The following is a 144,179-nucleotide window of genomic DNA, read 5'->3' as shown; positions in this document are numbered from 1 at the left end:
CACAATGATAAATCTGTCACCTTAATCTGCCTTTCTCTATCATTAATTTTAATGCAGCTATTAGGTTAACAATGATGTTGCTAAATAAGGTACACTAATTTTAACATTAAGACTAAATGTTAAGGAAAATTAGATCTTCCTTCAAGAAAATCATTGAAGAATAAATATAATATCATAGTGTCTGACAATACCTAGTAAAGAATGGCAAGGGGACTTTTTTTTTAATAAAAAAGGGGCACTGAGGACATATATACTGATTAAATAGGCATATTAGAATATGTAAATAAAAGATAAGATAATATTAGGGTATATAGAGAATTCTGAGTAATAAAATGGTACTTCAAGAGATCATTTAGTGTATAATCCTATCACATTTCAATTTCAGGTTAAGTCCATAAATCACTAGAGAATTCAAACACTTAGGGTATGTCAGAGAGAGAGAAAGAGAGAGGGAGAGAGGGAGAGAGAGGAAAGCAGCTACCATGCAGAAGCAAAGACATTTAAGAAGTCTCTTGTTTATATTCATTCCACTCACTTAACATACAAGTGAAAACATTTATTTGGATAAGTACAGGAAACTGCTAGAATTCAGAAACAAATTCATTTGCTATATATCAGTAACTTCAATCTAAATCAAGGGTTGGCTAAAGGGCCAGACAATAATTTAGGCTTTCTTGCCAGAAGGTTTCTGAAACACTACTTAAATCTGCTATTGTAGAGAAGAAGCAGTCTTAGACGATACATAAGTGCATGAGTTGCTGTATTCCAATGAATGTTGGATTACATTTGGCCCAAACTGTAGTTTGCTGACAACATATTTTAAAGACTTAGGGCTAATTCTTTAAGAGTTATTGTTTCTCAGTATAATTTATGTGTTTGAGATATTGTTAGGTTTTCAGATTTTTTACATAAATTTTGAATAAGTTGATTATGTTGACCTTAACTTGGGTGTTTTTGTTTTCATATGCAGTTCCCAAAATGAGACAAATATTCCCTTGCATCTTACTACAGGCCAGCCACTGATCTATGTGTCAATGAGACCCCAGTGAATTAAAGAATAAAAAGTTTCTGCATGATGCTAATTATATCCCAGAACAGAAAAGACAGATAATAAAAATAAACATAACACATAAATAAGTTATATAGTGTTTTAGAAGGTAATACCTACTTTGGAAATAGAATTGAAGTGGACTGGGGAAAAGGAACAAAGCTGGTGGGGAGGAGAATGGATGATAGTTTGCTTTGTCAGACAGAGAGTCAAGGTCGAAATTAGTGCCAAGGTGAATGTAATAGACTGGAAGGTGCGGGAGTTAGCCATGCAGATGTTAGGGACAAAGAAGCCAGTGACTCTCAAACCAGTAGGAGATAATAAACAGATGAATCATGGAAAAGGGTTGAGGAAATGACATTCCGAAGCTCCTCACATATATCTCTGGGATCAAAAGGAGGAACATTGTCATCACCAAGCACAGAGAAATGGGAAGATGTAGCCAGATAACTTTGCAAATAAGTTGGAGATAGACCTATAAATAGATCTGTATTGACTCCGTCTTCCCCTTGGACCCTTCAGCTGCGAAGAGAGGGGGGGTCTGCTGCATGGGCAACAGCAGAGCCTCCATATCACCCTGCCTAGGCTCTGTAGCTTCAGCTTCACTGGAGAGGACACTCCAGCGTCATCGCAAGATGTCGATTCAACACGGGAGGAGACAGATACCGTGTCACTCCCGAGTCGGACTGCACAGCCATTCTCAGCGGTGCAGATAGACTCTTAAGAAGCTACACCATCGTCTCTCGAGACTGACGGCTGCCGATATTAGTTAATCACACCCTGAGTTAAGTAGTTAATCGTGTTAGATTGTGAACTGGGATTAACCAGTCATGGACAAATGGGGGAGAAGGAGGTGGGGGGGAGCTAATTGCATTAGTATAAAACCACTTTTCTTTGTCTACTTCACACGCACATGCTCCTGGCTGTGAGGGTACGCCCAACTCTGCAGCCTCATGAATCAACGCCTCACTTTGCTCCTCAAGTCCTGTGTCCCGGTGTTTTATTGTGAGCATTTCTCACACAGATATCTAGGAAAGGCATCCAGGGTAGGAAAGCCTGGAGACAAGGCCCATACTTCCTTGTTCTGTGAACAGACAGGACGTCCGTGTGGCTAGAGCAGAGAATGGTGAGCAAGGAGAGGAGGGTTGGTGGAGAACAGGAATAAGAAATGTGGATGCAAAGGGAGGTTTTTATGGAAACTAACCTCCCAGGGTGATCTGCTCATAAATTCCTAACTGGGCAGGTTGTGTTGGGCAGTTGAGCTCCAGGCACATAACTTCTTTACTAAAAGGTTTATATTTGCCCCAAGCAAGCCCTGTCCCTTGTTTCTGTGCATCTGCGTTAACGCCTTTTTGAAATGCTTCTTTTCAGACCCCTCCTTCTAAAGGTTGGTCACCCTGGGGAGAGCACGTAATCTTTTTTACTAGCCTATAATCTAATCCCCCCTTGTTTTCTCCCACCTTCCTGTAATCTTCCTTACTCCCTCAATTCAAATACATAAAAGAAACTGCAAAACTCTTATTCTTAGGAGCATTTGAGATCTTGTTCCCTGGCATATGCTGTCAGTTTGGCTCAAGTAAAGTCTTACAAAAATTCTCTACAGGTTTGGACGTTTCGCACGTGAACAGGAATTAGATCAAAGAGGTAAAAGGCAGGAGTAAGACCTTAAAAACCATTGCAGGGACTTCACTTTGAAAGATATGAGGGGCCTCTGGAAGATTATGCAGGGGACTGACATAACTGATTTATGTCAACAGAGAAACTACTTTGCCTTTATGGCTTTAGGCCCTAAAATGCCTGCAAGGCAGATATGATAAAAGCTAAAGGCTGGAGTGGCAGGCAGTGTCATTGGGGCTTGAGAAGATCCAGGTACCATAATACCTTTGTATTCTCCTCTTTAGATAGAAGAAGCCCATACTGGTTTTCCCAGGAATGTAACAGTCCATTTCTCAGGAACCTCCAGGGAAAAACGTTACCACGTTCTCATGGGAATACACTTTTGCTCCAAAAAAAAATTTTTTTTTAATGTTTCTCCTTATCTTCTCAGGACAGACCCAGATGTGAGAAAAAGGTTGCCTGATGATTTAGCACATCCCAGTCTGAGTAATCCCAGGCACACACTTCTAAAGCATACACAAAGATATCTTTGTGAAATTATTCAGTACCAGATTCTAGCAACCACAACCTTCATTTACGCAGATCACTTGGTTTAATGCATACTTACTGGTACTATTAAGTAGTCAAAACTCATATTCTTGTGAAGGCCAATTCATTTGTAATGAAAACCGCATTTGGAGCAGTGAAAGAGTCCAGCTGGATACATTGGTAAATATTTTCATCTTCTTGAGAACATTTCAGCTTTCTAAGTATTGCACATTCAGAGGGGAGAATGGTTTCTGAATTCAAGCTTAATGAAACTTGAAATGCGATAAGCAAACATTCACTCACTCTCTACCTGAGAAGACATTAGCAGGAAAACTCTGCTGCTCAGGAGAGAACCAATCAGATGCACTGCTTAACTATTCACATTCCTCTGATCAAATGAAGCTGCTCAGATGAAGGAAGAAGCACAAGACTAACGGATTGAAAGAACCTGACCAGGGAAATATTATTGCAAAAGTGAAACACTCTAAGGAACAAAATAGAACTGACTTCTAGCACATCCCGTTCACATGACCACTGCTAGTTTTCCTACCACCTGTGCACACTTTAGACCTGCTTGTGGGTGGAAGTCATACGAGAACCTCTTTTCTTTGTGTAACTAAAACCCAGGGTCTTCATGTTTTATGGAATATCAATAATTTTATCATTTTGTTTACCCCCTCAGTAAAAGTGTACTGCACCAGAACTTAAGTGATTCCATATATAGAATTTTCAAAAACACATTATGTTAAGTCTTTGTTTTTGTTAGGAGTTCCAGTAAAATCATGTTAGGTAAGAAAACTATAAGCGATTTACAGCTTCATGACTAATTCAATGTCAGTTCTTTCCCCACGATTATCTTCTTTTCCATGTTTATTTATGTTCTCATCTTTTTCTAGTAATTATTTGTTTATTACCATATTGGATTATTTAAATGACACAGAATTTTAAACAGATTTTGGCTAAATCTTTGGCTGAAGATATTTAACTTAAAAATAGATAAGTTTTACTTAGACTATCTTAATCAAATTAAGCTACACTTCGCTGTGTGATTTGTGAATGCTATTCATGTAAATTTAACTAAAAGCTTCAGAGAATTATAAGGACCTTTCTGAAGCAGTTTTTCTTTTTCTTAATATAAAGCATCAACCACACACACTCTTATTTATTTATCAGATTACTCATATGGCTTGTTCATAGCATCACACCTTTTCTCTTTTTTCTCATGTACCCAGTCAACTATTTCTTATCCTCACTCTTACATGTGTATTAGTTGGACCCCCGGCAAGAATAGATGGCATCTTCAAAATGGTTAATTGAGAAGCAAGCATTTAATAAGGACTGTTTTAGTACATGTGGGCTTGGCTTAGGAAAAGCAATAGTAATGATGACCACTCCAAGGCTGGTTAACAGTGGAGCCATTATTATTCTTACTCTTGAAGGGGCAAGGAGAGGAAAGCCACTACCAGGATCCAGAGAGTAAGAGAGCTGTGTGGAGAAGGGAGGTCCCTTGACAGGAGTTGTGTCCTTTGGTTGAGGAAAGAGAACCACTCATAGCAACCTCTACTAAGAGGCACAAAAAAATAACTAAATATCAGGTCTTTATGCTGCTCCATCCTTCTGATCTCTTTCCATTGTTCCTCACTGTTGAGTCCAACCTGAAATCAGAGAGTAAGAAAGATGTTTGATGCATTCCTCACAGGTCAGGATCCCAGGACTCAGAGCAAGTGGAGAGATAGAGAGCGGATCTCAAGAGCAAAAGGGGTATTCCCAGCACATTTTCCAAATCGTGTTCACTGTTCAGTTGGATAGTGGACTGAAGCACTCAGATAAGCTACCTGGTCCATTGGGGATGGCTAGAAGTTCTTTTCGAAAACCTGTGGTAGCTGAATCTAGTTATGTTCTTTTGCAAGGGCCTCTTGAGAGGCTTAAGAATCATTGCATGTGTAATCAACTTCTGTAGTCAGCCCTTCAAATATGTCTATGATTAGCATGCTGTCATAATTTTTTAAAATTAAGTGACTAATTGGCAGCTATCTTTAATTTAGTGAAACTACGTAGGCATTGACAAAGGTTCAAACTGTGAGCTTGAAGGGAATCAATAAGGAAGCAGCAGATAACTGATCACACTATTCAAGTTTCATCCTATTCAATAAAAGAATAGATTTCAGAATATGATTAAATTTTAAAATCACTTTGAGGGATTTTATTAATTCTCTTTAGATTAAACCCCAATCCACGCTCCCTAAAATCAAAGCCATTCAAGGAAGCTTCCAACAATGCAAGCAATTCTGTGGTTCACCAGAGAGGAGCCTATTCTCCACAATAAATATTTATCCAGTGCCATTTTGAGCCAGACCAAGTTCTAGGCACAGATGCTCATTGTACTAAGGGATCAAAGTCTGTTCCAAGTGTTGTAAACACCTAACTTGTAGGCAAGTATTTGGTTTGAATGTAAAGTGTTTTCTTCTTTATTTTCATTTACTTTTAGATAAGTTGTAGTGTCTTTAGATGGGCTATAATCTCTCAACTTCAATGTAGCCTGTTCCTTAACTGGCATCTCCTGGAATGTGAGTTATGACTCCTGGTTCATGTTCAGAGAGAAAGCTCCAGCCTTGTGTACAAACATAGAAGAGAAGGAAAATAACAATGACCAAAGAGCATTATTATTATTTTTACTCTAAATTTTAATATTGGATATAGAGTAATCTGATCTGGGTTCCACTCATAAAATCTGTCTCAGGATGTGGTTTTCATCCTTTCATTTTTAACTTTTTGTGTCTTTATATTAAAAATAGGTAGCACTTAGTTAATTTTTTTTCTTTTTTGTGTTATCTGAAAATCTTTTCCTTTTAATTCATTTTTAAGGTCATGTATACTTAATATGATTATTGACATGTCTGGGTTTATATCTACCATCTTGTTATTTCATTTTTCTTTGTTGTATCTGTTCTTTACTTCATTTTCCACCTTTTCTACGTTCCTTCAGATTAATAGACTTCTAATTATTACTATTTTATTTTGTCTTGGTTATTTATTGGCTTCTTAACTGTTACTCTTTCTTTCTTTCTTTTTTTTTTTTTTTTAAGTACATGCTTAAGAAGCAATATCTGGAATAGACAAACTAGGTTGGTTTGTTTCTAGTGGGAGAGTAAATTTGGGTCATCTTCAACTTGGCCTGAACCATATGTGGTTTTTAGAGTATTCTTAATACTTTATAGCAATCTCTGTCTATTTGCATTTATTTTCATTACATTACTTTTACAAAATGTTAAAAGAGAGCATAGTTATATTCACATTAAATCTTCCAGTAAATCCATTCTTATGTATGATCACCCTGTTCTTTAGGAGGAAATTTTTGCCCTAGGACCCAGTATACTGTAGGCAACCATAAGTATTATCTAAACAACATGTCATAGAATGACATTTTCACTTTGAAAGGTAAATAGTTTCAGATTTTAAAAATCATTTATATGTGAGGTGATTATTTGCATAACCTTTTCCCTAATGCTTTTGTTAAATAATTTTCTTTTAAATACTGTTCTTTTCTTTTTCCTTTTTTTCCATCAAAGATTGAATTGTTTCCACCTGGAGCTAAATTTCCAAATGAGATGGAAGATACATAAATAGAGAATTGACAGTATATTATTAGTGTCATCTTATCAAACACAACTTTTAGTTTGAACTTTTTACATCTGATTTTTGGTGCATGAATTTACTGTTAACATTACTGTACAAATATAAGACAATGTTTCCAAAGTCAGTTTTAAGGAGGAATTGAAAAAGCAAGTTTACAAAAAAAATTATTTCAGTAATATTTCAGAAAAAGCAATGTTATTCTTTTCAACATAATTTTTTAAATTTTATTATAAATATAATGAATCTTAATTGTAAATATTTAAAATGCAAATAAAAGGGAGAAAAACTAAAATTATTTATATTTTTAGAATCAGAAAAAATATTATTAACATTTTGATGTATTTCTTTTCAGCCTTTATTTTTTTCTGTTCATATAGGTTATTATTTATCTTTAATTTTATTGTAAAATAATGTAATTAAGTTGTACGTATTTTGTTAACTTGCTTTTTTTTTGCTTTAATATCAGCTCATAGCATTCTAGCAACTTCAGTTCTCCATATTTGTGATTTAATATTTACATTGTTTCTCTTTCATTTAAAAGGCAGATGTCTGTCACTTGCGAATATAAAAGTGTTATTCATAAAGGAAAAAAATGACATGCTCAGTATCCAAAATTTTTGTCTGTGCTCCAAATAAAACATTCAAGATGAACATTTACCTTGGATAATCAACTATTTATTTAACCAACCTTTTCTTTGGGTGTGGATAATTTTCCAAATCTTTGTTCCAGGAACTTCCCCTTTTGGATTTTTCATAAGGGACTGGTAGAAGTATGTCAGGCATGCCAAGACCTTATCATAACTGGCCCATTATTCTCAGAGGTGCTAATGATAAATGTTGCAACAGCAGAGAGGGGATCAAGTTGGCAGCAACAGCCTGTGAGAGCTCATGAGTGTTCAAACCTTCTAAGAATAAAGAAAACCTTCATTACTCAATCATGTGTAAAAGGAGATAGCGTTAACAACATGCTATCCAGCATATATGAGAACTGAGCTATTCTAATACAGAGAGAGTAGCTTTTTTTTTTTTTTTTTTTTTGCTTCTGTGTTCAGCCTGTATGAAACAATCACTCAAGATACTTATTAAAAATTCAGGTTCCTTTTCTACCCCAGAACCGTGGAACCAAAATCTCCAGGAAAGATTCTACCTTTAACAAATTCCCCTCCCCAGGCAATTCTAAAAATGTGGTTAAGTTTGATAAAAACACTTTATATGAATATGCTTTTTTTCCTCAAAATATTAAACTTCAGCAATAATGTGATTCTAAAACTATATTGAATGCATTTGTCTCTGCTAACTTAGAAAAGGCATTGCACAATCTTACTGGATGCCAAGAGCAGCATAAAAAACACATAAAGTTGTTCAGAGAGTGTTTTATGTTATGTGTTTTTTTGTCCCAATTAAGAAAAATATATTATAGTGTAATTTTGTAGGTTATAAGAAATAAATTGTCTTATATAGCAGGTGATCTTTAATAGAACTCTCATGTACTGTTATGTTCAGGTTATTTCATGGTGTTCTGTAGCATTCACACTCTACTTGTGTTAGTTAACAAAGCACAGTTGTTATTAATCTCTAAGTTATCTGGTATAAATGTATTTGCAGCAATGAGTGAATCATGTATTTTGTTTCATCATCTCAATGGTTCATGCCATTTCTTACGAAAGAACTCATTACTTTCTGGCTAACTTGAACCAGACTTCTTCAGGAAAAACCAGTGTATCAAATAAGTAAATTCCTTACTAGAGTACCATAATCAGATTTACCAAGACATGAGGATACTGGAAGCTAAAACCGCATAGGATTTACCCATCAGTGTAAGAGAAAGGTTACAGAAATACCTTCTGTGGTGAGTCATTGGAGTGAGGTGCTTTTATTATAGTGATCACATAAAATACAAACATAGGGGAAAAGTTCTTTCTTATGAGAAATTTCTCTTCTCCTAAGTTCCCAAGTGGGAAGAGCATGCACTGGCAGCTATAAATCTTGACTAGCTTGTAGCTATTTTTCCTGGTTACTAACAATTCAAGCAAATCTAACAATTACTCTTTGCAATTCACTACTTTTCCTGGTTGCTTCCCCCCGACCCCCCACTTTGACAACCTTACACATTACTATATTTTAGTCCTTACATAAGATTGATTTTACTTCCATTCCAATCCCTTTGATGGTTATATAAGATAGTAATTAATAAATAATTGGTAATATACCAGTAAGTATCTATTAAAATTTGCTCCTGTTTTTTTTTTTTTTTTTTTAATGTGCATTTTATTTCATGATCCTAAAAAAAGAAGAGCCGGTGAAGCTGATTTGTCTTCCAATACAAAGGTAGCAGTATGGATAACAACATGGGTGGGCAGCAGGTCAGAGGAAGGTCTGTGTGATGCAAAATGAGTTGCCAAATTTGGGGACACACAATTTGAGCATCTGTATCTTTGGTTTTATATTGGTACATAGGATATATATTGACACATGGTACTTTTTCTCCTATTACGTTAGGGCTGTGTATTTGTGATACTGTGATTTATAAATATATATTCATCCCTGTTTCTGGCACAGAAATCCCCCAAATCTTGGAATTTCCTATGTGATGAGAAGAAGGTGTCCTTTATTAAGTTAATGAGGTTACTTTGGGAAGCTCCTTACATTTAATTTAAGGGTGAGGGCTGGTTGCCAGGAGAACCTACCATGTGATTAGATAATTGGAACTTTCAATTCTACCCTCTAACCTGGAGAAAGAGCCTCGTCAACAATGCCAATGATTTTATCAATCATGCCTGTGTAACAAAGCCTCCATAAACACCCAAAGAGAAGTGCCATGACCTTTGCCCCATGCATCTCTTTCATCTGGCTGTTCTGAGTCACATTCTTTTACATTAAAGTGGGAATCTAGCAAGTGAAATGTTTCTCTGAGTTCTCTAATTTCTGGGAGCTGCTCTAGCAAATTAATGGAACCCAATAAGGATATTTTGGAAACCTCTGTTTTATAGCTAATTGGTTGGAAGTACAGGTAATGGCCAGGCTTTGTGATTGGCAACCTGAGGTGGAGGGGGTCTTTGGAACCTATAATCTGCAGTAGATGGGTCAGAAGCACAAGTGATAACCTGGATTTGTGATTAGAGCCTGAAGTGTGTGTGTGAGGGAAATAGTGCAATCTTGTAGGACTGAACTCTTATCCTATGGAGTCTGATGCTGCCTTCAGGTAGCTAGTATCAACACTGAGTTGAATTTCAGGACACTAAGCTGGTGTCTACAGTACAGATTGCTGGAGGTTTGGAGAACACCACCCCCCTCCACACACATACCACACACACACATCCATTAGAATTTGGGTGCAGAAGCAAATGTAGTATTAAGTTGTGCTAAAGTTTTCAAGGAATTCTTATTTTTTCAAGTAAAAGATAAATCTTTATATAATATTATGATGGTATCTAATCAGGAAAGGACTGGAGAGGCATCTAATCCGTTATTTCTACAAACCTATTCTGCATTATCTATATCCATCATAAATCACTACAATAAGTAACCCACCAATCTCAGATGAAGTTAAGCACATTATTGAACCTATCAGTCCCTGGTGTGCCTTAACTAAGTGTCACTTGTGACAGAAATGGGAGTGTAAGTAGGCAGAAAGCATGGCGACAGACTCATGGGATAATTGTGGTAGGACTACTTATTATGCTTTCACTTAAATAGAAGCCTGCCAAACACTATCTTGTTTATTACGGAAAAAATATTCCTGAGGGATAGATATTACCATTCTCATTTTACTGATAAAGGTACTAAAGCCAAGTGATGTCAATAAACTTATAACAGTTCAGATAACTATTATGTGAGAGAGCAGAGATTGTAGCACGAATCTGTCCGCCAAGCACTTACTCATTTTATTAGATCACATTTAAGAAATAATGTTTTCTTATCGTCACATACTGTCTCTCTTAGTCTACATAAGCAATTTTCAAACTTTTTTCATCTCATGGCACACATGAACTAATCACTAAAAGTCTTGGAGCAGCAAAAATGTATATATTTTGCCTACCTGACAAAAAAAATCAGTATAAATTTGACTCATTCACACCAGATGGGTATTGGCTGTTGTCATTTTTTTATGTGACAATCAAAGGGAAAAAATGTCAGTGCCTCTGACTAAATAGTCAGGTATTGCATATCTTAAAAATTCTTGTGGTACACCTGTTGAAAATTGCTGTTTTACATTATGAAAATTTCCATTCTACTGTCACCATGTACATTCATTAATTTCTGTAGTTATGAAGATGACTTATTCTCTTATATCATCAACTACAAAACTACAAATGGAAGTTGGGTGTGAAATCTCCACTAGTAAAAGTTTATATTGATTGTCATTTTTTACAATAAAACAAAAATTAATAGTATCACTTTATTCACTTCTGGGTGCAAAACCTGCATTGTTATCTAATGGATATTCATATTTAGTGGTATGATAGAGTTACATTATATTTTGAACTTTGTAACTTATCTTGAAGTTTGTTTATAACTTATTTCTATTAGTAAGCTTTATGCAATAAAAAGGATCCAGGTTTAAAAAAAGAAGAAGACTAGCTAAATCTAACTCTGATTTAAAAATATAAAAAGAATGCTCCTTATCTAAAAGACATGAGGGTGAACTTTGGATGTATGTCTTTTCAAATGCCAGCCTCGCAGTGTTCGTGATATTAGAATACCAGGAACCATTTTTGGAGATGTTGCTGGAGAAATTTCCTTCAAATTTAAAAAATATATATCTTCACCCTACTTTATCTGAAAACTCCTTAAACTGCTGGAGAAGACAATCTCAACCCCATCTGCCCTGGCCCACCATCACTCCGAATCCTTTGGATCCTTACTCACACTACTTTAGCTCCCTGAGAGAAGAAGAGCTCAGACTGGAGAGGGGATGAGTGTGAAAACACTCTTGGGTAAAGCCATGATCTTACTATTTTTAAGTGCTTACTACATGCCAATGATTATGTTAGGCACTTTACAAATTCTCTCTTGTATATCCTCAAAATAAGTCTGAGAAGAAGAAAACAAACTCAGAAGGCCTGAGTCACATAAAGGAGACCCCACATTTTGAAAGCGATGAAACTGGCGTACAAATCTAGTTGGGTCTGGCCCTTGCAGTTTTCTCTCTTCCCTAAAGGGCAAAACAAGGGATGGATGCTCAGTTCCCATGTCCTCAGTGGCAGTTGCAACATGGTCTTAGTAAGCAGTTATTAGAGGAGGAAGGAAGGAAAGACAGAGGGAAGGAAGAAAAGAAGGAGAAAGGGACAAGGATATGCAGTGAAGAGAATTCAGAAGGGAGCAGAAAAACCATTAGGTCATACAGAACCTAAGGCAGAACCACACAGGCCACCAGGTTGTATCTGCTTCTCATGATGAAGATCATCTCCTCTGAACCTTTGCTTGACTGGTTTTTGTTGCTGCCTGTATCATTTATTTTACCAGAAGTTGTGAATTTGTAATCTTAGAGTGATCATGCATCAATGCCATTGGTCTTGGAAGACTTTGTGTTTGTTTGTTTTTTTTTAATGTTTTTTATTGATTATATTGTTACAACAGTTCCAATTTTCTCCCCCTTGTTCCCCTCCACCCAGCACCCCCCTTCCCCAGCAATCCCCCCAAGTCCATACCCCTGGTTCATAAAAATTAACTATCCCCCCCCTCTCAAATATTAGGACCCTTTGTAATCTTGTAAAGGACAATGGGCGAAGGTCTCAAGCTCCTCTAGCTGCTTCAAGCTGGACATGGTCGTCGTCCTACCTACCCTTGGGTCCAGAAAACCCTAATAAGAGTGGGGGTGTGGAGGAGAGGGTGGCCTTCCCACATGGGGAAGGATCGTGCAGACTCCAGGTCAGTTGGCTGCCTCCGGTCAACAGCGTGCTTGGTTTAACAGGCTGGTGTCCTTGTTGTGTTCTGAGGGCAACAGATTTGGCGAAAAGGGTTAAAAGACATCATTCAATCCATAACTACTAGATGACAAAAGGCAGGGATTAATTTTTCAATGTTCCATATTAGGGAAAAAAAAAAAAAAAAGGCTTCTTTGTAAGGTGTGCTAGGCACATCTCGCCTGTCCAAAACCCTTTTGCCCATTATACTTAGTTTGGGTTGAGGTAAATAGTTTAGGTTTTTCCCCCTCTCAGACCTCTGGGCCTTTTCTGTCCAAGCCATTAGGATAGAAAAGAGAAACCCGTTTTAAAGTGAAGACTTTGTGTTTTTAGGTCTTCTGACTAAGCAGACCAGCATGACCACCAACACTTCAAGTAAGCTGGCCACAACCCTAGCACTTATGTCCCTGACTTGGAAGCCTTTGTATTCTTGGGACATAAACCACAGAAGCCTGGACATTTCCCTAAATGTGTTTCAGACATTGAATTACTTTATGTCATTTCTAGAGTACATAATTAATGAGTTTGGCAAAGGCTTGTAGAAGAGATAAGTAAACTGAGAGGGTTTTTAAAATATGCTCACTTCCTGATGTTAATCTGCCTCACCTTCTGCAACATATTTATGCAAAGGAGCCGCATGCTTCGGTGACTGCTTAGGAGGACACATTTACCTGGCCAAGCATTTCCTTCTCCACAGCCTAACCTTAAAAGCCACAAATGGGAACTAGTAATAGAATATGATTTGTCCATCTTACCCCACTTTCAACACTATGGGAGTCTCCCATGGTCCAGGAATAGAAATTTGATTTTGTAGATAATAAAAGAGACCCATGGAAGAGTCATTTCCAATGTCCTGTCAAACAATGTGTTTGCCTACACGACTTGTCAGGTTGTTTTCCGCAGTGTTTCCATTTGCGGCAAAAGGAAATCAGTGTCAGCACTTTGCCGTTGGAGACGTACTTTTGAATTGTTTATGAAGGATTGTTTTATTATAGTAGAATCAACACGCTCTTTGAAATATCTGGTCTAGTAACCAATTTATTAATTTTAAAAAAGCCTTTTATGGAATTCTAATATTGTGTGTGTGTGTGTGTGTGTGTGTGTGTGTGTGTGTGTGTGTGTCAGTGCCAAAGCTGTTTATCATAGATACAGGACAACTGTCATGTTCTAATGCCAGAGTTTGAAAATGTTTATTTTTTTGGATAAGACTGATCAAGAACAAGTTCTTCATACAAGAATGAAGGCAATTTGCCAATGATGACTTTGGATCTAATTTGAATGTTTTCCTAAATTTGGAAAGACCTTTTATGGACACTGTAATGCCCATAGCAGAGAACTGTAGAAACTCTGGATATTATAATTGTATTTTTAATTGTTTATTGTTAACTCTTTTCAAGATGATTATGAATATTACCCCAAGCCACAGTAAAAATGACCTGCTTTTGCTGTTCATTGGCAATTGCCTTCCACTTCACCATACCAGAATGAGATACCATGTACATGAAAGCAATACAGAGGGCTTCAGATTTCAGCTCACTCTTCTCCTAGCTACGGGGAGTTTTCTGAGCCCAGCAAGATTGCTGGCAACTGAGCCACGATCTCTTTGTAGTGCTGCTTAGTTGGAAACATACCTATTGGGTGAGTGCCCAGACCCAGATACCCAAGACAGAAGATGCTACAGGAGACCTGACCAATCACAGACACCCAGAGGTTTGAAGAGATGGATGTCCAAGTCAGAAAGACTAGTATCATCCCAATGGGAAAGAAGTACAGCTTTGATCTTCTGTAATTTCAACAACAAATGTCTGCAAACAAATAACTACTCTCTCTTCTAATCTCTCCCTCTTTTCTTTAGCCTTTTCCTTTCTTTTTAAAAAATATGCTTTATTGATTATGCTGTTACAGTTGTCCCAATTTCTTTTCCCTTTGTTCCCCTCCACCCAGGGACGCCCCTCCGTCCAGTTGTCCCCCTCCTTAGTTCATGCCCATTGGTTGTGTATATAGTTCTTTTCAACATCTTCCTGTCTACTCCACTACCTCCTACTATGCTTCTTAATTCCTGTAACATCTTCCTCCCTTTCCTCCCTTCCCCCTCCCTGCTGACCTCCCCCCAAAATGTTCTCCATTCCTATAATTCTTTTTCCACTCTCGTTGCCTATTTAGTTTGCCTTTGGTTTGGCTCCCTAGCTTCTGTTGTTGGTTGTTGTGATACAGTTTTCATTTTAATGTTCATAGTTTTGATCTTCTTTCTCCCAAACAAGTCCCTTTAACATTTCATATAACAGTGGTTTGGATATAATGAACTTCTTCAGTTTTACTTTGTCCTGGAAGCACCTTCTCTGCCCTTCTATTCTGAGTGACAGCTTCACTGGATAGAGTAATCATGGTTGTAGGTTTTTGCTTTCCATTACTTTGAATGTTTCTTGCCAGCCCCTTCTTGCCTGCAAAGTTTCTTTTGAGAAATCAGTTGATAGTCTTATTGGGACCCCTTTGTACGTAATTCTCTTCTTCTCTCTTTCTGCTCTTAAGATTCTCTCTTTATCTTTAATTTTTGACATTTTTATTAAATGTGTCTTGGTGTGGTTCTCCCTGGGTCCAGTTTCTTTGGAACTCTCTGTGCTTCCTGGACCTGTAAGTCTATTTCCTTCCCCAAGTTAGGGAAGTTCTGCTTCATTATTTTTTCACATAATTTTTCAGTTTCTAATTCTTCGCCTTCTGGCAACACTGTGAATCAGATGTTGGCCTGCATATAGGTGTCCCATAAGTTTCTGAGCCTCTCCTCATTTTCCTCACTTTTTGTTTCCTCTTTCTGCACTGGTTGACTGTTTGTTCCTTCCCTATGTTCCAATTTGTTGATTTGATCCCTGGTTTTCTTTCCCTCACCATTAGTTTCATATGTGTTTTTGTTCATTTCAGCAGGACTAGCCATCATTCCTTCCCCATCTTGTTTAAGATCTGCTGTTAGGTCTATAAGCATTCTTATAACCAAAGCTCTGAACTGTGCCTCAGAAAGATTTCCTGTCTGTTGCTTTGTTAGATTAGATATTTGCTGTCTGGTCAGCTGCATCACTGGGATCTCTATCATGATTTGTGCCATCCTGACAGTTTTGTGTTTACTTTTGCTTCCTTGGTGGGGCTGTCACATCTCCTACTCTATAGGAGCAGAGCCCCATGCACTTGTCACAACCGGGTGACCCTTCTCACCATGCTGTGGTGTTTTCTGTGGGGGTGGGGGTCCAAGATGGATTCCTGCTGTTCACTCTTTGCTGAGAGACCAGGAGCCTCCTCTGTCCCCACCCCCTCCAGGCCTCGCAGTCCAAAGCAATGGGGGTCTGCCTTCCCTGGCGTTGGAATTGCAAGCTGACAGGTTTGGTCTGCAGCTGGGTGTGCTCCCCAGGTGCTTCTCACCTCCCCTTAAATACAGGTTTCTGTACTTACCGCCGTCCCACCGCCATTGCCACTTCTGCTGCCACCAGCACAGCTTGACCTCTCCACCCCAGCTTTGGCCCTCCTACCCATCTGGACGAGCACCACTTCTTTATAACTTCATATGTTGGACTTCCATTTATTTTCTGGAACTTCTGGTTATTTATGGTTTTGTGGTAGTTGTATTCCTTCTTAGTTGTGGAGGGAGATGGAGCATGTCAGTCTAGGCCTCCATCTTGGCCAGAAGTCTTCTGTGTGTTTAGTCTTTTCCTTTCTTTTTTTCTTTCCTTATCTAGTTAGTTTCTTCCTCTTTTTTCCTTCCTTTCTTCTCACTAAACATTCCCTTTCTCCTGTTCTACTCCTCTCTTTTCTTCTCACCATTTATTTTTTGCTCATTCTACTCTCCATCTTATCTTTCTTTTTTACTTCCAACTTCATTTTTCTTTCCTTCTCACTTCAACCTGTCATTGAGAAGACTTAAGATCTTACCCAGCATACAGAGACAGTTCAAATAAATTGTTTATAGAAGATAATATTTATCTTCTCTAATTCTGCTTTTTTCAGTGGTGGCTCCTAAAAATTAAAGATATCAGAGAATGTAAGAGGTTGGGTCATAAATGCTGTGTTCTAATAGAAATTTGCTTTGTTCTTCTTAATAATATATATATATATATATATATATATATATATATTTCCAACAACAATGTGCCATCTTGGGTTTGTATTAGAAAGAGAATTGATGTAAAAAATCACAAATGAGATTTAGAACCTACAAGCTCAATACTACTAATTTAATGACTCTCTTTCCTTTTCTCTGTATTCAAGATTGGCAAGAAAATAGCTTAATGCTTGTCTAAAAGTTTCCTTTTCAAGAATTTCCTATTTTATCATTGTTCTCTTCATCTTTATAACATTTACTCTGTGTTGCTCTGATTGTGTTTTCTATAAGAAAGAAGGAAAAATTGAAAGCATATAAACTAATTTTATTTTACTATCATTCAAACTACATTTAGTCTTTTGAGGTTTCAGTTCCTATACTGACTAAATATTATTATTTTTTGTCATTTCAAAATTGACAAAAATAGAAGTTAATTATCTTTTAATCCCCTATGAATGAAGTATATATAGATTAATGATACAAAATCAACATGAAAAGGTAATTACTGTCAGGTTTTTGTGTGTGTGAGTTTTATACCTGCTATAAGATTCAGCAATCTACTTTTAGAATGGACACAATTCCATTTTCTCTAATATTCTATCTCACAAGAGAAAAACTGATTCTAGGCAGTTAACAATACAATTACCAGTTAATTTCCTTCTCTCCGCCTAAACAAAAATTTAAGATTCTTCCATTTCTCTTAACTGAACTTATTAATTTTATCTAAAATTTGTTTTATAACAGAGTTAATCAGTCAATTCTGGAACAGCATGGTTTCAATGAGGTTAACACATACTACAAAAGACCGGATCCTTTTGCACATTTTCCAGAGTAGCAACATGTCAAGCCTAAATAAAACATATTAAAGGAAGAGCTTTTAATGTGTATGTCCTGTTTATCCTCATTAAATCATTGACTTAGGCTCTGATCTTAACTCCATATTCACTGACATTTGTTTCCTTATTGTCAGAAGACAAATGACAGCAATCCTTGCTTAGCAAGAAGAGAAGTCATATCTAATCCTTTCCAGAAACATCATGAAGTTTCTAAAGTTGGGAGAATGGACTATGGGAAAAATAAATTAGCTCTTGGTCAAAGGAACAATTAACTCAAAACAATTAAATCAGGGCAGCTCTAAGCATTTGAATGGAAAGAGGAAAAAGAAAAGCAGAAATTGTTTTGAGTTTCAAAAGAGTTTAGCAGATTTCTTTCTAGTTTAAAAATTGCAACCAAAAGAATATAAAGCTTAACCAAAAAAATAACGGCATTATGATTCTTGGAGAAGAATATAAATTTTTTTCAATAAAAATAACCAGTACATCTGGGGGATCTACTGTACTGACAATTCTATCATATTTATGTTGATGTTGCAACACAAAGCAGTGTGTATATTGGACCAAAGTCATGCTAAAATAATCAACACAGCACATGGTAGACCACAGAGGAGTTATTTTACAGTGTAGGTTTCCATTAATAACAATATAAATATATATCATCAAACACACTAAATTTAAGATGGAACAACCATTCCCACAATTTGGGTTCAATAATTTACATGACTATGTAATTAATTTTAAGTCAATTTCCTAATGCATGAGAATGTCAAATTAGTGTGACATCATATTTAAACTAAAGAAAATGATACATAGTTTTATATGAAATTATGGTCTATTCCATTAAGAACATTCTCTAACAGTTCAATAAAACCATGGTATTCTGAATGTATAAGAATGCACTGAGTGCTAATTGCATATTGGGTATATTTCATCTGAAAAATATGTCTATAAAACTATTTAAACATGTATGCAAAAATAATATAAACTTTTTATTTACTTTGTAAATATCTAAACCGTTTGTAATTAAGAATAAACTACTCCTTAGGGTTTTGATAACAATCTATATCAGAATTTCCAAATTAATGGAATGAAATAGAAAAAAGTACTTAAAACCATAAGTTATATTTAGGTATTTGTCAAGAAGCCAGATACCATGGGTTTTGAGTATCTGACCTTTTGGCATCTTCCCACATAATCAACCCTTTAACCCAGACTTGGAGTAAAGAGAATAACTTTTTTTTTTTTCCTTCTCTGTTTAGCTTGGCTTAACTTTCTGTAGAAACTCCTCTTTCCCACAGCCTAATTCCAAACAAATTGTAATGTTAACAATACCCTTGCCATGGTTAATTCAGTCAGTTTGCCTGTTAAACTGATGAAAGGCCAACATTAACTATCATTTTCTTTTTAGGTGAGAAAGTAATTAGGAATTTCAACCTAAGATTGACTTACATTCTTACTAGTAAATTTTATTTTTTCCTTTCCCACTGTACTTGAGCAAAAATTCCCAGTCATGGGGAGATCTTAACAAAAAAAACATGTGGGAGAGAATATCAAGTGATCTAGAAAAATATATCTTTCCTTCATAAGTAATCAATAAATACTAGAGTACTAGAAAAATGAAGCACAGAAAAACCCTAGAAATTATAATTTTTCCAAGGTAAATTTGAGAGCATTAAGCGTGTTGTTGGCTTTCAATAAGCCTCAGAGAGAAAATATAAGAATTCAAGAAATCATTATATTTCCTAAACCAGGAGAGAACAAAGTGAAAACTCATCTATGATCCTTTTGATAGAAATTAAAGAATAGCTAAGGGTTAAAGAAGCAAGACCACCTAATCCTATATAAGGAAATTGAACATGATGCTATTGGGGTTAGGGATGAATTATTTCAGCTTTGCTCCAGGTTTGCTTAGTTCATTTAACAGGAAAGCAGTCATCAGAAAACATGTCAAAAGTTTTCCTTAATGGGGCAAGAGGGTTCAGCAATTTCAGATCTGCTAGACACAACACTGGGCAAGCAGCTGGCCAGTCTCTGTATCAGCATTTTTCAGGTTAAGGGACAGTGAAACACTGAAGTCCTATAAATTATTTAAATAATGTCCGCAGTTGTGGGGGTGGGTGGTTCTGGGTAACAGTATTAGTGATTACGTATGATTTAGAGATGCTATGAAGTTATTCATGTATTGAAATGTTACTGTGCTAAAACAAAGCTTTAACTTTGTTTAATCTAACACTTTCCAAATTGACTTCAGCAAAGAACTCTCCTCTCAGTTCTTTCCCATATGCACACATACCTCAAATCTTTAACAACCCACATATGTGTCCTGCAAAAATACATTTTAGTAAATTATGATCACCATTGCTAGTTGTCTAAACTAAACACTGGTTGTACTAATGAAAAAGGAGAAACATACCAAGGACTTTGGGACTTGCAGGATAGAGTCATTGGTCTAACATTATTGCTGTAGGCTACGGGAAAGCTCAAGTGTTAATGCCCATTTTTAGAGACCTGAAAATGAATCATGTAGAACCTTAACATTCAACCATTTAGAGTACTCTATGCTGACTGGCAAAGAAATGGGATTGTTTCTGCTTTTCCAGTATCCAAAACTGGTACATGACATTCTTACTCAAGGTTGAGTGGACAGGTACTTAAAGAATTTTCTTTATTTGTTTATCAAGTTAACTGTCTTTAAGATCTCCTCTAGAGCATTCAATATTTTCTATAACTGTATTTTCTATTTTTTCCCCACAGAAAATTAATTTTCCCAATTTAGATAGGATCATAGAGCAAAGCCTGGCCCTATTTCAGTCAAGAGTATTCTTAAGTGCAATTGACATAAGTGGCAATTCTGTTTAATATAGTACAGAAAAACAAAAACCAGCCTCTAGAAAGATGTAGTTGATAAGCCTTGCCTCTTCATATACACTGTAGGCTAGAATAAATGAAGAGGACAGAACTGGAAAAATATACAAGATGTAATGATACAGAAGAGTGTAAGCCATGAAATCTTTTGCAAAAATCCTTTGATTTGGAATTGAAGCATTTTAGTCTCAATTTTATAAGTTCCAAAAGATTTATAAAATAGTATAAAAGTAAGTCATTGTTTGTGATTGTTTTATTTTTTTAATGTTATTTTATGCTCTAAAAATTTGCATGTAGCTAGAAAATGGGCAATTCTCATACTAGTTACAAAAATATCCAGTCCTTATTGTTGCTGGTGGAGGTCAGGAGAACCGTATTTAAATAATATCTTTCTACAATTAATATCATGACATGAACATATGCTTTTAAAGTTTTATTCATATCAAAGTTGAAAGAATTCTCACTCCCACATCTAGTAGGTTTTAGGAGGGTTCATAGGAGAAAAGAAAAAATATACGGTACATATAATTCTGAGTATTAGTCCCAGTTTATTTTTTCATTAGTTGTATGACTGTGGTATTAAGACAATTAATCCTTCTGACATTCTGACATTTTATTTCTAAATTAGAGATATTAATATTTCCCATCTCGTGATGTGGTTTTGTGGTAATTTCGTCATGCTGAAACAAATTTGGAAAATAGAAGTTGCTATGTTTCTTCAAGATAGTATTAAATTATAGCTCTTCAACAGAACAGGGGTGGGGGTGGGGTCTCGTCATCAATGGGAAGCCAAATACGTGGCCAAGAAAACTAGCAAGAACAAAATGGTCTTAGCGGCAGGATCCACTTGCAGCCATGTTCTTGTAGCAGGGGCAGTCTCTTATTTTCACACTGCAGACACAAGGCTTATTTTAACCTCCAACCTTCTTTGTGTGAGAGTCAAAGTCTTCTTCCAGTAAAAGTCAGAGTCCTAAGGTGAACATGAAACATACATATTTCCAGCCTTCCTCCCATCTGCAGTCTTGACTGTTTTCACAGAATCTGTCCACTCTGGTTTCCATGAAACTGTACCACAGTTATTTAGAGTAGGAGCGCACCTCCACTGCATCTTCTCTGCTTCCTTTGCTGGAAGTACTAATCTTGTCTGTCTTCCAATTTTCTCTTCAGAGTTGCACTCAATACTTAAAGAGTACCTCTCCCAGTTCACCTCTTTCATCATCCCTAATTTCCTTTCTTCTTTTTATTACTCTCCACTGCCTGATGGATATTTCCACTTGGGTGAAATACTGTCACCCCAAATTCAATATGTTAAAACCTAAATTTATAAATCTTCCCTCTCCTAAGAAACCTTAATGCCACATTATTCCAAGCACATACATGCTGTCAGCTTTCTACTAGGCTGAAAAGCTTGAGATATTTTTAATTCTCAGTAAACAACTGCTCTAGTTCCTATGTTCTCTTCCAACTCATTCATCTGAGATATCAGTTTATTTAATTTGCTACCCATTAGTGACCCCATGTACAGAATGACTAGGATCTGCAACAGGTTCACTGATGGGCTTCCTGTAAAAGGTTGAGAGCAACAATGGTAATAAGATGTTAGAAAATGAAGGTTAAATACACAAATCATTCTTTTATTGCTTTCAGAACATTTGATAGTGAAGGAAAAATATAAGTAGTAAAAAGAGAAGGCTGTAGATTGGAAATAAATATTCACTGAAAATTTGTTGCATGTATTACTCTCTTCTAGAGAGTCAGTCATGTATAGTACAACATGGACCTAAACTATGCTGTGATTTTAATGTAAAACTACAATTATAATAATTTTAAACCAAAATTATACTGCCTAACATTTTTGATAAAAACACACATAATAGAGGAAAGAGCATCAGCATCAGTCAGATTAAAGAAGATGGTGATTCATCAAACCTTCTTGTAAAATTTCTATGGATCTGCCTGAAATTGGATGAGCTCCCAAGGATAAACTGTCCTGCATGGCTAGTGGAGTTGTTGCTGGACATGATTGCCACAGTGAACTTGAACACATGCAAAGAACTCATAAAACAAAAATGCAGTGTAGGCTACAATTTATGACTACAGCTTTTCACAGAGCTCTGTAGTTTGCAAATGTGTGAGAACAGAAATGAGACTGATGCCCATTAGAGGTAAATGATAACACATTTTCTTCTTAGTGTTCCATCTGTCATTGAGCAAAGAAAATTTCCAAGTATCATTTTTGGTCACACAGCTCTGAAGCTGAAAATCTTTTACTATATTTGGGGATGTAAGAACTGATTTGACTACTTTTCCTTTATTTGTTTGTTTGTTTATTTGTTTATTTAACTATCATTCATTCACTCATTTGTATCATATAGATTTTGCTTAACATTTACACACTAGGTACTCAGAGGTAGGAATAAAATAATGATGGGAAAGAAATGGGCCATGCCCTCACAGAGTTGACCATCTAGTAGGGGAAACACACACAAAAACAAATCTAACCAAATTATAATGTAATGCTATGAGTATTGTTATTATTATGCAAAGTGCAGAGTGGTATAGAAACACAAGAGTTGAACCTAGTCAAAGAGTTAGAAATGGGTTACGAAGAGAATGAAATTTCACCTGAGACAATAGATACAAGTTAGCTGAGCAAAGATGGAGAAGACTCTTCCAGGCAGATGTATCAGTAAAAATAGGCTAAGTGATGCTCAGAAACAAAACGATCTCCAAGTCTCAGTGGTTTATAACTTATTTTGCTCTCATTCTATGTGTCCATCATGGGCTTGCTGTATTCTGCTCCTTGTCTTCTTTTCTCCAGGATACAACTGATGAATCATCCTCCATCTGGGACATTGCCTGTCTTGTGGCAGAAGACAGATAGCATGTTGAAGCACACGATGGTTCTTCAAGCTACCATTCAAAAGTGACACATGCCACTTCTGTTTACATTTCATGGGGTGAAGCAAATCCTATAACCAAGTTCACTAGGCAAGAAAATACAAGCTCCTAATGGGGAGGGGAGGGAAGGGTACCATATTGGGGACTTAATAGCGGAAGAATGAAACCATCTATTAATAGTATAACCATTAATGTAGCCTAAGATTTGAATTGATTTTAATATAGCTTGAGCTTAGATGCCGAGGCAGAAAGTGATAAGCTGTGAAGCTGGATCAATACGTATGATCCAGACTAGGCAGGCTCTACAAGCCACACTAAGGAGTGAGAGCTTTATTGCAAATGCTTTGGGTAACCTCTTATGGCTGACTGGAGTGTGGGAACCTGATTGGAAAGAGGCCAAATTGCAGTGGGCGGTGGGCGGTTTAGAAATTATGGACCTTTATCCAGATGAAAAATCATGACATTTGAATAAAGTCAGTAGAAATAGAAAGAGCACATAAGATTTAAGATGTATTTGGAAAATTGAACGAGCAGTGGTGGGAGAATGCTTGTATATGAGGGATTAACAGGGAAGAAGCAAGGATGTAGCCCAAGTTCTGGTTAGATCATTAAAGAGTATTATCAATTCCAGTACAGAGAACACAGAGAGGGATCAGTTTTGGGAACAAGATGGCAAATTACATTTGGAACATTTTTGAGTCTGCCTCTCCTGAAAGGCATTCCAGCAGAGGTACCAGTAGGCAGGTAAACATTTAGATTTCAAGTTATGGAAGAAAGGAAATCTGAGTTAGAAATGCAAATCTGGGACTCCTCAGAATATAAATTGTAAACTGAGCTAAGGAGTAACTGATATCATCCAGGATATGGTATGAGGGAAGAAAAGTAGAAAGAATAAAATGCTAATACAACACAATACTGATACTTTCTATGGCCTTAGTTAAAAACATTTATGACTCTGTCCACAGAGGAAGGGAATTGATTCTTGAAGAAGAGTCATAGGTTTTACTTCCTCAGGCTCTCCCAAAGCACTCAACATGAAGTGGGCAGATGCACAATTAAGTTGTGAGTCAGACTGGATATCAGTTCCTAGCTTTGCTCACAGCAACCATGCGTCCTTGGAAAACCCCTAAATAACTATATCTTCAAGTTCTGATTTGTAAAACAGGAGTGCCAACACCTCGACTCCATACTGAACAAGGTTGTCAGGACTCGCAAAGCTACATAATGTTGGGGAAGGCTCTTTGGAAACTGAAAAATATCTTTTAAATACAAGTTGGTGTTATAATGTTCACACTAGGAGAGGAAATTCCTAAATCTATTTTGAGGTCTCACAAAATATGAAGAAAATGGAAAATCCTTTGCCAAAGCTCATAAAAGCAAAATTGACAACATTTCTGATATGACTCATTTTTCCTTTGAAAACCGACTATCAGATAAGGGTCAGCTCCTTTTAAATAGAAACTTAGGAAACTAGAACTTTTCAGAAGTCCTTTTGGAGTGAGACTTCTTTTCACACATTGCTCATTTTGAAGGTGTCTGTTACCTATCTATGAATTAACAATGGCCCTACCCCAGCCCTAATTTTGTATTTTTCCTTTCAAGAAGATACATTTGAATGGTGGCAAAATAGTTAAAATTTCCAATTTATGTCACCAAAGTTTCAGTTTTCAGTAATCTTTCTTGTGGAGCTCTCAGTATTAACCAAAAGTTTTGAACATACTTATGCTTTTGAAAAATTAATTTTAGAGGACTTATCCAGAGGGAAAAAAAAAACAATGCTCCAGTGAATGTGTATTCTATAACTTACATTTTCAAACAGTAATTACAATCTAGTTTTCACCAATTTATATTTATATAGATTAGAGCCAACCTTCATTATCATTGTTTATGTGTTTTGTTCTGGTTAACTCCAACTTAAAAACACTCTAGTACCCACTATCCAAGCAGTTTATAAGAAATTTTAGACTCTTGGTTGTACGTCAAGTGTTATTTAAAATATGTCAAGAGTAGGACTTACACTTTCGGTTCACTATAATCTCTTCACTTTATTTTCACAATCACAAATGTGTTCCAAACATGAAAACATTATGAAAGTCACCATATGCCATAGAAAGTACTATGATTTAGATGGGAAAAGAAATAAACCTTCCTCTATACATTCAATTAAATTTCTTTAAATTTTGTAGAATAAAATGTTAAATAGGGAGTCAGGGGTATACAAAGCATCATATGTATTTTGTCTTTGCCGGTAATTTCTAAGCCACATTAACTCTAGGGGTCATAAAAACTAGGGTGAGGGGCCATCGCTCACCAGCCTGACACCAAACATCACTGATCTATCATTGTACACGTGCTCAGTGAGTCCTCACTCTTTCTCAACACAGTGTCCACCTTCAGTCACTTAAGAGTCAGCAAGAAGATGAAACCTATTTACCATCTTGATAAATACTAATAAATAAATGTATTTTATCCTACTTCATCTATAGAAGATATATCTTGTCTATAAACTTTATCTTTGAGTGTAAAAAAAAAACACCTTCCTTGTAACTTAATTTACAGTGTAAGCACTAAACCTGTGGATAACTATCTGTTTTTCACAGGTATTAACACGACTTACGGAATTGCAAATTATTACTGTCCTATCAGTACTCTCTCTGTCATCTTTCACTGTCCTCCAAGGAATAAATCGTTTGTTAATTCTTAATCACTAAGTGCTTATTTAGCAATTATCACTATGCTCATTTCAAATAAGCTCTAAATTTAGGAAAGGAAGAATATGTTGATTTTAAGTCTTATGCAAACTTTGTTTTATCACTTCCATGACTACAGCCTATTTTTTATATTTCAGCTAATCTTTTCATTACTGTTTGGAAAGTAATAACAAAATGGACATTTATTATGCACTAATGTGGAAAGTTATCATTATTCTTCTAGAATACATCCTTTTGCCTCTTATTGAACGGCATTTTCCTCTTTTTTACATTCTTTTGGACGCTTCCAAATGATACTCCACTAATTGAATTGTAAAGTCACACCATGTAGCTTTTGAAATCACGCAGATGTGTGCTGACAAAATATCTATTTCAAACCTTCTACATGGCCTTGCAAAAAGTGTGGTAATGAGTAGGAAACAAGATTTGTGAAAGAAACGAGTTGACAGTAAGCAGCTGTTTCTGGTTTAAACATTCCATCAGTGAGACCACATTTTCTATCTATCCCCTTTTCAAGTCAAATCTTCAATAGGTTCATTTTAGTCATTTTTCATTGAATAGTAAGCGTCTGGTAGGATGTGGTTCCAATAGTTGGAATAAGTTGCTTGGTGAGTATCAATCATATTATACCCCCTGGCTGGGCACCTGTGGCAACTTGATTGTAGTGCATAGTTCTTACTGACAGCATGAAAATGACCGACTTCTATGGAAAAATACAACAATATCTCATTGTTCATAGCACAATAATGTGAGAACTTAAAAATGTAGGTCCTGTAAAAACACATTTGAAAATATCGCCTTTAGAAGTGTGTTTTGTACCAAGACATAATATGTGTCTTGGTAGGGTTCACACTTAAAACTCATCTTCTAGCAACTTCTTAAGTCCTGGCTATGAAAAAATTTTATGGATACTTACAAAAGGCTCTTTATGTAAAAAAAAAATAATTAGTGTAAATTGCTACAGAGATTCTATATAAAACTATGAGTTACACTGCACACTTGAATGAATGGTACATGTGACCGGCTCTCTAGAGCTGTGCAGTGTGCAGCTTACACAATAGCTGGCAGCCCGGAGAGCCTGTAAGTGTTTTGATATTAATGTTTTGATCAATAATTTTGATGGTAGAAAATGTGATAGTATAACCATGATATGATTCCCAGTTTTACGTCAGTATTGACCCTAAAACAAAATGTCCCTCAGTTTGCTACAGGAAGAGTTACTCTATTTCACGTCTGTCCCATTCAAACTGACTCTGTTAAGTGAGATAGAAGTTTGAAATCATGGCTTGTCATAATCAGGTGTATAGTGTGTTCAAAATGTTATAATTTTAGCAGAACAGTCAAGTATGTGCAAAATTTGGTTGAAAAATAACGGAGAGTAAATTCAAGATTATCCCTACAAGTGTCTCTCTCCCTTGCATCTCGAAGTGTTTTCGGAGTAGTAGATGAGGAATGACATCATAGGAAGCACCTTAGGACTCCACCTAACCCGGGTCCTGTTTTGTCTATGCCCCAGTCCTCAGCTGAGGTGGAACCATGTGGCTCAGTGTATGCCGTTTTCTGTGTTGGTCAGACAAAGGACAAACAGCTCTACTCGGTGTGATAAATTGGACTCCAAAATACACACCAGTCAAAGGAAGTTCAGACTGTTGTTTGAAAATAGGAAAGTAAATAACTCTTGGAACCAAAGTCAAGGGCAGTAGATTTGTATTGGCAGTTGTTTCTGGCCTGACTCAATACCTCTTTTGTCCACCTTTCCGTGATTATTGCAAGGTGAGACCCTCAGCCAAGTGGGCTACCCACATCTGTTAAAGCCTAAAAGGAAGGAATTCAATGTCAAATTTCTAACTCTTAAGTGACTACATAAACATTATTGTTCTCATCCATTAAATAAATATTTATTAATTGCTAATGAGTAATACATTGTTCTTATCCCCAGAGTTCATAGTCAAGTAGTGCAGACAGATGTACACAGAATACTGCAATATAGTATCCTAACTCTTAAATTCATTCATGAACAAAGTAGACAAGGAGCATGCTCAACTTTTGTTCAGGGTTTCAGCAGAGAAAGGGAAGGCTTTATACAGCAGAGAAAGTTAGAGCAGGCAAGAAGGGTGGGACCCAGAAGAATGTCAATATCCCTCTTGCTCTCTCTAACTGCTGAAGTACAAGAAGAAGAAATCTCCATAGAAGGATCTTCAAGGGGCTGAGGCTGGACCTTTCTCACAACGGAGTCAACTTTACCTACATCCTGGAGGTGGCGATGCCTTCTGGGAAGCAAGTAGAGTACTGCAGGGTCTAAAGTGGATGTGGAGAAAACAGAAGGTGATCTCTGACTCCTCCCTGTATCACTGTGTTTTTAAACACAGATTAGAGTGAGACCATTCTTACACATTGCCAAGGACACTATTTCTTTTTTTCTGCAATCTCTGCACCAGCTACGTACACCTTCTTCCTGTTCTTCCAACACGCTATGTTTCCTGTCCCCAGAGCGCTCACATATGCTGTTCCTTCTGTCAAAACACTTCCTTCCCCACGACTCCATTCATTTCCCATGCATACTTCACATTTTAGCTCCAACTTCACTCCCTCTGGGAGGTTCCACCTCCCACCTTTGAAGATCAGATTCCCTTTATAAGTTCTCATATTTCTCTGTATGTCCCTCTCATAGCACTTAGGCTGTTTTTAATTAAATATTTGGCTATCATTTCCTGTCTCACTAATTACAGAGCAGTGGGCAAAATATTAAACTGTTTTGCTCACCACTGCATTTTGTTAATGTGTTAATCTAGACTTTATTTAATACATAAAAATATAGCGTATGGTTAAATTGGTTTGAAAAAGTCACCTGGGACATGCTCCTTCATTGTGCGTACCTTCGTGATAGCCCCCGTATCTGAATCTCAACATGGATGTTTTAGTTCTTTTTCACTGTACCCTCTATTCTATAATCTTGAATAGCCAAAGGAAAATGATCTTTGCTCTTTTAAGAGTAAGACTTAAGGAAAAAATCCTTAGTGTCTCTTTTTTCATCTTTGCTATTCTTTTAGTATACCTAACTTGGCAGCTATAGTTTTATTTTTCCTAAGAAAGAAAAGACTGAGCCACAGGCCCTTCTAATGTGGGGGAGAAGAAATTTCTATTATAAATGGAGGATGTCAGATGTTTCCTTTTCCATAACTTCTAAGGAAATTATTATTGCTAATACAAAATCCTACTTAGGAATAAAAGTAATTTAATACAAATCCAAGAAAATGCATCACAGAAAATGATTTGCTCTCGCTAGAGAAGCAGATGGTAAACAACCTTCTCATAGACTCGATGCAGATATTTGGTATTGTAAATAGTAGAGATAAGTATACTTTAATCATTGACAAATCTATACCATTTGATGTTAATGCAAGGTCATGATTTCATATTTATCAAATATTTGAATCTTGTAAAGATAACCAGGTGGGGAGTCTGTGTAGATGTTACAGGAGGCATTAAAGTCAAACACTTGCACAAGATTTTATAACTGTAGCTGAATTTTCCAATATTCTCCACAACCCAGGTCAAACACTTCTGAGAGGAGTGCAGGAGGATACAAAAGTAATTGAAATTATATAACTCTTGAAATGTTTAATTTTTTCTAAAAAGATAGTTTTAGTATAGAGTGAATATGTATTTATTTTCAAAAGCATTTTCTTCCTAAGTTAAAAAATGTTTCTGTAAAAATTAAAGCCCAATAATATTTCAAACTTTTTTATATTGGCTCTCTTGAACATAACAAAAGTAGAACTTTCTATTTCAACTCTGACATGTAAAGATCTTGGAAGTTGTCATGCCTGCCTTTACAAAAAGACTAATGCTGGACAAGCTGAAAATCAACTACTTTTTTAGACCCACCAGAGAACTGAGTGGCATGGAAAACCACAGTTCCAAAATCTAGAGAGAGAGGACAATCCAGACAATCAGAGCTAATATCTGCTTACCCACAGCATTTCTCTCCTGTAGCTTCTTCTATCCTAAGCCCTTCACTGTCCCCAACTTTAATAAATGTACTCTCAAAATAAAAAATAAAAAGGAAAAGAAAAGAAAATATTGCTTCTCAGCCTTTTGGTTAAGATCAGGTGTAGTATCTGCTCTCATCAGTTAATTATGTGATACAGCCTCTATACTAAATGGCTTTTTTGAGTAGGAAGGTGGGACAGGAGCTTGCTTTGTCCATTTCATGCATAGGTGGGGGTGGGGGACCAAGCTAGAGAGGGAAAATTAATATTGAAAACTAAGTTAGAGAAGAGCTTAACCATAGCTATGAACTGTTTTGTTTGTTTGTTTGTTTGTTTTTGCAGGCATTATATCTTTGTATGGCTAAACTGTTCTTTTTAAACTTGTCAATTTTTATTCATGTGAAATATCTTTAACTGGATAGAGCAAACATAGTTACATTCAATAAATACCTTTGAACAAATCTCACAAACATTTACTTTGCAGTGTCCATTAACCCATTCATCTCAGGGACTTTTTATCTCATTGCCTCCACCATGTTTTCTTTTCAGTTTCTTGACATCAATTGAATTGTAAGTTATTTCAATGAGGAAGCATTTAAAAAGCATCATTAAATAATTTGAGGTCTATAGGATGCCAGTTTGGTCTTCTTTTGAAACACAAACAATTCATGGAATGCTAGTGCGGTGTAATGATAGTAGAAATAAAAGAGTCAAAATCAATTTCACTTTAGGACATAAAATAAAAATATAGAGACCTATTGTATTTTTTTAATATGAAAATCAATAAACTCTCCCAGTATCACCAAAATGCAAGGATGTTATATTTACCTGGATAACGATGGCATGGTGTCTTTTGCAATAAGCTCAGGATTTTATAAATCACCAAGCCATGGTTGCTCTTTGCTTAATAGTTTTTCCTTCAATCTGTCTTTCCTCTCACAATTTACAAGCAGCGAGAAGAAGCCAGGCAATGCCTTCAACACTTTGCTTAAAAATCTTTTCCTTTAAATATGCAAATTCAGCTGTGTTCCTTTCTAGAGGCTCTAAGGGAGAATTATTTTACTAGGCTGATCTGGCTTCCAGAGGCTGCACACTTCCATTGGTAATAACTCCCTTCTGTCTTCAAAGCCAGCAATTACCAGTCAACTTCTTTCCACATTGGATCATGCTGGCTCTCTTGCTTCCACCTTTCATTTGTTAGGATCTTGTGATTGCAGTAGGCCCATATTAATAATCTGGGATAATTTTCCCATATCAAGGTCAGTTGATTAACCATCTTAATTCTATGTGCAACTTGAATTCCCCTTTGCCACGTGCCATGTGTTGCTGTGTATTCACAGGTTTCAGGAATGAGAACATGGACATCTTTGGGCCAAGGGTTGAGGGGCATTACTCAGCCCACCACTCTATTTACTGCTAACGAACACCATCTGTTTTGAGAAAATAGAGTGGACAACATTTCTATCACCATTAGAATCTTTTCAAGTCCAGCTTTTTTCATGAATGTCCTACCAGGACTAGAAATTTAAGGATTCAAACCTCATGTGGTCTGCTTTTCCTAATTAAAACTTCACATTAAAACTAACATGGTCCTGATAATTACAAGTCACCAGTGTAAAATTTATCTAAGTAGGTGTGTTTCAAACAAGTTGAAAGCAAATAGTAATCTTAAGATGTAGAGAAGTATAAAAGAGTAATAATGAGGAAAAATGATAATAAAATTTATCTTATCTTTGTGTTTGACAAGTTATCCTGATTTGATAACTAGTGCAATCAATGATTTGTTTAAAAAAATAAAATAAAGTCAAGTTCTGCCCCTGATATATAAACGGTCCTTTCATTTCCTCCCTCTTGCTGCATTGCTCCCTCACTCTTTCTTTATCTCAATTGCCTTTGGTTTATGAACTGGATCAAGAACCCAGTAGAGATGAATCCGTTAGTCTCATTATTTTATTTGAACTTATAACAGCAATAATATCCCAGCAAAAGGAGAGAGGGAGAGAGAGAAAGAGATGCTGGTTCTTAAAATCCCTAGGATTAAAGATATTCATACAACCTGTTTCAAGGTCTAACATGTTTAATGAGTTGATTGTAGATCAGTGCTTTTCAGACTTTGATATGCATAGGAATCAAGGGAGGATGCTGTTAAATGATTCAGTATGTTCGAGCTGAGGCCTGATGTTCCATATTTCTGAAAAGGTCTCAAGTCATGCTGATGCTGCTGATTCACAGACCATACTCTGAGAAGTGAGGGTTAGATCACACCTCTTTGTTGGCATTGTCATTTGCAAGTGTGGAAAGAATACACATTTGAATGTTTTTGCACTGTTGTCACTGTGAGTGCAGAATAACAAAGCATCTTTTCTGCCTGAGCTGACAAATTTGCCCAGGATTGCTTTCAATTGAGTACTTGTCCTTGTTAACATTTTTGTTAAGTTGGCATGACAACTATCCTATTCTCAATAAAGTGGAGGTAAGTAGGTTTTAACCTACACATCACCCATAAGACAGAAGAATGGACCTGGAAGATGATGAAATATTCAGGTATTCATTTATCCACTCAACAGCCATTCTACTGAGTCCCTACTCTGAACTATGTTCACTGCTAGGCAGTTAGGCTGCAGAGATTGCTTCTCTAGTGAAGATTACTATTACTTTCCTGGTGTAAAAGTACTCTCAGTACTTTTTCAGGGCATTTCAAATATTCAGGTTAGGAAATGTCTTTCACAATCACCTTTTGGTGGTGCCGGCCACCCTTAACCCTAGATTGGTTGCTTTCCACACATACCCCATACTCACAAAGGGTGGGAAAAGAATCCTAAACTATCTCTAGCTGACAGTCTACCTTGGTAAATGTGAGTAGCCCCTGGCAGAAATTACTGAGGTTAAATGTAATACTTATGAAAAGTTGGGTGTGCTACAGAATTTGAAGATGGTAAAAGCAGAAATTAACGGCGTTAGCAAATCATATTCCAGGATGAAAGGAATATTGACAAGAGTAATACCAGTAGAGGAAAACAAGAACAAAAACAAAAAAATATCAAGTTTTAGCTTAGCCTATACCACATGACAACTAGAGGACAAGCAAATAAGGCCATTTGGGCCCAGCTGATCTTTCCACCATATCTACCTATACTTTTGAAATCCCGTCGTCGGCAGCCGTCCGTCTCGAGAGACGATGGTGTAGCTTCTTAAGAGTCTATCTGCACCGCCGAGAATGGCTGTGCAGTCCGACTCGGGAGTGACACGGTATCTGTCTCCTCCCGTGTTGAATCGACATCTTACGATGACGCTGGAGTGTCCTCTCCAGTGAAGCTGAAGCTACAGAGCCTGGGCAGGGTGATATGGAGGGTCTGCTGTTGCCCATGCAGCAGACCCACTTTTGAAATGTATTTTACATTTTTTTTACCAGATGGTACCACTTCTTGTTTCTTGAATATCCATGTCATGACTTCCTACCTCGATGTCTTTACTCACTGAAAAAAAAATAAAGCAAAACAAAAACAAACTTCAATTATATTTTTATCTAAGTATGACCCACCCTTTAAGGCTTAACTCTAATGCTGCTCCCTTTTGAAGTATGTCTCCTGTCAAAAATATCTTTTCTTCTGTGCTTTGATATCATTGAATTTGTTTTTAAAAATACATGAGATTTCTTTCAATTATGTTAGTGGGTAGTTCTTTTTCTTTTATTCCAGATCTTAAATTCTAAGTACCCTGAAGACAGAAGGCCTACTGACCTAAGAGATTGTCGAGGGTTGATGGGTTGGGAGCAGAGGAAGAGAAGGTTTCAGAGATGGCAAAATTAAAACATGCACATTTATAACTATAAACCTTTGCCTGATACTAGGGCAAAGTTTATTTAAATGCCTTATTATTTAAATGTCTTTTTGGGGGGGAGGGGGCAGCTTATTCTAATTGATGTTTGCCATGAGGAGTACAATAGACAAAAATGGGAGAAAATTTGCAGATGTGATGAGCCTAAAATGGTACCAGACTATGGGGTAGGCTTGAGGAAAAATATAAGAATTGGAGATAATCATGGACAATTTGTCTCAGAGTTCCTGGGTGTGAAGAAGGATCACATAATAATCATGACTAATTGTGAATTCACAATGAAATGGCATAATGAAATTTTTATTCTTAAAGTCAGAAAGGTAACTCAAAAACACTATCAGAACTTAATTTTCGGTGCTGGAATACACATGGACAGCCCCCCACCCCCACCCCTCCCCACAACAGAACTACATGTGCCTAGTCAGGCAGGATCAGGACCTTACTGGAAGGATGTAAATATCTGCATCCATAGAACCGCATTTGCAAAAGAGTAGATGGGCTTTAACATAAAAACAAGAACAGGAAAACCATCCCTGCAGATACCAACTTCCCCGCAAAAATGTTGGAATTTTCAACTATGGTACACTAGTTTTTCCAAACCAGAGTATAGTGGAGATATATATATATTTAAGGAAGCCAAAATTTTCTTGAGTTCCCGTCTTCGTTTTCTTTCCTCTTCTTTTGTCCCCGTCCCTTCTTCTCTGTCTCCACTGAGGAACTGCTGGGATGGTGATTGGGTAGCTGAAGGGGTCAAGACTCAGTTCCCCTGCCCTCGTCTGGGCGTAGTGGGTGGGACTCAGCCTGGAGCTGGTTTTCCACAGGCAGATTTCTGTGCAGTTCTACACGTTCGCCGAGCAAGACCCAAGGCAAAAAGCAGACAGCAGCTGGGGAGCGGCCCCAAGCGACCTATACCTGCGTGGGAGGGACCGCCGCCGGCCGCCAGAGGACCCTGAGTGACCTCACCATGGTGCGTTATAGCCACTACTTTCTTTTTCAGTGTTTCGGTGCAGGGAAGGGGAGGGCTTCTGAAAAGAAGTCGAGTGCTGCAGGGAAAGGAGCTCCCAGGGATCTTTTGGGGTCATCGGAGAGAAAGAGACACGCAGACTCGGGGAGAGGCGGATACCAGAACCGAGTGAAGGCTTCGGTGCAGCGCGGGAGTCGGATTTGAGAGGCACGTCGCGTCCCGCCCAGCCTGTTGAGCAGGTAGACAGGAGTGAGCCCAAGTGGGAGCGCCTCGGCTGCGTGTGCGGTGGGTGCACTCGTGCAGGGACGCGCAGGGACCCGCAGGTACCACCGCAGGGTCCTGGCTCCTGCCCACTGCCTCCAGCCCCTGACGCCCACTCTCCGTGGGCGTTCGCAGTGCCAGGCGCGCCCTGGAGTTGCTGGAGTTCCAAAAGCGCTACCCAGAGATCTGGGAGGTCCCAGAGTAAGTGGTCGCTGCTACTCACGCGGGTCGGGGCTTGCTAAAGGGGCGGCAGCTTTCTCCGGGCCCCTAGCCCGGGCTTGTCCTCCATCCTCCGCCCCCTCCACCATCCCGGGAAGCCTTCCTGGCGCCCCAGCTGCCCAGCGTCGGGGGGCCAGGGCCCCGTTCCCACGCTTGGGAGGAGCGAGGGAGCCAAGGAGACGGCGCCCAGGGACCCGGCTGATGGCCCGGGGGACCTACGACGCCCGAAAGAGGAGGACTGACGGGGGTGGGCGCCAGGCCGACCGCGTTGGCTGCTGCGCTCGCGGAGCCGGGCGGTGAGAGAGCGCTGGGAGCGCCGGAGCCGCTGCTCTCCCACGGCCCGGGCGCCGGGGCAGCAGCCGTCAGCCAGCTCCGCGCAGCGGCGCGGCCTCCGGAGCAAGGGAGAGCTTGAGCAACAAAGGGACGCTCGGACTTAGAGCCTGGGCTCTACCGCAGCTTCAACCCGCTTGCTGCGGCGTGGGTGAACGACTCGCCCTCCTCGAGAGCAAACCGCTTTGATCGCAGGATTGCTTAGAGAAACCAGCCAGGAAACTTCCGGTGGGGCTCAGGGGCTCGACCGGAGAGGGTGTGTGCGCGCGCGCGCGTGTGTTAATTACTGCTTGGGGGTCTAATTTCCGTCTCACCTGGGGAAACGGTGAGCAACGGGTCTCGATGGTCTCTGAGCGTCGGATCTGTGCCTGGAGTCGGTCCTCAATGGGCTGAGCAGCCTCACTGTGACATCGGTGTGAGGGGTTGCGGTGCGATGTGGTCATGTGATTTCTAGCTATGGATTTTATGCGTCTTTCTCTTGCTCATTTGTTTTCACATGCCTGTTCTTTCATTTTGCACTTAATAAGCTGTTTACATCTTATGAAGTAAACCAGAAGGTTGTACGTCTCACTTAATGGTGACTGGCAGAAGGCATCATAGTTTCCGACATAATGGAAATCCCCGTGTGTGTGTGTTTCTATTTAAAACTATATATATTAAATTAGAGCTTAATTTATACCACAACATTAGTGATTTTTCAGGGTTAGTTCTCTGATGGCGACTTCATTAAATGTGTACTTCTAGAACTGCACTTGGTAGGAAAATCTCTAAGCCTCTGGTTACATATATAAAATGTTGAAGCACTTAATGATAGATACAGATTTTTATATGTTGGTTCATAATGTAGAATTAATCTTTTGCTTTTCCTAATATGGTTCTATTTTTTCTTCAACTGCATTATTTCAGGTACTATAAGAATGGTAAAAACCATTAACAACGTAAAAATGACATGAATGTCTAAAATTCGAAAGAAAATTTTAATTTGTGAAACAATCATATGAACTTGATTACTTTTTCAGTGGAGGTTGTTTGTGTAGTCTATGCTCTCTGTTCAGTCACCAAACACCTATTTCTGTGGATCTGCTTCAAGGGTCATGAAGTCTCTGAAATTGTATCCAAACATATGAGTTGCTGCATTTTTAGGGGAATAGCCTAGAGTTCTCAGATAGCTGAAGAGATCTGTGACCCAATAGAAAAATAAGAATGGTGAAGATAAAATACACTTTTTAAATGAAAAAGATAGACTTTCTACACAAAGCCTTCTGATAAAATAGTAGGAAAAATTCTAGAATAATTAAATAGCGTTACAATAATGAAACATTCTATATAAAATAGACCCACGTGTATGTTTTTAAATGTATCATATAAGAAACTTAGGCAAGTGATATTTATTTAGTAGAAACTTGTGCTCTTTATTCTTGTATTGTAAGACCTCTTTCTAGTTTATGACAAGGAAAATTATATTTCTCTCTTTGAAACACAACAGATATATAAAGTACTTATGCTTGGTGTGGTATTTCATAGTATATGAATATAAAGAATCCCTTAAAAACCCTGTTTCTAGATGTCCTGGTAGAAAACAATGGGTCTAAGACAACTGTCGTTTACAGAATAAGGAAGAAAATGTAAAGATATTTTACTTATACCTGGCAACATCAAAGGAAAAAGAAAAGTGAAGAACTTCACAATGCTTAGTATTAATATTTCTTATAACAGTGGTTTATTAAATAATCTTGCTTTAAGATATTATTTTTAAAACTTAGTTAATATTATATTGCACTAAAACTAAAGGAATAACTAAAATTAAATTATTTCTATTGTGAAACATCACTAAAATTTTATGACTAAATGTCAACAATTTTATTATAGACATTTTTCAAACAAAATAATTGTTTTTATTTTTTCAATTTAATTTTTATTGTATTTTTCCCATTACCATTTAGTCTCCTTACACCCCCTCCCCCCGGCAATCACCACACTGCTGTCCACGTCCAGGAGTCCTTTTCACTTTTTGCTCAGTCCCTCCACCCCCTAACGCCACCTCCACTAGCTGTCATCTCCTGATTTAACATTATTTTTTGATAAAGATATTGCATAACCTTAAGTTTTCTCTGAAACCATAAAAGAGAAATTAAATTCTATGTTTACATTTGTTAGTTGCATTTGCCAACAATTAATGTGAGTATAGGGAGAAGAATACTGTTTTTACAAGTTATTTAAAAACAGCATATGTACCCATTGAAGTTTCTAATTAACCACTTTCAGGAGTAAATAAAAATCAAATTTGTCTTAAGAATGAATATCTCCAGGTAAAGAGAAATGGAAATTTAAAGCAATATTTGAATATACAAAAAATGTTATTAATGGAACAAAATTGCGGAAGAAATTATTTATTCCAAATATTTTCTCTATGTCAGATTTTCTAGGAAGGTTCTTAGCTTTTCTTTTCTTTGCTAGGATATAGAACTTTTATGACACTGATGTTTTATACCATTTAAATCATAAATATTTACTCAAGAAACTTTTCTTAAACATTACTATTTATTATTTTCCTTCATATTTGTAGAAACTGATTTTTTTGTTCTAAATTATCCCAGATTTCAAATCTTCTTAGTCTCTAGACCATCTAGATTTATTCAGTAAGTACTGATTAGGTGCCTGTTCAATAGTTTTGTTTTAGAAATCTTTATCTTGACCTGATAGAAAAAAGGTTTTGGCAATTTCTGGGTCTTTAGATGAGCAAATTTAGTTGCCTATAAACCTCTTGACTTAATTGGGGTTGGAGTAATTTACTGGCTATCCCGAATCACAGTTGCTATTATTTCTCTCAAATTGTTTGAAAGTATCCGACCTATTTCATATTTTTTTCTCTCCCCTGGGTTGAGGGCCAACAGGCTTTATCTTCCTATAGTCTTGAGGCTTATAGAGAGTATGGATAAAATTATTTGCAAGGAGTGAAGAGCTTCAGACCAATTTATAAAACTTGGTCTCTGGGGCATGTCTCCCTGCAGCCTTACCATAAAAATGTGATTCTCACTGTTCATAGTTACTAACTTCACTTGCCTGGGATGCTTTCTGGCCATTCGTAGTCTTTTATTTAAAATGAACCCTCCATTTCAGAAAATCAAAGGCAACTGAAATTAATTAACTCATATACCACCTCCTGCTTCTCACCATAGTAGGAATTATCAAGGAGCCAACAGAAGACAATGGCTTGGGGAGTGGACACAGGGAAAAGGAAGTTGGGCAGACCAAGGAAAACATCTTAATCCTGAAATGATTTCCAGGTCTGACCTAACCTACATATTCCCTTTTGCTATGATATATGACATTTAAAATACCTGTTCAGATGTTTGTATCTTATACCAAACTCCAGGCTCCCCTAGGATTTTCATCACAGGACTCAGTGCCTGGCACAGAGTAACTTGTCTAGTAAGTTTAATTGTATGATCTTTGTAATTTCCGAGTTAAATTTTGTATGCTTTGACACTAAGGGTTGTTCTGTTTGAGAATACAATTTGAAGAATGGTATTTGTTTTTGCAGTGACCCTCCATGGAATATTATGGTTTTCTCTCAAATAGCTTGCAACCTATTCAGAACTGCTTGTAACTGTTATTTCTTTGATCATCGCCCAATTACCTTTTGTTTTCCTAAGTTTTCATCCTTCACTAATGTTATTTATCCTCTCATTACCAATGCTTGTTGACCTCCTGAACATTCCACTTTCTTTAGGAATCTAAATAATGGAGGTTTTCCTTTCTGCGCTTTAGTCAGCTGGCACCGTTCAGAATTTCATTCAACATCTACATGTTCGGCTTTCACAGGACCTTAACCTGCTGCCCTTCCCTTTGGGGTCCACTGGTATTCGCCACCTGGGCCTTCACATCGCCAAAATTGTCCCAGCTGAAAAAGCTGAGAACCTCATATTCCCTTTCTGACCACAACTTTATCCCTCCAATAATTCTACTCACTCACCATCGTCTTCCATTATTTTTCTTTGGTCACCCTTAATTTTCTCATATTTCTCTCTTTTTACTTATCACAGTCAGCAATGTCAGCTCTGCTCCAACCCTCAAATCTCAAATCTCTTGCCACTAGAACCAGATTCACTCTAACCTGATTCAGTGTAAGGGATGGTTAATAGTGCTAGGAATTAATTTTATTCTTTTTTGGATAATCCCATATTAAAATCTCCATAGTGCATGCTCCAGAGTTTTCCAGGGTTTCCAGTCAACTCAAATTATCCTTACTATTTTCTGCCTTAGCAGATAACCTGGTTTCTGAATTCATAGAGAATATGAAGATTAATTTAGGCAAATGATCAAGATTTATCTTGAACATAGTAGGCATTTCTTTATTTGATCTGTTCTTAGCATAAGAACTCTTATGTTGAACTATACTATTTGCCTCTAAAATATTCATATCCCAATTTTTAACACTTAGCATACCTATACAAAGTGTTCTTATATATGACAACTCTTTTAGTTCTTATGGTAACATTCAGTCCTTCAACTCATCCTGAACTGGTATGGTTTGAGAGTCTCAGTATCATCAGAGCATTTCTTTGGATGAACTCCTGGTTTTCTTAACATGTGGTCCTCAGGCTAAACCTAGAGGAATAAACTAATATCATTGAATATACTGGGTTTCCTCCTCTAGATATCATATAGTTACCCATCCTCAAATTTAATCTTTCCTCTCCCCATTTATTTTTTTGTAGCCATACTACATTATTTAATTATGCATTTTTTTTTTTTTTGCTTTTTCTTGTGCAAATATACTTCTTCTCCCCAATTGTACATTTGACCACTTGATTTGGGACTTTTAAAAATACCTACTGCAATTAAATTTAATCTTTGCCTTTAGTTAGCCAATTGTTTCAGAAGGTCAAGATATTTTTGGATTCCGATTCTGTGAGACAGATGAGCAGTTCTTCCCAATGTAGAGGCATTAGCAGGTTGGATCAGGACACAGTATCTTCATCTGAGTAAATATGTAGAATGCTGAAGGGAAAGGACACTTGGCACAATCCTGCCACCTTCTTCTTGCTTTTCATGAGTTCATGAATTAGTCCTCTTTGTAAAGCTGTTCAACCAGTTATATAGTCAAGTAACCCTCTTTCCTCTGAGTTTACATAACTTTGTGTAGCCCAGAGGTATACTGTGACAGGCTTGGTCAAATTCCTTGCTGAAATGCATTTCCACTTTCTATAGAATAGGTATTAAGTAACTCTAATAAAACCAAGAGGAAATGACACTAGCTTGTAGGTAATGACACTTCACATTTTAAGTGCTGACATCCCATAATTTTAAGAATCTCCTGGGAGATTCTTAGGCTAGAGTTGTTGGAATCCACTTTCTCTGTTTTGAAAATTGTGTTGTTGGAATCCACTTTAAGCTAGTGTTATTGCAATCCACCTTCTCCATTTTGAAAACTGAGATAGTGGCTGGATTCTTTGTTCTCTACCAGCCTTTCTATTCATTATAGTATCTGTAAAGATGATTTTAACTCTTCACTTACCTTATCCACTAAAGCTTTCAGTACTTTGCAGTGTAACTTCTCCAAACTAGTGAATTCAAACTCTTTAGTCCATTTAAATAATGTCATACTTTATCTTGGGTCTTTAAATTTATTATATTTATATTTGCCTTTTACCAATATGAATATTATGTTCTTGAAGAAGGGAGATGAAACCAAACAGGAATACAGTAGTTCTGCCTGTGTGGTCATGTAATATTTGAATTTCTTTGTCCCCCATTGGTGAACTCTTTCTATATCTAATAAAAATGCCATTAGCACCACTTTGTCTAGCAATATAACAAGAATTAAAGGAACATTCTTTTCAACTTGTAATTTTTGAAAGCTTAGCTTGTTTTATGTTTTATGACACTCGTCTCAGAGGTTCAGTCACCTTTTGTGTGTTTCCTTCAATAAAGTTTATAATGGATTATGCTTGTCACTGACAGAGATACAAGCAAAGTTTACAACACAGTCCCTGACTTGAGGGAATTTAAAGTCTGCATGTGAAGATAACAGGACCCAGAAATAGCCTCAGAATTATACATGTCAGCACTAAGCAATCAGCTTAATACTTGTGGTGCAGTTTAAATAATTTCTAAACAACTTAAAAGAAGGGAGACAGTTATGCAAGATGGAGATATTGAAGAAGGTTTTCTAGAGAAGATGGAGCACTTAGTTGAGATTTTTAAACTGGTCCAGGGTGTTGAACTTTGCAGGACCTGTAGGATTTAAATATAGAGAATAGTGGAAGAATGTTCTAGACAGAGGAAATGAAAGGAGCATTGCAGAAAGCAGGTGACAGGGTGTGTGTGTGTGTGTGTGTGTGTGTAAAACCAAGTATATATAGAAGGACAAAAGAAAACGTCAAGCCTCTCAAGCCACAGCTTTGGAGTATTCCTTTGTGGAAAATACTATGGCCCCTCCCCACTTTTCTAGATTTCCTTTCACGTTGCTCCATCTTTGGAGAGGCCCATAGCTACTCATCCTTTAACTCTGAAACTAGGCTCTACTCAGAAACATTTCCTGATCTTCCAAGTCTGAATTGAGTGCCTTGTTAGGTTTTTCTTCCAACTCCCTGTAGATCCCTATCATGTATTATGCTCTCCTGCAATTGCTTGCTGAATTGTCTTTTCTCCTCATTAGCCTGATACTCTGTGGGGGAGGAGTTACCATTTCTGTTTAGTTCTCATTCTATTCACAGACACCTAATAGAAGTGCTCCATGGATCATAAGCACTCAGTAAAAATGTGTGAGATGACATGGGCCTGCTTGGAGCAATGAGGTTATGTTGGAGAATATTTATAAAATGATTGAAGGTAAAGAGGGGTTAGATTACACCAAGAGCGGAATGTCAGGCTGACTCTGCTTTATTAGGTCATGTGGAACCATTTTGTTTTTTGAGTTTGGAGAAAGGATATGGCACATACATTACTTTTAATTAGGCCTTCATAAATCAATTCAAACAATCCAAAGTTTGATATGCATTTCTAGATTTAACTAGGAAATTAGTGAGCTCCTTACCTTGTATCAGGTGTTTCTATTTGTGAGGTTGAAAAACCCTGCAACTTAACTACTGTATGTTTTTATTAGAGAAGATTTGTTATTTTACTGGTCTAATTTTTTATGTATGCACTGGAATTTTTAGGTGCTTATTGTTTTCAATTTTCAGTCATTTTGCATTCAGATATGCTCTGTTATAAGTAGCTAATTATGGGGTTTAATATAAGTTAATAAAACATAGGACAAGAAATTTCAATGTTTTATTAAGTTGTGTATTTGTGAGTGTAAAGTTTAATTAATATAGCAATGTTCTGAAGTATTTAGAAAGGCTTACAAAAGTATCACGGAAGAGATTTGGATAATACAGTAACATCATCAGTACTTAATATGTTAACATTTAAAACAAGATAGTCTTAGCCTGGATTAGAACTACACACTTGTAAATACGATTACCAAAAGGCAGTCCTCCTAGTGAAAACTCCTCAGGTAAAATTCCAGTTTTTGTAATGTTTTACATTTCTGGTCACTAATCGTAAGTAGCATTCCTCTTTGTCCCCTTCTACCCCAACTAACAATTTAATATGCCACAGCATTTATTTCTGGTTGTTTTCTGTGATGACTATTCAGAATAATATTCTTAAAGCTCTCGTGTAGTCTCTCACTAAAAAAATATCCTGCATCGGTATGTAGGAGAGTTCTCACATTTATTGATAGAGTGTGTGCCTTGTTTGGATTGCAAATTGTCCCAAGTGAAGGCACTGCCTTTCCCCGCCCACCTCTACCCCTGGAAGCTACTAGAGTTTATCCTGATTTAGACTGGGTTACCCACCTAGCGCTCACCTGATGGCTTGGCCAAGTACAGCAAGGTAATAAATGAGGAATATTGCAAGGCCACGCCCCGCCACAACATTTTTTTTCCCACTTGTCCCGCCCCATAATCTAAAATTCTTTTGGATTGTATTTCTGTTGAATCGCATCTCTTGGAGAGCATGGGATAACCGCTTTACCGAGAAGAGCACCACAACCTTCTTTGCTCCATAGCAAAAGTCACTTTTATTGTTACCTTCCGCCTTCAATTAAAAGTATGGTTTCTTGGACATAGAGAAAAAGGAAACCAAAAGACCTGACATGTGGGGCATAGTAGGGGGCATTGGGTGACAGTATGGTGGTCAACAGGAAGAGGAAGGCCAAAAGAAAATCAAGAAGGTTCTGATAAGAGCAGTTTCTTCACACTTTTGTTCCCTCTTTGCTTCATTGCTAATCAAGAAATGTCCTAATAGGGTACGGGGTGTTTAGGACACTTTTCCTCACTGCATGTTGTGGCCTTCATTATCTATTTGAATCAAACCGGAGTACCATTGGTTTAGTTATTTTTATCTTACTATTGGATCTATTTCTGTGGCTGGTGGAAACTGGTAGCTGCATGTGGTCACAGTCCATTTTACACGCAGCAACATGGTGCCTGGCTATGATTCTTTGCATTAGTCGTCCTTGACAAATAACCACTGGTCAGTGCTGAGTATCAAGAATTTTTGCCTCACACCTTGAGTAAAAGGCCATTGTAAGTGGTGCAGGGATCGTGCAGTGTTCATTACGGTACTTCAAGCAGGTGATCAGACAGTCATGCCTGGCTGCCTGACTCCGCCGCCCAATGCCTCGGTCATTCTCTTACTTGAATTCTATGTTATAGCCATGTTGTCTCCAGTGTAATTTGTCACCTTGCTCTTTTTTGTTTCAGTTATTAGGCTTATTATGTACTTTTCTCCAAATATTATATTTTCACTCCTTAGAATTTTCTTTTTAATATTTATGTATTTATTTACTTTATGTTTTTCTATCAACATTTATTCCCCCCATATTCTCTTCAACCTTCACCTGCCCATTCCCCCTGATTTTTTTAGCATTTTCAATTGTTTTCTTTCCTTTCCATTTTTTTTTTTTACCTTTTTGTTGAATTTATTGGGGTGACATTGGCTAATAAAATTATATAGGTTTCAGTTGTGCAGTTCTATAATACATCATCTGTATATTGTATTGTGTGTTCACCACCCCAAGTCAAGTCTCCTTCCATCACCATTCCCCCCATTTACCCTCTTCTACTTCCCCACCCCCTTTCCCTGTTATTTATTTTGGAGTCTAGTTCTTTTAGATTTCTTTGAGTCCTCAGTTCAGTTTTTTTAATGACTTGGCTAAGGTATAACTTATGCACAAAAAACATCACATATATAAAGATACAATTGGCTAAGATATGAGAGATGTATATACATCTGTGAAACCACCACCACAATCAAGAAAAATAACATTTCTATCACTCCTAAATGTTTTCCTGTGTTCCTTTCCAGTCAGTTCCCTCCTCCTCCTCTGTCCCCAGACAATGGTCAGTCTGCTTTCTGCACTTACAAATTTGTTTGCAGTAACCAGATTTTATGTAAAAGTAATATTACCATATGTAACCTTGTTTGTGGGGACTCATTCTAATGATCTAATTATCTACTTTGTTGCTTATAGCTGCTGAATAATAGTTCTTTACATATATGGCTATACATCATTTTTATTCATTTGTGTGATGAAAGATATTTCAATAGTTTTTAGCTATTACAAATAAAGCTGCCATGAACATTTATGTATGTCTTTTTTGAAATATAGTTTATTTTTTATCTTGAGTCAATACCTAAAAATGGAGTAGCTATGTGAAAGACAGGATATGTTCAATATTTTAAGAAACCACCAAACTATTTTCCAGTCTCTCCAGCAGTATCTGAGAATTCCAACTATTCCACCTCATCACTAACTCTTGGCATTGTCAAACTTCTAAATTTTAGACATTCTAATGGCTTTTTGCCTTATGACTAATAATATTGAACATCTAAAGATTTGCTTATTGGCTATTCATATATCTTCTTTAGTGAAGTCTCTGTTCAGATATGCCCATTTTTAAATTGAATTGCTTGTTTTCTTATTTAGCAGTAAAACTTTATATATTCTGGATTTAATTCCTTTGTTGATATGTGTGGCCAATGTTTCCTCCCACTATGTGATTTGTCTTTGTTTACCTAATAGTATCTTTGAAAAGCAAAAGATTTTAAAAATTTGATGAAGTTAAGTTTATTATCTTCTTTCATGTTTCACGCTTTGTTTTTCCTGTTTAAACATTTTTGCTTCATATAAGGTCACAAAGCTTTTCTCCTATTTTCTTCTCCAAGTTTTATAGTTTTAACTTCTGTATTTAGGTTTGTGATCCATTTGGAATTAATTTTTGAATGTGATCTGAAGTGTGGATCAGAGTTCGTTTGTTCTCATATTCAAGTGGTTCAACATCCTTTACTGAAAAAGCTTTCTTTTCCCATTAAATTGCCTCATGCATTCATCAAATAATTGAGCAAACATATGTGGACCTGTTTTTGGACTCTATTCCATTGATCTCTGTTACTCCTTTCAAACCAATACCACTCTTTTTATTACTGTAGCTTTATAAGTTTTAAATCAGATGTCTTTCAGTGCTGTTTTTCTTCCTTAATGTTGATTTAGCCCTTCTATGGTTTCCATTAAATCTTAGCATCATTTTGTCAATGCCTACTAAAAAGCCGGCTGAGATTTTGATTGGGGTTGCATTGAATGTTTAGATCATATTGGGAAAATTGATGCCAAAACAATATTGAGCATGGTATATCTCTATTTATATGGCCTTTCTTAATTTATTTTACCAGTGTTTGTAGTTTGAGGTCTTGCAAGACTTTGGTTAGATTTATTTCTGAGTATTTTATATTTGTTGACATTACAAATGAATTTTTAAAAATATAATTTCTCAACTGATTATTATCATAAGTACAGAAATTACAATAGACTTTTTACATTATTAGCTTTATATCCTGCAACCTTGCTAAAGTTACTTCTTAGGTCTAGTTGTTATTGTGTAGATTCCTTGGAAATTCCTACAGAAATAATTATATATACATAAACAGACAGTTTTACTTTTCTCTTTCTAATCTTTTTGCTTTTTTTTTTTTCCTTAACTTACTTCAATGACTGGGACCTAACTTCTGTAAAATGTTGATTAGATGTGAGAGGAGGGAGGAATCCTTGCCTTGTTCCTGATCATAGTCAGAGAGTGTTTAATCTTTTACTCTATGACTTTAACTGTAGTTTTTAAAAATATCTCCACTCAGGTAAATTTTTTAGAGCTCTGATTGTATAGCTTATTGAACTAGTTCTCATTATTAGGGTTGGAGTGGAAGTCTACTGTGATTTTACACAACCTAATCAGAAGTGGAAGTCTCTGTACTTTGACTCTGAGCTAACTTTGTACCCTGTATCTTATGTATTCCTTTTTAGAGAAAGCTACCAATATGCATAAATCAAGAGATTTGTAATGTTCAAGATTCTTTTTTCAAACTTGCTATTCCTCTTTTGTAGTTGTCTTAATGTAATCTTTACTCATTTACATTATAGTATTTCCTCCATGACTCCTTATTTTCTTTCACTTTTACTTGACTATAATTATTGTAATTTGTCTCATAAGTCATATATTTCTAATCTAAAAGTCAAATGATATTTTCTCGGCCTTCTTGCTATAGACTGAATTGTGCTCCACCCCTAATTTATATGTTGAAGCTCTAATCCCCAAAGTGATGGCATTAAGAGGTGGGGTCTTTGGAAGAGAATTAGGTTTAGGTGGGGTCATTAGCAGGGACCCTCACAATGGATTAGTGCCCTTAAAAGAAGATGTATCAGAGACCTTGCTCTTTTCCTCTCTGTGTGCCACGTGAGGACACAGCAAGAAGGTGGCCTCAGCAAAACTGGGCCATGCTGGTACCCTGATCTTAGACTTCTGGCCTCCAGAACTGTGAGAAAATGAATGTCTGTTGTTAAAGTCACCTGGTTTCCGGTATTTTCTTATGGCAGCCTTAGCTGACTAATACACCCCCTTACCTTCCTCAAACTCTCAACACACACACTTCTTTTTGAACATGTGTCCTCTTCTGTTTACATTCTCATCATATTTATCCGATAGCTGCTTCTCCATGTTAGTCATAACATCCTACTCCAGTTCTTAAATATGAATTTTTCCCAGAGTATTAAATTTGGCCACCCTCTCTCTCTACATGTAGCCCTTTGACACTGAACAGCTTGAAATGAACTGAAATAAACTTCTGACTTTAATGGTTTCCTCTGTGTGGAGGACGACAGATTCATATTGGTAGTCTGTGAAGCGTTCCCTAGTTAAAGACTCCAATTTGTAAATGCATCTCTACCTAGATGCCCCATTAATGGTTCAAGATCCTTGTGTATAAAACAAAATCCCACATCCCTTTCTGAGGCCCACTTGTGTTACCTCTTTCTGTTAAAGGCACCATCCTCCTTACAGACAAACCCCAGAGTCATCTTGTTCCTCAGATCTCGTCTGTTGCCACACGATGACAACTTTAACTTTATACTATCTCTAGCACCCATCCTTTCCTGGCCCTTGCCACAACTTCCTTCATTACTGGAATTCAGTTACACTGCGCTCCTTCTATGACATGCCTTTTGCTAACAAACTGTAGACATTTTCAAGAACAAGCTCAAATTCCATATATTACAAGAAGCTTTCCCTGACTGTCCTTTTGATGCCACTGCCTAAAAGTGATATTTCTTATAAACATCATTAAATATCTGTCTCTGCCTATTCTCCACTTTTTATTATAGCCATTTAAGAAAATTATGGATAATATATATCCATATATATACCATACTAGACTTTGAAGAAAATTAAAGAGAATAATAACTATTCTCTTCAGAAGCTCAACAAATATTGATTGAATTACAACTGAATTTATTCACAAATCATTATACAATTTTTTTTTTCAGAAAGCGGCAAACACATTCCATAGGTTCTAAAGTAGCCTCATTTTACTTATATTTTATAGGGTTTTTTGGCTTATGTTTTGCCCTATATATATTAATAGCCTAATAGTATATTTTATTGATGTTAGTTAACATTTATTTATTTATTTATTTATTTTATAAGTAAATTGTCTACATTTTTCCATGTTAATCTATTTCATTTATTCATTGGATTTTACTTTATTTTATTTTTTAATGTGTTTTATTGATTACAGTGTTACATTTCTTCCAATTTCCCTTCCCTTTGCTCCCCTCCACCCGGTGGCCCCCCTCCCTCCCCTTGTCCCCCACTTTTAGTCCATGTCCATTGGTTGTGCATATAGTTCTTCTCAACATCTCTGTCTATTCCATTCCCTCCTATGATGTTTCTTAATTCCTATACTATCTCCCTCCCTCTCCCCCTTCCCCTTCCCTGCTGACTTCCCCCCAATATGCTCCCCATACCTATAGTTCTTTTTCCACTCTCATTGCCTATTTAGTTTGCCTTTGTTTCAATTCCCTAGCTTCTGTTGTTGTTTCTTGTGATGCAGTTTTCATTTTAGATTTCATAGTTTTGATCCTTTTTCTAAACCAGTCCCTTTAACATCTCATATAACAGTGGTTTGGATCTAATGAACTCTTTCAGTTTTGTTTTGTCCTGGAAACACTTTCTCTGCCCTTCTATTCTGAATGACAGCTTCACTGGATAAAGTATTCGTGGTTGTAGGTTTTGGATTTTCATTACTTTGAATATTTCTTGCCAATCCCTTCTTGCCTGCAGGGTCTCCCTTGAGAAGTCAGCTGATAGTCTAATTGGGACCCCTTTGTACATGATTCTTTTCTTCTCTCTTGCTGCTTTTAAGATTCTCTCTTTATCTTTAACTCATGACATTTTGATTATAATGTGTCTTGGAGTGGTTCTCCCTGGGTCCAGTTTTTTTGGAACTCTCTGTGCTTCCTCGACCTGTAAGTCTATTTCCTTCCCCAAGTTTGGGAAGTTCTGCTTTATTATATTTTCACTTAATTTTTCAATTTCTAGTTCTTCTTCTTCGCCCTCTGGCAATCTGATCACCTGTATGTTGGATCTCTTATAGCTGTCCCAGAGGTTTCTGATCCTCTCATCATTTTCCTTGCTTCCCGTTTCCTCTCTCTGCACTGGTTGACTGTTTGTTCCTTCTCTATGTTCTGGTTTGTTGATTTGAACTCTGGATTTTATTTCCTCACCATTTGTCTCGTATGTGGTTTTGTTCCTTTCAGTATGAGTGTTTTTTGATTCTTTCTCATCTTTTTCCAGATCTTTTGTTAATTCTGTAAGCCACCTGATAACAATGGCCCTGAACTGAGCCTCTGACAGGTTTCTTATTTGTTCATCTGTCAGATTCTTCATCCGTTGCTTGGTAAGCTGCGCCACTGGGATTTCTATAGTTGTCTGCCTCATTTTGACAAGATGCCCAATAATACTGTGCTCCATACTTATGATAAATCAAAGAACTATAGGAAGCTTGTGTGGTTTTCCACTTAAGCTAATTTCACAGTTAAGTGGAAAAAGAGGATAGGAAATAGTATGAACATTGTTGATTTCTTTGGCAGAGCTTAGTAAACTTTATAAATGTCTATGTAGTGTGAGATTTCTCCCTTCCAAAGGGTTAAAAGATGAATATAAAATAAAGAAAAATAACTGATAAAAATAATACAAATAGATAAAGTAGCTAATAAACTAATAAAATGGAAAAAGGAAATATGTAGGAAAATGTTTAGAACATTTTTTCTCTCATATTTGTGTATGAACATACCAAAGATACAGGGGAAATAAAGGGAAAAGATTGAGTAAATTTGACAAAAATGTAAACTATCTATACCTTTTCTATGTTTATGCCAGATGATTTCAAACCAGCAGTTCTGTCTTGTAATGTCAGCTTAAAATAACTTACTGGAAGTCCAAAGTTGGATAAATTGTAATTTGCATTAGGTAATTAGATTAAGGCTGAAAGTATGCCTAACTTTCAATTAAGTGGCAAAGGCAGGAGAATGAGAAAGATTCTTTAGAAAAGATCTTTAGAAACTTAAAAAAGTACTAAAGATAGCTTCCTGGGAAAATATAATACAATAAGTGATGAGGAAATAATGGGAAAAAAGCCTGAAGAAATATTTTAGAAACTGAAAATAATTTTATAGTGTGTAGTAATATTAGTGTGGTATATAGATGAACCATAAACCTCTGGTGGAACTAAGATAAAGTATTTATGATAACTCTCAAATAATTAAATGTGGAACGTGAACTCAAAGTACTGTACTAAGTCTTAAATTTTTCTCAAAGCTGTAGCTGCAATTGTTGGGGGTCCACAAAGGAGGAGGGCTTCTCTGCATTTAAGTTGAGGGGTTGATCAGACAGTATTGGAGGGAGCTCTGGTCTGCTGGTGAAACTGCCTGAGTCAGTTTTGACCTCTGTACTGCCGTGGGGTTTGGGCCAAGTCACTGAAATAAGGAACAGGAAAACATTTTTTTCACTTTCTCTATTTTAAAACAAGTGAGAAGGCATTAAAAGAATATAGTTGTGATTTTGAATTTAATGGGAAAGACCTTAGCCTTTCTCAGCATGTATTTTGTGAGTATCCAAATATATACCTGCAAAGTACAGGTTCAGAAGCCAAAATTCATTTCTGATAATGATTTATTCTAATTATTATGTCAAAATTTAGATCTACTCTAGTTTCTAGAACCAGAGAGGCTCGACATAATATCTTTCAAAATGGAGTCTCCTTAAATTCACGGGGTCCCTGAAAGGGCCTCTCACACCGGCATTTCCAGAATCTCAAGGCTTCATTTCCTCAGCTGACATGCCCAACAGTCTGACCTTCTGTTTTCTTCTGTCTTCTACTTTTGAAGATAAATTTAATCTTTATATTTCTGGATTGTATTTGTTCATAGCAGAATCTGAGTAATAATCACAATGGTGTATAAAAAGCCCCTCATCTCAAGACTGCCCCAGAGCATTGACTCTGGAATCAGATAGGCCCAGGTTCATTTCCTGTTCCTGCCCCTCACTAGAATAACTTACTTCATCTATGTTTCAGATTCTTCTTGAATTAAAAAAATAAGTTAAAGCATACACACACACACACACACACACCTTTCCCCATAAGATTGTTGAGAAGATCGAATGATATGTATCTGTTCTTCATGGCCCTATAAGACAGAGGTCAGCAAACTGGTTTTATAAAGGACAGGATAGTAAATATTTTTGTCTTTGCTGGCCATGTGGTCCCTGTCACAATTACTCATCGCTGCTGTTGCACTTTGAAAGCAGCAGCCATAGGCCATTCATAAATGAATCAGCTTGTAAAACTGGTTTTTCCTTTACTATCTATCAGTACTTAACTTCTGACACCAAGTGTGTGTGTTTTCCCCACCAAGTAATTTTCCAACACCATCTTTGTCTACCTGGAGGGAGTGTCAGATCCCATAGATTAAGGGCTCCATCCTACAAGAGGGCTCCCACTCCACCTGACAGTTATAAGTCTGGGCATCTGGTACTTCTAACCCACCAGCTGTAAACTCTGGATTTGATAATGGGATAGCTCACAGAATTCAGGGTAATGGTTTACTTGTTAGATTACCAGTTTATTATAAAAGGATACAACTAGGGAACAGCTCGAAGGAAAAGATGCATAAAGCAAGGTATGGGGAAAAGGACTCAGAGCTCTTATGTCCTCCCTGGACACACTGCCCTCCCGTCACATCCATGTGTCCAACTTCCAGCCCCTTGCTCCTCCCCTGAGATCTGGGTGAGATGGAAAATTCTAACCCTCTTATCATCTGGATGGTTCCCCTGGCAACCAGACCCCATCCTGAAGGTATCTAGAAGCCCCCAGCCTCCTGTTACCTCACCTTGGAGGTTTCAAGCGTTTTTGAAGCTGTGTGGCAGGAAACAGGGAAAGAGAAGGTGGGAAAATATTAAATATTTATTTCTTAGAATGCTACAGCATGGCTGTGGAAATTTGAATCTCATATAGTGTTCATGTATGGCAAAATATTTTTCTTTTGATTTTTATTCAACCATTTTATTATGTAAAGATCATTCTTAGCTCTAGGGCTGGAGAAAAAATAGCAGCAGGTTGGACTTGGCCCACAAGCCATTGTTTGCCAACCCCCCCTTTCAAGGGTCCTGGGTGTCTAGTGTGCTCCTCAGTGTTGCTTCAGCTCTGCCGACCCTCCCAGTCCCGGCCAGTGCATGCATCTCCTCCAGTCCCTGAGCCTCCCTGATACACTTGGTCCTCTTCTTGGTTTTTCTCTCTGTTGGTTTCTCTGTGCCCAGGCCTACACTTGATTAATTTGTTCTTGATTATGTGGGTAAAGTTGTATCTCCAGCAGTGCTTACAAGTCTTAAGTTTTCAGAGTTCTATTAGTTTGTGCTTCTTCTTCTCAAGGACCTTGGGAAAAGTTCCAAGGGTTGGAGTGGAAGAATCGTGAGCATCACTGTTGTGTCTTCTTTCAGAACCTCTTCTCTAAATATGACAGCTCAGATAATCTGACTTTGCTTCAGCATAGTGTGAAGTAGGATACCCTTCTTTCCCATCAAGCATGAAGCCACTTTGATATTTCCTTCTTGTTCAAATGTTAATTCCAATGCTCAACAGGTGTGACAGTCAATCCCAAGATCCACTTCATCCGTGTCAGATATCCTTACATCTCCTCTTTTAATCAGACTCTGGGTGGCTTACCACGGCCCCAAAATTAGCACGTCAGTGAGTGTCTCACCTCTCCCTGCACATCACCTAAGCCTTCCTACAAAATAAGTAAGCATGGAGAAGGTAAGTAGATTAAAAAGTTGACCTAAATCAATATTAAGAACAGTTAGCTTATAAAAGCAGTGATAAGAGGCAAGATTCTTTGTATATATAGCAAATATTAATTATTTGTTGATCTAGTGTTCTAGGAAATGAAAATTATATACCACACATTGTCCAGTTCAGCTTGATTGTGAGGAGTTTATTTTATTTGAAAACATTTCCACATTAGAACTAATGTGGATTTATAGAAAATAATATGCACTCCAATGACATAAGTTTTCTTGATTTAATAACAGGTTTGGTTTAATGAGTAGAAAAAGAGATTTAAAATATAGCATAGTCCCTCAGTTTTTATTCTAATATCTTATTAAAGAGATTTGGCATGCAACTTATCAGCTAATGCAATTATAGAACATAAAACCAAAATAGAATCTTACCGCTCCAGGAATCTTACTGCTGTAAATGCTATTTTGTAATTCAATAAAATGAGCCCTGGTTATTGACATAGATATTACTGTCTTCACATACATTCATGTTCTTCAAGTAAAGAATGTTTTTTATACTTGTAGGGCACCAAGCACCTGCTATATATCAGAGTTCCCCTGGCTTTGTAAAGTGGTAAGAAAGGGTGTCATAGATATGAGACATTTCTGGGTCTTTCTGAGAAGATGGACTACATTTGTCAATCATTAAGTTAGGGACTTCTGCTAGCGTGATTCTCTTGTATAACGCCTTTACTATATTTTATCAAATCCTTATATATCCCTATTTCATCACCATTTTACCATTTTGCACATGAGATAACAGAAACTCAATGAGGTTAAGGAACTTGTCCAATGTAACACTACTAGTAAGTAGTACAGTACTTTTGATTCGAGATTGAGAATCTACATATGTGGAGAGCTGACTAGTCATATGCAAATTTTTTATTGTGCAGGGGTCAGCACCCCACACCCCGGCATTGTTCAAGTGTCAGTTGTAACTGTGAGGCTCAACATTCATTCATGACATAATCAGTGCCCGCTATTTTCCCAAGTGCTTCACATGTATTAATGTTTACTCTCATAACACATTTATAAGATAATTGCTATTAGTATCCTTATTTTTCAGATGGAGAAAGTTGAAGTGGACTTAGGTTAAGAACTTAACTAAAGTCACAGACCTCGTAAATGGTAGAGGCAGGAAACAAACACAGACCATCTGGTCCTAGAGCCTGAGCTCTTCACTGTTGTACTAACTCTCTCTCTCTCTCTCTCTATATATATATATATATATACACACACACACACACACACACACACACATATACATATATATATATATGAATAAGTAAGTATATATGAATGGCCTTATGAATGTATATATATGAATATATAAGTATATATATATATATCGGCGGCGGCGGCAGCTGTCCGTCTCGAGAGACGATGGTGTAGCTTCTTAAGAGTCTATCTGCACGGCCGAGAATGGCTGTGCAGTCCGACTCGGGAGTGACACGGTATCTGTCTCCTCCCGTGTTGAATCGACATCTTGCGATGACGCTGAAGCTACAGAGCCTGGGCAGGGTGATATGGAGGGTCTGCTGTTGCCCATGCAGCAGACCCCCCCTCTCTTCGCAGCTGAAGGGTCCAAGGGAAAGACTGAGTCAATACAGCTTGGCTTCAGGTGCGCCGCAGGAGTTGCCGGTGTTGACTACAACGTCAAACCGCCTTAGGGACTCCGGCTCCGGATTTTCTGTCGGGGTTTACTCCCTTAGCCTTTCCCCTGAAGAGGTATGCCGCAAGGCAGCGGAGGTTTTTTGGAGTCAGAGTTTTCCTTCTCTGATGTGCCCTGACTGGAAGATCGAACCAGCGACACTTAGCTCGCAGGCTGACGCTCAATCCACTGAGCCAAACCAGCCAGGGGTTATATATATATATATATATATACCTGAGTGATAAACTTAAGAAATTATTACAGAAGATGGAAAATGAGTGTATGGGTATGTATGCATGTATATGAAATCAAAGATGTGCCTCCAATGCTTCCTGACTGGATGAAATTTAAAAAGAGAGAAAATGGAAATGTATGATGTCATTAGTTGTCAGTTCCATTATGCCACGTAAATGAAATTGATCAATCAGCCCAATTGTTTAATTGTCATGGATTTGTTTTTATTTTTAAAGTTTTGTCAGGTGACATTACCTAAATCATAATGAACTCTGTGGAGTCTTAGAGGATAACTGGATTGGGTGATTTTCCCCGGGGACTTAGAGAGGCTTTTCACCTTACTTGCAAATTTGAATCAAACATTGTTGAGAGCACAGGATAGGTATTTCTGACCTAAATGATATATATATGTTCGTGAAGACACTTGTATGCTGCAAAGCTGTTTGCTAAAAATAAAAGAACATATGGGAAGAAAATGTGTTAGGTTGAAACCAAACAATACTTATGAGCACTAACTGGTTGGCAGCTGTCCGTCTCGAGAGACGATGGTGTAGCTTCTTAAGAGTCTATCTGCACCGCCGAGAATGGTTGTGCAGTCCGACTCGGGAGTGACACGGTATCTGTCTCCTCCCGTGTTGAATCGACATCTTGCGATGACGCTGGAGTGTCCTCTCCAGTGAAGCTGAAGCTACAGAGCCTGGGCAGGGTGATATGGAGGGTCTGCTGTTGCCCATGCAGCAGACCCCCACTCTCTTCGCAGCTGAAGGATCCAAGGGAAAGACGGAGTCAATACAGCTTGGCTTCAGGTGCGCCGCAGGAGTTGCCGGTGTTGACTACAACGTCAAACCGCCTTAGGGTCTCCGGCTCCGGATTTTCTGTCGGGGTTTACTCCCTTAGCCTTTCCCCTGAAGAGGTATGCCACAAGGCAGCGGAGGTTTTTTGGAATCAGAGTTTTCCTTCTCTGATGTGCCCTGACTGGAAGATCGAACCAGCGACACTTAGCTCGCAGGCCGACGCTCAATCCACTGAGCCAAACCAGCCAGGGTTGAGCACTAACTAAAGCACTGAAAAACATACAAGCTTATTAAAAGGACAAATTAAAATCTAACAAATATTGCTATAGTAGTTGTAGGCCTAATTTAATGAAAAAAAAAAGGTGGAAGTAGTTGCATGGGAACAGACTCTAAGAGGGTGTTGGGTTGAGGAGACAAAGAAAAAATAAAGGAAAACTGTGTAATCAGTACTTTTAAAACAAGACATATGGTCAAATTGGGCTAAGAGGAAGAATGTGGGGTGAGTGCTTATCTAGCATGGTTGCTACTCTATAGTGACATTTCCCCCTATTTTTAATTTTGTATGAGCCAACTCACATCACAGAAATACACAGTGTTTATCTGAGAGTAGATAAAAACAAAATGGCTTTTTATAGAGTAAAAAGGAGTTACATTTCTCCCTGAACTCCCTTCATAATGTTTATACATTTCTCCCTTAACTCCTTCTATATTAACTATATTTTCAGTAGATATATTGTTTAAAGAGTAAGTCTTTGTAAGGAAGTATTATAGCAATATAGCTATGATGGGAATTATAGAAGTAGCTGCAGGAAATAGTTTTATATATTTCAGGAACAAAATATGGAAACATTTATCTGATGTTCTCATGACCTATGTCGTAAGTGGTAGTGACATTTCATCTTTCATTTGAAGAAATGCTAACTGCATATATTCAACTTTTAGTGATTATCACACTAGAGTTTTAAGTATATAGATATTTAGGATTTATGGTCCTAAGGTTATGCTCTTGCTCTTTAATTATAAAACATTCTGTGAACATTGTGATATAAAAACAACTAGCATCACAAAATGCTAATTTTTAGAGGACAAATCTCTTTGCTATAGCTTATACTAAACTTTGTTATTACTTCAAAGATCTCCTAGGCCCCTAAGTCCGAAGGAAAATGTTGTGGATCGTGCCCACCTTATTTTTAATGAAGAGTTAATATAGCTTATTAAACATAATTTATTTGTGTCCCACACTGTAGCTTTAATGAGGCAGTTGCCATCAGGAAAGAGGGTGTTCCTGGTGTTTTGGGTCTCTTGAGGTGAGGCTGCCATCACCTTTAGAGCTGACCTCTTTGTTTTGGGAAGGTAACCAGTATTGTTACAAAATTTAAAGATGGAAGGTAGCCACCTACTTTGCACTTTAATGCAAGTATAGTCATTGGGAAAGTCAAATGCTCTGTTCTGTAATGTAAATTGAAGTCAACTTTTCCATGTCTGAGCTTTTTAAGGAGAAATTGCTTCGTAAATGGGGATTTTAACGGGAGAGCTGGAGTACTCCAGCTTTACAAGGTGTCATGTAATCCTGAAAACCTAAAATCTGTGCCTAGTCATAATTCAATAACCAAAGTCATGGGAAATGCATCATGGACTATTTGATTGCTCTGTATGGCCTGAGAGCCTTCCTTTGGCTGTAGTATTGAGAAGTAAATTAAAGTCAGAAGAACGTATCCTCCCTTTTCTTCAGTGCCCACGTCTATCTCTATCTCGCAAAGGCTTGTGGATTCGCTCCCTGAAATCCTTCTGGAATTGATCTACTTTTCTAATCTCAGGGTTCCTCTTAGTGAAACGCAGATCAGCCACCTATCCAACTCTGGCCCATTTCTCATTCTGCATTCCAAATAACCTTTTAAAAATCCAACCCAATCTATTCACTTTCTTACTTCTTAGTCCTTTGGTTGTTTGCCCTTAGAATAGGGTTTTAATTTATTTAACGGGGGGTACAGAGTCCCCCAGATCCGGACCTCTGTCTGTTTCATCTCTCACCACTGCCTTGTTCTCCCTGACCCCAGGCTCTAGCCAGGCTGGGATTAATTCAGTTCCTAGAGCATGACTAGCGCTGCCTTGGCCTCTAGGCATGCTGTTCTCTCTCCAACTGCCTTCACCTGGCTCAACATAACAGTGCAGCTCAGATATCTCTTTCTCCTGGGACTAGGTTTGGATCCTTGATTTGCATTCTTAGAGTGCTGTGTGCTTCCCTTGTTTGTAGCACATGTCGCCCTTGAACTGATGTGTCCGAAATAGTTTCCCTGCTGCATAGGAAACTCCATGAGGGCACGCGCCTGACACACGGAAGCCATCCATAAATATTCATTGAATAGAATGAAAAGGGAACGAATGAATGAATCAAGTAGGAGACAATCCAGTGTGTCAAAGAATCTGTGGGAGTGGAGATTATATACAGGAAAATGCAAATAACATGGAGAATTCAACCTCACCAAAAGCCGAACGATTCTTGAGGTTTAACTTTCAGCAGCTTATTGTTGAGTTTAGCAAGGAGGGTTTCAATAACATAGTGGCCACAAAAGCCAGAGAGTTGGAGGCTTGAAAATAAATGTTTAAGAAGGTGAACACAGCACATAAGGCCTTATCTTATCAGAAGCATGACTATATAAAGCCAGGGAGGAGTGATGGCCTGAAAGAGTCTGTCATTTGCTTGTCTTCTTCTTAACTTAGATTGGGAAGATTTGGACCTTCTCACCAGTTTTTCTACTACTTCATCCTACTTGCCTGATATATCATAGGGGAAAGTTCTATAAATATTTCGAACTGCAAAGTAAAACAAAACGCATTTTAAAAGCCTGATTTATGGGACTTTATTTAATTTTTTTTCAATTTTGGAGGAATGAACCCTTTTTTTTTTTTTTAAAGACTTTCAGCCTACCTGAAAATTAGGCTGTTTTCTTGACATATGTTTATAAAAATGGCTGTTACAGTTTGTTCTGGACTATGCAAACTTTATCCTTACTAAGGTAGTTTGTTTTGAAGTTGTCTTTTCCTTTTAGCTACTTTTAAAAATCTGGACTTTGGAATTTCATCTTAAAGCACTTCTATGTCTTTAATCATAGATTTTAGCATAGCGAGGTGCTAGGTCTGACATTGATCATGGGATGTATTTATTTGCGTGCTTTTGTTTGTTTGTTTTTTACTGTAGAGATTTAGTTGTTAGGTACCCCCCTCCCACACACACGCACATACTATTTCTAGTTAAAACCTGCTTTTTCAGACCTGCTGTTGCAAAAGAAAAAGAAAAGAAAAGCTTTCTGTGTCAGAGATTACCTGTGGGGTGTTTTTCTCAGGTCGTTTTACTGGTAGAAAACAAGGTTTTTGTGCTTCATTAGCTCCTATAGTTGAAATGATGGCGAGCCCCCTTACCTGAACAATAAGGCATACAGATTATTAATATGAAGCAAATAACTGGGCTATTATTCTCACCATAGCAGTTAATCACTTACTAGTAAGAGGGAGAGAGCATTCAGTATATTTGGAGGCTGTTTAATCATCAACTCTGGGAATGGCAAATACTACTCCCAGTTTCTGAGAACATACACCCCGACTTCTTGCCAAGGCTTTGTCACCAAATGCATTCCTTTAATTAATTTGCTTTTTCCTTAATGTGCTATTGTAATTTCTACCACAAGCTATGTATTGAATTGCAAGTGACCAAGTCGTTTGTGAAGTTACTGCTAATGTTGAAAATAAAACATATCACTGGTTGAGTCGAGGAACCTAGACTGTGTTCCTGGCAGGCAAGCACAAGACAAACGTAGGTTTCCAAGGTATCAGCACTGTGTGCATCTGTTTCATGGTGTAATTTCATCCGTTGAACAGATGAAGAATGCTAATTAGTTTGTTTATACATTTGTGATTTAATGAGACTAAACACTTAACTGATCTTGAAGTATGAACAATTTGTTTCCTGTTGCTGTTTTTAGTTTAATTAAAAACAGTGTTAGGCATATTTTCTGGAAGTTATAGTACTGTGCAATATGGTAGAATCTCAAGGAAGGATGGCTGGTCAGTTTTATCCTGTTGCAGTGATATCGAATGGGAAGATGAGAATAAAAATATTGGGTTTGGGGACAAGAGTTTGTAAATTCATTATTAATGAGAAGATTAAGTTAATGGAAGACTTTATCATAAACTACATTATATAAACTCCTTAACACAGTACTGAAGTTATAATATGTACCAGAATAACTTATTTTAGGAAGTAGTTCTATACCTTCATTAAATTCAATCTGTAATCAGAATTCTATTTTTTATCACCTTCGCTTTTATTTGAGTGCCTTCAAAAATTCTAACTATTCTTCCTCTAATTCTTTCTTCTTCTAATTGCTGTGGTTATGTTTTGATATAACTGAAAAACAGCTCCTCTTCCTGAAAATTAATACAAAATAATAGTATTATACTCTTTATAAATCAATAATTATTTAATACTATCTACTATAATCTCTTTTTTTTTACTTACATGTTGTGCAAAACTGAATATGCATAGGCCATTATATTTTGGGGGTGGCTGGGCAGAGGAGATGAAGAAGTAACTTGTCTTATCATCAAAATGATATTTGGATTAAAATGCTTCAGTTAACATACTCAGCTTTTTACATCCAGAGGTCAGAAAACTACAGCCTGTGGATCAAGTCTACAACCTGATTTTGCAAATAAAGTTTTATGGAAACACATCTATGTTGATTGCTTTCATGCAGCAATGGCAGAACTGAATCATTGATAGAGACCTATAAAGCTGAAGGTATCTGTTTTCTGGCCCTTTACGGACGGATCTGTGGACCGCTGATCTAATTTGTACATGAACACAGCAATTACTAAATAGTAGTAGAATCATGCTGAGATGCAGTAAGGCCTGAGATAAATATCTGTAAAATTGAGTCTTAAAGAAATACTGTTGAGAGCTTTAAATGTTTAGGTCTTTCAGAATCCAAGTTACCATTCCAAACCTGCTGGGAGTAGACAGCTTCCTCTTCTAGTCAGGCAGAATTTGTTTTCTGCTCAAAAATATATAGGATCTTCCTTGTACCTTCCCGAGGATTCATAAATTACATGTTGGTCACAGGTTTGGGGTATGACTTTAAGTAACATAGAGTACTGGCAGCTTCTTCTGGACGTCAGCATCCATAACCTGCACTCTTACTTAATATCCCATGACCGCAAAGGTTGTTGAGTTTGGTTTCTTACATGTTTCAGTTCAGAAAGTGGATTGTCCATTGCTCTAAACTTATTAAATGACTTACCTGTGACAATATACAAACCATTGCTTATACGTATTAAGAACCCATTAAGGGTAGTTAGGTGTGTAGGAAAGAAAAAAATTAATTGAATGCTAGTTCTAAAGACTGAAATATAAGGCTCTGTCCTGGATGATTTAAATACCATCATCCAATGAGTAGGAGAATTATGTTCTTGTTTGCTTCTTAATATAAACTTCTAAGCCATATTTTTAAGCTAAACTAATTCTAATTTATAAATTAAGCATGATTATTTAGAAATTAGTGTAATTTTGTAATGTGAGCTTGGGTTAATAGAAAATTCATTGACTGTGGAGTGAAATGGGCCTACATTTCAACTCTAGCTTCATCGCTTTCTGGCATTTCAAATGAAAGTAAATGACCTAAACTTTTGAGCTCTGGCTCTTTAGAAATAATAATACTTGTGAAATAAGGTTGCTGTGATAATTAAATAATTCCTGTAAGGCCTAAATGTAAGTACAGAGCTCCCAGGCACGTAGCAGAGGCTAAGTAAACGTAAGTTCTTTTCCACTCTTTCTTGTGTCTTTGATTTTCCAAGGATGGAAATAGTTGGTGAACTCAGTTAAGCAAGATCATTAGCACTGTTGATAAGCTGAACTCACACCCAGACAGTGTTTCAGTCTGAAAACATATACTTAGGCATCAGTTATATAAATATTCTGGGGTATATTTGGGAGACATTGTTTTAAGATATTCTGATTTATCAGAAATGAGAGCATGGTGAGATTGTAGTGGTATTAGCACTAATGAAACATACATTTTGACTTAGCTTCTATCTGAAAACCATAGTGTTCCACCCATGCAGAATCAAGCTAGACCAAATGGCTTATAAAAATGGATATCATTAGTTAGTACTTCAGAGAAAATTACATTCCATTTGAAAAATATTGAAATGTTAAATGCAAGTATTTTACTAGTATACTAAAAGTGCACACATATTAAAGGTCTTTACCAATGTTCCATCCATGTTATAATTGACATTTCCACTAGAATTTTTTTTTTTTTTTTTTACTGGAAAATGCAATATGACTGTATGGTCTTTGCTTTTGCATACCTGTCTTTTTCTGTTTTCATAAGCATTCCAAGTCACTCTTTCTGTTCTTTCTACTCTCCATAGACACCCCAGTCACCAGTGTCCGTGATCTGATTGTGGCTTCTATTTGTCAGTCCCACATAAGAAGACCAGCTCACAGGACTAGATCCACAGCAGGGTGAGGTCACCAACACCATGTTCTGTACAAAGCTGAAGGACCTCAAGATCACAGGGGAGTGTCCTTTCTCCTTACTGGCACCGGGACAGGTTCCTAATGAGCCAGCAGAAGAGGTAGCAGGAAGCTCGGAGAGCTGCAAAGCCGCTCCCCCCATCTGTCAGGACGTTCCTGAGAAGAATGCACAAGGAAGTCTTCCTAAAAGAAAGACCAGCCGGAGCCGAGTCTATCTTCACACTTTGGCGGAGAGCATTTGCAAGCTGATTTTCCCAGAGGTGAGTGCTTGCCTTTTCAGGATTTTTCCTGATATTTTGAAAACTGTAAAAAAAGAATGTTTTTCTAAGGAAGATGTAAACACTTGCTTTCTCACTTTCAGGACTATGATGGATGTAGCATATTTCCTAGAAACGTACAAAAACATTCCTTTAAGGCAATCATATTCTTAAACTGTGTTTATCTTAAGATGTTTAACATCTTGAATTCTTTTCGAAAGTATCTTGCACTCCGACAAGCTTTATAACTTTGAGCAACTGCTTAGTCCCTTAGCATCAGCTGTCTTATCCATAAAATGGAAATAATAACAGTTTCTACATTCTAGAGTTTTAATGGTCATGAGGTGAAGTGATTCATACCCCTTGCCGTGCCACAAATGGCTAGTAGTTGTTAACTATTATTTTAAATTTAGTTCCTTACTCTCTGCCATATTCTGTCCTTCCAACTCCAAAGAGTATCATGTATCACCAGACAATTGTTGAGGTGGGAAAATCTCCCTTGTACTCCTACTTCTGAGTCTGAAATCTCTGCTCAAGCCAGGTTTGACCTGCTCTTTGGGGTCAGAGTCATTGGCCTGTGATCACCAATATCTGTGTTGTTAGCTCAGACACTTCTCGAAATAGTGCCATGAGCTGGGTAGCCTAATACCATTTAGAAATCTGGAGCACCTTCTTAGGTCAAGTATCTTAGGAACAGAAGGGCCATGTAGAGAGCTCCCCCAACCCCTTGCAGGGCTAAAGAGAACAGTTGCTCAATGTGTCGGTGATATTTTCCTTCCTCCATCAGCGTTCAGTTGTATCAAAACTCACTTAACCTGTGAGATTGGACATTCCCATAATTAGACTCTAGTTATCACAGTCCACTGCCGATTTTTAACTGACTCAACACCAAAGCACTGAAAAACTACAGACTTGCTGACTTTGAGGACTAAAAGGAACTTCAGATTCCTCTTGTTTCACTTCCAAGGACTAGGGGAATTAAGTAAGTTGACCAAAGTCACACAGTTTTTGAAGGGTAGAGCAATTGCTGCTGTCAAACAATATAGGCTCAAGTGACTGAGAAAGAGGAGACTTGAATTGATGCTTGAAACATGGATAAATTAGAATTTGCAGAAAGTTGAAAGAACTTATTCCAAATACAATACTACCACAATAGAATTTTGGTTAGTAGCCTTTGAAATGGAAATACTTAATTATTCTCACCCTATGCTAGTCACTAGAGAGCCAGCGTTGGCTGGGATGAGGGATGTAACCCTTGTCAGGGAGTTGGTTGGCATCACAGTCTGGGAAGTGGTTGGTATTCTCATTTCCAAAGACAGAATGTGGTGCCCAGAGAGGAACAGATGGTGATGATGGGGAAGCTGGAGAGCCTCCATACTTCTCCTGAGCCTTGTCATTATTGGGCTGGCTTTGTTGTTTTGTTTGATAGATTTTGAGTTCCTAAAGTAGAAGTAATACATGTTAAGATTTTGAATTTTTTAAGTAGAAGTAATACACATGTTAAAATATTCAAAATGCCAATATAAATGTTTTACTTTTGTCTTTATCTTTGTTTAGAATAATCTGTGTTGTTTGTGAACTCGTAAGAATAATCATTGAGATTTGACTATACTGTCATGTAGCAGATGTTGAAGGCAAGGCTATAAGAATTCCAAGAGGCATCACTTCTTGACCTTTTGTCTAAGATCAATGAAGAATTCTAAGAGACAGAAGGGATATAACTGACATTGTTGAGTAGAACTCCTTTCTGACAACTGAGGCCATTTGCCTTATGACATGTCCTCATGTTGGTTATATTTGAACTGTGTAATAATAACATAGATTACTTCATCAACTGTCCAAACATCTGCATGTTTCCAATTAAATAACTTATTTTTTTTAAGTAGGCATTTATTCACATTATACTCTTTAGTTTCAGTTGTATCAATAGTTCAAAGAAAGAGACTCAAAATACAATTTGACAACATCATAGTTTTCATTTCAGATAATCAGATTTCATTTCTCAATTAATGTTTTTATGAGGGGAAAAAATTAAATTTTATTATTCTTAGAAAACTTAAAGTAGGAGATATCATTCTAAAGTAGTGGAATAGTAGGGCTTTAAAAGACCTTATTGATCATCTACTTCAAACTTTTCATTTCTGTTGGAAGAAATCAAGGCATAAAAATTTAGGGCACTTGCTTTTAGTAAAAGGGATAACTGGAGAGATGAAAAGATCTGTGCACCTTATTCATAATTTATTGCTCTTTCTATTATAATATTGTTCGCTCATTAGTCGTGACTGTTGCTCCCCAAAAATCCTGTATGCTCTTCGGGCATAGTGTGTTTAGGAGCTTGCAATGCAGTATTAGCCACAGTTGTAAAACATCAGAACCCACTTACTGAATTTAATTCAAATATGTTTAAATAGATGATATTACCGCAAATCAAAGATCTCATGAGACTAAGGATTTAAGGAGAATCATCAAGTTTCTAAATGTATTTCAATACATTTGGGTTTCAGAAGAAAAAAAAGAATTATAGTTTATCCTTAAGAATTGAAATATCTTGTTATGAAAATAACTACAACACTCCGTTAACTCGTAATATCACTAGAGTATGCTACTAAAGCTTTGTTAGGGCATTAGCAGCTTTTTCTGTAGAAAATCAAGTTCTGAATCAAAATGGAAAGTCGGGAATACATGTGTTTCACCAACCCCAGCAATGGAAAGAGGGACCATTCCTCCTCTCTGTTACAATGACAGCATTTACATTACATGGAAAGGACTAGAAAAAAAAGTTCCCAGTGAGAGTGGGAAGGAAATGAAAGGCCAAGAAGGATCTTGACTGAATACAATAGAAGAATGTGATGGTGTAATTAGGAAGATAGAGAGGGAGAGAATGTCTCCACTAGCATTTGGGAGGACGGAGAAAAAAATTCTTATTTTATTTATTTATTTATTTATTTCAATTACAGTTTACATTCAACATTATTTAGTATTAGTTTGAGGTGTACAGCGGAAGAAAGAAAAAAAATCTTCAGTGACAGAATTGGATGGGTTTTCTTCTTTCACTGTTCATCAAAAGTTTCTGGTCAGAGCAACAATTCATATATAAGCAAATATAATTCAAATTATTTTAAATTGGAAACAATCTAAATCTGTTTGTAAACAAGCTAAAAGAGTAACACCTCTGTGCTTGACTCTATCGCTTCACTGATATAATTTTATAGATTAAGCCTTCACAACTTTGAATCGCTGATGAGGGAGTGTCATTCATTCATTCATTCCATCAGTATATATTGAGCATCTCCTATGGTTGTGTACTGTTCTAGGTGTTGGACATATAGTGATGAACAAAACAGGTATTCTCTGCCCTTTTTGGAGATTCTACTCTAGTAGAGGAGACAAACAATAACAATAAGGGCAGGTAGCAAATGCCTGAAGCAAAAGTGGGAGCTCATGCATTTTATCGATGAGCCCTTGGCCCATCTGTGTATGTTTTGCAGGAAGAAAGAACTCACAGCAAACCATACTTTCATGAGTTTTAATCCACCTGTGCATGCTGGTGTTAGTAATGCCAGAAGAACTTCCAACAAAGTAAAAGACCCTTGAGAAACTGAAGCTTTTCAAGCACCCTGGCTAATCCACTTTATTTAGTCTTCTATTTAATGTCTCTCCTTCCTTACCTAAAAGACGACAGAGAAATATGCCCATATTTTCCCTTCTGAACATGTTTCTCACCTGCCAGCCATCCCCTTTGCTATCATTCAGTTCCCCAGGACTGTGCTGTAAATCTGCCCACCAGATAAGTCTCCTGCCCACCGTTCTTTCATCCTGAGGCAGACGTAGCCTCCCGCTCCTTATCGGAACAGTTCAGAAAAGTTGTTCTATGTTGTAAATTTGTTTTCTTTAATTTTTTTCAGCTCTTTTATTTTTTCAGTAAAGTTCAGTTTTCTAAGCTCTATAATGCACATTAAAATGGAAGTCCTTTTTGTAACTTCTTAACTTAATTTCTTAAAACAGAAGCTTGGCCTATTTTGCTGAACTACACTCCCTGCTTTATTTGACCAGTGGAAACTCTGAGAGAGATATAAATAGTTCTTAAGGAGAAAGGAATTTCCCAACTTGGAACATAGCCAGAAAATTCTTCACTTTGGGTAAACGAGAGAAAGAATCAGCAGTTATACATACCCATGTAAACACATATAATTTTTACATGGAATGCAAAAGAATTAGCAGCACTACTTACCAATGCTCTCCTTCTCCTTATTAACTAGGAACAATGAGCAGTTAAGGAGAATTAATCTAGATGGTCAACAAATATTTAAAATACAGAAGTTTATATGCAATATCTTACAGTATAGAAAAATTCATGAAATCCATAAAAGAGTAAAACTGTAAGTGTTTGGTGAAGATTATTAGTTCAAAGAGAAGAACTTAGTACAAATTGGGAAAATCTAAGATTTGTTTCAAATCAATGAACAGCTGATCTTGGTGACAGATTGGATTTAAGGGATAAAAAAAGGGGAAATGACGGAGATAGCACCAGAGTTTTTTAGACCAGGAGATGTAAATGATACATGAAACATAAATATGAATTTAGTTAAGGGCAGAGAGTCACTAGTGTGGCTGTTGTAGAATTTGTGAAAGGAACAAGGATTGGCTTGGCCTGAGCCATGCTGGCACTGAGGTATTGGCACATCCAAGGGGGTTTCCTGACCCAGAGGAAGTGATGCCCAGGATTCCTCCCTGGAAGACCTGACATTACCGAATTGGAGTCTTCTGTTTGGATTCCGACACACCTGCCCTTGTTCTGTGGCTGTCAGTGAGACCACCCACCAAGGGCAAAGCCTGTGGTCTACAACCCACACCCAAACTCAAATTAGTATGAGCTCATTGTCTCTTCCCAAGTCTGGAAAACCCGTGGAAAATCAGTTCCACTTTCCAAAGTGCAAATTCACAACACTTCTCGTTATTGTGATGATGTATCTGCTTCCTCCCAAGAAACTTTCAAGACGAATGTTTATTATTATTTAAGAGGATGTTTACAACTTTTCTTCTCAATTTTCAGTTTGAGCGGCTGAATCTTGCACTTCAGAGAACGCTGGAAAAACACAAAATAAAAGAAAGCAGGTAAATTGAACAATTTTAGTTGTATGAACTTCTTATTACCATCCCTGATACCATCACTGATAACCAATACTTACTGAAAGTATCAGTTTATTTTGAGTGCCCAGTCTGGATTAAGTGTTTTAGCTGCCACTAATCTGAAAGTAAGTGCACTTATTTCTCACATTTTATGCATTACTAAGCTCAAGTGTATGTAAGATATTTAGAAGTTCATAGGGGTTTAGGAAAAGGTGATCCGAGTTTCCAGCCTGGGTGTTTCAGAGACCATGACTTAACCATGTTGCCATATCCTGCTGCTTTGAACAAAATTCCATAGGTCTCTTCTTTCCTAAGGGGTAATTTCGAAAATACTTAACAGGAAAGGCATGAATACCAAACCCTCGGGGCACACTCCTTGCCTGAAGAGTACTGCTAACAGGTTGGAGCAGGGTTCCACTTCTGCCCTTCTCCCCAGGTTAGACTTTTAGGTGCTGCATCAGGAGGAGATGAAATGGAAGAGGATGGAGGAGGGTGACTTGGGAGGTTGGGGAAGCGACTATTAATCCTTATGAAGTATTTCAGTATCTTCACCCTTTGAGTGCCAACATCACTGTGAGCAACTCTGACAAATTTTCCCAAAAGTGCTAGCGCGGCTCCCAGAGACTCTTTACGATGGCCATACATGTAAATAACAATGGAATAATTTGTATTTTATGTTTTGTTCTCTTTTTTGTACCTCAGGTTTTATATTGATATAATTATTTCTCACACTGATCCAAATTTTGTATTATGCATGGCACTCAAAGAGTTCATTTCCAGTTGGTTACACTGGGGTGCACTGACTGAATACCACTTATGTTTACACTTTTTTTTCTTGTACTGTGTCATTGAAACTTTCTTTAAGCTAGCTTTCTGCAGAGGCTTAATATATAAGGGAATTATTTTAAAAATCTGATTTCTATCATTAAACTTTCAAATAGATCTTGGCAATTACTGCTGACAGGTAACTTGATTTCACCTTGTTTTTGGTTCCCTGAAATCCCAAAGGATTATTTAATCTGCAAATTATAGAATAAATTCTCGAGTTCAAATTTACAGAAGTGAATATTGAAGTTTTGCAAACCAATCCCATTGGCAGAAATATTTTATATGTTCATTCATCTCCCTACTACTCATGAGTGAATAATCTGTTCTGTGGATTATCTGTGCTTAATTTTCTGTGCTGACTAACTGGTCCCAGACTGCAGGCAGCGGGCTGCCAAGAAGGGGTCACAGACGGGTCCAGAAGGAGAGAGTGCAAATCCCTGTGTCTGACAGGGGCTTTGTTTACACAGAGATATGCCAGGCATTTCAGAACACCTCTGACCTTAATTCTCAGTCAAGCCGATAAGATAGCTCCAAGTCAGTTAGCTGCTACTGTGTCTGCCTGCTGAAATCCTCGGCAGCCATTTTACACCAAATTTATTCTCAGGGCTTTGTGTTCTGAAATGTTCCTGAAGCTGGACAGATGCAGACATTGCATCACGGTGTGTTCCCAGCAGTGCATCTTTTTTAAAAATCTCAAAACTCAAACAATTTTTTTTTTTTTTTTAATTTGGAAACCTTGAAAAATCCTTAACCACTTTCCTGACTTCTTACCTAGCTGATCATACGTTTAAATTGTCCTAGCGGTAATGATTCAGTTGTTGAAATAAGATGAGTGTCCTTTTTTTTTTCTCATAAGAATGCCTGTTGATAGGCCAAATGGCTGCCCTCTGCTTTGCCCTTCTTAAATTCGTGGGTACGCTCTTTGTTTCTGGGGTTTTCCCCCCATCTTTCTGGACGGCAACTGTCATTTCTGCTGCTCTCCCCTTGCCAACTGCTGAGCACACCTTACTCCTTTTTGCAGACTACTTATTATCTATGTAACTTGAAAAGGAAAACACCAATATGTTAAATAACAAACTGTCCCTAAATGGAAGACTGGAATTCCCTACTCACCGCCATCTATCCTTTAAGTGGATGAGTTGAAGTAGAACCATTCTGCTGGTATCTTCCTGGGTTGGTTGCACATAAAGCTTTTGTTTTGTTTTGTTTTTCCTAGAACTTTTGTTCACATCATCATATGCATGAACTCATGGCTGGTGTGTGTGTGATGTGTGTGTGTGCGTGCATGTGTGTGTGTGTGTGTGTGTTGCATATTTGCTGGTGCACATACAAGCTGACCCCTCCTTTTCTGAAGGTAAAGACAGGGAACTTATTTTGAATTACACTACGTGCTGTTTACCTCACTTTGCTCATGTCTCATATCATGGGTGCTGGGAATTGGCAGAATTATAATTCTCTGAGCAGATTTGCTCTAATTCTTTAGAAAAAAATAGAAGTTACTTAAATGGCAAAAACGAGAAGCAAATCTAAAGACTGACTAATATAAAATAATATATATCAAGGGGTTTGGTGATGAGAGAAGAATAGGCTTTGGGTGGTGAGCACACTATAGAATATACGGATGTGCAATATTATAAAGAAGTACTATATATCAGGGTGTTTGAGGGCCTCTAATGTCAAACTAGATAATACCGTTTAGTGCTCTTCAACCCATTTAAATGAGAAAAATATTTCCACCTGGTATTTAAATAATTATAAGTAATATACCTTTATGTGGTAAAGTAGTAGACTGAGCAATTTTCCTTCTTAAAAATATTTCCTTCTAAAACTGTTCTATATGTATCATGTTCTTTGAAATCTGTTAAAAAATTATAGATTTATGCCTGTTTGTAAACTTGGATTGTCTAATGGCAAACTGAACCACAAACAGAACTTGGGGGTCCTTTAATATGCTTCTGTAGTTTGGCAAATTGGCTCATAATTGGTCATCATTATCAGGAATCATCGTAAAAAATTCGGCAGCAACCCTGGCTGCTGTGGCTCGGTGAATTGAGCGTCGGCCTGTGAACCAAGTGTCACTGGTTCGATTCCCAGTCAGGGCACATGACTAGGTTGCACGTCAGATCCCCGGTTGGGGGCATGAGTGAGAGGCAACCACACAGTGATGTTCCTCTCCTTCTCTTTCTCCTTTCCCCCTCTCTAAAAATAAATAAATAAATAAACAAACTAACAACAAATAAATAAATAGATTATTAAAAAAATTTTCAGCAGCAAGTTGTCCAGCTGAAATTACCAGAGCCTTCTACCAATCAAAATGTATGCTATTATATTATCAACTTCTATGTTATAGAAACCAGTATAGTAATTGAATAAAGAATAGATTTCTTTAGTTACTCAATTTTATACAAGATCAAGGATACAATTTAATGTAAAGATGTCTGAGAGTTAAATATATAGACCTTCTGTGAATTAGCTTTAGGAAAAAGTAGGGATACTTAAAAGTGAAATCCATTGTTATATAGATTTTTCTTCTTGACTGGGTTTTCAGAAAAACTCTGGGCAGCCTTATCACCATCCCCTTGTGGGCCATTTCATATTCTAGGTTCCCTGCCAGTGTAGACCTCTATAACATTAGCCTAAGTAAAGTTCAGTTAAAAGGTAAGTACTTCATAAAAAATGATGGAGCACTCTGCATCAGGTATATTTGGGGATTTTCCAACATTGCTTTGGGTTGTACATATCACACTACTGCTCCTTTCATGTAACCTTGATAGTCAAGTTTTGCCTGTACAGAAAAGGTAATTTAAGTTATTATTTGTCATAATTTATCTGTTAGAATCTGAAGTTTTAGCATTATTTTGTCATTTTATAATTTAAGATATTGAAATACTTTCAGAAAATCTGTGGAAAGAGAAGACTTTGAAAAAATAATTGCAGACCAAGCCCTGGCAGCAGGTAATAGAATTGTTTACATATATGTGATTAGGAAATAATTATAATTTTAGAACTGATTTTTTTTTGTAAATTAATGTTTTCTACTAGTAAAAAATACTTACTTGTAGAACTAGTATTTTCTTCTAAAATATTTATTTGTATTTGCTGGTGAGTTCCAGTGTGCAGTGCTCAATGTTATGTATTGTCTTAGTTTAAGAATAACTCTTTTCCATACTGTATGTTTTTGTTTGACCTAAAATATTTCCTCTTCTTATAATGTTTATTTGCTGAGAATTAGATAAGACTGCATGGAAATCTGACTCATAAGCATTTATAGCTTTGGTCTTGAATTTAACTAAGCGTTCCTGGTTTATACATGAAAAATACTTCTCAGCAAAGTAAAATAAAGGATTTTTTAAGAGGTTCGATACAATCATGGGAAAAGGGGTGAGTAGTGTTCTCATGTTAATAATTAGAGAAACAAGTAGATGAGTACATTTGTTGTACAGTCCTTTGCACAGTGTGAATACATAGCCCATCAAGTTAAGTTTTTCTAAAAGTACAAGATATTAAGATGGCAGTAATAATAATGGTGATTATTGCTAATTATATTGAACCCTTCTTAGAAGCTAGGTACTATTCTAAGCATCTCCCCCATGTATCAAAACAGCACTATGAAAAGGGCACTATTGTTTTTCCTCAGTTACAGATTAAAAAAAAAAAAAAAGGGTGGTACACAAAGTTTAAAGAATAAAGGATGTTAGGGAAGAAGTTCAAGAAAGTAAATAATGTTTTCCAAACACATATTCACTAGGGTAACATTAACCAACAAGGATGCTATTATACTCAGAAAAAAAATTACTTTAGATTATCTCTAAAGAAAAATGACAAAGTTGAGCTTCACAACCTGTGTTTCGAATTAATGCCTGTGTCTGAAGCTTACTCTCCTGGGGGTCCTGCAGGGGGGGGGGCATGCCCTTTCATCAAGGTGCACTGGTTCTGTTGTTACCAAGCGGGGAGAGCTTTTCCTGAAATGGATCTGACCCTGCAATTCCAATTGCTCTGTTATAGCTAAGTTAAGGGAGATAAAGATTGTATATTATACTCATTGGATCATTATTTTTCAAATAGATGATTTTGGATTTTTATTCAGTTACCAGAATTTTAGTAACTAATCTGTGTAGATAATTTGAATATAGATGCTTAATTTCTATTGGAACTCTTATTACCAGTTATAAAGGGAACTAAATCATCAAATAAAACAATGTTTAAAATAATAGTAACAGCACAGTTATGGCAGAAAATGTTAATATATGCTTTCAGGAGTTCCTGTGGAGATCATCAAAGAATCTCTTGGTGAAGAGCTTTTCAAAATATGTTATGAGGAAGATGAGCACATCCTGGGTGTGGTCGGAGGAACCCTCAAAGATTTTTTAAATAGCTTCAGCACCCTTCTGAAACAGAGCAGCCACTGCCAAGAAGCAGAAAAGAAGGGTAGGCTGGAGGATGTGTCCATTCTCTGCCTGGACAAAGACCATGATTTCTTAAACGTTTACTATTTCTTCCCTAAGAGGACCACGTCCCTGATTCTTCCTGGCATCATTAAGGCAGCGGCTCACATCTTGTATGAAACTGAAGTGGCAGTTTCATTAATGCCTTCCTGTGTCTGTGATGATGGTAGCGAGTTTGTTAATCAGCCCTACTTGTTATACTCAGTTCATGTCAAAAGCATCAAACCGTCCCTGTCCCCAGGCAAACCCCAGTCCTCACTGGTCATCCCTGATTCTCTCTTCTGTAAGACATTTCCATTTCATTTCATGTTTGACCAAGATATGACAATTCTGCAATTTGGCAATGGTATCAGGAGACTGATGAACAGGAGAGACTTTCAAGGAAAGCCAAATTTTGAAGAGTACTTCGAAATTCTAAGTCCGAAAGTCAATCAAACATTTAGCGGAATCTTGACTATGTTGAATATGCAATTTGTGGTCCGAGTGAGGAGATGGGATAACTCTGTGAAGAAATCTTCAAGGGTAAGAGAAACTTAGTAGTATTTTGAATATGAGGTCAATTATTTCATATTTAAAGACCAGAAACAAACAAAAAAAGGCACACATACATGTGTGTCACTTCAAGTGTTTTGATAAAACATTAATATTTAAAATAATTCTAAAATACTTTTAAGGCTAGAATAAATTTAAAACAAGATTTTTTCTGCATGCATGTCTTCTTTACTTGACCCTTACTTCACAAATGTTCATTAAATGCAGTCTACCTTTTAAAATCTTGATGAAGCATTTTATAACTGAATTATAAAAATATTTATATAAAATATGTTTTCAATCATCCAGTACCTAACTTAATTTAGAATAAGAAGTATTTTTCTTAACAAATGGACAAAAATTATCCTTTTCTTATAGGACCCAATTAAATGTTTTTTTTTAATTAAATGTTTAATAAACATGGAAAAATCAATAACTTGTTTAGTTAATTGTTAGAGGATGTGGGGGGTGGTCTGTCGGCTCATGGTAGAGAACTTGGATAATTGTTTACTCTTAGGATACAAAGTTTGCTAAATCTTAGTTGATAGTACAGCAAAACTAATAGAGAGGCTTATGATGCATATAAATATTAGTCATACATAACCCCAGCAGACACAATATTCCCCAAAATGAAAACAGCTTTATAACTTTTTATCATAAAAATGTTATAGCTAAATGTTTTAAAAAATGTTAACTATAGTAAAAAATCAAAAACAAGTTATGTACACTTTTGTTTAAAACAAAAATATATACTATTTATAACTTCCATTTATCACTAAACAAAATATTTTGAGCATCCTTCCATGTCATTAGATACTGGTCTGTTTCACTTTTCAAAGGCTGTGTAGTATCTCATTGTAAGGTTGTCTTCTATTTAACTGTGCGCCATTGAAGGACGTGTGGGTTGCTTCTGACTCTGCTGTAGTGAACACACATGTGATTCAGGGTAATCATTTGAAGCCTCACCTCTCTCAAGGCTCCCTTGGTACACTTATTTCTCCTGGCTGTTACTAAAATGTAGTAAGAAAAACAGCAGCATGCCACTTCATGAGAAAGCCTTGAAGAAAGAATTATTCTCACTATTTATTGAAAATTATGATTTATATATATACTCTTCAAATGTCTGCATTCATTTTAGAATTAATAGTAAGTTGGTACTATAAGAATGCATGTTGTTCTTGGTCAGCAGGTAGAAAAATTTCAAGTATAATACAAAGGGATTATCACTATCTATTTCCCCTCCCGTCTCAAAAAAGGTTTTGGGAACTCACGTAAACCACAGGAATTTTGGTTCTCCTTTGCTTCACAGGTTATGGACCTCAAAGGTCAAATGATTTATATCATCGAATCCAGTGCGATCTTGTTCTTGGGGTCACCCTGTGTGGACAGATTAGAAGATTTTACAGGACGAGGGCTCTACCTCTCAGACATCCCGATTCACAATGCACTGAGGGATGTGGTCTTGATAGGAGAGCAGGCCAGAGCTCAAGACGGCCTTAAGAAGAGGCTGGGAAAACTGAAGGCCACCCTTGAGCAAGCCCACCAAGCCCTGGAGGAGGAGAAGAAGAAGACAGTTGATCTCCTGTGCTCTATATTTCCCTCCGAAGTGGCGCAACAGCTGTGGCAAGGGCAGGTGGTGCAAGCCAAGAAGTTCAGTAATGTCACCATGCTCTTCTCAGACATCGTTGGGTTCACTGCCATCTGCTCCCAGTGCTCACCGCTGCAGGTCATCACCATGCTCAATGAGCTCTACACGCGCTTTGACCAGCAGTGTGGAGAGCTGGATGTCTACAAGGTAGGGGTGGAGCAGGGCAGAGCCCATTTCCCAGGCATAAGCCACTGAGCAAAAGCATAGCAAGTAGCATCTGAGTGGTAATGCAAACAAGAGGCTGTCTCAGCAAGGCCATCCTGGGAGCCACATCCTGGGAGCGAGCATTGTGCACTGATCAGGGGGGTGCTTGCCAGCCAGAGATAGCTCTGAATCTGCCCAGAAACAGAGACAATGGTAATATGAAAAGACCACCACATTGTCTTCTCAAGGAATAGGCATAGAATGGTGGGATGATGGAAGATGGGAAGTGGAAGATGGGTGTAGGACACATGAGCAGGTAAAGTTTAGAAGTCAATGAACCGTACACTTGACTGTGGAGACTGAGTCATTAAGTATGATACAATTCAAAGTATGGCTTGCACAGGGAAAACTTAGCCTTTGTGTCTGTGAAAGTAAAGAAACATGAGGATTATACAAATTGTATTTAAATAGATTTTCAATACAGAGTTAATATGATATTTTTTTATGGCCAGTTAGAAGAAATCCCAATGACCTACTTAAGCATTATTATAGAGAGGCCGAGGGCAGAGATGTCTGAATAAGAGAGGTCTGTCTTGCAGATTTTGTCTCTACCTGACATATTTGTAAGCTGAGAAAGTTAATCTTTCTCATTTCTGAAACAGAGAAAATATTATCCACCTAAGTTTGATATGCATGAATAACATACATCATGTCCTATAATCTTTATGAACAATATTGTTGTAAATATTCTGGTAAGTAATACATGTTATTCATCAGGCAGCAGGATTTGAGTCCCTAGGATGTACCAGGTATTATTCTAGGCACTGGAGATGCATAATGATTGCCCCCACCTGCAATAAGCTACTTTTTAAATGCAACTATTATCAAACAATAGAACTAACAAAAAGATTCCATGTTCTGCCTGTTTTTTTTATAAGTAAAACTTTTTTTTTAACCGATTTAAAGTATTTTGCATTATTTTAGACATCAACATTAAGAATAGAGCATGCTTCTCATTTGTGTGGCTTGAGTCATCTCTTAATTTGCCACATAATTTGGAATTTCAGAGCTGAACTCAACATGAAATAGATAATTGAAGAGAAAACAGAAATTATTTATGGAAATGTAAAAGTCCTTTTTAAAAATCTAGATACTTGAAGTAAAAAAAAAAAACTTCCTTTTTAAAATTTCTAACAGGAAATTCCAGATGGAGCTATGATCCCTTGGGACAAAAATAGGTCCATGGATAATTACAGATAAAATAATTGGCTTTGGTTAGGTTAAGCTTGATGACCTCTTGTGGAATTTACTTTATTTATTTTGTAGACAGCTTCTATCTTGAGAATGTCTCCTTTCTCAGAATTATGAGAAAGAAGTCTTGCTGTTCTTTGCAAACTGCCCTGACGGATAGCAGAAGAAGCAGTCCTCTTCTTCAAGTTGAAAAAACGTGGTTATTTCTGTTAAGTATTTAGAATCTAGCCTCCTGACTACAAGAGTTCCCTGAATAACCCAGCTGTGGCCCGACCTAATCAATCACCTTCTTTCTCAGTTCTCACATTCACTTTCTCTCCGCTTGTGCCTTTTCATGAAACTACCTGGAGATAGCCATCAATAAATAAGGATCTTCACCATAAAATAAATGTAAGATACACAGACTGTATAATCATAGGCCGACCTAGAAGCGTCATGGCTTCTGAGCAATAGTTTATTGTTTTGGGGATCTGATCATACCAGGAGTTTATTTAATTTCACTTTCAGTCTTTCAATTATTTAGCTGTCTTTTTGTGTTAGTATTATTTATTTATTATTTTAGCCAATATCTACTGGTTACCCAGCATTTTCAGCATGGGTGGGCACAATCCCTGTGAGAAGAGTTGACATGTTTGGGGGTGGCGATGACAAATGCTACATTTCCATATGACCTGATGAAGACTCCATTTCACTCCAGTCTGTACAAGGTGCTAAAGTAGCACAGAGATTGGACACCTAACTCCAAGCAGCGGTGAGGGTACTGCTTCTCTTAATTAATAGCATTTATTGAGCACCTGTGATATGTTAGCTTTTTCATTAAGCTCTTCTTATGCATTCACTATCAAGAAAAAGTTTACAGGAGGCATTGTTACCTGGTTCATAGATTGATGAATAAACCAGGCACTATAGTATACCAGGTGCTAGACAGGTGTTAATAAAATAGACAGACTCGAAGAGCTTATATCCTCCTGAGGGAAAGAAGGACAGTACACAAATGAATAAATGTATAGTATGTTATGTGGTATAATATTCTGCAGGAAAAAATAAAGCAATTTAAGGGCGATTGCTATTTCATAGAGAATGGCCTTTCTCATAAGGTGATGTTTTATAGGGGCTGAAGGACATGCGGGACAAACCAAGTGGTTATCTGCAGGAAGATTATTCCAGGCAAAGAACTAGCAAGTGAGAGCATGTTTGGTATGTTTGAGGGAAAACAGCAGAGGCTAGTGGCATTGAGACAAAGTGAGCAAGAGGGAGAATTAACAGGTAAAGTCAGGAATTAGCAGAAAGGCAGGTCAAGAAGAACTTTGTGCATCTTATAAGCATTTCAGCATTTATTCTGAGTGAAACAGGAAATTACTAAAGGTTTATGTATCTTTTTTCTTTTCTCACCTCCATTTCTCCACACTGAAAGCTTTGCATAAGAAGAATGAGATGATCTGACGAGTTACAAAATATATTTAGAGGGGAAGAAAAATGAGGGTATTACAATTTGGTGGATTTAAATTAATTGGTAGCTTTTTGTAGCCAGTGTCATAGACAGAGAACACAGGGATTTTTACTCTATGATTCTTAACTTCTGCTCTATGTCATACGCTGTGATTCTTCCTGAGCTTGGAAAAATCTGTTTTGTGTAGGTGGAGACCATTGGCGATGCATATTGTGTGGCTGGGGGACTACACAGAGAGAGCGATACCCATGCTGTTCAGATAGCGCTGATGGCCCTGAAGATGATGGAGCTCTCTGATGAAGTCATGTCTCCCCATGGAGAACCTATCAAGGTAAAGTGGATCAAATGAGTGGAAATGCTTATTAGTTAGTTATCGAAAGAATGGGGTATCAGTCGGGGTTTAGTTGCAGAGAGCAAACTCTCTTAACTTGTTTAAGCAGAAAGAAATTGATGACAGGGTATTAAGTGGTTTAGAGAATCATTGCAAGGACCAAAGAAGCCATCTATCCCGTGAGCTTTTAAAAAATGGCTCCTATAGCCAGAAATCAGAACCACTGTTTTTTCCTCAGTTAGGAAGCCTGCTTGATCAGGAATAATTATATATACCACCACAGCCACAGTCAGGAAATCCTTGTGTTCTGAAAGCTTCTGCCTCTACTACTGGCCACAGGACAAAACTGCACCTACTCTAATTTGAATCCGCCACCTGGAAATCCTGCATCATGACCCTCATTAAAAGAGTGATTGGAAACTGGGCTTTTCAGTAAGTGTGCTATAGGAAATCCAAAGGCTTCCACAGTTAGGCTACTACCCATAAGTATCACAAGTGCAGTCACAGCAGAAATCCCAGCTTCCAAATCTTGTGCAAGTGTATCTGAGTCACCCAGCCTAATGCATCTAGAAACTGCCAGGCAGTTTGGAAAATGTAATTTTAATTTTCTAGGACCTGTCGGGGAGGACATCACAGTAAAATGAATGTTGACTGTTAATCTACTGATATTTTCCAGGACACATAAAATTTTTAAATGTCTAGATGAGTCAGATCCCAGAATATTTTATTGCAGATGAGAAAACAAAATTAATGTGCTCGACATTGGGTTAATAACTAGAACATGACCAGATTGTCTTTATTTGTGGCACTTATAGTCAATTTGTCACTTAATTTTTATAGGATAGGCCTCAATTAGTGAGCCAGAAATGAGCCTTTGAAGTGACATAGACTCCTATCTAATATGCAATAAGATATATAGAGAAAAAAGAAAAAAAAATTAAAACAAAACTATAATATTTAAAATTTTTAGTCTTGGCTCGCTTCAATGTTAGTAGACACCATACATGTAAGTCTTCATAACTGTTTTCTAAGTTGGCTGTCTTCCCAGTTCTATGTTCTGGTGTGACATACTTTCATATATGTAGTGCTGCAAAAACACAAATCTTTTATTATGCATGGATTCTGTGCATCAGAACTTTGATGAGGCATAACAGGGAGATACCTCACCTCACTCACAGAATCTGGTACTTCAGCTAGGAAATCTCAAGTGGTTGAGGGCATTTGGAATAGTTGGATGTCCCGCTTGGAGCCGGAGGACCCATTCCAAGGTGACTGCCTCACTTACATGCCTGGTTCTTTGTTACAGATGGCTGAAAAGCCGGGATTAGCTGGGACTGTCACCCACATGCTTACATATGGTGTAGCCTCAGAGTGGTCACACTGCTTACATGGTGGCTTATGTCCCAGAGAATAAGATTGGTGAAAGCTGCATGGCCTTTTATGAACTAGCCTTAGGAGACACATAGTGATGCTTCCATTCTATTCTATTGGTCAAAGCCATCATAAACCTGGCCAGAGGGGAGGAGACAGACCCCATGTCTCCATGGGGACATTGTGAAATAATTTGTGACTGTTTTAAAAGCATCGCAGCATCTGACTTTTTCAGATTTAATTTCTGTAATTTCACTTTTTTAAAAGGATAATTACTCTTCTCTCTCTCTCTCTCTCTCTCAACTTAAAGCGTCAATGTAAATGCTTAAAATAGCCAACTAAACAATAAAACTAGTGATTTCCACATAAATGGATTTTGTAACTAAGATGTGTATGTTTGAACCAGGGAGATTAATGGCATGATTTTTGTTATTTGTAGAAATGTATTTTTAGTGTTTTGCAATTGGAGGAATTATTTATAGCTAGTTTCAAAGATAATTACCTGAGTAATTATAGTTTAGTTTTAATGACCTTTTTAACCTGCAGTCTGAGGAAATATCTGATGACCTTAGGAGCTACCCATGAAATATCACAGAGGCAGATATGAAAAGTATTTTTTGTAGAGAGAAATATTGGGCTGGCCAAAAAGTGTGTTTAGTTTTTTCCATAAAGGACACATTTAAAAATTTTTTCACCAATAACTATTGATTTGGATATTTTGAGTATGTTGGCTACATCTCATGTGGTATAATGTTGATTGTTCTCAATTAACACCTCAATTTGATTGCTATCAACTTCAACTTGTCTACCCAACCATGAAACATCTAAATAATATAAACAAATGAAAATAATGAGAAAACATGTCAAAAATGGTTTGCAAAGTTTTGTACTGGAGATTTCTTTCATGGAGCATTGTTCAACAAGAAATCTCCAGCACAAAACTTTGCAAACCATTTTTGACATGTTTGATCAGTCACAGCTCCTTCTGCATACACTGCAAAAATATTTTTGTGTGTGTCTTTCAGTTACATTTTTATGTTTCTTGAAATAATAAAGCATAATATGCCAAAATTGCTGTGTCTTTTCTTCCATCTTTGATATTAAAATGGCTACACAAAAATTCACCAATTTTGATAAATTTTTCTTAATGCATGCTGATTGACAGCTGTCACAATGCAATCTAACAAAATTGTTTGTAGTGAAGTTAAAGATAAATAAACACAACTAGAACCATGTTACGGAAAAAACTAAACAAACTTTATGGCCAAACTAATGTTATTGTGTTTCGGGAGCGGGGAGCATATTATGACTTAAATATTGTCTTATCTAATCTTCCTAACAACCTTATGAAGAGAAAACCACAACTCACTGATGGACAAGAGTAAGCAAGTCCCCCACGCATCTGAATTTGCAGTCATATCTACGTGGCTTCAAAGCCCAGGTGTCTATTCCTTCTTACCCTGCTACCCCATGGAATGGAATCAAAATAAAATAATAGAAAATATTTCCCAGCCCTGGCTGCCATGGCTCAGTGGATTGAGCATTGGCCTGTGAACCAAGTGTCGCTGGTTCGATTCCCAGTCAGGGCACATGACTAGGTTGCACGCCAGGTCCCCAGTTGGGGGCGCGTGAGAGGCAACTGCACATTGATGTTTCTCTCCCTCTCTTTCTCCTTTCCCCTCTCTCTAAAAACAGATAAATAAAATAAAAATAAAATAAAATAAAGTAACCTTGTTAAAATTATAAAAAAAATAAAAATTTTCCTTTTCTTAAACTCCTTTTTTCCCCCCAATGTGTCATATGTACAAGTCATCTACTCATTGATTCCTACGAATGTCCTCACCAACATCCACCCACTCTGGCTTAGAAAGCTGAAGGGGGATGATGGCAGGGGCCAGAGGGCTAAAGTCAGTGAATGGAAACTGAACTTGGAAACAAACTTCTGGTACCTCTCCTTCCATACTCCCGGAAGCCTGTGATGATATCAGGGCTATGTCAAAAGTGGTCCCCAAATGGAAGACCAGCAAGTTTCCATCTAAGCTTTTACTGGGAGACAGAATTCTGTCTTTGTCTCTTCTTATTTTACATAGAAGTCTATTCCCAGCGAAAAGAGATTAATTCAGGACATGATGTGCTTCTTAAAGTTTGGATCATTTTCTTGTGCCTGAATTTGAAAAATCCCCTGAGAGGAAAACTTTGGAATTGAGGGTGAGATGCAGAAGTTAGAGAAGGAGAAAGGGGAGGGAGAGCAGCATGGAGTTCGTCAACAGGGCAGGTGCTTTATCTGCCTTGTTTGGGTTTTTATAAGGCAGATGTATGTATATATTCATTATGCGATAGAAAAATAAAATGCTATGAGAAATTTACCATATAAAAAGCTAGAATGACAAAGTACAGAGAGAAACTGGTTTAATCAGAAGAATGCCCAAAGAAAGCAAAAACTTCTCCATCTAAATGTGCTAAACTTATGGCTGATAGAGGCAGAAGATCATTTTGTTTTGTTTTTTCTCATTATTTTTGTTTGTTTATATTATTTAGTTGTTGGACATGTAAAAACATATTCTCCTAAAGAAGAAAAAGCCCAATGTAATAAACACCTGTTTTGCTGCTGGAAATAAAACTGTGACAAACAAGGGACTTTAAAAATAATCTAATTCCTACTTTTACAGATAAAGATATAGAGGGAAATACAAAGACTGACAGAAAATCAGACTGCCCATTTTAGTAGAGTTTGGTTTTAGAATGCGTATCTTCTGATTCATATTAGAGTGCTTTTGTTTGACAATTTTGTAGAATTCAGGATTTGACAGCTTATAAGCAAATAATTTGGGGAAGTTTCTAGCAGATATGAGGCAGAACTTGAGTCTTCTGAATTCTAAAAACTTATTTTTAAATTGTCAACTGATCATGGAAGTTGAAAATAATACACATGACATTTGATTGTTACTTAAAATATCCCCACTTTAACTTGCTTTACTGTAGCAGTACTTTAAGACTTTGTGCAGCCTCTCAGGTCATCAAATATTCAGATATTCTAGAAGATCCTGGTTTAAAATATTCTATTCCCAAAGCTCTCCAAATCATGAATAACTTTCACAATTTCTAAACTACTCTACCATATTTCGGACTGCGTCTTATAACTAGATAAGGAAGAACAATGGTTTTCCATGGGCCCAGATGTTTTAAACTGACTGATATATAGAGTCACTATAATCTGGGCCTTGGCAAGAACTTTCTGCTTCCTCTGTTATTTTTTGCTTAAATATTGAAATTCCCTTTCTCTAGCTGTTAATCATTTGAAGAGTGGGGTAGTCTTTGGCATAAAGATTTTTTTAAAGCAATATTCCTAAAACCACACGCGTTATATAGTGAGAGCTAGCTTCTTTTGCCCCTCTCTGACAGTGTTGTGGGAAACAACTCCTGTAGTCCAGAAGTTACGTCTGTCTCACTTGATAGAGCAGGTTACATAAACAGCCCATAGACACTTTGTCTTGTCACTACGGTAACTGTGATAGATATGCACAAATTTGTCTTGGATATTGAAAGAAGGAGAAACAAGACTGCTTTGTGCAGTAAACTTAAGTGCATAAATGGAGAATAGGTAACAGGTGTGGCTGATTCGCCACTGGTCGTCTTTAGTCAGCTGTGAGGAGCAGAAGGAACTTGGCGTGAGGTTTTGAGGAAGGAGGAACTGGTGTGGCCAGAGCGATCGGCACAGTTATTTAGACAAGGCGTTCAAACAACACTGGCAGGTGGGAAGTGCTTTACCAACGCCAGGAACACTGTGGTACTGTTTTTGCTTTCAGATGCGAATCGGACTGCATTCTGGGTCGGTCTTTGCTGGAGTTGTTGGAGTTAAAATGCCCCGTTACTGTCTTTTTGGAAACAATGTCACCTTGGCTAACAAATTTGAGTCCTGCAGTGTACCACGGAAAATCAACGTCAGCCCAACGACTTACAGGTACTGATGGCACTGACCACTTGAAATCTGTTATTTTACTATGGTATTGGGAGAAATGGTAGCCGGTCCAGAGGCAGGAAAGAAAACCCACCCTATGTGGACATCTGCACTGGGACGCTTGCTGCTGTCCTTGGATCTTACTGCCATCAAACTTTAACATAAATGGTTTCATTTCCCCAGCCTGTTTTTATTATAAATTTTTATCTTTATTTGAAGATGATTTAATGAATATGTTTCACTCCATGATACTCTAATTGTGTTTGTCTGGAAGTTTCTTTAAAAAGCCTAGGATATGTATTCACAAAACATGTCTTGCCCATTTCAAATGCAGGGCTTACCAGATGTAGGATCTTGAGCAAAGCACTTAATAAATTAAAGTGATATAGAAGTCATGATTGTAATTATCATATTTAATAGGAAATGTTGAGCTAATGTGGACAGAAAAATATTTTTAAATTTACCAATCACCTATAGTTTCATACATTTTTATTTATTAAATCCTTATAGATGTATACATTTTTATAATTATTTTTAAAGATTCCAAATATACAGAAAAAAAAATCAAAGGAAGTATGATACCCATGTCACCAGCACTAATATTTAATAAATGTCAACATTTTGTCATACTTGTTTCAGAACCCTGTTTTATTAAAGAAATTAAATATTAGTCCCCAGGTCCCCGTTTTCTGTCTGACACCTGGACTAGATATCCCTTAAGATTTGTAGGAACGTCTGAGAACATGTATGTCCTCAAGACAAGCAGGCTTCCCAAGAGGGAAGCAGGAAGGCATTAAGTACAGCAATAACATATGTTGCTGCTGTTTACCAGGAAGACAATGGGCACAAAGAAGCCAGGAGCATAACTCTCTTCATCTAGGTTTCTGCAGATAAAAAAATCAAGTCAGAGAGAAATAGATTTCCACTGAACCTGTTCATATCCTTTCATGACTTGCCTTGGATCCAATCAAAATTATGTTTTTGAGATATTTTTCTTAATGAAATGTAAATCTAATTCTTATACATGTAATTCATTTATTCAAACTATTTCTAATGCAGTGGTGTGCTAGTAACCAATTTAGGGGACTGAAGTGAAGAATCCCTGATTTCTAGCATATACCAATGTCTATGTATAAATACTCCCACCACGGCATTTTTCAGGCCACCAACGGCTTGGAAAATTCCTGAACGTTAAACAGTTTGCTCTCACAAGCCAGTACAAGCCTGAACAAGCATGTCACTCTATAATATTGAATATGTATTCTAGAGTAGGAATAAGCCAGAATTTATCTCCTACTCATGGTTAATTAAAGTGTATCCAGTTTTTTATTATAAAAATTATTTGATAAATATTCTTATACATATGTTTCTAGATAACATGCCTGTAAGTGGTAATCCCAGATCATAGGCTATACCCAGTTTCAACTTTACTCAGGATAAGTTAGCTGTCCAAATTGCTTTTATCGATTTTTATTCCACCAATGGTGTGTGAAGTTTTCTCTTCCCCAAAGCCGGATATTATTATGTTTATTAATTGTTACCAATATAATGGGTGTTATGTGATATCTGATTGATGCTTAATTAGTCTTAGGTAATTGATTTATTTAATTTTCACAACAGTCCTAGAGATGTATACTATTATCCCCATTATTAAAAGGTAGAAAACTGACATCTTTGTTGCTATTTGAAACTAAATCTACCAGTTCGAAGCTTATATTTTTACTATGGGATTCTGTACTTTTTTATTATATATTACAAAGTAATCTGCCTTATAAATAATAGACCTCAAGAAATATTTATGAATTCATGACTGAAGCATCATTTTTATTAGTTTTATTATTTTTGCAGATTATTTACTGGTACACTAATAGAAATTAGTTAATAGAATATTCACATGTATTCTACTCCAGGTCTGTCATTCTTGAGATGTAGATTTCTACCCAGTTGGTTTCTTCAGTATGTAAGAGTGTTGCAGTACGAAATTCTAATGCAGCACCATCATTCTATTGCATTTAGACATGACATTGCAGACTGGTGAGTAAGGCTGTGGTCTGGTTAGGCAGATGTGATGAGTGGTTTTCTGTAGAAATTGGTTTAGATCCATGGCCTAAATAATAGATTAGAGAAATGCTTATTAAGTTTGCATTTGACAGAAAGCTAGGTAAGTAATGGAAATAAGAGCCACTAAATCAGTAGGATTGGGAATTCAAAATGAGTTTAGCATCATGGATAAGCAGTTAGTAACAAATAAAACAATTCGGAAGAACAAATGAATTTAAGAAGGAAAAATATTGCAAATACCAGATAGGAAGTAGAGTATCAATATGTATAATTAAATCGCATTTAGTCTTACTAACCTTGATTTTGTAAAAATTCTATTGAGAGATCAAAAGTTTTATATGTATAAAATCCTATGTAGAACTTTTCCTTTACAGTGTTTTGTCCATGATTACTTCTCAGTAATATTTACAAAATCACTGATTCAATAAATGGACAATGTTTTAACTTGTCCAATCTTTCAACTTATAAAGCCTTATTCTATAGCATTATACTTATGAGTTGGGTTTTTTTTGTTTGTTTTGCTATTATTAGACCTTTGAATTGTTTGGGGTTTTATTTCCCTACTATTGTGAATTTATTTTCCATTGTATTTCTGTTTGTTAACATCATAAGGAGCTTTCTGTCAATCACAATGAGGATGACTTGTTTATTAATATTTTCAGGAATATTCATTTAGTTCTGTTATCTTTTTTTGAGTAGACAATTTTGTTAGTATTAAATTTTAATGCTAATATTTTAAATTTACTCTTTCAGATTACTCAAAGACTATCCTGGTTTTGTATTTACCCCTCGATCAAGGGAGAAACTTCCACCAAATTTCCCCAGTGAAATTCCTGGAATTTGTTATTTTCTGGAAGCTTATCAACAAGGAACAAATTCAAAACCATGGTTTCAAAAGAAAGATATTGAAGATGGCAATGCCAACTTTTTGGGCAAAGCATCGGGGATAGATTAGCAAAATATATACCTGATATTAGTTTCTGGGGATTGACTCCTTCAGGCATGTGTGGAATCTCTGAAAGCACTTTAGGAAGCAGATGGTTAAAAAGCAGTATTAAAATTTCAGGAGCTAAGTATGATCTACTCTTTCTTCCATTTAACAGACAAAAATGTATTCACTTCAATACTTAAGCTCTTCAGTGAAAATAAAAAAGGAACCTCAAGAAATAACTTTTGGGGGATATTTTTGTTATATAACAATCACTTACTATCTGTACTCAAAATTTAGCACATTTTACATATATCAGCTAATTGTAACAATCTGTACAATGTGATGGAGTCACTAGTGTTCTTGTGCCCTTGAGGAATGCCATGGTCGTTAAAGTGTGTCTGTGATAGTGTTGCCTTAAAGAAGCTTCTGCATAGAAATTATACTCTTCGATACCATAAGCTCTTTGAACCTTTAAACTGAATGTTATTGTATTTTCTCATTTAATTTTTAACATACATACCAAAATAGATTGAGGTTTTTTTCTGTTGCACTTTTCTTTTTTTTTCTCCTTTTAAGAAAATAAGCAGTTATGGGTTAGAGGCAATATGAATATAAAGTAGGTCTTCTGTAAATATCAAAGATTATTTTATAAAAGTATTCTCCATAATGTAATGTGTCATTAACAATAAACATTTCCTTTTGTTTGACATTTTTTATTTGACATATGGTAAAGGTTATTTTATTTGCTATTAGAAATTTAACTCCCATTAATTCATTTCTGTTTAAGATAAAAGATAATTATAGCCTATATTAAAATTCAGTGATATCGTTATGATTTATTTTAATCAGAAGCAACGTGGGAGTAAAGTATGTTTATTGTATGTTTAGGAAACATAAAAAAAATACAATAAACTACAGAAGTAAAACATTTACACACACACACATACACACACACCCCAATAACTTGGGTCTATTTCATCAGACATACTCTATTGCCATGCTGAGCTACAAAAAATTCCAATAAGAAAATCTTAAGTTCTGAAGTGGGAAATAAAACGTGTTCTTTTTTCCAAAAGTTTATTTTTCAAGTATGTATATTGAATACTTTAGTGTTTGTATATTTCCTAAGAATCATCAGGGTTTTTTTTTTCGTCTTGTTAAGTACACATTTGTAAATTTTTTATTCTAGTTGAAATATCTCAGTGATATTGTTTAAAGAGAATGTTAGTGTTGGTGAAGAAAATTATGCTGTGATTTTTATTATGGAAAATTTTAAACATTTTTCTGGAGCTTAAACTTTAATTTTTAATGATGTCAGTCTAAGATCTCTGGTGAACTAAACCTAAATAAGGATTGATTTTAAAAGAGCTCAACTTCAAAGGAAGATAAAGATGAACATTATAATTTTTAAATTACTATTAACAGAGCCATAGATACACTGAACTCTTACTTGGGGGTTCCAAGAAATAATTCAATTTAAAAGCTTTTTAATTATCGTCAGTAGTTCCCAGAGCACCACATGGTGACCTCCAGAATAAAAGGTAATTACCAATTGCCCTCTAGTAACCTATGCGTACCACTATAGATATTACAATGATTATTACTAAGCAATACCCTAATATCTTGAAGGACTGAATGCGTCTCATTAAATGCCAACCCTATTATTTGAAAATACCATAGGTGTTGGGAAAATATACTTATAGCCTCACAAAAATATGAAATTAATAAAAATACTTAAAAGAAAAATAAAGACAAATACATTGTTTCTTTCTATGACAACACATAATAGCGAAGATGATAGGAATTAAAGGAAATTTATAAGCATAAAATAATTTTTTTTCTTTATAAAAATAAGCATATCTAAACATGATAATAATTTGTTTTCCTAAGTTTTTAAGTTAATTAGAATTCAAAAAAATATTTCTTTTCTGTGTGTTTATGTGTGTGTGAGTTTGCACCTAAAATCCACAGAGGAAAATATAAACAATTGAGTAAAGGCAATGGAGAATTCCTTCCACTATTTCTGCAACCTTTCTCTAAGTTTGATATTTTATTTAAATAAAAAGTCACCAAACATGTATTTTTCCAGAGAAATTAAATAATCTATGATAGCTATCCCAGGTAACCTATAAAGGCTCGTTGATCATGAAATATTTTGTGGACCTTAAGCATTCCATGATAGAATGCATTCAAAATCCACAACTGGATATTAAAAGTTAAGAGATTGCCTTTCCTTCTCTTATTCAATTTGGAAGATAGAGGTTATGGATACATTTTCAGATCCAGACCACTGATGGTAGCAAGAGGCTGGGAACCTAGAAGGTAAGTTCTCAAGGAAAAAAAGGACCAAAATAGGAGCACTGCTGTAGGAGTGAAATTGAGGATGGAGAAAAGAATGGCCACAGAGCCAATGACAGGGTTGGGGGCTAAGAGTTCTCAATCTTGTTGCCTCATTAACTATCCTAAAAAAATAATGTAGGGTCCCAACACTACTTCCTTCTCAGATTGTTTTTCCTGAGAAGTCCATAAGCTATTCCTTCTGTTCTGATTTTGTTTTCGTTCATAGCTTTTTGCTCCATTATTTTGTAGTCCAGTTCACAAAGTAAATTTGCTCTTTATAGCAATTTCTCAAGCAAGAATAGAGTTCCACTGACATTTTCTAAAGATGTCTGCATCAGAAGCAAAGAGAAATACCGAGTTAAAAGGTCTCTTCCCGTTTTTCCTCATTGTTTTATTTCCATCTAGACTTCGTAAGAAAATGCAAAGTTTGAATCTCCATACTAGTAGATTCACTTACTAATTCCCATTTATTTAATCATCATTTCTTGATAACTACCATATGCCAGAAATAATACTGTTTTGGGAATTTGAAGATAAAGTATGACCCATTCTATCAAGAAAGGAAAATGAGAAGTGAACATAAGATAATTTCGAAATTCTGTAGGAGCACAAAGTTCATCAGGTGGAAGGGAGAGAACTTGGTCCAAGCAAGTACACTCGTACACAGAAAGAAATGGAGTTTTGGAGATGCCTAGCATATCCTGGATGGCATGTTGTCTGGGATGAGTTGAAGGTGAAGAAATTAAGGACAGAAAGTCTATTTATAATAGATACAAATCATGAGGAGAGCTGTTGTTCACATTAAAGTGTGTGACTTTGATGATGATAATGATGGTTAATTGTCATTATTAATTTCTATGGAGCCTTTTGTTAAAAACAATTCTTACAAACAAAAAAAAAGAAGCAGAACATAAAAAAAGAAGACCATTGGCTTTTGCCTCCCTCCCCAACAGTTTTTAAAATGAGTAGGCAAGGGAAACATCAAATGTTAAAGGAAGAAATGACATGATTATGTGTGTGTTTTTGAAAGACAGTGTCAGAAACATCATGGATAAGGGTGGATATTTATTTGCACAGATGACCAAATAAACATTCTTCTGTATCTCAGAAGAAAATGATTCATGTTATAGCCTGGCTGTTTTCCTACCAAAAGTATGAACATAAAGCTTGGAGGACTGGCACTGGAAATTCATATTAGTCCTTCAGATCCTTTGGTGGGAAGGAAGGAAGCATTGCCAGCATTTTACTAACCTTTCCTTCAACAACTTCTCTGTAATATTGCAGACCCTTCCAAGCCTGTCCTATGGTTAGGTTAGAAGCTGTCCTAGGACAGAAAATGATGCTCTAGAAAGGGCAAGGGATAGCAAGTCAAACAGTCTACCTATTTCACATGGTTCTGAGGGTAGACTTGGCACCCTGAAATTTCCCAACTGGAAAAGTGCCCAAATAGAGCTTTATATACAAAGTCCAAAGGAAGTCGAGGGCTATATTATGCTTGAAAGTCACATTCAAGTCCCTGTTAAAGTAACAGTTAATAGCCTCAAAGAGAATGACTTAATAAATTATTGTAGTAGTTTGAAGTGTCTGAATTTTACCTGGAGAAATAGTTATTAATAAGTGAAAAAGAATCTCTTTGATACATACTGTTGGGGTGGCTTGCTGAATCACTACTCTTCACTGAACAACAAAACATGAAGAGTTTTCAATAAAATATACTTAAAAAAAAAAAAAAAAACAAGAGTTTGTTTTGCCTGATGGCACACTGTGGTGCCAAGTCACTTAAGTGGCGGTACTTGCACAGTTAAGTGAAGGCAGATTTGAAGGCTGGAAAGGTGGGAAGATATGACTGGGCAGGCAAGTCACTATAAGGGTTGCAATTTCTGCAAAGAAGGACTAATCTGTAAAACAAAAACTCGGTACTACAGAGATAATAGAAAAATGCAATTCCCTCGTCTAGTCACAAGCTAAAAGCAGGCATGACTTGCTTTAGTAAGCAGAGAACACTCAAATGTAACTTTAAACCAAGGTTTACAGTGCTGTGTGTTCTTTGTTGGGATTCTTCTTACACTCTGAGAAATCTTGGTATCTTGCAGTGAAAAGTGGAAGAATCACTCCTGATGTGAACGCCAGGAGTTTGGAAAGTGTATTTGGTCCTCTGTAGTCTTTGTTGCTTTGAGTTTTCTTCTGTTTGCAGGTTTGCTTCCAGATGTTCGGTACAGTGAGACTCCCTTGTAAATACTTCTTTTATTACAATGATGATGTGCACTCCTTTGATATTTTTACTTTAAGCCACATCAGACATTTTACACTTTATTGCCATCTCAATTTCTCTTTAACTAGCTTTCCTCTTAACCTGTCACACCTGCACCTGTTTGGGCAAACTCCCACAATCCATATGCTTTTTCACCCAAATTATTCCCTTACTTTCTTCTTCATGCCCCTTGGTTTCCATATTCAATACATGCCAAAAAATAGCAAGAGCTTCATGAATGCACAGATTCTAATTTTTTTTTTTTAAAGAGGAAAAAGGTGATATTCTAAAAGCCAGGCTTTTTTTATCATCAGTATAGATTCTTTTACATCATACTATATTTTAGGAAACTTATTTTAGATTTAAACACTGGAATAGAAATCAGGACAAAAACATTAATGTTCTAGGACTTAACTCAGACATTTCTGGTAGATGATTTTAAGTGAGTTTGTGCTGCCTCTCAATAATTTAATCATTTAATGTCACAATATTCAATTGCTGGTAAAACTTACTGTTTGTGGAGAAAACTGCTCAGCAGAAAAGGACTTTGGGTGATGCTCAAATCTTAAAGTATCTATTAAGATGTTTGTTTAGTCTGAAATGTTGCTGAATCCATCTGTGTTGATTGAGAATTATGAATTGGCTTTAAAGAAAACTAAAACAAAATGAAGAGAAACAAAAATGCTATTATGGAGGCTGGGCAATTCAATATATTCCACACCTGAAATAAGAGGAACAAACTGAAGCCTTTTGGAAAACTATAGAGACAACAGTCATGGGATTCTGTGCCTTTAGAAATAGTGGTGCTCAGTGACTCAAGAATGTGCACCATGCAGGCACTGTTCCCTCACGATGAGCTACCTTCTTCCCTAAATAACTTGTATCTTGCAAAACTGAAGTGAAGAAAAATATACCCATATTTGGAAATATGCTGCTCCTTCACCTTTTGCCACATGTAAATTAAAGATACCCTGCAAACTCTTATAACAGAAATTATATTCACTAATTTAAAGTGGTGTTCTCCAGCTTTTTGGGTTTCTGCGCACTATGAGAAAAAAATTTTAGTACACCAATAGGCATTTTTAAATATAAAAAATAAGTACTTACAATATAAATATTATTAGTACTTAGGATTAATTAATATAATTTGCTGTCTTCAAGTCTATATACTACAATATGGCTGTAAAACTTTTTTATTTATGAGTGTGAATATAAATCGAAATTTTAGTAGTTTCTTCTCTTACCACAAGGTATCATCCTTATATTTTACTTTGGAAACTGCTACAATTGGCCAGTGGGTCTTTACTTTGATTGAGTCATATCACTTTGAGTAGTGAATAAAACATAAAAGATATAGACCACCACCCCTCCCAAAATGTGCAGATGATCTTCTAACCCAAGACATATATACTTCAGAGGTTTGGGGACTTCCTGGAGTCCCCCCCACTGAGGTAGCAGAGACTCTCAAACTAAAAACTTATTATTCAGAGGGGAAAATAGTAAATAATGTTCAAAATGAGAAGAGAATGAATAACTGGAAAAAAGCCTTGACTTTTGGTTTAAATGAGACCACTTTTGATTTTTGAGGAATAAAGGAAATATGGATTTTTTTGCTTGTTTGTTTGTTTGTTTGTTTTTATTGTTTTATACTGTGAAATTATTTATAGGCTTTCCTGTACAGGTAACTAAAGGTTTTGGGGGCTTTTTTCCAGAAAATATTTAACATATGTCTCAACATATTTTTCTCTAGCTTTTGGTAAACATGTATTGCTATCAGAATCCCTCCCCCACTTTTTTTCCTAATTTAAGTACTTTCTTGTACTTCCCTCTGTGTGAAAGAGGGTACCTATTGGACTTTGCATTGGAAATCTCCTCAATACTAACAACACTTCTTTTATTATAACTTTCATTGCTGCTTTAAATAACATGTTTATTTTGAGTTCTGCTTCTGGCAGAGTTGCCAAGTTTATCAAAAAGTTACCCTGTGGCTCAGAAGCTTGTTAGATATTGCTGATACATAAATATTGTAATAAAATTGTTTAAATAAAAAGCTTCTTAAAATTTAAAATGAGTTCTATTTAAAAGAAAAATGAACTAAATAAAAGCAATAGTGTTTGAAAACATACAAATATATTCATTCTGATGTAGGTCTTGTTGCTACAGAGAGAGGAAACTGCCAACACAATGGTGTGGAAACCCAGGACCAAAAACCATTGTTTCAGGCTTTTGCTGTGTACACTTCAATGTATATCAAAAATCAATTTTAAAAAACTATTTTTACATAAGATACTAATATAACTCAAATAAATTTCTTTAGGTATGTAAAGCTTCAATTTCCAACAAAACCTATATTCAGGTTTTTCAAATCACACATAAAATCAAAATGGAAAAAAAATACCCTAAATTTAAGATAGAACAGGGCTCAGCTTATCGAAGTATAATTGTTAGTAGCACAAGCTTTGGCCACAGTTTGTCTCAATCTCACTGTCTGGAGAAGATTTTCATCCCTCGAATTTTTTGTAGAGAACAGGAGTACTCACTGCCTTTGATCTATGCTATATTTTAAAGGATGTTTGTAGAGGAAGAAGCCTTAGAAAATAATGTCCCCCTGCAGAGCAAAGAGCAGGCAAGCTTACTGCCTCATCGTCTTCCTAAATGTAGGGCTTCTCTCCTCTACTGCAACCCACTGTGTTCAGGGGTCACTTGGCTCTCTTCACGATGTCCTGTGAAAATTGGGGCCCAGGGAACCAGTGTAAGATAAGGCTGATGCTGTCTGTCTGCGGATGCTGTTTTGAGTAATAGTCTGTTGTCTCTGACCCAGGAACCCTGTGTCTTCTGCTAGCATCCATGAAACTGTGACAGTTTTACTCGTTAACTTGCAAGCAGAGAGAAATCTCAGACCCTTCATAGTTATTCATAGACATTCTGGCAATGAGGATGGGATGCTGACAGAAATATGGCTTCCTGGAAGAGAAAGGATGGGGGTCTTGTAGGCTGATCAACAGGAATGGAGGGAACTGTTCGTGGGAATCAACAGCAAATATGGTGCCTGAATTGTGTGTTCAGTAGGGTGATAAATGGTCCACCATTTTACTATGTGTTAGTAAGGAAGAATTAGAAAGAGACCAGTATGCCAACTGTCAGAAATGAGGTTCAAAGTCACTGCCTGAACAGCAGCTTGGTTGTTGCTAACCTTTCTTTGGCTGAAAAGATTTCACTCAGGCTGCCAGCCTCAAGTACATCTCATTGCCATAACTCATACAAAGAACAGTTCTGGGTTAGAGGAAGGTTCTGACCCTCTTCAGGCAAGAGTTACAGGGAGATGTACATTTACACTCAATGCACAGAAGGAAATCAGTTATGCCCTATAAGCAGAAACCAGGGGAGTTGTCAGAAATTTGGCTCATTCACTTGGGAGATGAACATTCCAGAATCATAAAGCTTGCGTCAGCTGGGCAATCTTAAGGCTTAGCCTATCCTGTATTCTTTCATGCTAAACTTAGAATTTTTTAGAGATGGCATTCTTGGAATTTTTTCAGTAGTCCTTGCTGTCATAAGGGAGTTTGGCTCTTTTTAGAAGATGTCCCTGATGCACGCAAATTTCCATGGAAACCATAGACCAGACATTGATATGGGTTAAACTGTGACACCCCAAAACCTCATATGTTAAAATTCTAGTCCCCAGTGCCTCAGTATGCTATCTTATTTGGAAATAGGATTATAGCAGATATAATTATTTAAAAAGTCATACTAAAGTAGATAGACCACTAATCTAATATAACTGGTATCCTTATTTTTAAAAAGGGAATTTTGAACATAGAAACACACAGAGAGAATGCTATGTTAAGATGAAGGTGACGATCAAGATGATGTTTCTACAAGTCAGGAAGTATGAATTATTGACAAAAATCAACCAGGAGCTAGGTTAGAGATAGGCAGATTTTTCCTCACAACCCTCAGAAGTAGTCAACCCAGCTGACACCTTGATCTTGGACTTCTAGTCTCCTGTAATGGGAGACAATAAATTTCTGCTGTCTAAGCCACCCAAATACTTTGTTTTATTATGCAGCAGAGGCATAAAACTTTGATTTCCTCTTTCTTCCTACAACCTTTCCCTCACCCTGCATTCAGGTAGGTGCTTAGGAACCTTGATTTCCTATGTGGGCCAGGAGAACTTGGCTAGCCTTCCTAGCCAGCAGATGGACACCTGCTGGCTGCGTCCTCACATAGCAGACTCTTCCTCTTATAAAGACACTAATCACACAGTAGGGTCCTACCTTCATAATCTCATCTAGACCCAATTACCTCCCAAGGCTCTAATTCCTTCTAATACTATCACACTGAAGATTAGATAGAGCTTCAACATATGAATTTTAGGAGACACAAACATTAAGTCCCTGTTAAGTTTTCTGAGAGATCTCAGAATTTGGTTCAGGAAAGATACTCAACACACAGTATTAGTATCCTATTGTTGCTGTAACAAATTACAAGAAGCATAATGGCTTAAAACAACACAAATTTATTACCTTATAGTTCTAGATGTCAGATGGCCTAAAATCATGGTCAGCAGAGCTGCATTTGTTCTGAAGGCTGTAGGAGAGAATTTTTTTTCTTGCCTTATTCCAGCTTTTTCAGGCCTTCTCTATTCCTTGCCTCATGGCTCCTTCCTTATATCACTTCCACCTTTGCTTCCAATATCACACTTTCTCTGACTTTGATACTCCTGCCTCTCTTTTTTCTTTTAATTATATTTTATTGACTATACTATTACATTTGTTCTAATTTATCCCTTTTGCCCCACTCTACTCAGCAACTCCCACACCTTTGTTATATCCATGAGCCATGCATATAAGTTCTTTGCTCCATTTCCTATACTGTACTTACATCCTCATGGCTATTATTTAACTACCTATTTGTACTTCTTACTCCCCTCACCTTTTCACCCATTCCCTTACAACCCCTCCCAACTGGCAACCATCAAAATGCTCTTCACATCCATGATTCTGTCTCTGTTCTTGTTTGCTTAGTTTTTGAGATACAATTGATGATAGATATGTATTTATTGCCATTTTATTGTTCATAGTTTTGATCTTCTTTTGCTTAAGTAAGTCGCATTTACATTTCACATAATAATGGTTTGGTGATGATGAACTCCTTTATTTTCTTCTTGTCTGGGAAGCTCTGTGTCTGCCCATCAATTCTAAATGGTATCTTTGTTGGGTAGAGCAATGTTGGCTGTAGGTCCCTGCTTTTCATGACTTTGAATTTTTCTTCCCAATCTTTTTTAGCCTGCAAGCTGCCTTTTGAGAAATCAACTGACAGTCTTATGGGAACTGCCTTGTAGGTAACCAACTGATTTTCTCTTGCTGATTTTTAGATTCTCTCTCTATCTTTAACCTTCAGCATTTTAATTATGATGTATCTTGGAGTGAGCCTCTTTATATCCATCTTGCTTGGGACTCTCTCTGTTTCCTGGACTCGCATGTTTATATTCTTCACCAAATTAAGAAAGTTTCTTTCATTATTTTTTCAAATAGATTTCCAATCTCTTGCTCTTTCTCTTCTTCTTCTGTCACCCCTATGATGCAAATGTTGGAATGCTTGAAGTTGTCGACAGGCTGCTTACGCTATCCTCTATTTTTTTTTTAATTATTATTATTATTCTTTTTTCTTCTTGTTCTTCTGATTGATTGTTTTTTGATTCCTTATGTTCCAAATTATTGATTTGATTCTCAGCTTCATCCACTCAACTGTTGTAACCCTGTAAATTGTTCTTTATTTCAATTAGTGTATCCTTTGTTTTATACTGTTGAGGTCCTCACTAAGTTCCATGAACATCCTTATATGCAGTGTTTTGAATTCTGTATCTGATAGATTGTTTATCTCCATTTTGTTTAGTTCTTTTTCTGGAGTTTTGGTTTGTTCTTTCATTTGGGCAGTTACTTTGTCTCCTCACTTTGACAGGCTCCCTGTGTTTGTTTCTATATATTAGGTAGAGCTGCTATGACTCCCTGTCTTGGTAGCATTGCCTAATATAGTAGGTGTCCTGTAAGATCCAGTGGCACTGCTTCCCTATCACCCAAGCTGGGTACTCGAGGTGCCCTTCTTGTGGGCTGAGGACACCCTTCTCTTGTAGTTGAGCTTTTGCTGCTGTTGGCAGATGACTGGGATGGATTTTCCCAGGCCAGTCAGCTGCAAGAACTAGCTGTGATCGCTGATCACCAACCTCCACCCTCTGTGTAGGATCAGCTGTGCAGGGGCAGGGTGGTGGTGTTCTGACATGGTCTGCAACTGTCCACTGGGTGCACCAGCCCTGGGGTTTCCCAGGTGGTGCTGGCAAGGTCAGCCCCAACCTGTGTTCTCCCTGGGGTCACCCTACCTGAGCTATAAAGCAAGCTGAGATGCTGCTACTTGTTCTGGGTTTGGAGATTCCCAGGTGAAGCCAAGCTACTACTAGTGCCAGACCTGCGGCCACTTAGCAAGAGGTATGGAGGCTGGGGGCTTATTGAAGCCAGCTGTTGCTTGTTTGATAGGATTTAGGAAGTTGTAAAGCATGAGCCAAGACCAGCTATTAATATGGAAAAGTCACAGTTAATGGTTTGGGTGGGCCTGTGATTTGGGTGAGACAGATTATCAAGAGAACTCCAGAATGGGGCAAACAGTTTTGGTCAGGTTGATGGAGTCTCAGATACGACACCCACTCATGGATATGGGACCAGCCCATTCCATGTCTGCGCCCCTCCTACCATTCTGGATGAATGTAATTTCTTAAATTCCATAGTTGTCAGACTTCCATTCAATTTGATTTCTGATGGTTCTGAGTGATGGTTGTTCTATAATTTAGTTGTAATTTTGACGTGATTGTGCAAGGTAGCAAGCTGTGTTTACCTACGCTGCCATATTGACCCTGCTCTGACTCTCTTATAAGGACCTTTGTGATTATCAGAAAATCCAGGATACTCTTTCCAGAATAATATCTTTGACTTAATCACATGTACAAAGTCCCTTTTGCCAAGTAAAATGACATATTCACAGGTTCTGGAGATTAAAACATGGACAAGTTGGGATGGGGGTGAAGGGTGGGGAGAAGAGGGCTTATTCTGTCTACCCCAGGATACCTAAAGTTACATGTGTGAGAAGATTCACATCACAGCTCAGGATTTTCCAACTCAGTTTACTCTACGGTACCGTTTTTTTGTTTATGTGAAAAACTCTTCGTTTCATTAAAATCACTTTTACCAGAGTTAAAATGGAAAAGCCACAGATTTCCATACCAGAGTATGGTATGAGTAGCCTTGGAAATTATTTGTGGTCATTTTTGTTGGTTTCTCGCCAAGGATGAAAATGAAAGCAACAGAGTACAAAGAAGAAAAAAAGTAATAATAATAAGAGCCATTCAGTCAATTGAATGCACATTATTTTGGCAGATAGAACAGGAAAACATAACCCAGGGTGTTTTGATTTTCATTCACTTAGGGTAGTAGAATGGAACTAATCTAGAGCTGCTTTGTTCTGCTGTTTTTGGCTCTTATATGTGGGGCTGGGCTGATAATAAAGGAAGTGATCAGGAAACCATGGCTTATATTCTCTGCAATGTCAGAATGGGATTTAAACATTATCTTAACTCAAACTCAACACCTATGGAGATGGACTGTTTACATTATTATAAACACGTTTCCTAAATGAATTATTAAGTTCACATTTAGTGAGCATTTATTATGTGTCAAGCACTGTAATATATCTTTTACATATATTGTTATATTTCATCTTCATGATTGCCATATTTTCAGAGGTTTAGTAACTTGTTCACTGCAGAGCCAAAGACCATTGTCTTATCTTCTTCATGATATTTTTTCATATGAAAAATATTCAAAATTTATATAATTTAGACAATCATGTAATAAACATAGAAAATCCAATGTGTATTAAATTGTACTCTATATAAAATATATTCATATATGTTAACTCAATTGATTCTTATCTACAGAAGGTATGAAAATTACTATTTATAATGTCTTTGTTTTACAGACAAGAAAAATGAAGTTTAGGGAAATCATGTGAATTCCCTAATTTACATAGATTACTTTTCTTTTGATTTCTGTCTACTCTATTAGACATTATACTAACCAAACACCAACTGTCCAGAAACATACACAGAAAGAATTATATAAGGAAAGAGCTATGGGTTTGGAATCAAAGATCTGCAACAGGATCAATGAGTCAAAGAATGCCCCTTAGTAATAATGGGTGAGGAGGAGTTCTTCACTCCTCTGGGCCTCAAGTCCTCACATCCAAAATGAGCAAAACACTATCTCCCTCATAAACAATGAATAATGAAAAGGAGACAAAGTGTGTGAAAGTGCTTGGTAAGTTTGCAAAGGTTATTTAGAAATAAGGCTTTAAAAAAACAACAGCTAAATAGCATGATAATTGTTCCAGTGAAGTAAATACTGTTTCACACTTTAATCTTTTCAATAGGGTATTGATGTTTCTCAAGTAAAGCATCCTTAAAAGCTCTTTGGATCTAGCGAAACCGGTTTAGGTCTTTTTGTTTCTGTATTTTAGCTTGATGTTCTTTGTCATGTGGGAGAATTATCATAGGGAGACACCAGGAATTGGTTAAAGATCCATCAAAATGCATTGCAAATTACATTTTATTAAATATGTATGTAGCAGTGGGTGCATCCAATGAAACTGTTTTGTTTCAAATGTCAATGAAAATGAGTAAGATTTTATCACATCAGCACAAACTAATTTCAACTTTTTTCAGAAAAAAAAAAAGCACATGCTCTATGTAAATGATTAACGGACAATTTACTTTTTATTATTTTTACTCATTTTATGTTTGTTAGAATATGTATAATATTATTGTATCATTTAGTTAACTTTGGATTTTATTTTTAACAAACAAGAAAAAGACAGCATTCTGAATATAAAAGGTAAATTTAGCTAAGAGATTGTCTGATTGTCACTTGTCACTCAGTGATTCACATGTGAGTCTTTGGCTTATTCAGTTACTAATTCTATACAATCAGTAGCAGATATTTGTAGCTCTTTAAAGTTTGTGATAATATTTTGAGCATGTCATCTCATACAATCTTCCTAGTACCTCAGTTGATGGTAGTGAGCCAAGCAACATTATCCCCATTATTAAGTGGGAGATTTGATTCAGATTAACTGGCCAAGCAAATAAGTGACAAGGCTGATCTAAATATTCTAATTGTCATGTTTCAGCTCCTTTCACTACATGTTTGCTGCCAGTGGACATATTATATATCTATACGGCAGACACAAGGATTTCAGTCATATTAATGCTTGATTCTTAAAACAGCAAAACAACCTCAAAAATAAATTAGCTAATAGTTCAGGAGTACTTACTTAACATGTGTCACTTACTGCTTTATGTATCATCCTTGCATTAACCATTTACTGTTCACAATAAACCTGTGAGTTAGGTAATATTTTTAATCTTCTCAGTACTGGAGTATATTGACCTGTTATTTTCCCCATTTTATAAATGAGGAAACTGTAGTTCAAAGAAATTAAGTAACTTGTGAAAACCAGGTAAATTGATTACTTGTTACTCTGTACTGCCCCCATTGCCAATGTTGTACTTTGCTTTTTCAATCAAGAAAAGATAAAAAGAGAAGTAATCAAACATTTGCATTAATGGCTCTCAGCCTCTCCTATTTCCTTTTGTATCAGTAATATTCAGTATTCAACTGCATTAAAGAGCAGCACTTTAATGCAATATCTAGAGGTTTTTAAGAGCTGTGGACTGTTTTGAAGTAGACATGTGTAATTCATGTGCTATATTCCACCTGCCACTGGGTCAGACTGTAGGAGAGTATATTCAGCTCTGGTTTCATGGGAATCTTAAAATCTTCCAGGGCTTTTGAGGACAATAATACATTACTAATATTATTTCTTGGCTAAGATTTCAATTTCTCATTGTTTCTCTACATAAGTACATAAGAGGTACTTAGGTAAAGAAAGTTTTACTATGTGACCTTTAAAATACCTTTAGTGCTCAAAATAGATGAATCTTTGACATATTCATGGTAGATCTATCCTTACAAAAAAACCTGATCATCTCTCCCGGCCATGTAGACCTGTGGGTTGTGATCAGGGTAAGACCAGTTAGTAGTTTTAATCAACTTGGCTTTGGAAGCATAACATTAGAGCTAAATCTAGTTTTTATAATTTTTTTCCTCAGAAATAAAAAATATTTTTACTTAAGTACAAATATTTCAGTATAATATAGGTGATGACTTAATTTACTTTAATGCTTCTAGTTATAACATCCATATTAAGCATCATCCTTAATTCTCTTTAATTTCTTCCCTTTTACTTAGAGAGTCGAAACATATGTATATATGTGCTCATATATATATTCTCATATATATGAGAAAACCATGTGTGTATTTTTCTCTATATAGAGAAAACTATTTTATATATATATATATATATATATTTGAATATGTGTGTGTGATTACATTGTGTTTATAAATTCTGATGGCAAGATAAACATTTAAAAGAATTTGTTATAGAAAGAGTAACTGAAAAGGGCTTCTTTTAATATTCAATACCTATACCTTTTTCATGTGACTAAATTTAGAGTTAATTTGCAAATTAAAATATATACGAATGCCACCTGTTTTATCAAATCTTTTTTTATTGATTCAGAACAATATCACTAACATGTCATTAATTTTTAAAAAAAATTATTTATTTATTCTTAGAGAGAGGAGAAGGGAGAGAGAAATACAGGGATAGAAACATGGATCAAACCAGGAACTAAGCCAGCAACCCAGGCATGTGTCCCAACTAGGAAGGGAACTGGTAGGCTTTTCATTTGTAGGATAACGTCCAACCAACTGAGCCACGCCATCAGAGTACTTAATGTGTTATTTAGAAAGTACTTTTCACTCTGCTTATAAGCATTCTGAGCTCCTTGCTTTAAGTATTGAGTGACTGTATTTAACAGAAGTTGCAAGAGGTGTGATGCTCGTGCGCCTCTCCAACATGAACAGAGGGTTCGTGAAGAAACAATAATTGGGCTCTGAGTCACTCATATTAAAAAAGCATATGAATATAATGCAAGTAACTGTGTATGTAATTGTTGACATTAACAAACACCCTGCTCCACAGAAATGATCCGAAAATAGAAGTCCTGATTCCATGGTAGGAAAACTGGCAAAACACCAAAGCTTTGAAAAACACATTCACAGACCTGAGAACATTCCCCAAAACATGTTCCTCTTTATCCGCAACCTACAGTTTGTTATTTTCACATCACTGGAAAAGCCTTGAAAATATTTAATACATTTAATATTAACTCGGCCAACAAATATATATTTATTAGTTGAAAACGTCATTTCAGCTGATATTTCTGACAACCACGTATTATCTTTTTCTTTATTTCATTTTTATGCATTGTACTGATCTTCATATAGCATTGACTCCATGGCTGGATAAGCCATTCCTTAAACTTCTCCTTTTCCTTCCTAATGATTCTCTTCAGCTTGGACCATACAGAGAAGAAGGCAATTTATTGTTTCTGACAATATGGCATAATTTGCTTTTGACCTGATTTCTCTGCTGCTTTTTCAGCAGTAGGGACAATGGGTAGGGAAGGCGCTTACAGGAACGTAGTGACCTCTTTTGGTTTCCTCCATGGCTGGTGCGGTTCCTTCTCTCCCTGCCCATCATATCCTTTGTAGTAACTTGTGGGCCAAACAAAAGTTGACAAAGGTTTAGTGAACAGAACTTCCTTGATTCAGAGTGAATATAAAACAATAAGAAAAAAAAATAGTATACATATTTACAAATGCAAATAGATGTTGGACAAAAGGGCAATATGTTTAAAAATTTACTAGCAAAAAGAACAATAAGGGTGAAGGTTAGAACTTCAGATAGAAAAAAAAAGTTGGCAGGGATGCTCATTATTCATTTTCTCTCTCATCTTTCTCCAGATGAGCTTTCCTCATGTTTTATCACTAGCAAGTAATTTTCTTCCCTGTTTTACCTATAGATAGTCTAAAGTAAAGGACACCACAGCTCATTCTACTTCTGTTCAAAGGAAGACAGGTCAAGAAATGAGAAAAAGTGTTTTTAACAAGTTAAAAAAATATTTCATGTGAATAGAAAAAAATCAAAAGATACAGATGGTCATAATACAGAAACTAAAAGTCTTGGTCCCTCCAGCCACTGGTTTTAATTACAGACAATAGGCATATAAAACATTTCCTATATACCTTCCCAGAAGGTTATGTTTATAGCAATGTACATGTATGTGTTGTCACTATCCAGATAACACCTTACTCTGTACAACCATTAAAAAATGGAAAGTGAGCCCTCACTGGTGTAGCTCAGTTGGTTGGGACATCATCCCATAACTGAAAGGTTGCAGATTCAGTTTCCAGTTAAGGCACATAAATACCCAGGTTGCAGTTTTATCCCTGGTCCCAGTGCATACCTGGGTGCAGATGGTAGGCAACCAATTCATACTTTTCTCTTTCTCTCTCTCTCTTGCATCGATGTTTCTCTCTCTCCCTTCTTCTTTCTCTAAAAGCAATAAAAAAAAAATGTCCTCAAGTGAAGATAAAAAGAAAATTGGAGGTGATAACATTCATATGTCATTAGCTTACTTAACTATATATCTTTCTGTATCATTTTGTATCTAGATTTTTTGTGGTTGCACAGAGTAATGGGCTATATTAATGGAAAGAAATTAATAGTTAATAATGTTTTAATATTTTAATAATTGTACAGAGTAAAATGTTTCATGAAAAGCTCTAATTTACTTTATCATTTCACTACTGACAGAAATTAATATTTTTATGTTATTTGTTATTGTTTTGTTTGTTTCTTATATAATTAGTTCTGAACCAACTATGCCTCAAGATAGGTCTCTGGGTAGGAATGCCAGTGGTTTTATTGTTTTGACATGTTCTCTAACCATATTAAAATTGTTTTCACAGAAAACTATTCACATCATAGATTATCATCTTGGCTTCTCAGGTCCACTTGACATTGTTGATCTGGAAGCAAAGCTTGCCTTCTCTTCCTGACTTTTGGCCTAACCCGAGTCAATTGTGTCCATGTAACTTAAGCACAGAGTTTTAACCAGACAGTTCCTTCTTCTGCCCGTGGTGGGGCTCAGAGCATTAACTAACTCAGGTGCCTGGTAGATTACAGACCGGGGTTAGAGTAATTAAAAGTCTGCTAATTTTGTATTGGGCTTTTTCCGGTTCATCAGTTACCTCTGAAAAACAACAGAGACGAAATTCTGGACAGTTAAGAACTTCAGCTGTATGATTCCTGGCTGTGATGTAGGATCAGGCGTCCCACCAGGATCAAGCACAGATCATTACTGAATCTTGTAGGGAAATTTAGTAATGAGCAGAGCTGGTTTTGACACCTGCTCATCAAACTGTATTGCTGAAAATTTTAGCTGGTTCACTCGACTAGTCTCATTGACTGAAAGTTAAATGTGTGAAGCTCAGTATTATTAGCTTTCAGTTTACCATAAACTGTTGAGGGCCCTAACCACAAAGGAAATATTTATCTGCAAGATGACAATAAACAACAGGGTGCTGACCATGAGGGCGTTGCAGAACAACCTCACACACACACACACTTCTACTCAGGTTTTGCTACCTCTGAGAATATATCTATTCAGTGGGACTACAACAGTTGCATTCTCCCTGCCCCCAAATTCATGTAAGGAACAAAACCGGGGCTTCTCCAGCGTCACTGTTACGGCCTCGAACGAGAAAGCCTTGTCACTAGGGCGGGGACGGGAAGGCCCTGGAGCGCAGCAGTGGTGACAGTATCTGAATTCCCTCCTCTGCCGCTGATTGGTGGAAAACTAGGAGGCATCGGCCAGCCCCCCTGCGGCTCGACTCGCCATTGGCTGGGAAGAGATGACAATCAAGGCGGGCCGAGAAGGCTGTACTCATTCCAGCTCCGTGCTGCCGCTGGGGTCCTGTTGCGCTGTCGCCTTTGCAGCTGCCGCCAGGGTCCCTTCGGCCGTGCCTCTCCGTGGGGGCTGCCTCCCCAGCTCCTGGAGCAGACGCTATGGTGAGTGCTCTCAGCCAGGTCAGGCTGAATCCATTCTCCGCAGCTGGACCGTCCTGGCTGCCCAAGGGAACCGGCTGCGCCACCGGAGCTTGGCGCGGTGGCTCGGAGAGCGCACCACTGGTCGCGGGAGTAGCCTCACTGTTTGCCTGCGTCCGGGGCTGGGGAGGTGGGGCCGCCGGGGGTCGCGACGGGGACGGGGGATGCCTTTGCTTCCAAGGAGGTCAGCCTTGCTGCATCGTGCGGTGGCTTCGCGAGCTCGGTAAGGGGACGTACGGCGGAGGCGCAGGAGTTTCCCAGCTCAGGCGGGCCCCCCAAGTGTGGGAGGCTGAGCGCCACTGTGTGGGAGGTGCAAGGTTCGCGTCCTTTCTGCCACGCTTCCCGCTGCCCAACCTGGCTTCGAACCGTGACAGGTGAGTGGGGATAAGGAGGTGGCATGGGGGTGGGGTACACGATGATGGAGAGGATCTGTCCTTTATTGGGGCGTGGCTTACGCCCCTCTGATGCCCCTCTCTAGCAGCGAGTACCCCGAATAGATTGGACTAAGGGGACGGGGCACCAGGTTAAAGCAGCGCAGTGGCAGCAAATTCGAGCTCAAGCCCTTCCCACCTACAGCTGGTTCTTGACTCAGGTTTTCCTGTCTCCGCAGTACGGATTTGTGAACCACGCGCTGGAGCTGCTGGTGATCCGCAATTACGGCCCGGAGGTGTGGGAAGACATCAAGTAAGTGACTGGCTCCTTGACCTTAGGTCCAGCGCTGGCGCTGCGTGTGGGGGTTCCCCAGGCGTCCTCCCGCGCTGTCGCCTGCTCCTCGATTGATTCATCCTCGGCTTCCTGCTCCTGTCGCGGGCGCGCATCTCGGAGATGCCTCCGCCCGCCGCTCCCGGCTGCAGCTGCGCTCCCACGCTCCGGAGCGGGACCCTGAGAGGAGGGGCAGCCCGGGCGGGGCAAGGCTGGGAGGGCGAGAGCCAAGGGAAGGAGCCTCAGGGTCACCGCGGCCTCCCGACCCGGCCTGAGCGTGGGAACGCGCAGCCAGCGTCCCACGGATCCCAGGCTTTGCAGGCCCGGTGGCTCCCACGCGAAGGGCCAGGGGGACCACAAAGGCTTCCGCGACGTTCAAGCTCCCGGAGGCCTTAGAAACGAAAGGAAACCTTGGCTCGTTTAAAATGTGCACACCTTGCAGACACAAAAATAGTTGAGCCATTTCAGCATGCTAGAACTCGTTTCTCTTGAGACTATTTCATGAGCAACTGTGAATCACATGCATTTATTCATTCTGAAATAAAGTGTAATTGGAATGTTTGCTCCTTCATTTCCCCCAAATCATCCGCCTTACGCACGCTTTTTGTTTCTACTGTGGTGACGGCTGTCAGTTGTAGGAGGGCATCTTAGTATGTCAGTCTAGAGCTATGAGCTCAGGGCTCTGGATGAGAGTTTAAATCTGTTGAAATGATGGGTCATCTCTGCAGCCACATTGAACAGTTCAATTTAAAAGAGGCTTTTTCCTTTGTTGCTCTCTCATTCTGGTGAAATTTGCATTTAACTTATTGTATAGATGACCACAACCAACCAGCTAAACCAAAATCATGTTTTAGGATTTTCGTATTGGAATAACTATCTGTCACATCCAAATGGAGCTGGAGGGCGTGGTACCTTGGTGGGTAGAGAAAATGTTGTTATTATATACTCCTGTTTCCTGTCCTCCCTGATTACACTTCATTATGTCAAGTAGATGATACTTTTGTGCTATTTTTTTTCCTAAATAAATTGCAATTATTAGCAATCAGGCCTTATTATGCAGTTACATGATAGGGATTTTTTTGTAAATATGTTTCCATGAAAATGACCAGGGTTAGATATTAAGCACTGAAATTCAACTTTTCCTTCTTTTGGGTCTGTATCAATGAGCATTGTTTCACGATCCATAAGCCATATTTATGTTACCTCAGGGCATCTTTACATGTTATGTTATTCAGTTGAATCAAATGAGAATCTAGGCACTAATGCTTACTTCGAGATTTCAGTTTTCTGTGAACCTTATTAATACCTTCATAATTATTATTTTGCTTGGTGGACAGTTATAGAGATGGCAGATATCAAGAGCAAGGTTTTATACAGTGTAACAACTATAGGATTACTTTTAAGCCACTTTCTTTGTAAATTTGTGAAAACATCGAGCATATCCTTCAGATAATGTTTTCTCATCTTTAAGTGGAAATTTCCAATTTTTCTGGTTGCTATGCTGTGACAATGAATATATATTTAGCATTTTGAGAGCACAATTAAAGATGTCTATATGGTTAAACAGTCATTACATATTTTAACCAGATTTAGAATGTATATCCTACTCATTATCAATTTACATCATTGTTAAATACAAAGATGGAAAATTATACATTACAGAGAAATTTATCAGAAATTGAAAAAATTAAATTATCAAGTGATTTGTTTGTATGGACTACATTTTCCCCCAGATAAGGTCAAACTATCTAAAAAATATACAAATCACATCGATATGAGAACTTAACTCTGTCAAATCACTCCATGAACAGCGTTACACTCGACTTTAAATACAAATTATTAATTTTAATTTAATATCGTTATCTTTTAACACCCTAATATATCTTTAAGTAGCTTTAAACAGTGTTCTTAATCTGTTCAAATGCTCATAATTTAAATCATTCAAATCACTTTTTTCTCATAAAATAAAATTTTTAAAATAAAATTATGTCAAAGATTATGTGTCCATGAAAGGAAAATACTTTTATTTAAACTAGCATTTTTAATCCAGGTGTTCATCTTTATTCTTTTTTTTCACCCCTAACCTTCTTTTCGGTGGAACTTATCTTTTCTTGGGCAAAGTTTAGTGTCTGAACTAGAGAAAATAGTACAGCTTCCTGTACCGAGTGGATTAAAGCAGCTGGTCATTGATTTCCAACCCAGTGAGTACCCCTGAGGGGTTGTTTCTAAGGGCTCTGGGGAAGGAAGAGCATATGTTTATCCAAACTTAGAGATTCTCACTTCCTATGGGCAGGTGAGGAAAAGTTAGAGGAGTTTAATTTTAAAATGCTCCTTGGGAGATTCTGATCCCTTCTCCCCACCTTACCCTCTGCTCTAGGGAGGGTCACTGTAATCAATGGTCTAAAATACTTAGAGTTTTAACTTTCATGAAAAACTGAATATATGAAAAACATTATTTTGTCTCAGTAAGTACTAAAGACCTTTATCTTTATTTTTAGTCTGTGAGAAACTATCTAAATTAATGTTTAGAATTTCCATAATACTTTTTTTATGATTTGGTAAGAAATGGCCATCCATTTTTCATGAGAAAGGATGCCAAACATTTAATGACAAATAAAATCCTAAGTAACAGATTCCAGACAGAAAGTTCTAAGTGGATAAGAGCCAAAAATGCTTCGTTGTAAACTCAGTATCTACTTACACTCCCAACAATGTAACCATTTCCCAAGAGCTTTAAATTGCTCTTTTAAAGAAAAAGAAAAAATGTTTGATGGAGGGTAAATAAACTTTCTTTTAAAACGTCAGATAGTAAATATTTTAGGTGCTGCAGATCAGGAGTCAATATTAAGGATATTATGTAGGCGCCTATATAACTATTAAAACATAATCATTTAAAAAAGGTATAAATCATTCTTTGCTCCTCGACCTGACAAAAACAGGTGGTACGCTGAAGTTGACCAGCTGTCTATAGTTTGCCCACCTCTGATCTAAACCATAAATACATGTGAAAAAAAGCAAAAGAGACCTCTGAATCTACTTCAAATCATTTGTTGTTTTCCTTAAGCCATGGTTCCTAAGGGATGAGCAAAAGCAACTATCATTTCAGAAAAGAAACATGAAGTCAAGATACACATATTAGCAAAGTATCTAAACACTTGATTCTGTCATCTCTGTTACCCTGTCATCAGCCCTGGCAAAACTAACCTTTGGGTCAAATTATAAGGTTTGATTTTTGTTTTTTTAACTTCATTGGACTGTGGCTGAGCAGCATGGAGCCCAGGTGATAAGCCAGGTCATTGTAATATTTCAGGGTTTTCTTCGATGATATGAGGTAACCATGAAAGTCAAGCTGGGTCTTTGTTTTCTTACCAATCAGCAATTTTTGAGAATTAAAAAAAAAAAAATCACAGAGGCATTTTATTGGGTGAATCAAGAAGTTTTCCACATTAAAATGAGCACCAGAGGATAAATCACAAAATCTGTATTCTCCTTCTTAACATACCCAGACCTAATTATGGCCAACATTAACTAGACATTGGTGCTGCTTGCAAGGAACATTGTCCTTTAGACTCTTTCGATGGCAAATGTTTTTCTTCATTGTGTTGGAAAGTGATAATTCTGGGTGGATACTCTGCAGACATCAACAGGAAAACACACTTAAAGAAATCTGTATAACTGACCCAATTGTACAGATGACAACTCAGAAAACATGAAGAGTTGCAGCTTTTCCATTTGCTACTTGGCCATTTTGTTCATTAAAAATGAAACCGTGCGGAAAATGGTATCTTTGTTTACATCTAGCAAAGTGAAACATCTTTCTCTGTATCAAAAGCTATTGAGGTTAAAGAAGTTTCTACTCCAGGTAAACATTCTGAAGTATTGATTTATTTCCTTGTTACTGTGGCGTTGCTTCTCTTGCACATTCTGATCTACTTGCCCTTCATTCCTGAATCATGAAATATGATATTGTTGCTTTACTGAAATTCTTTGTGGTCAATGTTCAAATCACTCAAACACGAGGACCTTTCAGTCCTCATGTCCCAGTTACTTTCAGGACTCCAGCCTCCTGGGCCAGTTCTCTGTTTCTGAAGCACATTTTAAAGAACAGCAACAACAACAAACAATTATATATCAATAGTGATGTTACTTCGCCAAAATCCATGTCACTCGTGAGAGCATTTGCTGTTACTGTTTCCAGTTCTTGGAGGAGTGAATACATTGAATTGAAAGCACTGACCTTTATAAACCAGCTGAAAGAAGGTCCAGGCAGGAGGCCTTCACTGCATTTAAAGGGTCTCACTCTGTGGTAGCTCTCAAACTAAAGTCTGGCCTCCATAAATTAAGACTCATTGGGAATCATTGGTTTGAGTTACTGAAAATTGAGAAACCATATATTTAAAAAAAATCCTCACCTGAGGATATGCTTATTGATTTTAGAGTGAGAGGAAGGGTTTGAGAGAGAGCAGAAGAAGAGAAGCATCAGTTGGTTGCCTCTCATACATGTACATGCCCTGCCCAGGGATTGAACCTGCAACCAAGGTATGTACCCTGACCAGGAATCGAACCTGCAACCTTCTGGTGTCCAGGACAGCGCTCAACCAATTGAGCCACCCAGCCAGGGCAACATTTTATGTTTTTAATTTTTAAGATATTATATACAGTTATTATCTATGTTTTATATGGGAGATTTTAATTTTCATAATGGTTGCACACTAGTCAGCATTTATGATGTCCTTACAGCCCACTACAAGGGACCATTCCAGGATTTATTGACAAGATGACACTTATATACTGTCTATTGTATGGCATATGCTGTGATAATAGTTTTTAAAGGACCAGGACTCTTGTGAACTGTTATTGGTCAGGTAGATTGTTTGATGTACATTGACTTTTTCTGCCTCAGGCCAGATCTTGCTTTGAGACGCCTGTGTTTAAGCTCTTCCACTTCAGAATGCTCATTTTTTCACACCTCTACACGAAACTTCTTTACCTAAAATCCTAAAAGTAGATCCTGATCTACTTTCTTTTTGTAGCATTCATAATAGGTTATAAAATTTGAGCGTATATTATGTTTCTTGCTTATTGCTTACTTCTGCCAGCTAAAATGTAAGCCTTATGAGGGCAGGGAAATTTATCTCTTTTGTTCATTGGTATATGAAAAGTGCTTAGAAAAGTGCACAGGGCATAATAAGTACTCGAATATTTGTAACAAAACTCCATTCCCTGGGGTGGGGCATGGAGGGCATTAGTGGGAAAGAATGAAGAGTGACTGGGAGTTCCTGAAAATTTTTAGGATAAATATAAATAAGGAATTCTAAATATTCTGAATAATTCATTGGAATTCAGTGTGAAATTTTTAATGGAAGTGATTTTTTTTTTTCATGTCCTCCTGTTTAGTTTATATTTCAGCCTCCCTCCAGGGAGCATGCTAGGCTGATCAGCTCAGGAAGTAAAACTTAAAAGATAAGGGAGCTTATTTTATTAAAATGAAAGATAGGAAAGAAAGGATGCACTGACTCATAGTAGGGGAATTCTAGGGAAATGACCATCCCTCTATTTTATTTAGAGTGACTTTGCATTCTATGTGTACCTCATTTATTTAATGGTTGTAATGGATTGTTTCCAAGAAACTGAGCTTTTTACAGAAATAGATGTCATTTGATTTATCCCAACTGGGAGAAACAGAATAGGACACAATGAAAGCATGAATTAATTTGTACATTATTATATATTTAATTAAAATTTATATTTTATTAAAATGCCATAAATCAGAGGCTTCAAAATGCCAATCTGTAGACCAATGCTTTTTCATAATAAAATGTTACTGACAAATGAAAAAAATTAGCCTGTCCTTATTCTTCAAATTGGCAATTCCATTTCCAGGCATATATTTGTTAGTTACAAAATATTCATCATAACGTTGTTATACTTGTGAAAAAAGTAAAACCAATCTAACTATGTACTAAAACTTTAATATGTCTATAGAATGCAATCTCATGCAGTTGAGTTATAGAAATATATTTACTAACACAAAAACATGTCAAAAAAGAGGATTTTAAAGCAGTATGATCTCGTTTGTTATTTATACAAGTATATTCAAGCATGAACAACTTGAATATACAGTATTCCCTCACTTATCGTGGGTATTACATTCTAGACACCACCACCCCCGGCGTGATAGGTGATAATCCACGAAGTAGGAACCTTACATTTATTTTAGTATTTATATATATTTTAAGGCTTTAAAACCCTTCCCACACACTTATAAACTATTCCCAGTCCCTTATTAACCTTTCCCACTCCCTTATTAACCTTTTCCTCACTTTTATAAACACTACTTATGTTCTTAAATATATTCTATACTCTTAAACCTATGTAACTCTAACAACATATGTATACAGTACCGCAAAACCCCGCGATATAGTGAATAATCCATGGTAAATAATTAAATATAATATTTTAAAAAATCCCGCGATACACTGAGGCCACACAATAAGTGAACCACAATATAGAGAGGGACTACTGTAATATTAGCAGCCATTATCTAAAAATAGTGGAGTACTTTTAAAGTTTTTTTTCTTTCCTATACAAATGGTACTTGACTTACTATGGTTTGACTTAAGATTGTTTGACTTTGTGATGGTGGGAAAGCAATATGCATTCAGTAACCTCTGTATTTCAAATTTTGGATTTTGATCTTTCCCGGGCCTGTGATGTGCAGTAAATGCTCTCACATGATGCTGGGCGGTGACAATGAGTCCTAGCCAGTCACGCGATGACAAGGGTGAACAACTGAAACTCAACACTATAGACAGTATATTGTGTTTCCAGCACTTTTTAGATACTCTAGTTCATAAATTACATGAGATATTCAACACTTTACTAGGAAATAGGTTTGTATTAGATGATTTTGTCCAACTGTAGGCTAATATAAGTGTTCTGAGCACATTTAAGGCAGGCTAGGTTAGGTGTATTTAATTCATTTTTGACTTACCATATTCTCGACTTACATTTCCAACTTACGATAAGTTTATTGGGACATAACCCCATCATAAAAGTCAAGGAGCATCTGTATTTTATATTTTTGTAAAAATATTAATTAGAATGCAGAAGATATATAATTGAATTTATTGAAAGATATGTCTGTCTTTATAGATTATATTGTCATAATTTGGGAATATTTCTCTGATTTCAAGTATTAAAAAGACTTAAGACTTTGAAGATGTGTTCCTTTCATTTAATATCTGTGTATGTTCAGCCAAAGGAAGAAGAATTTCACATCTCTTCTATAGCTCTTTGAATTTTTTAATAGGTAGACATGGGAAATACTATGGCGATTAGTAATACATGTGTCATGCTTCAACTACTTAGAATATAATGTTGTGGAAGGTGGGTTATATTGTTGCTCCCATTTTAGAAAAGAGGATTTTATTGCTCAGGTGCTTTATGTGATTTGTCCAAGATTTTTTGGATTGTGGGCTCTGAAATTCAAATTTCTGTGCCTACCAAATCTTCCCCCCCCACACACACACCTGTACTGCTATACATAATTGTGGGCAAATAAGTGGTATGCTCTGAAAAACACCAGGTTTTTAAAGTCTATCTCCATTCCACCCTAACCTAAGATATACCATTATTTGAAAGTGTTCCCTTGAACAAAGACTAGTATCAGAGCTGCAAGGAGCAGTTCTGCTTGGCCAGCCTTGTCAGCATCTAAGGAGATATTTTGAGCTACTCTGTTGAAAGTTTACCTAATAATAGTGACTAGTTTCTCTTGAATATTTTCCTGGCAGTGTACATGATTTGGAAGAATTGGACTGAGGGTCAAAGACTGATGTCCAAGTTCCACATATTTTTGTGAATTTAACATTGGGAAAGAGATCTGGATACTTGTCATTTCTCTTCTTTAGATTGCAATATTTTGGACAATAGATCTCCCTTTGCTCACTTGTTTGAGAAAAATAATCCAAATCCTATCAAAGTAAATATTATGTAAAATTATGACAACTATTAAAATTACTACAATGACCTTTTATTAATACTGTGTATATTTTGAGCAACTTTATTTAATAAGCTAAGGATATGTTAGAAGATGTCTGTCCACTTAACACTCACTCTTTAATATGTTTAAAACACAGCTCTTGGTCTTACCTCCCTGTCCACCTCCAACAGTCTTTCCCAATTCAGCTGCTGGTGACAACATCTATCCAGTTGCTCAGGCCAAAACTTCAGTGTCATCCTTGTGTCCTCTTCTTTTCTCACACCCTGTATTCAGTTCATCAGCAGATCATGTTGGGTTTGCCCTGAGAATATATCCAAATATGGACCACTTCTCTCTCTCTCTCCACTAATTCCACTCTGAATCAAGTTACCAGCATTTCTCACCAGAATAGTGGCAATGGTCTCTTAACTGGTCTCCTTGCTCTCTCCTAGATCCTTTGGTCCATTCTCAATGCATTAGCAAGATTGATTCTTTTAACCAGGTCTGCTAGTCTCAGTGCTCATATCAAAAGTACTCAGACCCTCCGTCTCTCAAGTGAATGTCCAACCCCATGTTACCTATCTGATCCATTCCCTTACAGCTGCTCTGTCCACCTCTGTTCTGGCCACACTGGCCTCTGCTGTTCCTCCACCTCCACAGGCTTCTCCCTGTCAACCCTTCCACACTTGCTCTTCCCTCTGCCCGGAACACTCTTCCCCAGTTGGCTCCTGGCTCACTTCCAGAGCTCCTTCAGACTTCACTCAATTGCCAGCTACTCAAAGAGGCTTCCAGCTGTTGTACTCCAACTACCTGACTTTATTTTTCTCCAAAAACTTACCATCATATATGTTACTAATTAGCTTTATGCCTTTTCTGTTGCCCCTCTTGGGATACGTATTTCTAAGAGGTCAGGCACTTTTGTTTATTTTACTAAACACTGTATTCCCACTGCCTAGAACAATGCCTGGAATATATAGGGACTAAACAGATAGTATTTGCTTACTATTTATTAAACCAAAAGTCATTTCTTGATTATATTTAATATCAGATGTTGTATTGGGTGTGAAAGTACTATTTAAAAATTAGCCCTGCTAAAATGTCTTTACCTGTATCATTTTAATTTGGGGAGGGGAATGTGAAACCATTTCCTCTCAATCATTAGACTTTTAAGTACAACACATTGATCTAAACAAAGTTGTCAAAAACAAATTCTATTTTAGATATGAAACCATTGTTTATACAATCATTGTAATGATAGTACCTAATTTTTATTCCAGCTTTTTTTCCATTTCTCTCTCTTATTTTGTTTTCCAGAAAAGAGGCACAGTTAGATGAAGAAGGACAGTTTCTTGTCAGAATAATATATGATGATTCTAAAACTTATGATTTGGTTGCTGCTGCCAGCAAAGTTCTCAGTAAGTTGAATATGACTTCCCTTCTTTGGCTAAGTTACATGTGGAAGTCCAAAGGAATGCATGGTACAAGATCACACTGTATAATTATGCAGGTTGTACATTGCACAACCCTGGTGGGAAAGACATTTCCACATAATATTGGGCTTAGGATATGCTGAATCTTCTTTTTCCTTTTACAAACTCTTCAGAGACTAAAGGAGCTCTCTGCCATGTGCTGGGGAAGAAAAACGAACTATTGATTCTTAATGTAATAAGTTGATAATGTAATAACTTATGTTATGATGTCAACAGCACAGTCGTTAGGCAAGTGTAGTATGCAAAAAAGGGTATGTACTAGTCCCAAATCTCTTTTGTAATGACAAGTTTTGTTAGCCATTGGTAAAAGAAGCAGGAAACAGATGTACATCAGACAAAACTCACATGAAGAAGGCAAAATTCAAAGAGAGAGCTTCAGGGAAAAAATGTGTTTCTCAAAGTAGTGTCTTATTCTCAGAGTGCTCAATTTATAACTAAGCTACAGTTTGGATATAGGAGAAAGGAGCTTTTTAGCTTTGCCAAATATAACTAGAAGACCAAATACTACCTACTGCAGAATACAAGAATTATTTTTTTAAATGATAAATGCTTACTAATAAGAGAAAAATATACAATCTCATTAGTAATCAAAATTGAAACAATTATGAAATACTCTTCATATAAATTTGTCAATTTTTAAAGATTAAATATCTAGTGTAGTTGAGGATAGAGTCCAAAAAGAAATCATACACTACTTTAAAAAATGTTCAAATCTTTTAGGAATATTTCCTAAAGAAAGTATTAGATTTATTTGCACTAAGATTTATGTGTGCTTTCATTTCAAAGTTACTTATATTATCAAAAAATTTAAAAAGCCTACATTTTGAATAATTTTGTTTCATCTCTGTGTTTAGTGAGATAGTGATTAAACTGATCTTACAAAAACAATTTTAAAGGTTTAAGAAATAATAATAATTGCATATAAACAAAAATGTAAGATATTAGGGTGCATACTATATTCATTCAACTTAATAATATGTATACTTAAATAGAGAAGAATATTTTGAACCAAAATATTATCACATGCATTCTGGATGATTTTCAAGATCTCCCTGTATTTAAAAAATGATAATAAGTTATACATTAAATATATACTTTAAAAAACTCAAAATTAATTGACTAGTTTGTCACAGAAGCTGAGAAACTGATTATTTTGCTACTAAGTACAAATCTACACTGTTAGCACACTTAATATGTTGTCTTCTCATATTTCATTGTATTGTTCTGGCTGGAAACTTTCATGCGATGTATATTCACTACGCACAAAAATTGAGGATATTTAATTTTTTTACTATGCATGTGTCTTCATTCTTCCCATTAACAACAGTGTACCTATAATATGGTCTGTTTTTGTTATTCTCTCAAACCAATGAAATAGATCTCAATGCTGGAGAAATCCTCCAAATGTTTGGGAAGATGTTTTTTGTATTTTGTCAAGAATCTGGTTATGATACAATCTTGCGTGTCCTGGGATCTAATGTCAGAGAATTTCTACAGGTAAGCAAGTCGAGGTTTTGCAATTAAGAGCTCTGAATTCATGAATCTCAAACCTAGGCTCTATCTAGGATCCTTTATTTCAGTCAGCTGGGTGAGAGTGTCTTGCTGCTGAAATGGAATCATAGTGACATTTTTCCTAATTCACATAAAATAATAGTTATTAGAAGGTCTTGAATACATTTTAACATTTTTGCTCCGTATTTTTTCTTTAACTTTTGGTCGCTGACAGTAAATATACAAGTTGTAAATTAGCGTTCTTTGAAAAACTCATCATGGCCTATTGTGGTTGTTCAACTGCCTTTTTTTCTATTGGTTGTACTTGCCACCAGTTGTGGTTTTATGTTGTGGCTCTATAATGTCGTCTTATCATTATTTTCTCTTTTTAAAGTATTCCTAGTTTGTATAGCTTAGTTAAATAGTATGTCAGGATCTATGATGTTCTACCTGGAGCTTGATGTTTAGGAAAAAAAACACCCTGGCTTTCAGGTGCTCTGCTACCAAAACAAATTTGAGAACCATTACTCCAAGTTACATATTAATCTACTGTAGAAAGGAAAATAACAGACCTTGCAAAGTCAGTTTCAGGTGAAGGAAAAGATAACTAATATCACCAAAGGCCTTTGTTTTAGATTCTTGTTAATCACCTTAAAAGTTTTTTTTTTTTTTTTTTTTTTACTAGTTAAGTACACATTAGATGAAAAGCTATTTTTGGATTGTCTGTCCTATTTTAAGCACAGACCATCTGTGAGATCTTCTTGAAATGTGTTAACGTTGAAAACTATGTGGTGATTCGTAAAAGATATTTCCAAACTGGCTACTCCAAGCAGCCAGGCCTCGCTGGAAAATGATGTCAGTGCAATACCAGCTGAACCAAAGCCCAGTTTTGAGGGAATGTAAACGGCTTTCAATCCAGCTGCATTATTGACTTAACAGCCAAAATAAGAACTTGAGTGTTTAATCAGAATGTCTGTTGTTTACACAGTGACATTTTTCTTATAAACCTGAAACAGCATTAAATCAAGATGGAAACTGATTTGCAATCCCCTGCCATGGATTTACCAAATGACTGGTGTCAAAAAAAGCTGCCACTTCCCAGTGAAGCAGCTGTCAGGAGATACGTAAATTAAACTTTAACAGGCTGTATTTAAATAAATGATGTTAAATGGGTTAAGGTTACATATCTAAAAGTATTTTGAGACTTTAAATTTTTGAATACATATTTCATTATTTAATACTGTCACCTTATTAACGGAGTTTGAACTTACATTTTCTCTTAGTTTTATGTTTCTCTCAACGGCCATGTTTACATAACAAAAAAAAAATGTTCAGATATTTTTACAAATTTTTTTTTGTTTTACTTTATCTCACTGTGGCCATCTGCTCAATTTGTAGTGGTGCAGTAAGAGATCAGGCATAGATTCTCTATGTTGAGAGCTGTGCTGTTCCAATAGGATGGCTCCCAGCTACATGTGGCTGAATTCTGAGCTCTACCACTGTCTTCATTCCCCCCACACTTCCGTGGAAGTTTACCATTATCTAGAGATTGGATAATTTCCCTGTCTCTCTCATAACTCATGACTCCCCCAATCTCTTTTCCATTCTATGAGTAGTGATTTTTCTGAAATGCAAATACAGCTCCTCATATACATACATATATATTTTTTTATTTTATTAAAAATTTTTTTTTTTTTTGCTTAAACTTTACTTCAGTGACTCCCATTATTCATTGGGAAATGTCAAAAATAGTCAGAATGATTGAAACTATTTATATTCCTTATCCATTCTGCTTCTTCCACTCCCCTAGCCTAACCAAACATAACTTTAAAAAAAAAAAGTTTTATCTTGCTCTCTTTATCTTCTGAGATTTTGCATCTGCTTTTTCCTTTGTCTGAAATGCTTGTGCTCCTTTTCACCTAGATAAGTCCTGTTTATCCTACTGGTCAAATTACTTCTTCTGGAAAGACATCACTCTTCTTTTCAGTCTCTATGCTCACTCGCTCAGGGTCACTGACGTTTCTCATGCTTTCAGAGCATGTTTCTTTTCCCAGCCATAGTTATTCGCACGCTGTATTATCATTTCCTGCTTGTTGGGCTGGAATGTAAACTTTATGAAGCCAGAAACCATTATAACCTCTTAATGACGGTATCTTTACGGATACAATCTGTGTGTCTGGGAATGAATAGATATCTTTCTCTCTTTTTCTTTTTTTATGAAGATTTGCTGTTTGTGTAAATATAGGAAGCAAATACACCAATAGCTCAAGATTAACTGTTTTACTAAGAATAACAACAACAACAACAAAAGCCCATTTTCAGTGAAACTATACAACCTTATTTACAGGTGAACCAAAGATTGAATACAAAGGAAGAGATAACCACACATTAGCCTGAAATCCTTGTCAGGAGTTTTGAATATCAGCCATATTTGATAATATGTGGCCTCTGGGAATAGCACCCATGTCAATCCATGCAGCAGGGTTACCAATTAATTTTTAGTGGTGTTCCATTGTTATTACATTATATATTCTTTACTTCCCCAATGATTTTACAGAGGTAAAATGAAATTAAAACGAGTATTGAAGGCTGCTAGGTTGACTATTGAAAAAGAAACAAGCAATATAAAATCTCAGAGATGAGTCAGGATCGAAATGATGGGCCTGTTTAAATATGCATAGGAATCTCAGTTGAATAATATTACAAATATTCTTTCATAATTTGCTGGAAGTATTGGCTCCTTTAACTAATATTAGAGTAGTGTCGGTTTTACGCAGTCCCTCAGTTCATTTACGTGGGAGGTTCCTCTGACAGTGCCCCTTTTCAGCCTGCTGTGGGATTTCCAATTCACAACGGGTTAAGGTTTTGACCCCAAAAACAGAATGCTGTGGTTTGGCCAGCCCCCATGAGCAATCTGGGATTGATGATAGATCTAAAATTCTTAAATGTTTGTGCAAAGTGTTATTTTGGGAAATATGAGGATTTTTCTGAACAGCTGTGAAATTCTAATACTTCCCTAAATTATTTATAATATTTCTTAGAAAAAAATGCGCCATTCATTTTATTTTTAACTTTTGAATTTCCAAAGGACCTTTTTTTTCAACACCCAAAATGTCAATGTCTGTAACCTGCAGTTTTAAAATTGACAAGTGAGGACTTTTAAAGGAAGATAAGTATTTCAGAATTGTAACAACTTTCTCTTCGAATAACTGGTATATAGTTTCACAATTTTGTGAAATACCGATTGTCAAATATAGTATTATATAAGTGGAAATTTTTAAAAACACAAATTTAAAAACTATCTTGTTTTTCAAAAGTGTGAGGAATAAAAAGAAAATGTTGTGCCTCATCCACTTCCCTTAAAAAAGAGAGGTTTGCAATGACTGATTTTTAAGATTTCTGCCAGATCTAAATTTCAATAATGTTCTCAAATAACACAGACAACTTCCTCCTTCCCATCCTCTTGGAAAGGATTCCTAGAAACTGAAACATCTCTCTGTCTCAAAACCTGTAAGGTGAGGTCTTACTCTACCCACATATGTGGATCGTTCAGGGATTTTCAGTAAATGTCCAGGAAGCAGGAAAAGAAGTAGCTAACTTCTGGAAATTTTGCCTCTGTAATTATGTATGAGCTCATTTTGCCATGCATACTATGAAGAAAATATGCATTTATTTTAAAACATTCTGAGATCTTTAAAAATATAGAACTTTAGAGTGCTTCTCAAAGGAGTAATACATTCTCGTTTGCTTCCTAAATCTGTGGAGTATGCTGAATCAAGACCTCCAGTACAGATTCCCAGGATGCCAGCACTATCTTTCTTCTGTAAGTGATAAATGCTAGGTGACAAAATGAGCTGGTCTTATGGATCTCAGAACTCCTGAGAAAAAAGGGCATTCAGTTTGCTTGTAGAAAAACCAGTGATATTACATCAGAACATTACAAGATGAAATGAAAACCTCAGTAATTTTTTGGGCATCTTGAGGCAAAATAGATAGTGAATCTGCTCACTATCCCTTTCCTGTTTCCTAATTTCATCAAGCTAAGAAGAATGAAGGGAAAGCGTATTTGAGGTTTTCTTTATTGATTCTTGGGAAGCTACTTATGCTGGAATGTATGTGTTTACTTTTCCCCCTATATTTAATGTAGATATTTCTTTGTAGTATGTATACTTTTTTCTTTGTGTACCTGCTTCCATGGGTATATTTAGAAATAAAATAGAATACCAGTTTTAATACGTAACTCTTGTTATCCTGAATACATTGCTGTAGCCTTGTGAATGACTCATTAGCTTTGTGTAGATAGCGGTATAAAATGTAGTGAGGATTTTCTCTTGGCTATTCTGAGATTCTTTTTTGTGACCTTTGATGTGGCTGCAAATGATTATAGTCTAACTACAAAGAAGGCACATTTTTAGCAATATAAATGTACTCAAATAAAAATAAGTTAATTTTTAATCACAAATTCCATTTCTCATAATAGACAGGCTGTGGTAATTACTTTGATTTTGAGAGAGTAAAACCAAGTAAGGAAAGCTGTAACTTAAGAAATCCTAAGAGTATTTTTATGTTAGATACTATCTAAAGAAAATCAATACTACATTAAGTGGTGTTAAAGCTTTTATGCTGCAGGAAAGCACTTTACTTGTCCATTTAATTAATAGTGAATTCAATAAAACAATAAATCTCTGGAGAGTTGGTTACCACAAAGACAAAAGATGAACGTTCTGACTTCGAATGTTTTGCTTTCCCACTTGCTTAGAAGTGATACATTTAGGCAACATGTTATTAGCAACAGCGATGCCTTCATTTAAATTAAAATGGCTCAGCATTTAGCGTGGAGTGCCTTATCTCTCCCTGACTTATGGCATGAAAATATGCTAATCTAATATGACACAGCATGAAAATAGATGAACATGAAAGTTATTTAGGCACTTTGACTTATGTTTAAGTACTTAGTAGAAGAAAAAAATTAAAAATTTTAAATATTAAAATACATAGTTCAAATTATTGGTTGACTTATTATTATTTTTTCTTTAAAATGAGCTACAACACAGTAGCTGGGTGAATATTAGGTAATTACCTAAATGCAGCAACAAGATGAATTTGGACTTTGTGGCAAATGGAGATAAATATAAAATTCCTTCAGTCATTTTTTTTCACCAGATTTTCTTTCACAATGTTTCAGCAGAAGTGTTTGGGATCAGGGAGGGTTATGAAGATTGGTCTTCATGTCCTCCCTTCTCAGGAAAGAATTCTACTACGAAACCTTGGCATAGAAAGAATCCTTCATACTACTCAACCAAGTAAAATAGTTTTGAGGCTTCAGCAGCTTGTAATATATATATATAAACTTCCAGTACTTAGTGTCTGCCATATTGGATTCCTTTTCACATGCCAATAGCAGCCTCTAGAGGCAATGAGGATGAATTGATGTTTTTTTTTTTTTAAGAAATGGACTGACTAGATTATAACAGATGTTGTTTGGGGGAAGAAAATTAAAAGCACTCTGCATCAAGGCATTTCAAAAAGAAACCAGATTCACCCAATTGAGGAGACTATTGAAACATTTATTCGAATCACAATGTCAACCTTTATGACCTAACTCAGGCCTCATCTTTACTTTGAAATCTTTGCATCCCATTCTCCCAGTCTGAGTTGTTGGGTCCTTTATTTATGCATCAAAAGCCATTCTGCATATTTGTCTGTGGAATAAACCATGAACTTCCTAAAGTCAGGGTCCTTGTCATGCAGATTCATATCCAACCCTCTACCCTGCTCCCAGCCTACACCATATAAGTGTATGATTGGTAATGCACATGGGATAACTTTATAGAATGAGTGGACGTTTGAATGGAAGAGACAGAAAATTAAACCATGGTGCCATAGGGGCCCTAGGGGAGAATTTCTCAAATTTGGGCCCCCATGGAGAGGCCTCATATTCACTCCAATTTCTCTCTGGTTTCTTATTGGATATTTCTGTTTCCCTAAATTGGCCTCTTTGAGACAATGGGAACAAGAACCATAGTTCAATGTTGGCTCCTCTCCAGCACCTTCTTTTTAGATACATTCTTTTGGGCCCATGGCATTCTCAAGTTATTTTGTTTTTCACATTCTCTTTAGCAATCATCACCAACTAGTTATTGGTAGGTTGCTATGTGCTTAGTGTGTTAGTTTTTTTATCGCTATCACAAATGTAAGTGCTTAAAGCAACACAAATTTATTATGCCACAGTTTTGTAGGTTTGAAGTCCAGAACAGGTCTCACTGGACCATGATAATCAAAGTGTCAGTAGGGCTATGTTTCTTTACATAGGCTCTAGGGCACAATCACTTCCTTGCTTATTCAGGTGTTGACAGGTGTTATAGGTCTGAGGACCCAGTTTCTTTGCTGACCATCAGCTGGGGTGGCCTTAGGGTCCTGGAGACCTCTCTCCATCCTTGCACATAAGTCTCCTACCTCTCTGAACCTGGAACAAAGTATAATTTTCTGCTCATGACACCATCTCTTTGACCTCCTGACATTGCACTTCCCTCTCTCTATAACCAGGAAAGAGTCTTAGCTTTTAAGGACTTAGCCACTCATATTATTAGCTGGCTCCACCAGGGTCATCTCTGACACTCTTCCCAACTCAAGAGACATAACCTCAATTCCATCTGCAAAATATCTTTTGGTATGTGAGGTGTCATATTCAAAAGGAGTAGGCGTGGAAATTATTTTGCTTAATGCACCTGGGATGTGCTAAATGTTTTATCTACATCATTTTATTTATCATGATTTTATCAGAAAAAATCAAGTTTTAGAAAAATTGGATAAATTACCTGTGTTACCATAAACTGTCATGCATATACAGCTGCCACAGACTTCTATAAATAAGTTTGTCTTTGCTTTAGCCCATAACTATATATATATTTTTTCTGTTTCATGGAATTCTTTTTATATTCCACTGGTTATTTATTATTTCTCTAAAATGCATTAATGATTAATAGCCACAGATATTTTTCTTAATTACTGTAGTAGAGTTTCAGGTTCTCGGTGGTTCTTGCCTTACAGACATCTCATTGCAGCAAGGGAGGGATGTGCGGTGTGAGTGTGGACTCAGCTGATCTGCCCACTAAGCTCAGATTGAGCCTTCTGTCTTTATCTTGCTTTCTGGAAGTCAGCTGCCACCGTGGAAGCATTATTCCTCATCGTTTCCTCTTTATTGCAGAACCTTGATGCTCTGCATGACCACCTGGCTACTATCTACCCAGGTATGCGCGCACCTTCCTTTAGGTGCACTGATGCCGAGAAGGGCAAAGGACTCATTCTGCACTACTACTCGGAGAGAGAAGGACTTCAGGATATTGTCATTGGGATCATTAAAACAGTAGCTCAACAAATACATGGCACTGAAATTGACATGAAGGTAATTAATGATCAGTAATGGAGACACTTCTAAACAATAGAAAATTAAAAATGATACTCGGTGAATTTACCTTTAATTATTGCAGCTAGTAGGCCTCACTAGAGGCATATACGCACCGTAACAGTGGCAACTACAGAAATCTTGTGCATTTGGCCTTGGGATGCAAGGCTATAAAGGAATACAGGCTACTTTTTTCCTTGTGGCAGCACATTTTTCTTTTTATAGATTACTTAAGGTCATGTGAAGTTTAGTTTGCATTCTCTGTGAGTACACACTGGCTGGAAAGGAGGAGGATATGTGACTGGCTAAGCTGTGTCCTTCAGAATACAAAAACAAAAACAACAATAACAAAAAAGTCCATAAAATGGACAGTCAAATTCTATAATATAAAATTAGATATTATTTTACTGTTTATTGTCTCATTGTGAATTTTGTCTGGTCCTAAAATATCATTGGGATATCTCATATTGTAACCTAAAAGTTTTGCTTTAAAAAAGATTAGATTACTTGCTGAAAGAAGCCAGGTCTTAAACTTTAGAATGTGTTGCTATTACTAATACAGACCACTAATTTTAAGAGATAATTTCAAGGTATTAATACAACAATTGTTTTCTATTTTAGGCATGTGTAATATTTGCATATATTAAAATTTTAATATTAGCCCCCTAAATGCAATGTTCAAAACCAGTTTCTTAGGTATTTAGGTTACTTTAAGTAAGTTGAAATGCATACAATTTGCACCATTTACCCTTTTGACATCCAGGTTATTCAGCAAAGAAATGAAGAATGTGATCATACTCAATTTTTAATCGAAGAAAAAGAATCTAAAGAAGAGGATTTTTATGAAGATCTTGACAGATATGAAGAAAATGGCACCCAGGAATCACGCATCAGCCCCTATACCTTCTGCAAAGCTTTTCCTTTTCACATAATATTTGACCGGAACCTAGTGGTCACTCAGTGTGGCAATGCCATATACAGAGTGCTTCCCCAGGTAAATAACATCACACTTTCTTGGGGCCTGAAACAAAAGGCCATAAAGGCACTATTATTATATGTGATCATTCATTTATTTAACCTTTTTACTATGTATTAGGTGATGTGAGCTAGTGTATTTAAGCATAATGCTACTTTTCCTACAACAGGTATTTTTTTCATAAAAAGTGGGAATGCTATACCCTTATAAAATGAGAAAATGGGTAACTTTCTAGTAACAATCAACTTTCACCTATTTTATTCATTGAATTCATATTCATTGGATATCTGTTATCTGAAAATAGCTTCTGGAATCAACCTTTGACATTTTCAGGGAAAAGAAAATAATTTTAAAGCCATTAAAGAGTAAAAACAATAGAGATTATTATCACAGGAGTTAGTAGAAAAAGCATCAAAGGATAACAGTTGGGACAATGATGCAAATCTACATTTGGTTTGCATTATTCTGATCCATTTGTAAAATCTTTCCTTTCTACTCTACCAGCTCTTGAAGTTGTACAGGACATGTATCTAGAGATACTTTTTTGCTTGTAATTAAAGGCTTGATAATTCAGGATTAGCCTAAGTGAGATGAGGCATAAACCTATAAATCTGGAAGCCTGGATGTGGGGAACCACTTCTTGTGATTTTGGGAATTGTAGCCCAAGCCATGAGCCAAGTCCCCGCCCCTCCTCCCTGTCCCCAGGGAGGCTTTTAAGTCTCAATGGAAAACTGGAAGGCTGTGAGACCAACAGGACCGAAAGCCACTCAGAGGAACAGGAATTGGATTTAAATGATGCATATTATGCTTTAGAGCTTGCTCCACTTTTCTTATCTCTTAGTTAACTATAAACAATCTGTAGCTAAAAATGTAGGAAGCCTTGTACCTAATGTCAGCATGGCATTGGGATATTTAGCAGACCCTGACACAGACTGGTCGCTGTGTTCTTTACATTGATATTTGTAATCAGTGTTAATTGTAACCAAGCACCTGAAAGCATATTGATGATTCATAAGTCTCGACCTTGTATCTCCTGAACCCCCTCCTCAATAAAGGGCACAGGAGATGGAAGTTCTGGGCTCTTCTCCCCTAGAGAGATTAGCCACCTCCCATCCCTTCAGACAAAATACGGTGTCCTGGATAAATCTGTTCTGCTGTGGTCATGAAACTTCTGCAGGACAGAGATTCCAACTGAGCCGGGGTGTTGGAGGCAGGACAGCCTCACCTGGGTTCTTCTGCTGGTTCTGCCTTTCCCTCATTGTATGATCTGAAGTGTATTACTTGGCTTTTCTGCACCAATTTTCCCTTTGTTGTAACGTGAAAATAGAGAGCAAAAGAAGAACATTTAGTTTAGCTACTGTCTATTATGAGCAATCAATAACTGTTATTATTATTATTATTATTATTATTATTATTATAATTATTACCATCTCTTGGTAAACTGTTTGCTGGTAGTCTTGACATTTAAACTTCATTTTAAGCCATTGGCATTTAACACCTCATGATACATTTTAAAAGATAAATTTCCATTTTTTTCTTCTTTGAAAATGCTTTTTTTATTTCTATTAGCCTATTATTTGAATACTAGTCATCTGAATCCATATTAGGTTTTGGTTCATGAAACTATTTGATGTCCATTTAATCACCAAGTTGCATAGGTCAAGATATGAGTCCATAGTTGAGGTAACTTTACCAATGTGTTTCTGTACTTATATATAATTGAGCTGGTTTAATCTAATATCAAATAAAAATTGTTTTAAATAATTAAGTGTTCTTTCCTTTTTATCTATGTTTTAGCTCCAGCCTGGCAATTGCAACCTTTTGTCTGTCTTCTCCCTCGTCCGTCCTCATATTGACATTAGTTTTCATGGAATCCTTTCACACATCAATACAGTTTTTGTATTGAGAAGCAAGGTAATTAAAATATTAAGATATTGTCTTATTATGTAAGATGAACACTTCATACTACTACTGTTCCAGAGGGAGAGGTAGCTACTTTGTCATTGTAGGAGATAAAGAATGTATAGTGAAATCAACAGCAAACCTCAGATGGAGTCTTATTTCAAAATGTTATTGATTTTTGGTTTTCCTGAGAATAATTGGGACTCTGTCATCTGATCAGAATGAACAAAAGTAAGTGTTGAGAATGCCTTGCTGGGTCAACCCCGTTTCACATATTAAACCAACATCTTTTACTCCCCATGTAGCTACAATGTCCTACTTCAGAAATCAGAAAAACTAATAAAGATTTTTTTTTGTTTTTTATTTAAAAACTTCATCCACTTCCTTAAAGTGCTCTTATTCTTGGTTCCATTTTTTGTGGGGAAAAAAGAGTGATAAAATATTAATTCGGTTGATAATTTAGGTAGTCCTCAGCTCTCACAGTTTCTGTCTTTGGATCGGTAGAGCAAAGATGTCATAGAGTGCCCACTTCAGTCTTCCTGCAGCACCCCGCAAAGTCCCATGTACACATACTTTTTGTATTTGGAACTATTCCCAGTTGCTCTGTGAATGCAGGGCTGGGGAATGGAGAGGCTTGGTTTATTCTTTGGTAAGACCTGGTGGTATATGTTGCAACCATACAGGAAGATCAGAAATAATCATAGAAGCTTTAAATAAGTATGTGAACAGTAGCACAGCTACAGTCTTTCTGTGTTTGAAGAGGTAGCCAATTCACTTGTTTGCAGTGTTTGTAAGAGAACCGCTGTGGTTATGCCCTGGCAGAACTCTACTGAAATGTCCTCCTCTCTTCTAATTGGTGCACTTCTCCTTTGTGTTTTGGTGGGAAATGAAGTCTGTGTGTGCTTTTTGGTGATGAATTGTTAGGTAGGGAGAAAAGCTCTAGTTAATGGTTATGTCTTGCCTTTTCAAGGAGGGGTTGCTGGATGTAGAGAAATTAGAATGTGAGGATGAACTGACTGGGACTGAGATCAGCTGCTTACGCCTTAAAGGTCAAATGATCTACTTACCAGAAGCAGATAGCATACTTTTCCTGTGTTCACCAAGGTAATAAATTTTAGATAAATTATAATGAATATAAGTACCCATCTTTAACTAACAAAAGAATTTAATAACATTTATTCATCATGCCTACATATTCTGAAGTATAATTCAATTTTACAACTCATAGTATACCTCTGTAACAAAGATAATATCACTTAACATTTGTAATAAACTCAGAAGAAATGATGTATTCTATTTTATTTGCCATGCCTTAAACAATTTGCTTAGGGTTTATGCCATTAGATCATCTTATAGCTAATTTGCATTTAGCTAATTCTATAGCTTTGTACTTTTCCAAGAGGCATCATGCAGAAAAGTAATTCTGAAAGTGTCTAATATGATGGCATAAATGATTTTTATATTTGGTACCAAGAATGCTTTTAAAATTGCTTTTGGGTTTGAAGTATTTTATATTTAAAATATCTAGCTAGATACTTTAATCAGGATACACTACTGAAACTATATTATTTATTAAGTTGAAATTGATGTTATTTGCAATAAACATCAGAGAGAAGTAAAACTGTAGGTTGGTGTTTTCCCAATTCAATAAAGTATTTTACTAAAATGTGCATGGGAATTCAGAATACAATAACAAATCCAAATTTGCTTTAGAACAATAGAAAAAGAATTGTGGAACTTGTTGTAATGTGATATTTTGTGTATTTATACCTTTCTATAACCTAAAGGTATACATATTTTGGTGGGTCACTAGCTAAAAAAATTTATTTTAAGTCCACCATGATCATTTTTCATTTAAAGATACTGCCAAAATTTCCAAAAATTCTAATGGACTTTATAACACCTTCTTTTAACATATTAATATAATATTAAAGACTATGTAAGACTAATGATGATTTTTTCCCCTGAAAATATATACCATGAAAGTAAAAGAGACAAAACTAAGGAATATAAACTCTTTATATTTTTAAATTAATAACCTACATTTGTCTAATTATACATTTATATGCTCTCAATAATGTTTTTTATTTCTGCCTCTTCCAAAGTAGAGCTTCAGAAGAATGAGAGTTTCTCAATAAGGACAATTTCTACCCATGGTGATAAAGGTTTCTTTGGAAACAGAAGCAGAAAATTTGGAGTGTATTTGTTAATTACCACATGCAGAAATTGGTCACAGAGTGACACATTTGCAGGCTGTTGTGTGGTACCAGTTCGCATGTATAGAAAGATTTATACACACATTGAATTAAAATAGAAGTTGACTATCAGCAGTTTTACTTCTAAAATAAAAAATTTCAAGATGGTTAGATTAAATGTAGACAAAAATATTTATAGTTTATTAAAATAAACAATTAAAAAAAAGACATAATTTGATTAAGTTTTCCAGCTCAATCTGAGCATTTGTAACTATTGTTTTTAATTTTAAGTTTATAATCTTCTTTTCCTCTGCTCACAGGCAGATGTTTTATACCTTTTAGCAGATGATTTGGCCTCTTTCCAGAAGGTCTATTTCTGCAAGTGAGCTTTAACTGACATATCCATTTTAACAAAATCTAAAAAGATAATGTGCTTCAGTAGTAAACTATTTGATCATTTTTTGTTTTTATATTGGCATGCTAATTTTTGCTTTGATTTATGGATATTTCTGCTGAGACTATTATAGGGAGACATTTTAGTAATCCAAAATTCTTCAGTAAAATCTCTACTCAATTATGTCATTTTAGAGAAATTATTATTGTGAATGCCCAGAATTATTTTGCATTTAAAGAATTCAAACAAATTATATAACTTTAAGACATTAAAACCAAAGATTAAGTTTTTTAAAAGCTACTTTTCACTTATCAGATCTTCACTGAATCAATAAATATTGTAAAAATAACAAGTTGCAAAGATGCAAGTTTAAATGCTATTACAAATGAATGAGAAAATTAGTCAAAGAAAATAAAAGTAGGAGAAATTAGAATTAGAAGTAAGAGTAGCATATAAACTACATGTCAGAAAGTCATAAATATATAAAATACTTTTGAAGATGGGTCCTAAGTCCAGTTGTAAACTTTTAATCATCGTGTCTAAAATGGAAAAGCAACCAGTTACAAGAGTCACAGGATCCCTAAGGAATAAATGAACTAGTTTCTCAAAGGAAGCACAAATATCCCTGTTAAAGTGAGTAAAGATAAATTGTTTTTTCATCTCTTGTTAACAAGAAAAATGTGATAATAAATTGCAGCCTTGTGCTAAATATCTGAGCAGGTTTCATAAGGCAGTTTTCTACATTATCTTTCAGTGTAGGCTGATAGCATCAAAAAGTGCGATTTGGACAAAATGAATTTTAAGTTCACTGTTCTTTGGTAGATTTTGAAATCTCCAGAAGAATGAAGTCATATTCTTTGTATGAATCTCCAGTATTTTTCTTCTGCAGCCTGAGCAGCGTTAGAATGCTAGGAGATGGCAGGATGGTATTTGACTGACAGTAATCACGGTTGGTATTGTTATGTGAGGAGTTGGAATGACTTTGCCTCATTTCTCTGGATGACAGTGTGATGAACCTGGACGATTTAACAAGGAGAGGTCTGTATCTGAGTGACATCCCTCTGCACGATGCCACACGTGATCTTGTTCTTTTGGGAGAACAATTCAGAGAGGAATACAAACTAACCCAGGAGCTGGAAATCCTGACAGACAGGCTGCAGCTCACGTTAAGAGCCCTAGAAGATGAAAAGAAAAAGACAGACACGTAAGTCGGTAACATTGTGGTTGAAGAAGGGCATGACTGTTAGGCATCATCTACTGTGACTCTACTACAGTAAAGATTAATAATCAGACTAAAAAGGCATGGGGGCCATTGCAGCTCTGGAGTAGTAGATTAGCTCTTCCACATCACTCACAATGAAATTATGCATACAGAAATAAATCGATCTTAATGGTGGTGGGAATATGTCTTCTATTTTGAAAGAATAAATGCCAATACATCTCTCTGAAAATCTTCAGAATAATTCAAATGCTTAAAATCCAACTATCCATTCTTTCCTTTATAGAATAAATATGCTCGGAGCATCCTCTATGTGCCAGAGGCTGGCTAAGTTCTGAGGGTTACACTCAGTGCTGAATTTAGAGTTGGTCATTATATTTGAAAAGATTTCTTTTCATGGACTGAGTTATTTTAGAATTTGGCTAATATGAATCTGACAGATTGTAATGTCATCTGTAATGACAACAATCACATCTGTGAAGACAAACACTAGCAAAAAAAATTGAAGTATAAAGCCATTATTATGTTCTATGAATGGTAGATTAAATTAGGAAATATTGGGCAAATAACATTAAAGTAAGAGTTCATTTTCAAGTAATTCATTTAAACAAATATACATCATGCATACTACTTGGACTTGCTTGCTATATTAATCAAAAGCATTACACCACTGATGTTCAGAAGACATGTTACACAGGGCTTTACATGTTCAATTTTAACATTTATATGCATATAATAGGAGGGTATTTTGCTGGAGAATTGAACTGATCTGTCGTACTTCCATAAGAACTAGTCCACTCTGCTTAAACACCCAGAATCTTGGTAACAACATGACTTTCCATACTTTTCTCACAATGACGCATGTGTAGTTGCCCAAGGATGGATGCTGCGCCCACACATAAACACATCAGTTAACTATTATTGATAGTGTAGATGGAATAGAGAATGCCATGTAATGCCTGTCTTTATCCATAGCTTCTTCGTGCACTATCTTGGCCTTTGTATATGAAGGTGAAAGCTGTGTTTAATTTTTTTGAGATCACTTAACTTTCTCACAATTCTATTGAACCCCTTTATTTATTCACATATTTTGAAAATTTCAGAAAGTAGGTGGGACAGGCAGCTCAAATTCCTTCCACTGCTTGAAAAACAACCCAAACTGTACATTTTATTTGTGTGATATAACTTTATCCATGAAAAATATCACATTTTGTGGAGCTGGTAAAATAATCCTAAGGACTAAACTTCAAAGTCATATGGGTTTGTAAGTTTGACTTAGTATCCTGCTCTGGCTGTTATATTAAAAAACCACCTAGGTTTAGGTTTTTATTTTTATTTTTGGTAGACTTTTGTTTCTCAAGGTGATTTAATTATAAACCCTTTACTATTCTTTTTTTAAGCCAAGTAGTTCTTCTGTTCACATTTAATCTACAAATACAGCTTTAAAATATTTTATAAAATTTTCTCTGTTTGAAAGTTAAAAATGAAAGACTAGGGAAATCCCACTAAAGCTAGGAGAAATAACAAGAGCTCATCTCCATGTTGTACATTAAATTTAGCACAGTCTGTCCTCTGACTACAGAGAAGAGAAAGGGGGAGGCTTTATTCTTTCCTCTGAGCCTTCATTCTGAGAGCCCCAGTGTCTCCCTGGTTTCTGCTTCTGTCCTTGTAAATCCATCGGCAATCAACCTTCTGTTGTGTTTATCATATGGTCCCTCATGCCATTGTAGTGGTCTCAGTATTGACTATAGAAACAAAATCTTTTCTTGTCTAGACCAAGGGCCACCTGTCTTACCAGTTTTTCCTCAGGAGAGTGAGGCATGAATAAGATTGGAAAGAAATCTGTTTCTTTCAATACGGTAGTCCCTCTCTATATTGCGGTTCACTTATTGCAGCCTCACTGTATCACGGGATTTTTAAAAATAGTATATTTAATTATTTGTCGTGGATTTTTTGCTATATCACAGGATTTTGCGGTACTGTATACATATGTTGTTAAAGTTACGTAGTTTTAAGAGTGTAGAATAAATGTAAGGTTCCTACTTTGCAGGGGGATCTGGAACGTAATACCCGCTATAAATGAGGGAATATTGTATTACTTTATAGCAATTGAGATCAGTTTCTTATTCCAAAGATATAAGTGTGCTATTTATATAGTGTTCCAATGTGGTAATGACAACTTCTGTACTGAATATCATAATAGCAGGGTCAGAATACAGGACTACAGATGAAAACTTTGACTTTTCTTTGTTTTGTCTAGTGTTTGTTTGGCTGATTTTGATTTGGTTTGGCCTTGGGGACATTTTGTTTTTATTTATAAATGTGGTTAACATTTGATACCAGTTTTAGAGATTGTCCTATAAGAATCCAGGCCTTTACAGTGAATGACATTGACGTTCCATGAAATGGCCTGTAGCAGCACAAAACCTATTCCCAGCATTTCTTACCATGGCTGTTTTCTAATCCCGCTAAACAGTTTGCTATACTCTGTCCTTCCTCCATCTGTTGCCAATGAGCTGAGACACAAGCGTCCCGTGCCTGCTAAAAGATATGACAACGTGACAATCCTCTTCAGTGGCATTGTGGGCTTCAATGCTTTCTGTAGCAAACATGCCTCTGGGGAAGGGGCCATGAAGATTGTCAACCTTCTCAATGACCTCTACACCAGATTTGACACACTGACCGACTCCAGGAAAAATCCATTTGTGTATAAGGCAAGTCCTGACTGTATTGTAACGCAGTGCTGTTCAGATCGTGTCCTGCAGAGGCTCTGCAGGCGGTTCTCTAACTGTGGCCTTGGTACACAGTAAGCCTCCATGTAGTCAGTACTTATTGTCTTAAATAATCACCTCTTCTTACAACATGTTCTCTTTCTTGTAACCAAAATGAATGGAGCAGTTGATTCCCTAGTTAAAGTGAAATTTTCAGCAGCTTTTCTCTTCATTTACTTTAAGAAATCTGTGCAAGTTTATCATACATAGTATAAGCACGGCATTCACTTTAGTGATCTATAAGAGACATTTTTACTGAAAAGTATAAGTGCTTTGTACGGTAAAGAAGTCACAGAGCATGAGAAGATAAACATGCATAATGCATTTCTGCCCTTGGGTTTCAGTGACAAACAACTGTAATAGCGGAAAAATTAAGTCAGTGGAATATCACTTCATAAAGGAAAGAATGTTAACTACATTATCCCCAGGCATCTGGGGTAATATAAGTGCCACAAGAACTATTCACTTTATAGTTGTTTTCTGGGTACACTGTAACACTCGATGAGCACATCATAAAAATAAATAGTTAGTGATCATGATAAATCATTGAATTTCAGGTCTTGTGCCATCAAACCATCACTGTTTTAGAGGAAAATAAGACAATACATTGTTCTACTGAATTATAAGGGTATCTGAGGTGAGAAACCAGAATTTACAAGTGGAAAAATAATGCTGAATCTACACCTTCCTAGAATTAAAGACCTTAAATGCCATGTGTGTAAATTTCAAATAATTACCAAGTTTTGTGTTGTTGGAGAAAAGTTTAAAGTTACTGATAGCCTTGGACAAATATTTTTTGTATAGGGGGAGCAAATAAAGTGGTTATGTTTTTTTCTAACCAATCAATACCTAATGATATGTGCTACATTAGGTGGAGACTGTTGGTGATAAGTACATGACAGTGAGTGGCTTACCAGAGCCCTGCATCCACCACGCACGGTCTATTTGCCACCTGGCCTTGGACATGATGGAAATTGCTGGCCAGGTTCAAGTAGATGGTGAATCTGTTCAGGTTAGTAAATAAAATAGATATTAAAATAGTAGTAGTAGACCTCTGTAGACAGCTGATTCACATTCTTGACCAGGCAATCATTAATTATGTACAAGGAAGGGCATCTTCACAACAGACTGAAATATTTTAAAGATCCCATTGTATTACATTCTTTCCTAGAGATGGCAAATCTCTTCACCTATCTGAAATTACTGTCTGTCCCATGTATTGGAAGTCATGACAATGATATAAAACCTTCTGTCCCTTCTGGTTTTAGTTCTTTTTTTGTTTGTTTTTGGTTTTTAATTCTCTTTCCTGTGTCTCATGTAAGTTGTCAGATTCACATCTTTGGAATCTTTAGACTTTAGAAAAGGAATGGAAAACAGATTTTCGTGAGGGTTTTGATTTTGTCTGTAATACATCTGGAGTTTTCCTAGGGAATTCTTATGATTTTTGTACAATGATTTTACATTATTCTTTAATATAAAATAAGCAAATATTAGTGTGTTAATTATTGAAGTTATTGAGGCAAAGTTTTGATTTCTACAGATAACAATAGGCATACACACCGGAGAGGTAGTCACAGGTGTCATAGGACAGAGGATGCCTCGTTATTGTCTTTTTGGAAATACTGTCAACCTCACAAGCAGAACAGAAACCACTGGAGAAAAAGGAAAAATAAATGTGTCTGAATATACTTACAGGTAAGAGAACATGCCTTTGTATTTACAGATTTGAAAGGAAAATATCTGCTTGCAGGTGGTTTAACTCTCCAGGTGATTTTGTTTCCTTTCAGTCCTTGTCACCATCACTCTCGGGATTGTTTTATTTTGTATTTGAGAGGATTGTGTCATTATTTCCACTTTAAATCATTTCATGACCTCTTAGAAATTCCTGATATGATCATTGTTCCTAGTATCTTGAGTTAAGTACAACTTTTGTGACTGCTCTTGCTCTGTCTCTGTTTCTAACTTTGGTACATGGCGCTTTCTCCATGCAACCATTTTCCATAATTCTTTCTCTACACCCTGTCCTGTCTTTCAGATGTCTTATGACACCAGAAAATTCAGATGCACAGTTCCACCTGGAACACAGAGGCCCAGTGTCCATGAAGGGCAAAAAAGAACCAATGCAAGTTTGGTTTCTATCAAGAAAAAATACAGGAACAGAGGTATGACTAATCAGAGCCTCTTTTTTTTTTTTTTTTTTCCCCCAAGACAGTTTCTAAATATGGGAAGCTGAATCATAATCACTGAAAATATGTTTTATTTGAAAAGAATTATTGCTTTTAGAAATGAACTTTCAAGTAAAGCAACAGAAATATTGCACCATTAATGAGCCAGTTAGAGCAATAAATACTTCTTAGGGGATACTTTTGGTTGCCGGCTTTTGAAATTAAAACCAAAAGCACTAGATGGGAAGACCTGTTCTTTTGTCCTTCTTCTGAAATCTGGCTCAAACATAACTGAGGTGAGAGGGCTATGAAGGGAACCCCCCTCCCTGGCCTTGTTCCCTCAGCTCCCCAAGCTCTTGTGAGAGTACTGTCAGAGTTTCTTAACCATGACATTTCAGACCTTTCTAAGGGCCAAGCTATCTCCAAGTATACAGTAGTCCCTCACTATATCACGGTTCACTTAGCGTGGCCTCACTGTATTGCAGATTTTTAAAAATATTATATTTAATTATCGCGGATTTTTGGCTATATCGTGGGATTTTGCAGTACAGTACAGTAAACGCTAAAATAAATGTAAGGTTCCTACTTTGTAGATTTTCACCTATCGCGGGGGGCGGGTCTAGAGCGTAATACACGCGATAAGAGAGGGATCACTGTAGTTGTTCGAGGATCTTTGGAAATCCTGGTCCCTTGTGCATTTTTCCCAGAGAGAAGAGTGATTTATAATTTTCCAGAATCTATTATAAATGATTTTGTAGGGAAGCTTTGGGTTCACGGTAGGACTGTGATTGTACTCTAGCCAGAACCCATGTGCTAGAGTGGATCTTCCAACACTGGCCTCCAAATGGGAATCCTGTGGCTGCCCGTGGGCGGTACGCACGGAGGTCAGGCCCCCCCTTTTCCCACTCGCAGTGTGCCGCGTCAGAAACTATTTGACACCTTGTTCCCCTATTGATGTATTGGTTCTTTAGAGGGCGTGAGACTACTTGATTACATTTCTTTCCTTATAGGTATACATTCCTTAAAAATGCTTTTAGAGTGTCACAAGTCCTAACAGGAATGGAATGGCAAGTTTTAAAATATTTATTTTTATCTTTCCTCTGTTTTCACTTTAACTAATCTACTTACAGGGTTGATATGCTTACTGATGTTTTCTGATAAGTTAAACTATACCTCAAGTGTTGGTCATTGTAGTTGAGTGGCCCTTTTTCACCCAGAGTTATGGTGGCAATGCCTTTGAAAAACCGTAGCTGTGAATGTAGACCACACTTTTATAGAAAACAATTTTTCCAGGGTACTATAAGCTTTATTATATCACCTCTTTCTTACTTTTCTAAGGAAACAAGGCAAGATGATAACTGAATCTTGGACTGCGAGAGGAAGACTGCGATCAGCTTCAGTAACCCTCTAACACATGGCAAGTGTAGAGCAGTTATTACCTACGGACACAGATTCTTGCTTTGTCTTTCTCAATTATCCCAGGCCTTTCTCCTAGGTATATCTTTATTCATTATTCCACTGTAGCCCTGCTTTTGATTCTTTTCAAGGTTTAATATATTATCTAAAGTTCAGCTTTAGATGTGGATGATATGTGCTTCATGTGTTTTAAAATCTACTACAAGCATTACTAAACATGGTAATTGGTAAGTAGTAGGCACCCAATAATTATTTGTTGAATTTAATTAAATGAAATTAACAGTTTGGCCTTGTATATACAGACCATGGTGTCCCAAATCTGTTTCGCACTCCATATATATGTACATGTATATTTTAATGACTATAATATATAACAAACTTTATATCATGTTGGTGTATATCACTATAGAAATCATTTTCTAAAGGAGTGAATTGTAAGTTTTAGGGGGAAAAAATGTGATTTATTTTCAGACTACCAAAATAAAAATTAACTTACTATGCTAAAAAAATAGTGACTATTTTAAAGGATGTCAGTTTCCCTTAAGAAATATAGAACACACATTTCTGTTATTAAAATATTTGGTTGCTCATTCAAATCATGTGGTAAATTATAATTCCTCTAAAATGCTATCATTTGTTTTGTGTCCCTTGTATTAGATCTCATTAACTACATTCAGCTGTTACAGAAAGCTGCAGTGTTTCCTATTAAGCTATTACATTAGCTTTTGGATACGTATTAGGGACTCAAACCACTTCCAAGAATAAAGCTGGGACACTCTGTGAATCAGAGCCTTTAATTCCCAAAAATGAGCTTCTTTTTCTTAGATTAGAATGATGTAATTATATCTAGGGCATCATGTTCAGAAAACTTAGTTTGATTGCAACATAGAATGCATTGCTATTGCAATAATTGGCCTGTTGTTCTTAAATGTCTTGATAATTTATTGATATCTACCTTTATAAAATATAGTGCAACTACTTTTGTGTAAAAATGTTTGTCAATTTAGTATTTCATATCAACACATCGATATATGTATAAATGTTCCATGTTATATGTAAAAAAATCTGCAATAAATTATTTTTTTCACTTGTCTCTCAACAGTTTTTACTTTAACAAAAGTGATATAAATGTTATTTGTCATGTTATTAATGCTATTTTTATAAATACATTTTATGATTTTACATATTATAAACTTTAAATTAATTTAGACTCATTGCTGTTATAAAGTTTAATGGCTCCTCTTAGATATACATAGTCTCAAATGCTATTTTTCTTTAGAACCAACAAAATGTCAGAAACAAGACTAGACATGGCAAGGAGTGAGGGGGAAGGAATACACAGATACACAAGCAATGACATCAGCTCTTGAAGTGTTCACAGTCTTTTAGGAAAGAAAAACACATATACAAACAATAAAATATGTATGATGTTCATAGTGACAAAACATATTCAAGATGATGGAAAGACCACTTAGAGAATGAGAGATGAAAGGGAGGACAGGGTGGGATGAGAATAAAAGGAGACAGGGAGGCCAGTTGGATTTTATGATGGTTTAGTTTAAATATGAATTAATGCCATGGAAGCAAGGATCTGCAACTGTTTTAGTTGCTGTGGAGGAGAAAGGGGCTGTAGACCAAACCTAACAAGCTCAGGGGAGGCATGGCAGCCTTATAAACTCAGAGACAGAAAGTAAATCTCATAGGGCGGTCTGAACATAAAAATTCCTAACTAAAAGTGGGCCATGGCAGGTAGTCATGTCCTAGGCCTGTAGCTTCTTTGACAAAGGTCAGTCTTTACCTTCGGTGAGCCTGTCTGTTGTCTTTTTGCATCTAAGATAACATACCTCAGAAATGTCAGAGTAGTCTGTTCTTCCAGATCCTTAGGGCACACCCACCTCACCAGAGCAAGAGGTCACAGAACTCTTCATTGTTACTTTATTTCCTGAATACCATCTCCATGTGCTGTAAATGTTAATTATTAACTATCCTCTACCCACCAGTGTAAAAACAATGTCTCTCCATTTTATTTGTTACCCAATTCCCGAGATTTCTCTGCTTTGCTTTCTCCTACCCTCTTAATCTAACACCAGTGAATTTCATGTAACCCTCCTGAGTCTCTTCCTTTGATTCTAATGTATAAAATAATCTGCGAAACTGTCATTCTCCAGAGCATTTTCTCATTTGTTGAGATTTTACTTCCCAACAATTGTGGTCATTTGGGCTCAAATAAACTCTTGTAAGACTTTTTATTAGGCTGAACGTTCTTTTGTCAATATAACCTGTATTCAGTGTCTCTAGTTTATCTCCTGTTTAACCCTCACGTGCAGCATGTATTCGGTGTGTCAAGTTTGCTTTGCATAATGTTATCTTTTTGATTTCTAAATTTAGTGAACACTAATCAGTCTGTTTCACTGCCCCTGACGACTACTTTATGCAGACTTTAAAAAACTTATTATTGTTATTTTTTTCATTGTGTATGTGAATTTTTTCCCCCAAACATTTTTTTTGGTGAGTATTTTAAAACATAAAGAAATGTTAAAGAAATTGTACAGGGTATAAACATACGCCTACACCTAGATTTTATAATTATTAAAAATGTACTGTATTCTGATATTTATCTTCTAGCTTTCTGTAGTCTGCAGGATTGAAAGATTTTTCAGGATACAATTCACATATTATAAAATTCTCTCTTTTAAGGTGTCCAATTTAATGGTTTTAGTATACTGACAAAGTTGTACAATCAGCTAATTGCAGAACATTTGCATTGCCTCAGAAAGACACCCATAACTAATTAGCAGTCACTCCAAATTAACTGCTTCCCCCAGCCCCTGACACCCACTAATCTCTTTTCTGTCCCTAAGGATTTGCCTATCCTGAACATTTGGTATTGTGCTATTGTAATTTATAATAAGAAGTTACAATATGTTTGATCTTCCTTTCTCCCAGTTTCTGGCACAAGTTTCTGGAATTTCTTAAGTGATGAAAATGACAAAGTTTCCTTTGCTATGTCGATGATGACTTTGGGAATACAGTAGTCCCACTCTATATTGTGATTCACTTATCATGGCCTCACTGTATCGCGGGTCTTAAAAAATATTATATTCAATTATTTATTGTGGATTTTTCACTATATCGCAAGATTTTGCGGTACTGTATACGTATGCTGTTAAAGTTACGTAGATTTAAGTGTAGAATAAATGTAAGGTTCCTACTTCGCAGGGGGGTGGGTGTCTGAAACATAATACCCAGGATGAGTGAGGGAATACTGTATACCATAAACCTAAGGATGGAGCTTGTTTCCAGTGGACCAGCCTGGGTTGAGAGGGTTGGAATTTTTAGACCCTCCAACCTCCAGGGAGGGGAGAGAAGCTGGAGTTTCAGATCATTACTGACGGCCAGTGATCTGACCAATTATATCTATGTAACGATACATTCATAAAAACCCTGACTAGAGCAGTTTGGAGAGCTTTCAGATTGGTGTATGTGTGAAGATGCAGAGAGTGGCACCTGGAGAGGGTACAGAAGCTCTGCGCCCTGTCCCCGTACCGTGCCCCATCTCTCTCTCCCATCTGGCTCTTCCTGAGTTATTTCTTTTTAAGGAAGGAAACTATTTCTGAGTTTGTGTGCCATTCTAGCACGTGAATCCAACCCAGATCAGGGGTTGCGGGAATCTTGTATCTACAGCTAGTAGATCAGAAGCACAGGTGGTGACCTGGATTTCCAATTGCTTCTGAGGTGCGGGCACTCTTGTAGGACTGAGCTCCTAACCTGTGGAATCCGATACTATCTCCTAGAAGAGTGATTTTCTACTGGTGTGCCACAAGAGTTTTTAAGACATACAATACCTGACTATTTAGTCAGGGGCACTGACCTCTTTTCCCTTAGATTGTCAAGTTAAAAAAAATTACAACAGCCAACACAACAATAGTTGTTCGGTGTGCGTGAATTGAAATTATATCTTTTTTTTTTTTGTCAGATTGGCAAAAAGTATATTTTTGGTGGGCTGCAGAATTTTAGTATTTAGTTAATGCGTGTCATAAGATGAAAAAAGGTTGAAAATCACTGCCCTAGAAGATAGTGTCAGAATTGAGTTGAATTGTAGGACACAATTCCTGAGAATTGTTTTGTGGCGCATTGTTTTGAGGGTGCATTGTAAGTGGGTGCAGAATTCTTAGAGAGGGGAAAATAATTACTTAGCTACTTACCCCTAAGTATGTTTCTCTTTTTGCCACCCTCACCAATGGCTCTTAGAACCTCTGGAGGGCAGCAGAGAATGTTGCTTAGAATGCCAGTCTGCAAAAGAACAGTGAAGGACACAGGATGTCTCATAGACGTGCATTTCACCTTCTTGGTTCCCAATCGATTGAACTTCCTGTATGCAACCTTGACTTCATTTCTTCCACCAGCCTAGGTTCAAAGGAATGTAATACAAATAATTATTTCTACCTCATATAACCATTTGTGTTACATGAAATTTATTCACACGTACCTTATTCAAAATTTCACCCAGATATTTCCTGTAAAATCTGTAGGAAGCTATGTAAATTGGTTAACACAGGCAATTTGTAATAGAAGCTATTTGTACAGAATTATTGTAGGCAAACTAGGTTGTAGCTAGTTTATGTTAAAAGCTATGAAATACAAATCAGAAAGTACTGTTTATTTACAAGGAGAATATTGGAGAACCCCTTAGTTTGCACTAATAAAAAATGCATTTAAATGTTATTTTCTTGTTACTTCTACGTTATTGGAGAGAGGAACTAGTATAGGATAGAGTAAGAAAACAAACCGAAACAAAGAACACTGGACAAAGAGCCAAGGGTCTGAACCCAGTTCCTGCAAGACCAGCCCCACAGTCTTGACAAGTCATTTACCTTCTTGAGATTCAATTTCTCCATCTGCAAAAAAAGGAGCTGGACAGGATGTTACCTAAAGTTAATTCCTGCTTCAAAATTCCACTATCTCTTTGGTAAAAATTCCAGTGCAGTGATGTTATGACTTTGGCCTGGCCTTTTTGGGAATACCTAGAAAGACGATCTGAACTCTTAGCTGTACTTCCTTTAATATTCCAGGAACACTGAGTAGATTGAATGAGGGATTTTAAAGCTAATTCTAAGAAATAAAAAAATTCGAGGTAAGACACAGGCTAAGACAGCTACTGACTGTCTTGGTCCTGGGCAATTGGGGCTCTGGTTGGGAGGAAGCAGAGTGGTCCACAAGGAGGGAGAGGTTCATATTCTGGAAACTGAGGCAAGGTTAAGACAGCACCTGAGGAAGTGTCAGTCTTAGGAAGTATGTGGAATTCAAATTTACAATCTGACAAGAAAGGCTAGAGGTCTGTCAAAACAAGCTAGTAACTTTGGGAGTTATGTCTGAGGTCCAAAATCTTTTGCAGGGTGCAGTTTGTGTATGCAAAGATGTTTTTGAAAAATATCTGTTCATGATTTTATATCCTCAATTTTAAGTATGGAACAGGGTATTAGGTAATAGGGTGGTTGTAATTCCTTGATGCATTAGGATGACTGTTTTCCTCCAAAAGCAGAATATTTTTTAAGGCTCTTCAGAAAACTTCAAGATGGTTTATCTGTCAGCATGGTTGAATAGAAATACAGTATCAGACATAAATGCAAGTCTCATATTACATAAAGTTTCAAATTTACAAATGTCTAGTAGCTACACCAAAACAGGTGAAATTGATTTTAATCATGTTTTATTTAATCTAATATATCTAAAAATACTACCATTTCAACATGTGATTGACATTAAAATAATTAACAAATGAATCATTTTACAGTCTTTATTTTATCCTAAGACTTTGAAATCCAGTGTGTATTTTATACCTGGGCAGCACCATATGGGAAATGATTCTACCAACAGAAGCTCAGAAAGAGACTTTTATAGAACAAGGACAGTATTAATTGGCTACAGTTTAAAAACCTAGGTTGTTTGTTTTAAGTGCCCATCAGTAGGTGAGTGGATTAAAAAACTGGTACATTTATGCAATGGAATACTATGCAGCAGAAAAAAGTAATTCCTACATTTGCAACAGCATGGTTGGAACTGGAGACTATTATGCTAAGTGAAATAAGCCAGGCAGTGAAATACAAATACCATATGATCTCACTTATAAGAGGAACCTATTGAACAAAATACACTAATGAGCAAAATAGAACCAGAGGCATAGAATCATGGAACAGACTGACAGCCATAAAAAGGGAGGAGGGAAGTGGGCACTATTTGGAAGAAGGTGAAGGGATTAGTCAAAGAACATACATGAAGGACCCACAGACATAGACAACAGTGAAGGGAATGACTATGGAAGGGGGCTGTTGAGTGGAGGCATTGAACTGAGGAAAAA

The 144,179-nt window shown here is 36.7% G+C and overlaps 2 protein-coding genes and 1 pseudogene across 3 annotated transcripts; all 3 read left to right on the top strand.

Moving 5' to 3' along the window:
* Positions 1-30,214: 30,214 nt before the first annotated feature.
* LOC149999399 (U2 spliceosomal RNA) lies at positions 30,215-30,373 on the top strand (annotated as a pseudogene).
* Positions 30,374-34,748: 4,375 nt separating this feature from the next.
* GUCY1A1 (guanylate cyclase 1 soluble subunit alpha 1) lies at positions 34,749-88,142 on the top strand. 2 transcript variants are annotated; one of them, XM_090288820.1, is made up of 9 exons: positions 34,749-34,928; positions 62,561-62,926; positions 67,977-68,038; positions 71,778-71,836; positions 73,139-73,848; positions 75,167-75,652; positions 78,538-78,681; positions 83,859-84,013; positions 86,825-88,142. In XM_090288820.1, exons 2-9 carry the CDS (start codon positions 62,672-62,674, stop codon positions 87,024-87,026), a joined length of 2,073 nt encoding a protein of 690 aa, XP_090144946.1. In that variant the 5' UTR covers positions 34,749-34,928; positions 62,561-62,671; the 3' UTR covers positions 87,027-88,142. The 2 variants fall into 2 exon arrangements, with proteins under 2 accessions (XP_090144946.1, XP_090144947.1); XM_090288821.1 differs by lacking the exon at positions 34,749-34,928 and adding an exon at positions 34,952-35,164.
* A 17,404-nt stretch (positions 88,143-105,546) lies between these two features.
* Positions 105,547-138,908, top strand: GUCY1B1 (guanylate cyclase 1 soluble subunit beta 1). Its single transcript, XM_090288814.1, has 14 exons — positions 105,547-105,678; positions 106,325-106,398; positions 115,712-115,812; positions 117,266-117,384; positions 124,586-124,783; positions 125,547-125,777; positions 127,557-127,673; positions 128,632-128,765; positions 131,257-131,454; positions 133,946-134,183; positions 135,112-135,252; positions 135,781-135,935; positions 136,276-136,402; positions 137,744-138,908. Exons 1-14 carry the CDS (start codon positions 105,676-105,678, stop codon positions 137,765-137,767), a joined length of 1,860 nt encoding a protein of 619 aa, XP_090144940.1. The 5' UTR covers positions 105,547-105,675; the 3' UTR covers positions 137,768-138,908.
* The last annotated feature ends 5,271 nt before the right edge of the window (positions 138,909-144,179 follow it).

This window comes from Furipterus horrens, unplaced genomic scaffold (genome assembly GCF_987537825.1).
Source record: "Furipterus horrens unplaced genomic scaffold, mFurHor1.1.pri manual_scaffold_10, whole genome shotgun sequence".
Taxonomy (NCBI): domain Eukaryota; kingdom Metazoa; phylum Chordata; class Mammalia; order Chiroptera; family Furipteridae; genus Furipterus; species Furipterus horrens.
The sequence above is the reverse complement of the archived record's forward strand: the minus strand, read 5'-3'. Positions and strand labels throughout refer to the sequence as shown.

Coding starts and splice junctions, on each gene's coding strand:
- GUCY1A1 (XM_090288820.1), top strand. CDS start 62,672: ATGTTCTGTACAAAGCTGAAGGACCTCAAGATCACAGGGGAGTGTCCT. Junction 68,039..71,777: donor CACAAAATAAAAGAAAGCAG/GTAAATTGAACA, acceptor AAATACTTTCAG/AAAATCTGTGGAAAGAGAAG. Junction 84,014..86,824: donor GTCAGCCCAACGACTTACAG/GTACTGATGGCA, acceptor TTACTCTTTCAG/ATTACTCAAAGACTATCCTG.
- GUCY1B1 (XM_090288814.1), top strand. Junction 125,778..127,556: donor TATACAGAGTGCTTCCCCAG/GTAAATAACATC, acceptor TCTATGTTTTAG/CTCCAGCCTGGCAATTGCAA. Junction 128,766..131,256: donor CTTTTCCTGTGTTCACCAAG/GTAATAAATTTT, acceptor TCTGGATGACAG/TGTGATGAACCTGGACGATT.